Below are 141,414 nucleotides of genomic sequence, written 5' to 3'. Positions count from 1 at the left end.
CAAGATGTAAAACTGCCTTGAGGCATGACTCCAGGGACTCGAACAATGTCAAAAATATGTCTCTGTCTCTTCTTTCATCTCTCTCTCCACCTTTCAGCTCTGCTTTCCTCTGTTTTGGATTTGCTTTCAGACAGGCTTTCTGCACATGGTGCCAAAGATGGCCAGAAGCAACTCCAAGCTTGCTTAATTCTTGTAACTGGCAACCCCAGTGGGAAGGGAGATTTTCTCTCCCAACAATTCCAACAAAACTCCAGTGAGTCTCATTGGCCTCACTGGAATGACGTGCCCATCCAGGAGCCAATCACTGTGGCCAGGGGAATGGGATATGCTCATTGGCCAGGCTCACCCGTGAGCCAGGGGCCCATATCTGAACCCCATGGATAAGAGCTGGGGAAGCAGTAGCTCCCCAAAGGAAAATTGAGATGCTGTTTTCTGATCCAGAGGAAACAAACGTTGCATAGGCAAGATAAAAGATCCCCACTGCAGAAAGCTTCCCGGAGAAGTTGACCTCTAATCTGAAAACTCAAGGATGAACTGGACTATGATAGGTGACAGGGAGGTAAGGAGCAGAAAGGGTGCTCCTGGCAGAGGGAACAGCATATACGAAGGTCTGGAGAGCACTGCTTGTTCCAGAAAATGTGAGGGATTTGCTCTGACTGATGGGTACTGTAGGAGGAGGGAGAGGAAGAGATGAGATCAGAGAGAAAGGCCGGATGCCTTTAGGGAACTGCGATTTTTTCCAGCCCCCTCCCACTCCTTCCCTCACCTCCCCACCCCCATCCCACTCCAGGGATCATGACTCAGTCATGGGGTTTTCACACTTTCCTGCTTCAGGCTTGGCAGTTTCTATATCTAAGGGGATGTGTCATTCATCAGCAGATCATGTCACCCCACTGAAACACTCTGTGGGTTCCTGAATGTCAGCCGATTATCAACGATTAGACAACAAATCTTCCAGGGTTGCACAAGGCAAAGGAATTCCAACTTGAAAATCAAGGGAGGGGCTTCCCTGGTGGCTCAGTGGTTAAGAATCCGCCTGCCAGTGCAGGGGACATGGGTTCGAGCCCTGGCCCAGGAAGATCCCACATGCCGCGGAGCAACTAAGCCCATGCGCCACAACTACTGAAGCCCACGTGCCTAGAGCCCGCGCTCCTCAACAAGAGAAGCCACCGCAATGAGAAGCCCGCGCACCGCAATGAAGAGTAGCCCCTGCTCACTGCAACTAGAGAAAGCCCACGCGCAGCAACGAAGACCCAATGCAGCCAAAAATAAAAACAAACAAACAAATTAATTAATTAATTTAAAAAGAAAAAAAGAAAGAAAATCAAGGGAGCGTTGATACATATACAGTCTGGTGCATAGCACACAGATGTGCAGGAGAGTTTTCCTCAACTGGAAAGAGGAAATCACATTCTAACTAAGGGTACAGCCACCTTTTATTGATTGTGTCCTGTTCTCTAGCAGCTGTCTCCTTTCCTCCTCAGAAAAACCCTATGAAGGAAATGCTTTTGCTATCCCCATTTTACAGATGAGAACTGAGGCCCAGAACTTAAGAGATTTGTCCTAAATCTCATATACATGATCTCTTTTTAATCCTCACAATGGTGTGTCCCCATTTCAAATGTGGAAAACTGAGGCCCAGAGAATTGAAACAACTTGCCAGAGTTACACAGCAAAAGTAAGGTGGGGGAGGGGGGCTCATACATTGCAGGTGGGAATGTTAAATGGTACAGCCACTTTTGAAAAACAGTTTCGCAGTTCCTCAAAATGTTAAACATATAAAAAGAAGGAAGTAATGCCATTTGCAGCAACACGGATGGACCTAGAGATTGTCATACAGAGTGAAGTAAGTCAGAAAGAGAAAAACGAATACCATATGCTAACCCCTATATATAGAATCTAAAAAAAAAAAAAAGGTCATGAAGAACCTAGGGGCAGGACAGGAATAAAGACGCAGACCTATTAGAGAATGGACTTGAGGACACGGGGAGGGGGAAGGGTAAGCTAGGATGAAGTGAGAGAGTGGCATGGACACATATACACTACCAAGTGTAAAACAGATAGCTAGTGGGAAGCAGCCGCGTAGCACAGGGAGATCAGCTCAGTGCTTTGTGACCACCTAGAGGGGTGAGACAGGGAGGGTGGGAGGGAGGGAGACGCAAGAGGGAAGAAATATGGGGATATATGTATATGTATAGCTGATTCATTTTGTTATACAGCAGCAACTAACACACCATTGTAAAGCAATTATACTCCAATAAAGATGTTAAAAAAATGTGATATACCCTTACAAGGGAATCTTACTCAGCAATAAAAAGGAATAAAGTAATGGCACATGCTACAGCAAGGATAAACCCTGAAAACGTGCTAAGGGAAAGACCCAAAGGAGCACATAGTATATGATTTCGTTTATATGAAATGTCCAGAATAGGCAAATGTATAGAAACAGAAGTTAGATTAGTGGTTGCCTAGGTCTGGGGTGGTGTGGGGGGATTGGAGGGAAAAGGGTAGTGACAAATAATGGATAGGAGATTTCTTTTTAGGGTGATAAAAATATTCTAAAATTATGGAGATGGCAGCATGGCTCTGAATATATTTAAAACCATTGAACTGGACACCTTAAATGGGTGAATTATGTGGTATGTGAATTTTATCTCAATAAAGCTGTTAAAGAAAGTTTTAAAAAAGAAGTAAGGGGATGGACCTGTGACTATGACAGCAACCACAACTGCTGTTTGAACATCTGCTCCTACTATGTGCTTAACTGAGCCAACAAAAGGGGGGAGGGGGACAGAATATATTAGCTCACTTAATGAAAAGCCCACAGGCATTTCAGGTATGGCTGGATCCAGGACTCAAGCTATGTCAGTGGGGCTTTGTCATGCTCAGATTTGCCTGTATTGCCTTCCTTCTCAAGCAGGTGACAAAGAAGATCTCAGTAGCTCTAGGCTGCTTCTCTCTTACCATCCCTGCCACCCTGGGGAGTACATTTTTCACCTAGTTTTAATAAAGGTTTGAGGGAGGGTTCGCATTGACCTGGCTGTGGTCAACTTTGAATTAATCACCGTGGCTAGCTTTTTTTTTGTGTGCGGTACACGGGCCTCTCACTGTAGTGGCCGCTCCTGTTGCGGAGCACAGGCTCCGGACGCGCAGGCTCAGCGGCCATGGCTCACGGGCCCAGCTGCTCCGCAGCACGTGGGACCCTCCCGGACCGGGGCACGAACCCGCGTCCCCTGCATCAGCAGGCGGACTCCCAACCACTGCGCCACCAGGGAAGCCCACCGTGGCTAGCTTTGATGGGCCAGGACTGATGACATGACCTACCCCAGAGCCAAGGGGCATGGTCAGCTTCACCCAAACCACATGGTCCAAAGTGGAAGTGGGTGAATCCCCAAAGGAAAGTTGGGATTCTGGGCGGGAAGGAGCCGCAGATGCCCACCGTACTGGGCAACACTACACTGCCCAAGTTTGATCCCTGTTTCCTCCACATGCCACTGTGACCTGGGCAAAGTACTTAACCTTTCCATGCCTCAATGTCTTCATCTGTAAAATGGAGATAATAATAGTGTGTCCCACATAGGACTGTTCTGAGGCTTAAATGAGATGAATTCAGTAAATTCAGACTGGGGGGTGCCTAGCAGACAAGTATTCATTATATTATCTGACACTATCACACTCATGCTACAGAGCCATCGCCAGCTACCCATGTCACTTTTGGGACAGCAAGAAAGTAGGTGATAAAAATATTAATTGCTGGTCAAACAGGAGTTTGGGGGCAACTGTGAGGAAGTGGGAAGGACAGCCTGGCACTTCTGAGTGACTGGATCAGGGCTACTTACGGTACCTCTACTTCCCCCAGCAGTGCACCTGCCACTGTGTCGTAACTGCTCAACTCTCCCAGACTGTGATGTCCCTCTTTGATTCTTAGTGGTTATGGGTTTTGAAGTTCATGCAATTTTAGAAAAAGAACACAAACTATAAATATGAAATAGGTAAGAAAGTATTTATTGACAAGGAAAAAAAATAACTCACCTCAAATTATTGGATACTTGGAGAGTCAAGACCCCTTCCTCTGGAATCTCTTTAGGCAGTTTACACAGAAATACTTCCCGATTGTACCCTGGCTTCCCCCTCATTCACCCCAGAACACTCTAGAACTCCTAATACCGCCCAGTACTCGTAAATCATAGTCAATCTGCCTTTGTGCCCAATAAAGATTTTTCAATAAATGTTTGTTGAATGACTAATTGGTCAAATGGCTACACCTCTTATTAAACTTCACAATGGACAATCCACACCCACACAGTAAGAGCCAGATGCTTTTTTTTTCTTCCTTTAAACAATGAAGATTCTGCCAAACTGACACCTCTGAGATGAGACTGACCTGGGTTAACTCCTGGTTCTGAGTTCTGCCTTGGGTGAATCACCTCCCTTCTTGGAGACTAAGTTTTCTCCTCTGTGCAATGGGCATAGTTGAGAGGAATAAATGAGAATGGTCTGGAGCATGCAAGTAGTAACACAGTGCCTAGAACATGTGTCTAATAAATGAACTTTAGTTACTTTTCATTTTTTAGTTATTTATTTAACCAGGTAATACTTCCAAAAACTACAGAAGGGTGAAAAAGTGGGGCTCCTTCCTCCATGTTCCTTTTTCCACCCCAGACGCAACCACAATTACAGGTTGCAAGACAGTTTCAAATTTATAGAAATGCTGTAAGGATAATTCAGAGAATTCCAGTACGCCCTTTACCCAGATTCACCAATTTTTTTTTTTTTTTTTTTTTTTTGCAGTACGCGGGCCTCTCACTGTTGTGGCCTCTCACGTTGTAGAGCACAGACTCCGGACGTGTAGGCTCAGTGGCCACGGCTCACGGGCCCAGCCGCTCCACGGCATGTGGGATCTTCCCAGACCGGGGCACGAACCCGTGTCCTCTGCATCAGCAGGCAGACTCTCAACCACTGCGCCACCAGGGAAGCCCCTAATATTTACTTTTTTTTTTTTTTTTTTTTTTTTTTGCTGTACGCGGGCCTCTCACTGCTGTGGCCTCTCCCGCTGCGGAGCACAGGCTCCGGACACACAGGCCCCGCGGCCATGGCTCGCGGGCCCAGCCGCTCCGCGGCATGTGGGATCCTCCGGGATCGGGGCACGAACCCGTGTCCCCTGCATCGGCAGGCGGACTCTCAACCACTGCGCCACCAGGGAGGCCCAATATTTACTTTTTGAAACCATTTGAAAATAGATTACAAACATCATGCTCCATGTACCCCTTAATATTTCAACATGTCTTTCCTAAGAACAGGATATTATTTTGTGTAACTAAGCGCGGTTACCAAATTCACGAAATTTACCTTAATATAATACTTTAATCTACCATCCATATTCCAATTTTGTCAGTTGTTACAGTAACATCCTTTACAGCATTTTTTTTTCCCCTCAAGTACAGGATCCAGTTCAAGACCATGTTTTGCATTTAGTTATTATGTCTCTTTAGTTTTCTTTCATTTGGAATGATTCCTTAGCTTTTCTTTGTCTTTTATGACATTAACACTTTTGAAGAAAGCAGGCCAGTTTTTGCACAGAATGTTCCTCACTTGAGATTTATTCTCTTAACATTGCTGTGTAACAGATTACCCCAAATTCTGATAGGACCGGAATTCAGAAAGGGGGTAGTAGAGAAGACTTATATCTGGGCCCTCAGCTGGAACACTCAAAGGTTAGGAGCTGGAATTATCTGAAGGCTCATTCATTCCTGTATCTGGCAGTTGATGCTGGCTGCTGGCTGGGGGTTTAGCTGGGGCTGTTGGTTAGAACACCTACACCAGGCCTCTCCATGTGCCCTGAGCTTCCTCACAATATGCTGGCCGGGACAGAAGGGCAAGCATCCAAGTGAGAGACAGAGAGAATGGAGGAAACCATATTGCCTTTTATGACCTAGGCTTGGAGGTCATGTAGTGGCACCTTCACTGAATTCTGTTAGTTCAAGAAGTTACAATGTTCTGCCCAGGATCAAGGCCAAGGAACGTGGACTCCACCTCTAGACAAGACATGTTGATGTCACTTCATTAGAAAAGTATTTGAGATGGGACACATATTGGTGTGACCATCTTTGGAAAGGACAGTCTGCCCCAGTGTGATCTAAGTTATGCATCCCTGGCTGAAATATGGCTTAAGTGATGCTGTATTTTCTCAGGGTATCACATTTGGAGAAACATGATGTCCACCTGCCCCCCCTTGGTGATGTCGATTTTGATTTCCTGGTGAAGGTATACTAGTTCTCCTTGAAACTAATAAGGAATCTACTGGGGGGACGAGTGAAGACCAACGAAATATTATGTTCCTCATAAATTTCTCCAAGCCCTCAGATTAGCATTCATTGATGATTTTTGCCTAAACCAATCTATGATGGTTTTAAAATACTGTATATATTTTTACTCACGTAAGTATATACATTTCTGCACTTTGGATTTGTTTATTTTTTTGTAAGAACTTATCTTGGAGTGCATTCCACCTTGATACAATCTTTTCCAAGGGTAGTTATTATTTTAATAATGGTGAATCAATTTTATTTTAATGATGGTTGCTCCTGTTCAATTCCTTTGCTGGTTTTCTCCCTGTCTCTCTGACCTTGATCGTGTTGGATGTGCCCCACAGCTTAGTCCTTGGATACCTTCTCCAATCTAATCTCCTGCCTTGAAATACTGCCTAAACACTGACTTCCCTGAATGGATGGCTTCAGCCCAGACCTCCGTCCTGAACCTCAGGGCCAGATCTCCATCTGCCCCTGCCACATATCCACTTAGAGATCTGACCAGCCATCTCAAAATGGGTATGCCCCAAACCCAGCTCCTGACTTTCTCCCCACCTAAACTGCCCCATCATGTTTCTAACCATCTTAGTTAATGTCTCCTTCATCCCTCTATTTGCTCAGGCCAAAAATGTGAGTACCATCTTGGATTCCTTTTTGTCTCTCACTGCCCCCTACATCCAATCATCTGCAATTTTTTTGGCACTACTTTCAAAATACATCCAGAATCCATACTCCTCTGTTGATACCATCTCGGGCCAAGCTACTATCATCTCTCACCCAGATTATTGCAGCAGCCTCCTCACCGGTCTCCTTGCTTTCACCTTTTTTCTCAATAACTTACTCTCAAAACAGCAGCCAACATTATGGTAGAATCAGATCATGTCCCTTCTCTGCTCAAATCCCCCCATGGCTTCCTTCTCACTTGGAGTAAAAGTCAAAATCCTTACCCTGACCCCCAAGGCAGGGGATCTGGTTCCCTGCAATTTCTCTGACCTCAGCTCCCTACTCTCCTTTCTGGCTGGAACATTCTTTCCTTACATCCTCACCTGGCCCACTCCCTCCTCTTCTTCAAGTCTTTGCTTAAATGTCACCTTCTCAGGGAGGCATTCCCTGAACACTGTTAAAAATTGCAAACCCCGCCCCCAAAACTTGTCTTACACTCTGTGTCTCCATCTCTGCTTAATTTTTCTCCATAGCATCCATCACCATCTAACATACTATATATTTATTTGTTTATTTATTGTCTATCTCCCTCCACTAATAAGTCAGCTCCAGGAAAACAGAGACCATGTCTGTTTTCTCACAGAGGCATCCCCAGTACCCAGCACAGTGCCTCGTAGGTGCTTAATTAATATTTATTGTATGAATGAATGAGACATCTTTGTACCAACCACAAACCTTGTCGAGAGCTACATACATAGTGTCTGGATTAATGAAATGAAGATTGAACAGCACTAATCCCAGCTGTAAGATCAATGAAATGAGGCTGCTGTTCTGGTGACTTATGGAAGTTCCCCTGTCTAAACAAGTCTCTCCCACAGTCCAGGAGCCGATAACATGGGCAGTCAGGCTGGCTGGCACCAGACTGGCCCCGGATGTGGTAATCAGGCCACATCACAGGGAAAGGGGAACTTTGTGACCAGAGGCTCCAGTGGTAGATGCCAAGCTGAGCATTTGGAGGGGAAGCTGACGCCTGTACCTCGAGCTGAAACAGAAACTGTAGTGGCTGGCAAGGAAGGATGCCCCGACCCGTGCCTCTCGGCCCCTCTGCCACTGCTGGCTTTCTAATAGACTACAACTATTTTTTGGAGGGAAATTTTTATTGAAGTGTAACATACATACAGAAAAGTGCACATACACAAGTGACAGCTCAATACATTTTCACAGAGGCAACACACTAGGGTAACTAGCCCCCAGACCAAGGAACAGAACTTTTCCAGTCCCCTAGAAGCCTCCTTCCAGCCTCTATTACCACCCTGAATGGTAACCATTACCCTGATTTCCAACACCAATGGTTATTTTTACCTGTTTTGAACTTTGTGTGTTGGCACAATACAGCGTTAATTCTTTCACGTATGACTTCTTTGCACAACATCAGGTTTGCAGCAACAGCTTTTTGACCCTGCCTCTTCCTCCACAAGCTCAAAGTGGGAAAGGGGACCTAATAATAACTCACCTTGCTGCTGGTTTCAATGTGCCAGCAATTCCTTGGAGCCTGAAACCCATCTAGTGTGCTGGAGCTGTTACCGCTCCCATTTCACAGATGAGAGCACTGAGGCACAGCAAGGTTAAATAGTTTGCCCAGCTAGGAAGTAGAAGAGTCTACATTTGAACCCAGGTCTGTTTGATCTCTGAGCCCATGTTCTTACCTATCATACACATTTCTTATCAATAAAATGACCCTTTACTGAGCAACCCCTTTGTGCTGGACATTGTGCATGAGCTTTACGTTCATTGATTTTCCCAGCCCCTGCATGAATAATATGCCTTTATCCCTGCTTGACTGATGAAAACAGGATTTGGAGAGATCACATAGCCTAGGAAGGCATGAAAATAGAGACTTAAACCTTACTGTATTGATTCCAAAATCCAATGCAGGGTGATATCAGTATCCAGTATTTATGTATATCTTTCAAATACACCTACTGAGTTTTTCTAAGAAGAGACAACGACAATAGCAGTTATCTTTTGTAGAGCCTCTCTGAGCCAGATGCTTTGGGCAAAGATCATGAATGATTCCCCCCAGTGTCTGTTCCTGCCTCTCTTTCCTAGTAAGAGAACACCTGATTCTTAGCTGGACACACAGCTTCCCACAGCTTTACCACATATCCCAGGCTTCTTTGCAGCAAGGTGGAATCATGCGACTAAGCTGTAGCTAATGGAAAGCTCCTCCGCTACATATCCCCTGGACCCACTTCTGGGTCCTGACCTTCACAAGGAATGGGCCATGTTCTTCCCTTCACTGTTCCCTTCCAGCTGGCTGAAATGACAGACATGGTGTTGGGGAGCCTTCTTGGACCATGTGGACAAGGATGCCTCTCTAGGGATGGAGGAGCAACAAGGTAGGAGCCTAGGCCCCCACTCCATGGAGCCATCCTGGCCCTGGAGCACTCATACCCCCTCAGATCCAAGATAGATTTAAAAAAGAAATTAAAAACTGCTCTCTTCACTGAAGTATACATTTTTGAGTGGTTAAAATGGCGAATTTTGTGTTATGTGTATTTTATCTCAATTACAAAAACAACTTTTCCCTTGTTAAGCCATGGTTATTTTGGGTCTCTAGTTTGTACTTTAATATATAGTACCTTATGTTCATAATCTTTATTTCTTAGGTCAGCATCAAGAGAGAGGGAGTATGGTCTCTCCTTCATGGTTGAGGGGCTAAGGCTCAGAGCCGAAGGGATTTGCTCTAAATCAGCACCAGAGTCCACCCTCTGGGACACCAGGTCTTTTTTTTTTTTGCGGTACGCGGGCCTCTCACTGTTGTGGCCTCTCCCGTTGCCGAGCACAGGCTCCGGACGCGCAGGCTCAGCGGCCATGGCTCACGGGCCCAGCCGCTCCGCGGCATGTGGGATCTTCCCGGACCGGGGCACGAACCCGTGTCCCCTGCATCGGCAGGCGGACTCTCAACCACTGCGCCACCAGGGAAGCCCTGGGACACCAAGTCTTATGTTCTTTCATTATACTGGGAATTGGCAAACTGCGGCCTGTTGGCCCTTGCAGCTGAAAATGGTTTTAAGATTTTTAAAGAGCTGAAGAAATGAGAAGGAATGGGTAGAGAAGAAAAAAGAGGAGGAGGAGGAGGAGGAGAGGAATATGCAACAGAGGACTTAAGTGGCTTACAAAGTCTAAACGATTTACCATTTGACCCTTTACAGAAAAAGCTTGCTAACCCCTGAATTAACACTATTTTTTAAAAACGCTCAGTTTCTCTGCCTGGGAAATGAGGGATTAAACATTTATTTAATAAAAGCAGGAAGATATGTGTTAGAGTCACACACGGCTCTCATGGATCGAGAGAAGAAGCTAGGATGGGAGGATATAAAGGGTTTGTACTGGATAAGCCAACCCGATTTACTGAGAGGCCACTGGCTCCTGGTGGAAAGATGCTGGGTTAAGACAGGAAGCTAGGTTGCTGTTGTCTAACTGAATGACCTTGGGCAAGTCCCTTCCCCTATCTGGGGTGCTGGTTCTCATCTACACATGGAGAGCTTGGACTACATCTGTCCTCTTGGTTTTATCTACTCGGTATCCAATTGCCCATCCTCTGGTAACAGCACCCCGATTTCCCTGGGAGCCCCCTTCCTTACTCCCTGCCCATATGAAACAGATGGGGCTAATTCCATCCTTGGCTCCAAGGGAGTACAAATGCCCTAAAGCAGGCAATCAATACCTCATCCCTCTGCCCACAGGGACTGGTTCAGGGATAGGCATGGGCCCCAGGTGGACCAATGAGTCAAGCTTCAGGTTTTTTCTGGAGTCATTGGGAAAGCATTGTTTACCTTCTGCTGAGCTAGACCAGTATGAAGAGAGCCTGAAGCTCAAAGGTGGCCACTATTGAGAGAGTAAGAGAGAGACTGAGTCCTGATAACTTATGAGTCCCTGAATTTAGCTGTACGTGAAGCCAGCATATCCCGGGACACATGTTATTCTCCATGAGCTAAATGTTCTTTTTTTTTTTTTTTTGGCTTAAGTCACTGTAGCAGATGATGTTGATCCTCTGCCCATGCCCCCTTGGCAATCATTGTTTTGATGCTCAATGACCTTATGGCCTCCAATTCCCAGCCCCTGTGCTCTCTGTCTGAGGGTTTTGCCCCCCATGAGCATTTAGTACAAACAGACTGAGAAGGCTGGGGGGCGGTTCACCCTCCCCAATGACTGACAGGAGTCGGTGGATAAATACCCCACTCCCTTGCCCACTGAGTGGGCAGTTCTGAATTGTGTTCTACTCTGTGTCCCAGAGTCCCATGATGGGGTTGAGCCTCAGCCGCCTAAAGTGACTACCTGCTCAGTGACTCCCCTTATATTGGCTTCTTTCCCTTCCCTGTCTCACTTACCACTTCGTCCATCAGCGCTTCCCAGAATCATCTCCCACATGAACTACTTGCTCACAAATCCTTGTCTCAGATCTGCTTCTGCAGGAACCCAACCTAAGCATTTCCTAAGATCGGTTTTTCTGTCACTCACAGCCAAAAGTGCTCTGGCTGACATGCAGTTTAAGCTTTCTTAGAAAATCTTTGGCTCATAACTATATTTTTCTAATGTGCTTTTCAGCTGAAAAGCAGTACATGCACTGACGTCTGGTGGGCCCCAATAAGAGAACCCCTGCCCCGATGGCCCCGGGACAGCTCGGTGACCCACCCTGCCCACTCCCTCTCCCTCACACAACATCCTTTCTCCAAGCCCAGTCATTCCGAGGCCCCAGCCAGCTCCCCTGGCAGCCCTAGGAGACGGCCCCAGTTCCTTCCTAGGACTCTCCTTCATCTACAAGGCCTGCCAGTGATAAGACATTCCGCGTCATCTTCCTGTCCCTGACCTTTGAAAGAAAGATAACCGTCTAGGGCTTGTGATGTTACCACTTGGGGATAAAAGCAGTGGGAACAGGGAGGTTCCTAAGAGGTCATCATTCATTCATTCATTCAACCGATATTTATTGAGTACATGCACAAGGCATTTTAAATTGCAAACAACAGAATCAACTAGAGCCAGCTTAAGGAACAAGGGATTGATTAAAGGTATTAGGCGGTAGCACAGATGCTAAATAACCCCACTGTAGCCAGGAGCATCAAAGCCAGGAAAAATAAAAAACTTCACTGCTGAACTATTCCAAAAGAAGCATCTCTGCTGCCTCTGCCACCTGCTCAGGACTTAGGGAGCTAGGGGCTGGCAGCTAGAACTCCACTATTATTCCCTAGAAGGACCAGATATCCCCACTGTTGTGTTTGCCAGAAGATGCTACCACTTGGCATCCCCACAGCTTGTTTTTGCCTCTAAGGCTTACCAGGGGAAACTGGACCACATGAATCACTCCTGCTTCAAAGAAGTCTGGGAAATCTAGTTTTTCATTTTCTAGCTGTTACAGTACAAGAAGCCACATTACAAGGGGATTGGGACAAGTGTTGAGTGAGCCAGTCTGTAATGCCTGCCACAGGCCACCAACAGTGATAAAGTCAGAGGAGTTCCCTGCTTTCCAAGAGCTCACTGTTGAGAGGGGGAGACCAACACTAAAGAATTAATTCCAGGAGGGATAAGCATTACTTAAGGGACATTTCTTCAAAGTTATGAGAACACAGACCAGGAGGACCTAACCCATTCCTACAGGGTCTCCTGAAAGAGATGTCACTGTATATGACTGTGAAGGTGTTTAGAGGCTATCCAGGTAAAATAAGAGCAGGAGGAAACAGCATTTCAGGCAAGGGAAAGGATGTGCAAAGGCCCAGTGGGAGGGAAGGGGAGGGGTATGGGTGGAATTGAGAGAAGGAAAGTTGACTGGAGAATAGAGAACAGGGGGAAACAGGGGAATGAGATAGAGGGGTGGGAAGGGGAAAGGCCATGACCTTGTAGCCCATGTTGAGGAGTTCAAACTGTTTCCTAAGGGCAATGGTGAACCACTGAAGACTTTTGAGCAGGGCAGTGACATAAAAATAACCGTTAATATTTACTGAGCACTTACTCAGTGCTAAACCTTTTCCTAAGCTCTTAACATGTATTATTTACTATATATTTGCAATAATCCTATAGGTTAAGTTCTACGGACCATGACCGTAAGTTTCTCTGCCTCTCTATGCCTCAGTTTCCATTTATACACAATGGGAGTAATAATAGAATTTACCACAAACGGTTACTAGGAGGATTATAATGAGGGTTTGGCACATGGGAAATCGTGTATGTATTAGCTTTTGCAACTATTGTTCCCATGTTACAGATGAAAAAGCTGATGCCCAGAGAGATTAATCAACTTGTCTGACATCACACAGCTAATAAGCAATAGAATGGACGGAACAGGGGTGGGGAGGCTAGGAGGTGCTAGTGAGCATGGAGAAGCCACTTCTGGACCACCCGCTGGGGCCCACACAGTCAGCCTCTGCTCTGATCTGTTGGTGCCCAGGTCATATTTCAATATCACCCCTGGTATTACTATACATATAATGTTGTTTTGTGACTTTAATATTTACATAAATGGTATCATACTAAGAGTTTACTTCTGAAAGTTTCTTTTCTCATTCAACATTATATTTTTAAGACCTCTTTAGCTCTAGTTTATTCATTTTTGCTGCTCACTGATATTCCTTTATGGGGATATGTCACAGTTTATTATATCCACTCACCCGTTGACACCTATACTGTCGATACCACTTTTGGCCTATTATGGGTGAAGCTGTCCATCCTTACAGGTGTGAGAGCTTCTCTACGGTGAATACCTGGAAGTGGGATCGCTGGTCACAGGGTGCATGCCTTTCAAATGCCAAACTGCTGTGTGTGAAAACTTCTGTTTCCCACTTCCTCACCAATAAAAATACCACCATCACATATGGCGCTAAGTCTGTGCCAAGCACCTTTCTCAACATTTAACATGAAATAGCTCATGTAACCCTCCTAAGAAACTTTGAGTTAAAGACAATTCTCATCCCCATTCAACAGATAGAGAAATGGAGGCACAGAGAGGTGAAGTAACTAGTCCCAAATCACCCAGCTAGGAATGGCAGAGCATGGTACCAACCCGAGGAAGCTGGTTCCAGAGCCTGAGCTGTTAACCACTCCTCTACAGTTTGCTGGGTTTTGATTTTCAAATTGTTGCCAGTCCACAGCTGTGAAACGTCTCTACATGTTTTAACCTGCATTGCCTGCTTTGGAGGGACCTTGAGGCTCTTGCCATCCATTTGTTGGCTAGTCAGGTGTCCTCTTTGGAAAAATAACTCTTTATAGACTTGGCTGCCTCTGAATTTCTGATCTTCAAAGCAAATGTCCTGGAAGCCAGAACTCCAGGCAGGGCCTGGCACAGAGTTGATACTTGGTAAAAATGTACCGACTAACTGGTAGTGTCTCTCACCTGCCCTTCCTCTCAGAAGCCTGATATGCTAATTAATAAAACTTCTGCTTGGATTACTGGCTGATCATCTGTGTTTTGGGCACATGAGCAGCTCCCTGTCCCCCAAACCATATATCCCTCTTGTGATCTGACTCTAGTCTACCTCCCTGACCTCATCTCCTTCGACTCCCCCTTCCCTTGTTTCTCATGAACCCCACTGGCCATCGTCCCATCCCTTCAGTCAGCCAACTTCACTCCCACCTCAGGGCCTTTGCATATGCTATTCCCTCTGCCAGGAACACTCTTCCAGTGTTGGCTCCATCTCATCCGTCTTGCCTTGGCTCAAATGCTACCACCTCAGAATGGCTTTCCTGACTCCCCATGTAGAGGAAATAGAGGCATGAAGGGATTAAGCAGAATTGTCAACAATTATACAGCTGGAGTATTGGTAAGATTTTAAAATTATGTTATCTTACTATGTGCCTATATTTCCAATTTTTTTCTAAAATGGTGATGTATTCCCTACATGAAATTTTTTAACCCAAATTTAAAATTAATTAAGAGCCAATCCTGAGAGGACAAATGAGTTTCTGGGGTTCTATTTCCCAATCCTCCTGGCTCAATACTTCAGCAGGGTTGAAATAAGATCCTAGCATTTTGCAACCTTCAGGATTTCCTTACTCCCCAATCCCACTCCTATCCCCTTCCACTTGACTATTATCTGCCCTTGGCTCTGAATCATAAACCTGAAAGGAAGGCCTCAGATCCGAAAGCCTCTCTGCTAAACCACCTCCCCTCCCTTGTGAATGTTTCTGATCTGCAAAATGGGGATAATAAAAGCACTTACTTCACAGGGTAGTTAGGAGGATTCAGCGTCATGGTGCTCAAAAAATATCTAGCAGAAGGACGGCTACTACTGTGGGGAAACCACACTGTGAGGTGAGTCTGGAATCAGACAAACCTTGGATTAAAGCCTGGCTCGCTGTGTGACCTTGAGCAACTCACTTGATCTCTCTGAGCTTCAGTTTCACCATCCGTGAAATAAAGATTTAAAAATCCATACTAAGTCCATTAGCATGCCTTTTGCTAGAAAAAAGGAGCCAATAAAACACAAACTGGCTTAACTAGAACAGGCTATCCTGCTTCCCTCACAGGATGTCCAGGTCAGGCCAACTGTAGGACAGAGGTAGTTCTAGCAACCTAATGATATCATCAGGGACTCAGGTTCTTTCCGTCTCTCTGTTCTTCCATCCACACTGTTGGTTTCTGCCTAAGGCTGGTTCTCCTTGTCATCGTAGGATGACTGTCAAGAGCTATCAGGGCTACAGGCATTCTCTTTCATGTCCGGTAGGAAAAGAGGGTCACTTCCAGACCCTCTCCTGAAAGTGAGGAAGAACTTTCCAAGAAGCCTCTGGCGAACGTCTCCTCACTTCTCATTGGCCAGACTTGGGTCACATGCCCATTCCCAAACCAATCTCTGGCAAGGGGATGCAATTCCCATGATTGTCTTACATTAATTGGGTCCCAGGCCTGTGGCTGAGCTGGAATGGATATCAAGGAGTCAACTACAACTGTCCACTACACCTGCCTCAAAGGGTTGCAGGGGGAATGAAATGAGATCGTGCTTGCAAAACCTAGCACTCCGTAGGTGCTCAATAGTAGTTCTTATTACAATAATTATCAACATCATGATCATCATTTGGGGGCTTTGGCATTAGACAGACTTCGATTAAACACCAGTTCCTCCACTTCTTAGCTGTGTGGTCTTATGAAAGCTGCTAAGCTTCAAATCTACTCTGTAAAATGGAAATGGTAAGTGTTCCTATCCCGTGTCATTACTGTGTGGCAAAAAGTTAATCATGCATTGTTTTTTTTTTTTTTGGCCTTCCCAGTAGCAGCTTGGGTGGTCCTTTCCCCTCCTCAGTAGATGTGGTCCAGGTGAAGGAGACTCCCTTTTGGCTCCAGGAGTAGATGCATTATCCTCACCTGGATTCCTGCATCCCTCAAGCCAATGTGAGTGGCTCAGGGAAAGCATGTGATCCAAAGTGAACCAATGACAGGCAGCTCTAGTACTCTGCTGGCATTGCCAGGGGAAGGGGTACTCTTCTCTCCCTAGGATCGCTGAGCTGGGAGGACAGAAGCTGAAGACGTCTTGGTCACCTCATGGGAAGAGCCTGCCTGAGAGTGAAGCCAACAGAAGGGAAAGCAGAGATGGGAGATGAAGAGAGACACAGGCCTGTTGACACTGTTGAGCTCCTGAATACAGCCATGCCTGAACCAATTACATCGTGGGACTTTTCCTTATGTGAGCCAATAAATTCTCCTTTAAACTAGTCTGAGGTTCTGTTACTTGCAGTGATGAGTTTGGAGTCCAGCCCAGTTTGGCTGATGTGGGGAATCAGAAAAGGAGATAGTCCTCTGAGGGCAGGACCCTACCTGCCTGAATCAGCTTAGTGTCTTGAGAATTTTTCCCAGGCCAATGCATAGAATAGAACTCCAGAAATATCTGGAGTTAAAAGCGGAAATGTTCTGATGAGTATCTCTCTGGACTTCTCTATGCTTATAGTAAACAGACATATACACACACATAGAGGAATATGTTTTACAAAAGTGGAATCACACTGTATGTTTTCAACTCAAACACCACCTCCTTAGAGAGGCCCTCCATGACCACCCCATCTAAGTAGCTCTGCCCCCCTCCCACTCTCTTGCATTAAAACTGTGGACCTCAGATTGAGACTTGAACCCACACGCTGGGACTCGAACCCAGCCAAAACCCACGGTCTTTTAATTGAGATCACACGCCTCTTTTCAGGACTAAATGAAGTTCAGGTTCTTGATGTCTCATCACAGAAAAAAATTCAGTGAGAGACAAAGTGATAGATAAGAAGTGGGTTTATTTAGAGAGAAACACACTCCACAGACAGAGTGTGGGCCATCTCAGAAGGCGAGAGTGGCACCAGAGTATGGGGTTGTCAGTTTTTATAGGGGTGGGTAATTTCATAGGCTAATGAGTGGGAGGATTATTCCAGCTATTTTGGGGAAGGGGGTGGAGATTCCCAGGAATTGGGTCACTGCCCACTTTTTGACCTTTATGGTCAGCCTTGGAACTGTCATGGCGCCTGTGGGTGTATCATTTCGCTTGCTGATGTGTTGCAATGAGCATATACTGAGGCTCAAGGTCTAGTGGAAGTTGATTCATCTGCCATCTTGGACCTGTTTGATTCTAATCAATTTATGTCCTGTCCCCAGGCTATGTTTTTCTTTTAAAGGTTGTGCCCTGCCCCCTTCCCTCCTGTTTCAGCATCATAGCAGTTTTCATTACCTAAATTAACTTTGTTTTCTTGTGCTCTCTTTCTCTTCTTCCAGAATTTCTGCTCGACCAGGGCAGGGGTTTTTCTCTGCTCACCACTGCTGTGTCCCTAGTGCCTTGAACAGAGTGGCTAAGAATTCAATACCTACTTGTTGAATAAATATCATTCTGTAGTTAGTTTGTTTATTTTCATTGAGTGGAGTGATCACAAACATCTTTCCAGGGTAATAGATATGAATCTGTCTCGACCTTTGAGAGGAACCATGGAATTCTGTTGATTGGATGGGCCATGTTTGTTTCCCAACCCTGTTGAACGACTGTGAGTGAAGTAAATGGCCAGATGAACCAGGGGTTTCGTGAGTCAGTACCTCCTCCCCTGCAACAAAGTCAGGCACGGGGAAGGAGAACCCACCCAGCCTTTAACAGGCTGATTCACAGAGAGAGAAGTTAAGCTAACAAGGGTAACTTTGTGTTCTAGCAAGAATTTCCCAGGAAAAACAGTCCTCAAACACAAAAGGCAAGGACAGGCAAATGACTCATTGATTGCCTCTGCAGTGGAGGGTGGAGTTGTTTATTAATTCCCCCACCCCCAAATGGAATTAACTTAAAAAAATTTTTTTCTGGTTACAAAAGTACTATTGGCTTATTATTATGAAATTTTTTTTTCAGACAATACAGAAAAGCATGAAGAAGAGAGTGAAAAACAGTTATAATTTTAGAGCAGTTTATAAATTATCTCAGATTTTTTTCAATGCATAGAAATATGTTTAAATCCTAAAGTCCATTTGTGCTTTTTTTTTTTTTTAAATTAAACAGTAACAGCTAAGGCTTAATGAATACTTACAATGCTTATGGTAGTTGCTCTCGGTGTATTACTTCATTTTATCCTAACAGTAGTTCTATATGATAAGCACTATAAGCACCACTAGAACAGTAGTTCTATATGATAAGTAGTTCTATATGATAACCCTACCTTACAGATGGGGAAACTGAGACCCAGAGAGGTTAAGTGTTTTAGCCAGCATCACACAGCCATAGGTAGTCAAGCTGGGATTCAGACATAGGTGGTCTGCCTTCAAGGTCCATGACCTTAACCACTATACTACATCGCCAAGGCAGAGCACAGGCCCTTTCCTAAGTTAATATCCATACATGTGCGTCATTTTCAGTGTCTGCATTTACTCTTCCATTAACGAATAATTGGAGTGTTTCCACTTTTCTCCTATTAGGAAACAGAGAGGAATTACCCTTTTGGTCTTTAAATGAAGTTAAAAACAAACAAACAAAAAACACAAAAAAACAAAACTGTGGTTAGATGTCACAACAACCAGTATTTCCAACCCAGGAGAAGCAAAAAAAAGGAGTGCAGCATCACTTGGAAGCAGTTGCCCCATTAGGAATACATATATTATCTGGGGAGGGGTTACTTTAATTTGAGAAACATCTAAATATGTACCTGGCATCATTCTAAGACTTCATGAATATTAGTTCATTTAATCTAAAAATAATACTCTGAAATGCATGCTGGGGAAACTGAGGCAGAGGGAGGGTAACTTGCCCCAGGTGGCAGAGGTAGTAAGTGGCAGTGCTGGGGTTTGGACTCTGGAAATTTGACTCCAGCATCTGGTTTCTTAACTCCTATTCTAACAGGCCTCTCAGTCTACCAGCTGGCCCAAGTGATCCAACCAGCCCTGGGGTCCTCAGAGCAAGCCTGTATTTAGTGGCGGACTGCAGGCAGCAAGGTGAATATCTTTTTTTTTTTTTTTCTGTCTTTTAAACTACATCCAGCTCAGAGTTCTTAGGTCCTAAGTCCATGTAGGCTCTGCTGTGTTCCATGCTCAGGGTCTCACAGGCTGAAGTCTAGGCAGCAGCCTGTCTAACTCCTTATCTGGGAAGAATCCACTTCCAGGCTCATTTAGGTTGTTGGCAGAATTCTGTTCCTTGTGGTTGTAGGACTGAGGTCCTGATTTCCTTGCTTGTTGGTCATGGAGGCTATTCTCTGTGCAATTAGATCCTTCCCATATTCCTTGTCCCATGGTCCCTTCCACTTTTTATTTAAGATGAATATCTTAACTGTCACACAGATTTGTCTTGAATAAGAACCAAAGGGACAGGGAAACCCCTTAGTAACTGGTGCTCAGTTGGGACTTATCTTTTGTTTCAGTCTTGGTTGGGTCCTCTGTGCTGGTGTGAGGTGTCCTTTTCTGGAGAGAGTTGGATCATGTCTGCTGGGCCAAGAAGGGGGAAACTTCCCCAAACCAGCCTACTAAGTCTTGGCCCATCACCCTCCTTGGGGATGCATGAGGGGAGACTTGAAGACTACTCAGGAAAAAAAAAAGATTAGAGAGAGTTTCCTTGGAGAGGACTTTTTGTGCTACTGTGTACATAACACATAATAGGTGCTTAATCCATATTTAATGACTTATACTGGCACTATTCTAGGTATTAGAGCTTCTGAGGGTCTAAAGGGGATGATAGATAATAAGGAAGCAAATTTTTATAAGAAACAGAATATTATGATAAGTGAAAGAAGCCAACACAAAAAGGCCACGTCTATGATTCTATTTATATGAAATGTTCAGAATAGTTAATCCATAGAGACAGAAAGTGGGTTGGTTTCTACTGCCAGGGATGGGGGCAGGGGAGAATGACTGCTAACAGGTACAGGGTTTCTTGTTGGGGTGATGGAAACGTTTGGGAATCAGACCGTGGTGATGGTTGTACAACATAATAAATAGATTAAAAGCCATTGAATTGTATGCTTTTGAATGCTGAATTTTATGTTAAATGAACTATATCTCAACAATAATTTTAAAAAGAGAAAACCAGGATAATTTCACATGGTGATATGCGCATTGAAGACAAGAAAGTAAAATGTTGCAAGAGATAGTAGCTGGCTGGGGTAAGTGGGCAGAGTGGCTCCTGAAGGCCCCTCTGAGGAAGTGACATTTGTGATGGAAGCTGAATTATGACTAGGAGGTACTATATAAATATCTAGAGGAAGGGAGATGAAGGATCAGCATGTGCAAAGGTGCTGAGCTGGGGGTGAGCTTGAGCTCACATTCAATGAGTTGGGGTGCAGAGGAAAAGGTACAAGAGAAGGTCAGAGACCGCTGCAGGGGCAAGAGGCAGACCAAACTGGGCACTGTAGATAACTAAGAGGACTTTGGGTTTTGTTCACAGTAAAATGAGGGGCCATGGGATGGTTTTGAGCAAAAGAGTAATGTGATCCGATGAATGCTAAAAAAGGATCACTTGGACTGCTATGTAAAGTAAATAGCAGGTGAGTAAAAGTAGAAGCATAAAATGTATTGATAAGTAACACCCTTTGACGCCGTGCTGTGACTAGGAACATTCAGTCATCGTTCACAAACTAGAAATATGCCAGCCTGTCATGTTTATTTAAAAACAGGAAGTCAAGGCCATGGTTACTTTGATATTTCTCTCTGTGACACTGCCTCACCTCCCTATTCTGTGAGTCACCAAGCTCTGTCAATTCTTCCTTCTCCGCCCACCCCACTTCACCTTTGTGTGCTTTTCACTCTCCCCACTTTGAGACCTGGTAACAGATGGAAACACTGGTTTCCAGGCTGCCCCTGGGCAGACGTTTTCTTCTTTCTCCCTTTAAAAATATTTTTTTTCTCACTCATGCCATATGTTATTTGCAGACAAAAGTTATTAAAATAATGACAAGTAAGAAAAAGGGAGAAAATTAACCATGGTCCACAATGCAGAGATAGCCATTATCAAAACAACATTTTAATATATGGTATGCCTGTCCTTTTTTTTTTTTTGGTTTTAGATTTTATTTTATCAAGGTTATACATGCACATGATTTGAAAGGTCAAATTTTCTAGAAGCAGCAGTCCCCACTTCACTTCTTCCTCCCATTTCCCCCTCCCCAAAGGCAACGACTTCGACTAGTTTAAGCTAAATTTTTTATATTTAATTCCATGGCTCTAAATAACATGCTTCTATTGATTGCCACTTCTAAATTTTTCAGTTTTCAGAATAATCTCCTTTCCCTCTCTAGGATATGAGGGTTCTGCTCTCTTTCCTTCCCTACACTTGGCCCCAGCACATATGTATATGCCCTTCCCACTCCCCCATCCTCTCATGATAGGTATATGGTAATTTTGGTGAGATCCATATTTACTAATTACATAATTGTGACATTCACCACTGAGCACCATGGTAAACTATGATGTCCTTTTGCTTTTCCCCACAGTCTTTTTTGGTTTTTTTGTTCTTTGTTTGTTTTGTTTTGTTTTTTTAGTTTATTTATTTATTTTGTTTTTGGCTGCATTGGGTCTTTGCTGCTGCACGCAGGCTTTCTCCAGTTGCAGCGAGTGGGGGCTACTCTTCGTTGCAGTGCGCGGGCTTCTCATTGCGGTGGCTTCACTTGTTGTGGAGCGCGGGCTCTAGAGCGCAGGCTCAGTAGTTGTGGCACCCAGGCTCAGTTGCTCCACGACATGTGGGATCTTCCCGGACCAGGGCTCGAACCCGTGTCCCCTGCATTGGCAGGCAGATTCTTAACCATTGCGTCACCAGGGAAGTCCCAGTTTTTTTTTTTTTTTTTAAGTTGATTATTGTCTTGTTCTCTGACCTCACCCAAGCTGACCTAATTTTCTCAGTATTTGTTATCAGTTCAACTCCAAACTCTTTGCCAGTGGTGCAAGTATCCTCTCCACTCCTTCTAATGCCTCAGAAACTCTATGTGTTCACCTTCTTAAAGAAATCTCCCTGGAGCCTTCAGATCTGCTGGAATCTAACCTGTTACCCACTCTGGTGCACAGCTGTCATCCTAGGATGTCTGTTCACCATCATCTGGGGATTCCATCTGCTTCTCCCCTGTGCTATGTTTCTGTTTCCTGGGTCCTGTGTCTTGTTCTTCCTTGTCTCACCACAAACACACACACCCTTTTCGGTGTAGCCAAAAAGTACAGCCTCCGGTAACTCCCTGAGAAAGGGTGTGTGGGAAGTAGAAACATTTCAACTTCCCATATCTGAAAATGGTTTTATTCTATCTGCTCCCTTGATGATTGTTTGGCTGGGTATAGAATTCTATGTTGGAAATCATTTTCCCCCGAATTTTGAAGGCATTAATCCACTACCTTCTTATGTCTGAATTTTGGTGGAGAAGTCCCAAGTTATTCTGCTCTTGATACTTTTTTTTTTTTTTTTCCTGCAGTACGTGGGCCTCTCACTGTTGTGGCCTCTCCCGTTGAGGAGCACAGGCTCCGGACGGCAGGCTCAGCGGCCATGGCTCATGGGCCCAGCCGCTCCGCGGCATGTGGGATCTTCCCGGACCGGGGCACGAACCCGTGTCTCCTGCATCGGCAGGCGGACTCTCAACCACTGCGCCACCAGGGAAGCCCCAAGCTCTTGATACTTTGAAGTGACCTATTTCTCCTTCTCTTCGCAAATTTGTTCTTGGTATTTCAAAATTTCACAGTGATGTGCCTTGCTATGGACCTATTTTTCTCCAGTATGCTGGGCACTCAGTAAACACTTTCAATCTGGAAACACATGGCCTTTAGTTCTAGAAAATTTTTGTGAATTATTTTATTGATGATTCCCCCACCCCACCCCATTTCTCTTCTTTCTCGATAAAATGCCTATTTTTCAAATGTGGGATTTTTTAGACCGGTCCCTGAAACAACTTGTCTTTTCTCTCCTATTTTCTATCTTTGTCTTTTTGTCCTACTTTCTGAGACAAACTCTCACATTTATCTTCCATCTCTTTTATTAAATTTTTAATATCTCTGCTTTTAATTTCCAAGAAGCCCTCTTTGTTCTCAAAATATTCCTATTTTTAATAGCATCTTGTTCTTGCTTCAGGGTAACTCTCTGAAAAGTTGTTCTTGATTTTTTTTGTTTTTTTTTTTAGTTTTTTTTTTCCTTCCTGCATTGTCTGTTTTCTTTAGTTACTTTTCTCTATTTGCTTTGTTCTCAATTTTTCATTTAAGAGGGTACACTCAGATGTCTGATATTTCTTGATTTTCTGCTCCTATTTAGGAGTAGGGGACCAAGAAGCTGATCATTGTATATATTGGGAAGTGGGCTGTTGACATTGAACTGGGCCATTTGTTGGGAACCCCCGGATGTTAAAATATCTTTAGGTGATTCCTCTGAGTCTAGCCAGATTTTCTGGAGAAGATTCTTCCAGTCTCCTACCTGGAATGCAATGGCCTGGGAAAGACCACTACATACAATTTGCCTGGCCCCTGGATGTGAGCAATGGGGCCAGCCCTGCAGATGTGGCAAAGGACTGGAATAGGGTATCTCAGCGTGCAGGCCCCAAAACAGCCCCCAAAAGTATATCCATGTTAAATTCCTGGAACCTGTGAATGGTATCTCATTTGTGAAAAAGGTTCTTTGTAGCTGTGATTAAGTTAAGGCTCTTGAGATGAGGAGATAGTTCCGGATTATTCAGGTGGGCCCTAAGTGCCATCAAAAGTGTCCTTAGGGCTTCCCTGGTGGCGCAGTGGTTGAGAATCTGCCTGCCAATGCAGGGGACACGGGTTCAAGCCCTAGTCTGGGAAGATCCCACATGCCACGGAGCAACTGGGCCTGTGAGCCACAATTACTGAGCCTGCATGTCTGGAGCCTGTGCTTCGCAACAGGAGAGGCCACGATAGTGAGAGGCCCCCGCACCACGATGAAGAGTGGTCCCCGCTTGCCACAACTAGAGAAAGCCCTCCATAAATAAATAATTTTTTTTAAAAGGTGTCTTTATAAGAGAGAGGCAGTGGGGGATGAGAAGCTTGGAGGAGAAGACAGTGTGAAAACAGAGCAGAAAGAGATATGTCCACAAGCCAAGGGATGCCGACAGACACCAAAAGCTGGAAGATACAAGGGATGGATTCTCTCCCAGAGCCTCTGGAAGGAGGATGGCCCTGCTGACACTTTGATTTCAGCCCTCTGGCCTCCAGAACTATGAAAGAATATGCTTCTGTTGTTTGAAGCCACACAGTTTGTGGTAATTTGTTACAGCAGTCCCAGGGAACTAAATACAAGATTTCACTTAATCCTCCTCTTTTCAATATAGTACCTCTGCCTGAAAGTGTGCTGGGGTCCCCAAGCCCAGATACTCTGTTTTACTGTCTCCAAAAAATAAACCTACAGACCTTTGCAGAGGTAGGTGGCCAGTTACCTAGAGCTGGGCGGGGGCTGGGAGGATCTGCAAATCTGACTGCTCGTCAAACAGACTTTTAGGGAATTTCCTTTATTTCACATCCTCCTCTCTGCTGCCCACTCCTATCCCCAATTTTACTTTCAGGAATTGGTACCACCAATTCCCGAGCCTTTGGGAGGGATTTTGGGGGATAAATCAGGTTGGCTTTGACTTTCCCCTCTGCTGCCGGAAGATTGGGTTTTCTCAGTTCTGCCGATTAACCCATCTGCTTTCTGTTCTTCAAAATGCTCTCACTCTTGTTTCCTCTCCCGTTCTCCAGTCCTTGACGGTTTATGCCTTTAAAAACAATAATAAATCCCTTTACTGTTAACCTACTGGAGCCAAGGGGTAAAGCAAAAGTCGAAGTGTGCATTTAGTTGGCTGTTTTCCCAAAAGTCTCAATGGGCTAATCTTAAAATGACGCTCTGTACATCTGCTGAAATCCCACTTCCTCCTTCCCCAGGGGTACATGCCTAACTCATCTCTCCATTCCCTGTGCCAAGAATGGGGCCTGCCACATGGTAAGCACGGAGGTGATTTTTTTTAACAGGATCATCCTCAGCAGTTGTTACCAAGTGTGATAGTGTGATTACCATACACATTTTTTTTACCATAAAAAAAAAGAAATTTTTTTTTTTTGGCCACACCGCATGGCATGCAGGACCTTAGTTCCCTGACCAGGGATTGAACCCATGCCCCCTACAGTGGAAGTGTGGAGTCTTAATCACTGGACCGCCGGGGAAGTCCCTACCATAAAAAATTAAAATTTTTTAAATATCTTTATTGGAGTATAATTGCTTTACAACAGTGTGTTAGTTTCTGCTTTATAACAAAGTGAATCAGCTATACATATACACATCTCCCCATATCTCCTCCCTCTTGCGTCTCCCTCCCACCCTCCCTATCCCACCCCTCTAGGTGGTCACAAAGCACCGAGCTGATCTCCCTGTGCCATGCGGCTGCTTCCCACTAGCTATTTTACATTTGGTAGTGTATATATGTCCATGCCTCTCTCTCACTTCGTCCCAGCTTACCCTTCCCCCTCCCCATGCCCTCAAGTCCATTCTGTAATAGGTTTGTGTCTTATTCCCATCCTGCCCCTACGTTCTTCATGACCATTTTTTTTTAGATTCCATATATAGGTGTTAGCATATGGTATTTGTTTTTCTTTATGACTTACTTCACGCTGTATGACAGACTCTAGGTCCATCCACCTCACTACAACTAACTCAATTTCAGGGTTTTTTTTATGGCTGAGTAATATTCCATTGTATATATGTGCCACATCTTCTTTATCCATTCATCTGTTGATGGACACCTAGGTTGCTTCCATGTCCTGGCTATTGTAAATAGAGCTGCAATGAACATTGTGGTACCTGACTCTTTTTGAATTATGGTTTTCTCAGGGTATATGCCCAGTAGTGGGATTACTGAGTCATATGGTAGTTCTATTTTTAGTTGTTTAAGGAACCTCCATACTGTTCTCCATAGTGGCTGTATCAATTTACATTCCCACCAACAGTGCAAGAGGGTTCCCTTTTCTCCACACCCTCTCCAGCCTTTATTGTTAGTAGATGTTTTGATGATGGCCATTCTGACTGGTGTGAGGTGATATCTCATTGTAGTTTTGATTTGCATTTCTCTAATGATTAGTGATGTTGAGCATTCTTTCATGTGTTTGTTGGCAATCTGTATATCTTCTTCGGAGAAATGTCTATTTAGGTCTTCTGCCCATTTTTGGATTGGCTTGTTTGTTTGTTTGTTTGTTTGATATTGACATAAAAACTCTTGAAGGGAGTGTCTTAGTTTGCCCAGATGCAGAAGTGGAGAATTAAGACAGGGAAGACAGAGAAGTCAGTATAGGTTATGTTGTTTGTCAGTTATATCTCAGTATATATATACTTAAAGTCTATAGGGAGAACATAAACAGTCTTAATTTCAGGACTTGGAAATTAATATGATTGTAAACTTCACAGACACAGAAAACAAACTTGTGGTTACCAAAGGGGCAAGGGGGGGAGGGATATATTAGGAGTGTGGCATTAACAGATACACACCACTATATATAAAATAGATAAGCGACAAGGATTTATTGTATAGTACAGGGAACTATATTCAATATCTTTTTTTTTTTTTTTTTTTTTTTTTGTGGTATGCGGGCCTCTCACTGTTGCGGTCTCTCCCGTTGCAGAGCACAGGCTCCGGACGCGCAGGCTCAGCGGCCATGGCTCACGGGCCCAGCCGCTCTGCGGCATGTGGGATCTTCCCAGACCGGGGCACGAACCCATGTCCCCTGCATCGGCAGGCAGACTCTCAACCACTGCGCCACCTGGGAAGCCCATATATTCAATATCTTGTAATGACCTATAATGCAGAATAATCTGAAAAAAATATGTATAACTGAATCACTTTGTTGTACACCTGAAACTAACACAATATTGTATATCAACTACACGTCAATTAAAATATGATTGTAAACTTGTTCAGAGTTTCATTTATAAACTGTATTTTAAGAGTATGTATTTTTTATTAAAATACAATTAGGGGACTTCCCTGGTGGCGCAGTGGTTAAGAATCCGCCTACCAATGCAGGGGACATGGGTTCGAGCCCTGGTCTGGGAAGATCCCACATGCCACGGAGCAACTAAGCCCCTGTGCCACAACTACTAAGCCTGAGCTCTAGAGCCTGTGAGCCACAACTACTGAAGTTCGCGAGCCTAGAGCCCGTGCTCTGCAACAAGAGAAGCCACTGCAATGAGAAGCCCGTGCACCACAACGAAGGGTAGCCCCCTGCTTGCCACAACTAGAGAAAGCCTGCGCTCAGCAATGAAGACCCAACGCAGCCAAAACTAACTAACTAACTAACTAACTAACTAAATAAATAAATAAATATAATATAATTAGGGAGAAAGTTATTTTTGGCATTGTCTACTGTACAGAATGTTAATGTTTATCAAAGATATCCTTTCATTTCCTATGTATTCAAAGCCTTCTACAATCTAAAAAACAAATTAAATGTTTATAGAATTTAAATAATGAGTTACTAAACATCACTATCCTCTAAAAATAAAAAATAAACTTTTCCAATTCTCTGTGTACGTCACAAAAATTGTTTATGAATTAGACAGTGAAGTAAGTCTGTGAAGTCAAAAAGCAGAAAATGTTTAGTATATACTACTGAGTAAAAATATAATAAAATTGGAAATGAATAACAAAAGTTACATTTAACACTCAATAAGTAGGAAATTCTAAAACACTCCCTAAGGAAATCTTGTCTCAAAGAAGAAACTACAATGAGAGTATCATGGGTGAAAACTCATGAGATACGCTCAAAGCAGATTTTCAAAACAAAGTTAAACTCCTGAATGTTTATATCATCCAAGCATAAATACATAACACACACACACACACACACACACACACACACACACACAGTCCTCCCTTGGTATCCTTGGGGGGATTGGTTCCAGGACCCCTCATAGATACCAAAATCCATAGAGACTCAAGTCCCTTGTATAAAATGGTGTAGCATCTGCATATAACCAAGCATATCCTCTGGTATACTTTAAATCATCTGTAGATTACTTTAATACATAACATAATGTAAATGCTATGTAAATAGTTGCCAGGGCACAGCAAATTCAAGTTTTGCTTTTTGAAACTTTCCGGAATTTTTTTTCAAATAGTTTTGATCTGCAATTGGTTGAATCCGAGGAGGCAGAACCCAAGGATATGAAGGAGGGCTGGCTGTGTGTGTGTGTGTGTGTGTGTGTGTGTGTGTGTGTGTGTGTGTGTGTGTGTGTTCAAGTGGGTCACCACTGAGGGCAGCTGAAGCTTACTCCCACTGAGGGGTTCTAGGAAACTAGAATATGACCGCAGAATTGCCCCACGCAAGGGGCAAAGGATTGGGGGTGTTTATCCTCCAACTCTTTCGAGTTACTGGTTGAGGGGTGCTCTGACAGCATCAACTCCCCAGCACAGCTGGCTTGTACTGTGCTGAGAGGAAGCCCTTAGGCAGCAATAAGACCCTCCAAGACGTTATGAGCAGGCACTAGCAAGGTCTGCTAAGGGTAGGGGAGAGCCAAGAAGAAATTCAGATTCCCAGGCCCCATGCCCGGGCTCCAGTAGGTCTGTGATAGGACTGGAATCTGTACTTTTTCAGAAAATCTCTCAGCAGTACCTACTGCACCTGACTCCACTGAATTCTACAAGCCCAATTGTTTCATTTATGCCTGGTAATTCTAGTGCCTATTACCTGCTAAGTGGCCAGGGCCAGATTAAAACACTAATGTCAACAGGCTTTAAAAAATTATTCCCAACTCTCCCCCATGTGTAAATGAATATGACACAATGCTAAATGGTAACAAAAAATACAGGGAAAGCCAACACAGAACTTATTTTTCCATGGCATGGGGGGCAGAGTAATACCTCCCAAAGATGTCCACATGCTAATCCCTGGACCCTGTAAGTACATTATGTCACATGACAAGGGGCAATTAATGTTGTTAATCAGTTAACCTGGAGATGGGGAGATCCTTCTGCGTGGGTTCAAGGTCATCACAATGCTCCTTATAAAGGAAAGAAGGCAGGACATTCGGAGTCAGAAATGAAGTGATGATCAAAGCAGAGGTTGGAGTGATGCCATTGCTGGCTTTAAAGATACAGGATGGGACCAAAAGCTGTGGAATGTGGGCAGCCTCTAGAAGCTGGAAAAGGCAAGGAAACACATTCTCCCCTAGAGCCTCCAAAAGAATGTAGCCCTGCTGACACCTTGAGTTTAGCCCCATGACACTTCTAACCTATAGAATTATAATAAATCTGTGTTGTTTTGGGAAAATTCCTTGCAGTAAATCCCTTAATAAATATCTCCTATTGGTTCTGCTTCTCTGATTGAACCTTGACTAATAACCACTTGATGGTAACCACTTTGATTCCCTTTTTTAAAAAATATGAAATATCATATTTGTTCAAAAGTTTTCATTGGTACCTCTGTTTTGTTGACAGCTTCAGCATTTTCTAAACTCTGGGAACAACGGAATGATGTTCAAGATTTCAAGTTTCCGGGCTTCCCTGGTGGCGCAGTGGTTGAGAGTCCGCCTGCCAATTCAGGGGACACGGGTTCGTGCCCTGGTCCGGGAAGATCCCACATGCCGCGTAGGGGCTGGGCCCATGAGCCATGGCCGCTGAGCCTGCGTGTCCGGAGCCTGTGCTCTGCAACAAGAGAGGCCACAATAGTGAGAGGCCCGCGTACCGCAAAAAAAAAAAAGATTTCAAGTTTCCACATGTGTGAAATTGGGCTAATCAGTGTACCTCACAGGGTTATTAAAAGGATTAAATAAATTACTGAGCATAATGCACTTGGAATAATGTCTGGTACAAAGTGTTCAAAAATGTTGGAAGAGATAAAGGACAGAAGAAAGGAGAGAGAGGGAGACAAGCTCCCTGCTTTCAAGGAGATTATATCCTAGAGGGGGAAACGGATGATAAACTCAGGAAGGAAGGAAAGGAAGGAGGGAGGGAAGAAGGGAAAAAATATCTGATAGTTATAAGTGTCTCAGAAACACTGACGTTTAAGACTAGACCAGGGGTTGGCAGCCCACGGCAGGCCAGATCCAGACTGCCACCTGTTTTCATATGGCCCGCGAGCTAAGAATGGTTTCTACATTTTTAAATGGTTGAAAAAATAAATAAAAAGAACACTGTGTGCCACGTGAAAATAATAGGAAATTCAAACTTCAATATCCATAGAGTTTTACTGGAACACAGCCATGCCTATTTAAATCTTCGATGGCTGCTTTCCCACTGCAATGGCAGAGTTGAGTTGTTGCCACAGATCAGAATGCCCACAGAGCCTAAAATATTTACTGTCTGGCTCTTTACAAAAAAAGTTTGCTGACACCTGCTTTAGACTGAGTGGTCAGGGAGGGCCTCCCTGAGGAGGTGACATTTAAACTGAGAGCTGAATGGCAGGAAAGAGGAAGATTAGGGGTAAGAGGGCAGAGAACAGAGAACCAAGGCAAAAGCTTTCTCTCTAATCTTACAACAGCCTTCCAAAGAGGGGCTCTGTCAAAATTATGATGGGGCCCTGAGGCTCTGAGGGCGCTGTGGTGTCCCAGGGTCAGAGCTCACAGGTCCTGAGTCGGGGTAGAGAGCCAAAATTGCCTGGCACCAGAGCCTGCCCCTTTTCAGCCTGGCATGGCACATGAACCCAGGAACTGCATGTTGAAAGACTTTATTTGCCTTCCTGGGGACAGTGACCGGGGATTTTAGATTCGATCCCAGGAATAGGTGAGAAGGGCTGGGATTGGCTCACAGTCCTGAGAGCAGGTGTTCTACGGCCCCCCTGTTGGTAGCAGGTCCAGGACTGGCACAAAGCCCAGATCTGGCCCTGATAGCAGGATCTGTGGCATGGCAGGGAGAACGGGGCAGCCCTTGATGAATTCAGGGTCCTGCTTTCATCCTGACTGGCCCACAGCTTGTGGCCCAATGCAAGGAAGCCTACCTCCAGCCCAGGGGGGCCCGACTCCAGCCAGGTGGGGTTTTCTGAGGCTGGAAGAAGAGTGACAGTCTCAAGCTCTCAGTTAATAAATGTGGCTCAGAGAGAACCCAGTTCTCAATCCTTTATGGGCCAGTTCATTCCTGCCAGGCTCTGTGCTAATGGATGAAAGTAGGCCGTTAGTCCCATTTTAGAGCCAGAGAAATTAAGGCAGTGAGGAGCAACAGGGGGTACTGGTTAAAACCAAAGACTCTGTACCTGAATCCCAGACTCAGTATTTGCCAGCTGTGTGACTTCAGGCAAGTGGTTTGACTTCTCTGTGCTTCTGTTTACCACTGATGATAATCTCTGCCTGAAAGAAATGTAAGGAATTAAGGAAACAATAGCCCAGCACCACACCCACAGAGCCCATTCTCTCAGTTCGCTTTGACAACAGCCTTAAGAGGTCTTGGCCGGGCAGAGGACTCTGGCTTTGAGCCAGACAGAGCTCTTCTCCTCAAGGGCCAAAACCTTGACATCATCCTTGACTCCCCTCTTTCTTTTAAGGGCCTCAGTCCATCAGCAAACCCTGCCTTCAATACCCACCCACAGTCCAACCATTCCTGCCATACCCATGGTATCAACTTAATCCAAAGTGCCTTCAGCTCTCACCCAGATTATTGTAAAGGCCTCTTAGCTGGTCTGAGATCTTCCATCCTTGCCTCCGCCCCCAGATTCCACAGCACTCCTCTTTTCAAAACCCTTCTGTTTCCTAACACTTCTGGAGTTAACTAACAACTTTTTTAAAAAAATTTTTATTGGAGTATAGTTGATTTACAATGTTGTGTTAGTTTCAGGTGTACAGCAAAGTGAAATATACATATATTCACTTTTTTTTTTTAAGATTCTTTTCCCATATAGGCCATTACAGAGTATTGAGTAGAGTTCCCTGTGCTATACAGCAGATTCTTATTAGTTATCTATTTTATATATAGTTGTGTGTATGTCAATCCCAGTCTCCCAATTTATCCCTCCCCCTCTTATCCCCTGGTCACCATAAGTTTGTCTCTTCATCTGTGACTCTACTTCTGTTTTGTAAATAAGTACTTTTTTTTTTTTTTTTTTTTTTTTTTTTTTTGCAGTACACGGGCCTCTCACTGTTGTGGCCTCTCCCATTGTGGAGTACAGGCTCCAGATGCGCAGGCTCAGCGGCCATGGCTCACGGGCCCAGCCCCTACGCGGCATGTGGGATCTTCCTGGACCAGGGCACGAACCCGTGTCCCCTGCATCGGCAGGCAGACTCTCAACCACTGCGCCACCAGGGAAGCCCTAAATAAGTACATTTGTACCCATTTTTTAAGATTCTACATATAAGCGATATCGTATGATATTTGTTTTTCTGTGTCTGACTTACTTCACTCAGTATGACAATCTCTAGGTCCATCATGTTTCTGCAAATGGCATTATTTTGTTCTTTTTTACGGCTGAGTAATATTCCATTGTGTACATGTACCACATCTTCTTTATGCATTCCTCTGTCAATGGACATTTAGGTTGCTTCCATGTCCTGGCCACTGTAGACAGTGCTTCAGTGAACATTGGGGTGCATGTATCTTTTTGAAATATGGTTTTCTCTGGGTATAGGCCCAGGAGTGGGATTGCTGGGTCATAGGGTAGTTCTATTTTTAGTTTTTTAAGGAACCTCCACACTGTTCTCCACAGTGGCTGTGCTAATTTACATTCCTACCAACAGTGTAGGAGAGTTCCCTTTTTTCCACACCCTCTCCAGCATTTACTGTTTATAGATTTTTTTGATGATGGCCATTCTGACTGATGTGAGGCGATACCTCATTGCAGTTTTGATTTGCAATTCTCTAATAATTAGTGATATTGAGCATATTTTCATGTGCTTTTTGGCCATCTGCATGTCTTCTTTGGAGAAATGTCTATTTAGATCTTCTGTCCATTTTTAAATTTATTTTATTTTATTTGTTTATTTTTGGCTGCATTGGGTCTTCGTTGCTGCCCACAGGCTTTCTCCAGTTGCCGCAAGCAGGGGCTACTCTTGGTTGCGGTGCATGGGCCTCTCATTGTGGTGGCTTCTCTTGCTGCAGAGCTTGGGCTCTAGGCGCGTGGGCTTCAGTAGTTTGTGGCACGCGGGCTTAGTTGCTTCACGGCATGTGGGATCTTCCCAGACCAGGGCTCAAACCCGTGTCCCCTGCTTTGGCAGGCAGATTCTCAACCCCTGCGCCACCAGGGAAGCCCTTCTGTCCATTTTTTATCTGGGTTATTTGCTTTTTTGGTATTGAGCTGCATGAGCTGCATGAGATTAATCCCTTGTCGGTTGCTACATTTGCAAATATTTTCTCCTATTCTGAGAATGAAATTAGAACACTCCCTAACACCATACACAAAAATAAACTCAAAATGGATTATTTATTCAAGGATCATTTTTTCTTGAGTACCCACTATATGCCAGATACTATTCCAGGCACTAGAGATAAAACAGAGAACAAAAGTTCTGCATTCAGAAGTTTACATTCTCATGGAGAGACGGACAATAAACGAATATATAAATAAAACGTACTATTAATATGTTCAGTGTTCTGGAGGGGAATAACAGAGGGAAGGGAAGAGGGCTTGGGTTTTAGACCCAAGGTGGTCAGAGAAGGTATAATGGACAAAAAAAGGGTAAACAAAAAGCCCGAAAGTGAGAAAGCCAAGGGGCTACCTAGGAGCCGAGTATCCTTGACTAAGGGCTCAGCAAATACACGGGTGGAAGTGTTCCTGGTGTGTTTTAGGTACCCCGAGGAAGCGACTGTGACCATCGTGGAAAGTGTGCATGAGGAGAAGAGGGGATTGACCTCACGGGGGTAAGGGGGCAGGGTTCAGTCTTGGAGATGCTCCAAGTTTTTTTTTCCTCAGATTGAGATTGGAAGCCAGTGTACATTTTGAGCAGCGGCGTGACTGCAGTTCAAAAGGATCACTGAGGCCGATGTGTGGAAAAGCTTAAAGAACAATAGCAGAGTCGAAAGAGGGTTTAAGCAGCTATCACAGCTGCTGAGATACGACGGTTTCGACCAGGAAGGGAGGTAGCAACAGAGGTGGTGTCAAACCCAAAGGCCTCATAACAGTGTACCAGCTCTCCCAATGGGGTTCTTCCTACCCCTCCAAACTCACCTTGTTCCCTCCTGTATCCCCAACCCCACAGACCACTGCTAAGCTCATATAGGCATCTAATGAGTATTTGTTGAGACAATGAACAAATTAATGAATGATCTATCCCTAGATCATCATCACCTATTTTAACGACAGGCATATGGTCAGAACTCAATAAATGTTTGCAGACAGAATACCGCATGATTCTGCTAAACCCAGGTGGCTAGGCCTCTTCACAGCTGGGGAAAACTGAGACTGCAGAAGTATACACCTGGGGTCCCTCTGTACAGCTTACGCTAAAAGCTTCCTTCTCAATTTTAGCATGGTGAATTCCTGGACACTGAGAAGAAAGAGCTTGCTTTCAGGGTGAGTCACAGTGACCTCACAGGAGTTTCCCCAAAAACGTCCCTACCCTGTGGAAGGGAGAAACCGGAATCTCGTAGGGCCGGAGGGTCAAAAGACTCAGGCCAGACAGATGTTCGGAAAGTTCCCGGAGGACCTCCCACCCTCGGGCCATAGAGACGAAAGGACAGAAGGGCCGCCTTGCGCAGCCGAGACCCCGCCCCCCATTCCGCGCCTCCAGCGGAAGCCGGAAGCAAAAGCGGGCCCTGCTAGCCCCGCGGCTCGGTGGTCTCGGAGGCTCCGCAGGATTGGGGAGAAGATGGCGGAAGAGGAGTGAGTGGGTTTTTCCGGGGCGGCGGAGGCGGCAGGGCTGGGCCCCATCGGGTGACTGCGAACACCTCAGGCCGCCCTCCGGCCCCAGAAGGCGGAGCTCCTTGTGCTGGTTGGCCAGGACTGACCATGCCGGCGCCTGCGAGGAGGGCTGGAGGGACGGGCCTGGGCCGTGCAGCCTCCTTGAGGTTGGACCCTCTGGCTAGGGATGGGCTGCCCAGCGTAGGTCTCGAAAGCCGTCTTGCGGAAACCGCAAGCCAAATTTCACTTTCCTAGTTTTCGCATCCGCTGATTACGCAGCGCTTCGCCGCCTCCAGAAAGTCCCCCAGCCTCACCCCTTACATAGCCAGTCACTTTCTCCATTGTAATGACAATTTTTCACATCTGTTTCCTTCAGTGAGTTTCATTTATTCGTTAACTGGTGGCCATCTACTCTGTTTCAGGCCCTGGTCACATGGTAGTGAAGGAGGCCGACCAGGAGCCGCTCTCAGGGAGCTTCCATTCTAGTGGAAAAAGAAGACGATAAATAGATGAGATGATTTCAGTGCTCTGGAGGAAACGGAATGGTGTTGGTGTGTGGGAGGCTTCTCGGGAAGAGGTGACGTGCCACATGAAACCTTAGTGACCAGAAGGAGGGATAGGAGTGGAAACAACAGGTGCAAAAGGCCAGGAGCAAGAAAGAGCCTAGTGCCTTTTTGAGGGACAGAAAGAACGGCAGGATGGCTGGAGTGTGGCGAGCAAGGGAGCCAACTGTACAAGATGAGATAAAGGGGGTGAAGGTGCCTCTGTCCTCCTGGTGCTGCTGGGGAAGGACCACTCTTAGTCCATCTACATACCTGCCAGGCACAGTCTGTTGCGTGTTATAGGTGCCCCATCTATGTTTGTGGAATGAGTATGTGAAAATGAACAAGGAACCAAACCCATGGTTGAAATTTGACTTCCTCACCTGACAACTTTTCATGTATGTCTTTTTGGCCTGTTGGTCATTTCCTTTAGTCACATTACTTATTGAGCATCTTCTCTGTCCCAGACACTAAATTGGGCCTCAGCAGCACAAAGCAAAAGAGGTGGTCTGACTCAGTGATTAAAAGCTTGGACTCAAAGCTTGATTCTGCCACTGACTGATATTCGCCAAGTTATGCAACCTCTCTGAGCTTGTTATTCATGGGTAAAAAAGAGAAAGTAGTAGTGTCCACCTCAGGCTTATTATGCCTATTAAATGAAAGTTGGTATGTTACCTGGTTCCTGGAATGAAGCGGTACTCAAAAAACATGAGCTGTTAGAACCACAGTTACAATGATCATTATGTCAATATCGTGCTAGTTTACAATCCCAACACAGTGTGAGGAGATGGTGTGAGGAACACAACAGTAGTGTGGAGGAGGGGATTACAGAGGGGATTACATTTGGGCCTTTTGAACTCAGAAGGTTTTTGTAAAGTAGGGTAGAGCATTCTGACCAGATCAACAACTGGGCAAATTAAGTGGCTTCTTCAACTTGCAGATACCATCCAAGGAAAAGAATGTAAACTGGAGAAATAAGGCACTTAGTAAATAATATTGGACCTTGGAATATGATGAGACTCCAGTTTGCCTCCCTTTAAATCCCCCATTAAGTGCCAAAGAGCAGGCAGCCTTTGATTCTACACCGGTCCTGATTCCCCCTTGTCCCTGTCCTGTAAGTGTTTGCGTTCAGAGTACCTGAGGCCACCGGTACCCTCGTGCTGCAGCAGGCGGGAATCTTCCTAATCAGTTTCTCTCCGAGGCCCGTCTCTTGGTTGCAAGGGTTGTGAATCCCATCAAGCTCCGTGCCAAAGTTCTCTGTCTGGTTTGTGTGTGTGTTGATAATTCGGGGCCCTTTTTCCTTTGTCTAATTCAGCTGCTTTTTATGTTCTCCAACAGGTTCCCCAATACAACTCATGAAGGTTTCAATGTCACCCTTCACACCACCCTGGCGATCACTACGAAACTGGTGCGCCCGAGCCCCGACAAGCCCATCCTCCCGGTGCAGACGGGGCAGCAGGCTCAGCAGGAGGAGCAGTCGAGCGGCATGACCATCTTCTTCAGCCTCCTGGTCCTTGGTGAGTGCGGCCCGCGGTGAGTGCGTGCGGAGACACCATCATCTGGCATTGCGAGTGTCTGTGTGTGCTGTCTGTACGGTCAACCCTGTGTCAACCACTGTTGACTTGGTCAAGTCTTCCTCCTTTTTGGTTTTCACTTCAAACGCTGAGGGTCAGTGATCAGTCTGTTCATAACATCATAACAGGGTACTCCTTTTTCTTTATAAAATCATTGAGCTGAGCAATTCTGAAGAGCCCTTTATATATCTTAGACATCCTTTGAAAGGAAGAATTAAAGAATTTTTGCTCTAGAGAGAACCTTGAACATCTAGTTGAGTGTATTTCAGACTCCACTCCTGAGAGTCTGTGTGTGTTTCTGTGTAGGTGGCGGTGGGAGCAGGGGGTGGGGTGGGGCGTGAAATGGCAGAGCATCTAGCTTTCTGACCAGAGCAACATTTTGTCCCTCGTACCCATTAGGCCTCCACATAAAATTTTACTTAGTTAAGAGGTTTGCTGTGAGTAAAAGATCACACACCCTTGCCCTAGCACACTGTTTTCCTTAACTTCCAACATTCCCATTAACCATGGTCATGACTTTTGCCATATCTGTGAACCACCTGTGCTGTTATTTACCTATATAATGTTTTCCTTTAAACAGATTCACTCTCTCAAACTGAAAATCTCATTTTATTCGACTTCCGCCTTTAACAGGTGAAGAAATTTAGGCCCAGAGAGGTTAAATTATTGACAGACCTGGTTTGGGGGAGCCTAGAGGCTAATATCCAGGTTGCCAGATATCGGTCAGGAAGTTTAGATAAAAGGCAATAACTTGGCTGCCTCCCAGAGACTATGGACAGTAGACACCTGTTTTAGACCAGAAGACCCAGTTGAAACTGCACAACAACTTTGGATCAGCTAAGGAAGAAATAGCTTCAAATATGACCCTGCAAACTCTTGTTTGAAGAGTGAAGTTGGAACATTTACATTTTCTGCTTCTCTTTAATGATACTGAGTCATATTTCTGATTACATCTTTTCAGAAGAAAGGAAGGTACAAAAAAGTGGAAAAGTGCAGAGTATTTCCATAGCCATAATAGATGGCTATTAGGACTGTTTTTTTGAGGAAAAGAGTAACTTCTTTCACATTTCTATTCAGACTCTGTTAATTAAATAATTTTAATAAGATACTAATTTTATTTAAAATCCCAGGACTCATCCTTGTCTTTCATAGTTTTTAAAGAACTTCTAAGTTGTACACTGAAAAAGTACACAAACCACAAGTGTACAATGTCCATTTAGATTTGATATGCCCAAATAATTTTTTACTCTTTCAGCGAAATTGAATTCTATTTCTAGGGGATTACTTTAACAATCGAAGAATCTTGTTTTGTTTTCTTTTTTTTTCCTTTTGTTACAGTAGTTGCATACAAAGAAGAAAAGCAGTTCTTCCCTTGATCAAGAGGTCTTTAGTACCTGAATCCTTAAACCTGAAAGAGTATTATTAGTCTATTTACATTGTTGTCAGCATGATATGTTAGGGAATATAAAAGGCAAGCCTTGGGGAAAAAGACTTCTGTTTTGTAATCACTTTTTTCACAGGAGGGTGAAAAAGATAAGGCTTTCAAAGTAACTTTCTAGTATTAGCTGAGATCACAAAACAGGTTTTTATAATGTGCTTTTTAATCCAGACAAAATCCTGCCCACTTTTGGCCTCATTGAGGCCAAAAAGGGCTGAACTGTATTTAGTAGTGCTGCGTATTTCTATTGGATTGTCTTCTCTTCAAACAGATCATAAACCTATACTTTAGAGTCATACTGATGTCAGATGGTTTCAGTTTTCACCTAATCAGTTGATGAGTTGGTATCTCCACTTTTTTTGTGTAGGTCAGCATGCATTAGAAGAGTGGAATGCTTTCTAAGTAAATTTGAAGGCATTTTTTTCCTCTGTTCTTGTATATCAACAAATTATTAAGTATCTTGTATATTTATTTGTGATTATGTGTCCAAACAGCGTAAATCTGATAAAGAAAAATAAAATGGCTGTTAATAGGTAACTTGCCAGCTCACTAAATATATAGACTAGTGAATTGAGGGAAATAGTCCATAGATTATTCTAGACTTCAGGAACTCATAACCTGGAATGGATTTACCACTTTTGTTTACTATTTTAGTCAGGTCAAATGAAATTGTAACTTCTGGGTGGAAAGGATGCTAAAACTCTGGTTACTTTTGACTTTTAGAAGCTTGAAATCAGTTGACTTACACTTAACCCTTGCTGATCTTTGACTCCACAGAGACAACAGTGAGTCATTATTATTGACTTAGTGTTAACTATTAGCATCATTTGACACATTTTATGGGCCATTAAATTTAATGGAGTTGTTAAAATTGACATGCCTATGTTTCAATATATTTTCTGTAATTAAAACTTCAGGCATGAAAAATTGGAAACACATTAACTTGTACTCATACCCTCCATATGGCACAGAAGTTTTTGTCCCTTCTTGCTCTGTTTTTTCCCAAGTGTACTTGAAAACATGCACTTGTATGTGTATATATACATGTGTACATGCGTAAGCACATACACACCAACAGGCACATAGAGTTTGGAGTTTGTTTTAATATAAGTGGGGTCCTATAACTTGCCTTTTCATCTCACAGAATGTCTTGGAGATCTTTCCATGTTAGTCTTTTTGTATCTACCTCATTCTTTTTTTTTAAGAAAAAGGATGTGTATGTGGTAAAATAAACATAACATAAAATTTACCATTTCAAAGTGCACAATTTAGTGGCATTTAGTACATTCACAGCACTGGGCAACCATCACCATTATCTAGTTCTAGAACGTTTTCATCACCCCAAAAGGAAACCCAGTTCCTATTAAAAGCAGTCCCTCCCCATTCCGTCCCCTCAGTCTCTGGTGAACACTCTTCTGCTGTCTCTAGGAATTTGCCTACTCAGAATATCTCATACAACTGGAACCATACAATATGTGACTTTTTATGTCTGGCATAATGTTTTCAAGCTTCATCCATGTTGTGGCATGTGTCAGAATTCCCTTCCTTTTTATGGCTGAATAATATTCCACATTATGTTTATCCATTCATCACTTGATGGGCATTTGGGTTGTTTCCACCTTTTGGCTATTGTGCATAGTGCTGCTATGAACATTTTTGTACGGGTTTTTATGTGGGCATATGTTTTTATTTCTCTTGGGTACATACTTAGGAGTGGAATTGCTGGGTTAAGTGGTTGCTCTATGTGTAACTTTCTCAGGAACTGCCAGACTTTTCCACAGAGGCTGCACCATTTTACATTCCCACCAGCAATGCACAAGGGTTCCAGTTTCTCTCCATCCTTGTCAACACTTGTTATGTTAATTATAGCCATCGAGTGGGTGTGAAGTTTTATCTCATTTTTTTTTCTCATTGTGGTTTTGATTTGCATTTTTCTAATGATTAATGCTGATGAGCATCTTTTCATGTGTTTATTGGCCATTTGCATCTCTTTAGAGAAATGTCAGTTTAAGTCTTTTGCCCATTTTAAAATTGTGTTGTCTTTTTGTTGTTGAGTTGTCAGAGTTCTTTATATACTCTGGACACTAGACCTTTATCAGTCATATGACTTAAAAATATTTTCTCCGATTCTATGGGTTGTCTTTGCAGATCTCCTTCTTTTTATAGCTTGAAGACCATTCCCTGGCATTGATCATTCTTATATATAGTTCTCTCCATTGATAGAGTTTTCTCTTTTGCTCTTAGAGCTGCAAATAGTTGTGTGATTTATGAGAATAAACTGTAAACTTTTTTCATCCAGCTTGGTGCAAAGAAAGAGCAGAAACTGATTCCACTCCTTAGATCAATTTTCTGTCTACTTATGTGCTTACCTGCCTGCCTTTTTAGGCAATAGGCGTTCTCATTGGTTACGTGTACTAATGCATTGGAACTTCTTTCTTGCTGTTAGTATTTAATGTAGGATTTTTCTAACTAGGCTAAATATTTATAATAAAATAACACCACAGATTGATAGTTTAGAGCACAGAATGAAAGGAGGACAAAATTTCTGTATTTACAGCTGTTTCCTTTCTCTGGCCACCTGGTGCTTCTTGGTGGGACTAAAGATAATCTAATTTGTCAGTGTGGGCTCTGAGGGTGGCCAGTTCACAGCCATGCAGATTGTTTAAACATTTCCTTTTACAAAAAAAAAAAAGGCAACGCATTTATTTTTAGTACTATCAAGGTAATACTTTGATTGATGAGATGGCATACCACCTAGGTGCCTAGTAAGAGAAAAAGACATGCACACTAACATTTGGGTCTTGAAATTACATTTAGGAGTTATTTATGCAAAAGTGTGCTTTTTTTTTTTTGGTTCAGAAATATGTATTCCTTTCAAATAGTTTTACATCTTTCTGTTTCTTTTCTTTCATGACAACACCTCTGTGAGGAAAGTCAGAAGTTATTCTTATCTTGCTGGTTGAGGAATGAAGGCCGCAGGGGAGGGAGGTGGTGGGTGCCCAGGATTAAGGGCACAGAGTTGGAATTAAGCTCAACCCTGCAGGCGCCTACCAGCGGTGGGGCCTCTCTTAAGCCTCGGCTTTTATCTTGAATCAAAGGAGGTAGTGGTGATAACAGCTCATTCAGAGGGGGTGTTGAGGGTCAAATGAGACAGCGTTTGGGAAGTGCTCGGTGCCGTGCCTGGCTCATGGGAAGCCCTCAACCAGTGGGAGCCCCAGTACCCATCTGGGGAGCAAGCACCCCATCTTCAGGTCTCTGATGCTCTTATCACCAAACCAATATTAACTTTGTTCTGTTTTTTTAAAACACCGTCACTTCCTTCTGCGTTAAAAGAGAACAATCATGTGGTGGCAAGGTACTTTGTGTCAACATACATTCTGTTGCAGCTCTAGTTGCATAAAGGTGATTGATTTCATTAACTTCCTCCTCACCATTGAGGATCATTTCTCAGAATATTTCTCAGGGAAATTTGAATAATTTTAAGTGGTTGTATAAGGTTTACAGCTTAGAATAGAGGTAGATGTCTGTTGCTCTTTCAACAACTGGAAAACAAACTAGTTTAGGCATGTAAAGAAATACGGAGAAAATGTAATGAACACCATGCAGCTTACCTCCTGGTCTAAGAAATAAGAAATTGAAAATACAGCTGAAGTTTACTGTGTCATTGTCAGTTGTCCATTTCCCTGGCAGCCTCCTAGAAATAACCCCTGCCTTGGACGTGGTGTTTATCATTCAAAGTTGGGCTGTTTTCTAGGGGCAGGACAGGAATAAAGACGCAGACGCAGAGAATGGACTTGAGGACATGGGGAGGGGGAAGGGTAAGCTGGGGCAAAGTGAGAGAGTGGCATGGACTTATATACACTACCAAATGTAAAATAGATAGCTAGTGGGAAGCAGCCGCATAGCACAGGGAGATCAGCTCGGTGCTTTGTGTCCACCTAGAGGGGTGGGATAAGGAAGGGTGGGTGGGAGGGAGACGCAAGAGGGAGGAGATACGGGGATGTATGTATATGTATAGCTGATTCACTTTGTTATAAAGCAGAAACTAACACACCGTTGTAAAGCAATTATACTCCAATAAAGATGTTAAAAAAATAATTTAAAAAAAAAGTTGGGCTGTTTTAACAATGTCTTACTTTTTCCCACAGCTATCTGCATCATATTGGTGCATCTACTGATCCGATACAGATTACATTTCCTGCCAGAGAGCGTTGCCGTTGTCTCTTTAGGTAAGTGCTGTTGGTGATCCTATAACAAAAGCACTAACTATACCACTTTTTGAGTGCCTCCAAAGTGCAAGGAACCACAGGAGATGTGTTGTATACCTGAGCTCATTTCATTGTCACTGCAAGCTGCCATGAGGGTGTTATGATCCCATTTTACAGATGAGGACCCTGGGGGCTCAGAGAGGGGTGGTGACCTCCTAAAGGTCACATAGAAGCCCCTCTATCCAACTTGAGAGCCCTTTCTACTTCTAGAACCACCCTCAGGGCACATCCAAGGCTTTTATCCGTTTATTATATTGTAGTTACTTTATTTCTAGTTTCAAGTTGCCTACCAATGATATTTATTTTTTTCTTATCACCACTGCTTTGTAAGTTAATTTTATATATAAAATTATATATGCTTTATAAGTTTTCTTTGCCTTGTAGATCTGGTTTAGTATATTTAGAAATTCTTTCCCAATATAGCGCTGGTTTAGGTTAGCTTTGGAAATGAACATTCACACTGTTCATTCTAAGGTCTGCTACTAGGCTGTGCTGTCACTCGACTAAGGCGAATAATTGACAGTTAATTCATAGAATCACTGAATTTTACAGCCGAAAGAGGCTCTCACTTTAAGGTTTAGGATGGAGGAGTGGCTCACTTTAATGTCAGTCAGATCTCAGGTCTTCAGAGAGCGTTGCATTCTACCTCACTTATATTTCCCTCTTTTGTTTCCTGTGGCAGTTAACTGTTAAGATAATTAGCCTCTATTTAGAATGTATGAATTCACTGTAATCACAGTTGACCTCACATGTAAGTTCATTGAAGTGGTTAATGAAGCAGGGACCTTACTTTTCAGTAAGTATTAAAATGAAGATGTGGGTGGGGAAGCTTAAGGGATAGTAAATAGGGTTTCACTAAGGCCAGCCAAAGCTTTCATCAGCTTATTATATTGTAATTACTTTTACTAGTTTCCACTTGCCTACTGATGATATTTAATTTTCCTTATCACCACCGGTGCTTTATAAGTTAATTTTCTTTGCCTTAGATCTGGTTTAGTATAGTATTTAGTATTTTTCGCAATATAGCAGCGGTTTAGGTTAGCTTTAGAAATGAAGGATCAGACTCTGTTCATTCTCCTTCCCCTACCAGTACCAGCATTCCTACTACTCTGTTTCAACCCCTCCTATATTTTCCCTGGACTTCACAGTACTACTAAGTGCTGGGTTCTGGCCTATGCGCTTTCACATTGCCATCTCATTTAAGTCCCGTAACCCCCAGGTGATGCCATATTTTAAGGAAGATGTACCACTGGATAATTTTGATCTTCAGTAAAGAGTTAGAAATCAATTTTACTCAGAGTTCCTGCTCTCTACTGAGCAGGCTCTTCAGCTACACATCCTGGCAGATTCTAACAAACTTAGTTAACAAGAGCCTTAGAGCTCTAAGAAGAGGAGGTTGTTAGCATTCCTTTCCTGATATCAGGCACCTTGAAAATAACCTATATAGCTAATACCTATTATTCTGGGGCATTCAGTAAAGACTTAAAAAGCCACCACAAGGAAGTTACAGTTTTGTGGTCAGTTTACATAGTTTCTTAAGAATAAGACCTCTAGTTGGTGTGTATTTAGGTATTGTGCACAGGGAAATTTAAGTGGTGGTTCTTGTAATTTGGTTTGGAATGTCAGGTTCCTCACTGTCTCTTGAATGTTTCAGTAACTGCGGGTCACTGAACACCAGTGCTTGTACAAGGACTTACAGCGCCATTGTTGTGTGCCTACCTAAGAGCCATTCCCCCTCCATGAAAACAGAACCCTCGCTTTGACCCCCTGTCTTGGCACAGTGTGCTCAAGGAAGGTGGGCCCCTCCTCCAGGTCAAGATTGGTTTTTGCCGTCGTGATCATTGTTTCAAAGGGGTGGGGGCAGCAGGCAGTGTGAACCCAGGTCTGGCCAGTGGGACCAAGGGGAAGTGTGCTGGGGTGAGGAGTTCGGGAAACATTTTTCCTCTCCGATAAAAAGAGAAATTTCCCCTTCCTTTGATGCTGTTGTATGAGGATGTGATGCCAGGAGCACTGGTAGCCATCTTGCAATCACTGTGGCTCAAAGACAAAAGCCAGAATGCTGAGGCTTGCCAAGGGGACAGATGGGAAGCCCAGATTCTTGACTGCACTGTTGTTTTGTAGAATAGATAGCCCTGAAACTACCTATCTCAGAGCTGCCTGTTACATGAGATAATAAACATCCATTGTTGAAGCCATTTTTAGTCAGGTGTTCTTTTACTTGCAGAGGAAAACATCTTAACTGATAATGGACTCTTTCCATTCAATGGACAAAATCAATTCAGAATGATTCAAAGAAAACAAGTTATTGGTGTGGGTGGAGTTGCACACCCATTGGCTCAGGGCACCAAAAAAGCTACAGGCGGTGCCAGCTTCAGACTTCGCTGGATCAAGTCTCCTGGACTCAGTTTTTCTCCATTCTCAACAGTGCTTCCCTTTGTTCTGGCTTCACTCTCAGGCGGGCTCTCTCTGCATGGTAAGACTTGACAGCTTCAGGCTTGCTGTCCTTACGGGAGCAGTCACGCTGGGAAAGGTGGCCGCCTCTTCTCCCTGCTTCCACCAGAAGTTATAGGATGAAGTCTGACCAAATGGCCACCCCAGAACTGCACATGGAGTGGAGCGATGCTGGGGGTCAGCAAAGGCTGTCCGTCCACAAGGTTTCTTTCTTTGCTGATGTTGCACAAATAACTGTAGCCTATACAGCTAGGGCTTGGGAGTGGGTGATGGAAAGTCAGTCTTGCTTTCAGTACGTCTTTGCTAACTCAGGTGATTGGAATACTAAGAGCACTTCTAGGGAGAGTACTGGGGTCCAGAAAGGACTTTTTGTTATATTAGAGGGCATTTGGTTAAAATTTAGAAATGCTGACACAGCTATCAAAGTAGTTCTGTATTTCATAAAGCTATGTAAATGGAAGGAAAACTTTTTTCTCCTACTGGAGCAAAGTGTAACAAAATATTGAGATATCCACCGTTTCAAGAATTTCCAACTTTTGTGCCAAAAAAGAATCTAGATGAAGCTGCCAGAGAAAATGGGGTTTTCATTCTTTCAGGGGTAAGTTTTCCTAGCCTACTTTTTCTAACCAGAAGTTACTTTTTAGTCCACAGTCATTTAGAGATACTGTTGGCCTTTTGTGTTAAGCACTCAGAGTTCCTAAGAAATCGTAGGTATAGAAGAGAACTATCTGTACTCAAAAAGCACATTTCCGCTCTTCTATTTTACTGTATTTTCAAATGAATCGAGACTTTTTTCATTCTTTATAAAAGCATAGTATCAACATGAAGTTCTAAAGCTATTTCCTTGGCCCTTGTTCAAAGCTTTCAGATACTTTCTATACTTAGGGAATTCTGTAGTTCGGGCCTTTTAAAAATGTATATATATTTTTTCACACTTAGCTATCAAGAAGAAAAATCCTTTTCATTGACAACCAGCTCTTTTTATCATGCTTCTTTCTCTTCCATACCATGTGTAGACACACGTGTCCATCAGATGACTCGACTTGGTTTGAGTTTCAATCATTTTTTGTGTTCTTCACTGTTTACTATCCTTTCCATGTATTAGTAAAGTTCACATATTTATTTTTATTGGCCATATAGTGCTGATTCACTGTTCATATATTTTGGGCTGAAATTGGTAAGGAGTGAAAATGAAATAGTTGTACTGCCTACTGTCCTCTGTTGTATATAGCAAAAATAGGAATAAATTTTTTTTTTCATAGTCATACTTTATCGTAGAGTGAGGAAAGGCCTGAATGGGGTTAAGAATGGAATTTGACTACAAATGCCAGGGTTTAGCCTGAATGCTGCTGATAGTTAGAAAAACCGTATTTTAACTTGTAACTGGATTTGATTGAATCATTGAATAAGTAGGAATACACAAATGTGCTTCCTTGTCATAACCTGCTTAACTATGTTTGTGCTTTTAGTTGTATTAACTCCTTGTTTTGACTAAAGGATTGAAATTTTTTTTTTTTTAAGAGTAGGGCTCTTTTTGTCAGTGGGGGTTTTGAGTGGAAGACAAAAAAAAATCACTCAGTTCCTGAGTTGTTGACTGAAGGTAATTCTGGAAAAAAGCATATATAGTGATTATATTCTAATTGTACTTAAGTTCTAAAAACGGTTTTTTTAGAGAAAACTTAAAGCAAGAATCCTGACTGTAACTCTAACAGCTTTCCTGACTTTTTAGACTGTGAGAGTCCAATTGTGATGCAGCTTGAGCTGTCCCATGGGTAACTCTCCCTGAGTCTCAGATACTTTGATTTTTATTAGAGAAGAAACAGGCATTCATTTGTTGGCATTAGAATAGCTGTCTCAGAGGTAGAGGCCAAAATTGGTTGTCACACTGACAAAATGATCACATTAGACTCTAAGGATTTTCCAGGCTGTCACATTCCAAGGAAGAGTGCTAGCGCAGACTTTTAGCCTCTGTGTTTCTGGAAACATGGCTCAGAGATGACAATTTATTCTTGGAACATCTTGTTGCTCTTTAGCTGCCATTAGCTAAATGTGTGCTCTGTGTGTAATAGTGCATGCTTTTGCCTGGAGTCTTGCTCTGATTCGCCTTAGTTTTATGGTCATCTGCTCTTGGCTCAGCATTTTTTCATCTTAAAGTTTTTTTTTTTTTTTTTTTTGCCGTACGCGGGCCTCTCACTGTTGTGGCCTCTCCCGTTGAGGAGCACAGGCTCCGGATGCACAGGCTCAGTGGCCATGGCTCACGGGCCCAGCCGCTCTGCGGCATGTGGGATCTTCAAGGACCTGGGCACGAACCCGTGTCCCCTGCATCGGCAGGAGGACCCCCAACCACTGTGCCACCAGGGAAGCCCAAAGTTGTATTTTATACTTAAATCTTTTAGATATGTCAGAATAGTGAGGTAGTCTAAACTTTAAAGGAAGAAATGTTGTTAAAGGATTGCATTTGGAAACTTGCTATATCTGGGCTGATTTCTATAAATTTCCTCTTTTGCCACATAAATGTTCTCAACAGAACAGAAAGGAATAACATTCCACTGAAAAAGTAAGCTACCTTAAAAACAAAATATATAAACAGCATTTCCCCAGAAAACAGAGAGACAGCCCTGAGGTCCTGATTCTCATCTTCCTGGTAGGTCTTCTGTCTTTCAGAATACTATCTTTGGAGTATCTATTTTAGTATAGGTAGCAGCATCAAGGACTGGAATTCAAAATCACTTTATTATAGCATAAGTGATTCTATGATTATAGCTAACAAAATGTGCTAACAATATTTTAAAGTATTTTCAAAAAATCATTTGTGGTTAAAAACATATTACATGAGTAATTATATTCCTTTCTGCCCTGTCATGTAGTAGCATGTAGCATGTCTCCTCATGGTAATCAGGGTTAGTCACCCCTGCCAATGTGGTAGCCTTGGTAGCCTGTTTCTAGGCCTGCTGGTCTGTTGGCACAAAGAGCCCAAAGTGATCAGGCGGCAGCTGTTGTAACTCTTACTATGTGAACTCTGGTGGAAATGTCCCCTTCTGGGAGCCAGGTTCTTTTCAACCCACCAAGCTTAAAGTTTCAGGCTAAGGAAGCAGAAATCCTCCAAGCAGGAATCCCCACTCTTAAGTGAGTCGCTGAGAGTGATGGTGAGTGGTGTACCCATTGTGTGCTGTACCCATGCTTGCCTGTTGGGGATGTACCGCCCTATAATGGCCACTGGTTTCAGGAGTATACCGCACCCTGGAGGAGTGCGCCATTCCTCACAATATGTCACCTCCAAGCTGGTGCCTCAGCTCCATTTTTTTGTTTGTTTTATTGTTATTATTTATTTATTTTTGGCTGCGTAGGGTCTTCATTGCCGCGCGCGGGCTTTCTCTAGTTGTGGCGAGCGGGGGCTGCTCTTCATTGCGGTGCGCAGGCTTCTCATTGCGGTGGCTTCTCTTATTGCGGAGCATGGGTTCTAGGGTGCGCGGGCTCAGTTGCTCCGCGGCATGTGGAATCTTCCCGGACCAGGGCTCGAACCCATGTCCCCTGAATTGGCAGGAGGATTCTTAACCACTGCGCCACCGGGGAAGCCCCTCAGCTCCACTTTTTAGGAGGCTATTTACCACTCTGGCTGGCTGGCAGTTTCTGGATAGGACCGTGTGGTGTCCATGTCTCATGCCCACTTCTGCACCTCCTTTGCCAAAAAGTGAGTCTCTTGTTTTGACATGTTGTTGACATATCGTTATGCAGTATCCCACTTTGGTGGCTCAGACACTTACGGGCCCTGGGACGGTGGTGCTAGCATATGTGTCAGCCTTAGTCAGAATGAATTGCTGCCCTTTCCAGGATGGAAGGGGTCTGATGTAATCGAGTTGCCATCACGCAGCTGGCTGGTCTTCTCAAGGGATGGTACCACACCAGGTGATGAGTGTTGATCTCTGTGGCTCTCCAGTCATACATTCAGCAGTGACAGTGGCTACAGAGCAGCCTTGGTGAGAGGGAGTTCATGCCGTAGGGGCCCTGCACAGCTTCCGTGTCTGCCATCATGGCTACTGTGCTCATGAGCCCATTGCACAGACACTGAAGTGGCCAACATCAGAGGCTGGCTGAGTGTTTCATGAACCACGCGTAGGTTTTTTTTTTTTTTTCTCCTCTCTCAGCTGGTCTTAAAGAGCTCCCCATGAGGCCGTATGTAGGCGCTGAGCTGAGAGAGAGATGTTGCTATAACAGCTGAAGATGACATAGAAGTCTGGGCCACAAGTAAAGCATACTTGTGCCTTTTAGATTGGCACAAGTCTGATCGCTAATGTAACACTTCCATCTTAAAATGGATTGCTTCTGGGCCCACCTAGCCTGATGGTTGTTATGGCAACCCAACTTATGAAAGATGATGCTGGCCACCTGGGCACTTGACGTCCCATGCTCAGATGCTCTGTCTGTACCACGGCCCAATAGCATGCCAGGAGCTTTTTCGTGTTTTTCCCTTGGGAGTTTTTTGAGTGATATGTGTCTCTTCTGCAAATGGCACGACCTTGCTCCAGAGCCCTAGGGATCTATGCTGAGCGACCCTCCTGTTGGGGCTTGCCGGCCTCCCTTCCTACCAGATACTTCCAGTTCCATGGGGTCCGCCAGGTCGTATGGCGAAAGCAGCAGAGCTGCTTGAACTGCAGCTAACTGTTTTGGGCCTCACTCAAAACCATCAGTCTCTCAAAATCCAATAAATGGGTTGAAGTGTTGAATAGCTTTCTCAAGCGTGGAATATATTGCCTCCAAAACCTGGAGAAGGCCTACCAAGCATTGTGCTTCTTTATTACAGTAGAAGGAGCAGACCTTTTCCTTTACTTGGAGGCAATGTCTTGGTGTGCTTCAGACCACTTGACCTCTGAATACTTCCCAGATGGGCAGGCCCCTGAAACTCTATCCTCTGAAGCATACGTGTCTCACCAAGACGTCTCCTCGCCACTTCATGCTTGTCGCAGTATATTAGCATGATGTCAGTAATGGACCAGTGTATTGTCCTGTGGAACGTCCATATGGTCTGTGTCCTTGGGGACTGTATTATGCAGGAAGCAGTAGTTAACCTAAGGCACTTGCCTCATTTGGGGTATCTGTGTAATCTTGAAATAACCTGGGAGCTCTGTATTCCAATGGGGTGGTAGGGACCACTTCTGCAGGCCTAGAAGGTCCACGGGAACCTGAGGGTTAAAGGTGCTCATGTGCATCTCCCTAGGCACCCCTATCCCATGTCTGAGCCCCACTTCTTCCTTATCAGGAACCTGCTAGGAGAAGGCATAGGAGATTTATCATCTTGAGTTCAGCATTCTCTGAAGATCTGCCACTCTTGCAGTTAAGACCTGTGCCCAGTCTTCAGCTCTAGAGGCCCTCCAGCTGCAGGAGATGAGGGTCTGTTTCAGTGCTGCCAAGGAGGCCCTCTGGCTGTCACCATTTGCTTAAAGTTGGTGATTGTTTGGGCCTTTTGTTTTCTTTTTTCAGAGCATCGGTGGCGCTCAGCAACAACCACAATTGCACTTTTCTTACAGTTATTATTTCTGTCATAACCTCTTTAACACCAGAGATACTGCATGAGTCCTTGCCTCCTCCACCAGTGTGCTGACCCAGTCTGCCAGAAGTGAAAGTCTTAGCAATGGCACAGCTACCCCCGGTGAGGGACTAGCAGTATTTTACCTCCAGTGTTGGGATCCTCTTTGCCCAGAAGCTGCCGAGTGGTCCAACTCCAGAACCCCATCCTCAAGTTTGCTTCCTTTGACCACTCCACCCCTAGAACCAGTGGTCTTAGGTTGGCTCCCTAAAAGCAGAATCTGAGACAGGGGCTTGGGGACAGGTAATGTATCGAGGGGTGCTCTTCAAGAGCAAATCTGTAAGGGAGGGAGTCAGCAAGACCAGGGAAGGAGAAAGCCAGACGGTGGGTGTGATCTCAAGGTAGGCCTGGCCTAGCCTCAGTAGGAGGGCTATGGGGCAAGAACGCCCAGCAGCGTCTGTCTCTCCTTAAACCAAGGGGGTGGGACTTCTGGACCCCCATCAGTTAGTCATTGGCTATGAGGTGGTGTGGGGCGGGCACAGCTTCCATGATGAGGTGCCTCTCGGCGGCTAAGGGCAGTTTTCTGGAGAAGGGGACAGCCGTGAGCACTTAGCAGCCAACACGCAGAGCAGCTCACACAGATGGGCCCAGTGAAGGGGAGTGGGCGAGCCTCACAGCATCTACCACAGAAGGCAGATGATGAGCTCTTTACAAAATTAAAAATGCGTGTACCCTTGACCCAGCAGCCCCTCTTTCAGGAGTTTTGTCTGTGGATACGCTCACACATGTGGAATGATGTATTTACTCAGATGGCAATGGCAGTGATAGCAGAAGCCTGGAGAACACCTGAGTGCTCATTACAAGGGGACATATTGGATGGCACCGTGGAATACACTGCAGCCACTAACAAAACAAAAAGTGTGAGGAAGCTCTTTATGTGTTGATATGGAATAGTTTCTAAGAGGCAGTGGTAAGTTAAAAAAAAAATCAGAATAGTGTAAATACTGTATTACCATTTGTTTTAAAATTTATTTTATATGTACCTGCATATGCATGTATATAATTTTAAACATACAGACACTCTCAGCAGAAATGTACAGTATGACCAAGAAACTGGTAACGGTGGTCTACGGGAAGGAGAAAAAAACAAGAATGGGACAGAGACTTAGGTTTTCACTGCATACTCTCTTATACCTTTCAAATTGTGTACCATAGGCATCTGTTACATAATCAAGTAAAAAATAAAGTAATTCATTTTTAAAACAGTTCCGGATCTGCTATTTACTAGCTCAGTGATGCTTGTCCTTAGCCTCGGTTTCCTTACCTGTAAAATGCAGGTGACAAAGCCTTCACTTCATAGGACTGTAGATATTAAACAGGGCAATGCATAGAAATCACTTAGTATAATGCCTACCTGCTAATAATCAATAACTGTTAGCTGCTGCTATTAATATTATCATTTATATTATTATGGTTTATTACCTTGTAGGGCAATCATGAGAATGAGCTTAAATGAAGTATATTGTATACAGTAACACAGTGCCTAGCACCACAGTGTGTGTGTGTGTTTCTTTTTAACCCAATGCAAATTAATAAATGTGTGTGCATATACGTATATACATATATTTTTAAGGGAGCTAGAATCATGTTCTACAAACTGTTTTGTAACCTGATTGTTATACTTAATACATTTTAGGCACTTTCCTGTACTGTTCATATTCAGGAATACTCGTCTTTTACAGCGATAATGGTAGACCAGCAGTGCACCCTGGGAGTGGGAAGCGTGTTAGCAGTTCGTAGCAGTAGTGCAGTGTCCCTGTGTCTCATCGTCCAGAGGTGGTAGAAGGCACCCAGGAGCCAGCGGTCCACTGTCACTTGCTGGCCCTGAGCTGTCAGAAGAGGCTCTCTTGAGCCTTCCTACCTGGAGCATTCTCTTGAGGAGTGAGAATAATTTAACCTGACAGATCCTGGGAGAAGGGTCTCAACAAATAATTATGAATTACTCCTGATCCTTTGAGTTAATCCAGTGGCATCCATAATGAAGTGTGTGTATGAAGATCCATAGGAGGCAAAAGGAAATATTAGAACTTACGTTTCTATTTCATTTGAATCTCCCTTACAATCTCTGTTTTTTTGTGTTATTTATTTTATTAATTTTTGGCTGTGCTGCACAGCGTGTGGGATCTTAGTTCCCCAACCGGGGATTGAACCTGGGCCCTTGGCAGTGAAAGTGTGGAATCCTAACCACTGGACAGCCAATTCCCTGTGTTATTTTAAAATACAATAGTAGCACTTTTTTTATAATAATAAAATAAAAATTTGTAACTTGAAGGTGCATGCTCAAATTCTTTTTACTGATAGGAATATACAAAATTGTATCTAGGGTATTATTTCCAGGGTGTCTGGTTGTATGGTATAAATTAATTTCTCCTGGACACTAGGTTGATTTGACCTAACTTTGAACCTCAATCTCAAAAGGTAAAGGAGGAGTTTGCCAATTTAATGTTGTACCATAGTTCAGTCCTAGGACATTTCAGAAGGGTTACTCATGTAATAGTAATAATAGTACTAGTAGTAATAATATCATATTGTATTTTAGAAAGCTTTCCAATGCCTCATTAATAATAATATGGAAACAAGCTTAGGCATTAGAATAATCACTGATTCTCAAATGTAATTGCTTCATGTGTATTAATTACAAGAGCATTGATCATAGTATTAAAGTTTTTGGTGTACATTTACAAAGGAAAAAGAAAGTTGAGGTTTAGTAGCACAGAAAAACACTAGCTTTAAAAATTAAATCTGAAATCATGAAAAAAGTTCCAACTTCCCTAGTAATCAGGAATGATTACCGAGTGCAGATTGACTATAAATGCAAATCAAAACCTTAAAGTACAATTTCTTGCCCCTCATACTGGCAGAAGTGTTAAAGTCTGATGATTTTCCTGGGTTGGTGAGGATGCTTTGGTGCAAGGGGTGTAAATCGGCACAGCCACTTTGGAGGACAGTTTGGCCACGTTTTCAGAGATAAAAATGCTCATGCCATTCACTGTCTCTGGATCTGCCCTAGGGAGATACTCTTACACAAAGAGGCACATACAAGCATGTTCACTGCAGCTGTTAATGGCAAACAGTTGGAGACAGCCATCATTGGGGGAACATTAAAAAGATAGTGACTTTTAAAAAAATTAAAATGGAGGGGAGGGATAAATTAGGAGGTTGGGATTAACACATACACACTACTATATATAAAATAGATAACCAACGGGGACCTACTATATAGCATAGGGAACTATATTCAATATTTTATAATCTGTAAGGGAAAATAATCTGAAAAAAAAAATATATATATATATATGTTTACCTGAAACTAACGTAACAGCGAAAATCAACTATACTTCAATAAAATTTTTTAAACAGTAAAGTAGAATTTACATAACATAAACTTTATAATTTTAAAGTGTAGAATTCAGTGCTTTTTAGTATATTTACAGGGCTGTGCAACCATCACCACTGTCTTAATTCCAGAACATTTTTATCACCTCAAAAAGATACTCTCTGCACATTAGCAGTCACTGCCCATTTTCCCCCTCCCCTTTCCGCTGGCAACCACTCACCTACCTCCTGTCTCTAGATTTGTCTGTTCTGGACATTTCATATGAATGGCACCATACGATCTGGCCTTTTGGGGGCGGGGGTGGGGGTGACCGTTTTATGGTGATATAATTCACATACCATGCAAGTTACTCGTTTTAAACGTACAGTTCAGGGTTTTAGTATATTCACAGAGTTGGGCAACCATGACAACAATTTTAGAACGTTTCATCACCCCGAAAAGAAGCCCCATACCCTTTAGCTATCACCCCTGAAACTCTCCTCCCCAGCCCCGGGAAACCATTTCTGTCTCTATAGAGACAAAGGCAATCTACAGATTTGCCAATTCTGAATATTTCATATCAATGGATCCTAAAAGATGTCTTTTGTGTCTGGCTTCTTTTACTTAGCATGTTTTCGAGATTCATCCACATTGCAATATGTGTCAGTACTTCATTCTTTTTTACTGCCGGATAACATTCCATTGTGTGGATAGACCACATTTTGTTGATCCATTCATCAGTTGGTGGACATTTGTGTTGTTTCCCCCTTTGGGCTAATAATGCTGTTATGAACATCCATGTACAAGTTTCTGTACAAACATAGGTTTTCTGTTCTCTTGTGTAGAATTGCTGGGTCATATGGTAACTCTGTTTTACTTTTTGAGGAATTGCCAAACTTTTCTGCAGCAGTTGTGCCATTTTACTTTTCCACCATTGATGTATTAAGGGTTCCAGTTTCTCTATATCCTTGCCAACACTTCTTTTCCATTTAAAAAAAGTTACAGCTATCCCAGTGAGTATGAACTGGTGTCTCATTGTGGTTTTGATTTCCATTTCCCTAATGACTAATGATGTGGAGTGTCTTTTCTTGTGGTTATTGGCCATTTATATATCTTCTTTGGAGAAATGTCTATTCAATCTGTGGCAGCCTTATGCTGTGCTGTAGAGCTGTTAAAAAGGAATGAGGCAGATCGATATGTAGTCACCCCTGATCATAACACTGAGCAAAATAGCAGGTAGTTACCTGCTATAGGACTTCTCTGGCGGTCCTGTGTGCTTCCATTGCAGGGGGCACGGGTTCCATCCCAGGTCTCGGAACTAAGATCCCACGTGCCGGGCAGCCAAAAAAAAGAAAAAAAAGATGCATTATAGTACCATAAATTTTATATAAATATACACAGGTGTACCATGTGTTACATACACACACCCCCTAGTACTGTATGGTAAATATAAATATGTAAGAGCATAGAGAAGGGTCTGGTAGAATATTCCCCAGACTTACCAAGATGCTTGGTTACCTTGGGGCAGAGAGAGAGAACTAGTGGGGGTGGGATTTCATCAAAAGGGACTTTTGTCTTATTTATAACATTGTACAAAGTATTCAAGAACTGTTTGGTTAATAAAAAATTATATGAAAACTCCTTAAAATATATACACAATTTAAAAATATAAGAAAAAGGAAGCAACTGGGGGACTCTAGAGAGGGGTTAGAATCACGTGGAAGTGAATGTACAATTACTGTTCTGAAAATGTCATTGATCATTGATTCCCTTTATAGCTCAGACCTATTTCGTCTTATGTCCTTTTTATCAAAACAGTTTTGTTGATCTTTTACTAATATGTAACAATACAAATAGTACAGAGGTTTATAAAGTTAAAATTAACTGATCGTCTCCTCACCTCAAACCCCTCCTTCCCCATGACAATTAGCGTTAGTGCAGCTTCTTTTCCAAATAAACCTCTCTGTGTTTTTGTATTTTCTTCTCACCCCACCCAATAAGGTGTGTTTCTTCAGCTTTCTGTTGTTGATGGGAAAAAGCTCCTTCCCCTCTAGGGGTAAGGGAAGTCCTTTTTTTGGCTGCATTAGGTCTTCACTGCTGCATGTGGACTTTTCTCTAGTTGCAGCAAGCGGGGGCTACTCTTCGTTGCAGTGAGCGGACTTGTCATTGCAGTGGCTTCTCTTGTTGCGGAGCACGGGCTCTAGGTGCGTGGGCTTCAGTAGTTGTGGCTTGTGGGCTCTAGAGCACAGGCTCAGCAGTTATGACACATGGGCTTAGCTGCTCCGTGGCATGTGGGATCTTCCCGGACCAGGGATCGAACCCGTGTCCCCTGCATTGGCAGGTGGATTCTTAACCACTGCACCACCAGGGAAGTCCGAAAGGGAAGTCTTTATCTTTAAGCCTCTGTGATAGTGGTCTTTTGTTATTTTGCAGATCCCAAGTTCTGCTCAGGTGTCTTTATTTCATAAAAAGCTCCCATGATGATTCTGATGAGCCCACAGGGTTAAGAATCATTAATCTAGTGAGTAACAGAGCAATCATAAATTGTACCCATGATGCTTCTTCGAGAATTATTTTTGGTAGGTTCTTTATGAGAGAGTAATGAGCCTGTCAGCTTTGTGGAAACATGCCTGAACTTAGATGGTCTGTTTGGTTCCAGGAATTTCACAGAATTTTCACTTTAGGTTATTTTCAGCATTGGGGCTTTAACTCTAACTAAATACTCTACATAGAGCTACCATCTGAGCCTGAGAAAGTAATCTTGGATTCCTTTTTGATAACGGTAGGAATAAGTAGTACAGGACAAACTTAGCTTTCTGCCATTTCAAATCGAAAATGAGCGGATATAGCAAGAATGACAGGTGCTGAAATCTTCCATGCCAGGCAAACTATCCCTAGGTCTTGTTTTGTAAAGTTTTTTCACTCCTCCCCCCACCCCACCCCCAGATTTTTGTAGACTTCTTTATAGTATGTTTGCCTGAGATGCAAGTGAGAAACTCACGTGATTCATAAAACTCCACACTAATTTCCATTCCTAATGTTTTCAGACGTAAAACTTGCAGAAATTCATAGATGCCATTTAGAGACGTAATAATAATCAGTTTCTTTAGAATAATAAACCTGAGTAATCTTTCTTATATCTTAAATTTTTGTTAAACTTTACATTTTCTCTTCTAGGTATTCTCATGGGAGCAGTTATAAAAATTATAGAGTTTAAAAAACTGGCAAATTGGAAGGTAGGTTTACCCAATTGTTCTTTTTTTTTAACATATTTACAATTTTTATTGGTTCTTAAGTTTAGTAACACTGATTATGGTGGCTTACTTATCATTCCTTGACGGTCAGTGAAGTTTATATTGTCCCATTGATTTTTTAACATTCTGGTAGATTAGGGTTGATATCTTTTTTTTTTTTTTTTTTTTTTTTTTGCGCTATGTGGGCTTCTCACTGTTGTGACCTCTCCCGTTGCGGAGCATGGGCTCCAGACGCGCAGGCTCAGCGACCATGGCTTATGGGCCCAGCTGCTCCGCGGCATGTGGGATCTTCCCGAACCGGGGCACGAACCCGTGTCCCCTGCATCGGCAGGCGGACTCTCAACCACTGCACCACCAGGGAAGCCCTAGGGTTGATATCTTTACATCTGAGTTTTTTGAAAAAGCATAAATCTCACACTGTTTCAAATTAATGTAGGAGCATTCAATGCCATGTTTTGTTATTTATTTGCATTTTTATAGTCTTAGACTAACTTGCTGCATACAAGGCTCTAATTAGCATTTAACATTAAACAATGTTTATTGCACCTAATTCCATTCTGACAGCTGAGCCCAATGAGACATATCTTCCCAGCACTGTAGACCTTACAGAATGCTTTATATACTGTAGCTTCTGTCATCCTCATGACAACCATGGAGGTAGATTGACCACGTATTATCCCCGTTTTTACAGATGAAGAAAGTGACCTCTGAGAGGTTGGGACATGTCTCACATCACAGAGCTAGAGAGCGGTTGGGTTGGCTCTTGGGTCCAGACCCTCTGGTCCTATGTGTTCTATATTTTCTCTGCCACACCATGCTGTCCTCACTTGTGGATGTTCCCACCCTTACGTTCATACAATGGTCATTAGAGCGTGAGGTCCAAGGACTAATTGAAACTCAAGTTTCAGCTTAAACTTTGAGCATCTATATCGAGTAGGGAGTTTAACAAGTGTGTAACAGAACTGGTTTTGTGGAGGGAAATAAGGTCCATTTCAAAATATTAAAAGAATTGTATGGTTAAAATGTGTCACATTTGAGCCCTTCCTACTTGGACGCAGCTCCTAGGTGTGAGGATTAATTTACCTGTGGAACTGTAGAGTATAAATTTGCAAAACAGGGCTTTCCTGGTGGCGCAGTCGTTAAGAATCTGCCTGCCAGTGCAGGGGACATGGGTTTGAGCCCTGGTCCGGGAAGATCCCACAGGCCGTGGAGCAACTAAGCCCGTGCACGACAACTACTGGGCCTGTGCTCTAGAGCCTGCGAGCCACAGTCACTGAAACCTGTGCACCTAGAGCCTGTGCTCCGCAACAAGAGAAGCCCGCGCACCGCAACAAAGAGTAGCCCCCGTTCACCACAACTAGAGAAAGCCCAAAGCCCACACACGGCAACGAAGACCCAATGCAGCCAAACATAAAGAAATAAGTAAATTAAAAAAAAAAATTTGTAAAACAAGCCTCATGGTCTGACGTAAAACACAATTTGAAGCTGTTATAAATAATATTCAGGATATATTTTATGTATTAAATGATTCTCAAAATGTACATTGAGCTTGGAATATTTCTAGAGCTACCCTCAGCTGGGGAAGGCTCTAGGCAGGCCCCACTGGTGCATGCTGTGTATGAAGCTCAACTGGTTCAGTTTAACCCCCCTCACAGTGGCTCATTCTAGGGCAGGAGCAACTGACAGTACACCCTTTCTCAACTCTTAGACTAGATAGAGCCTGATGTGTAAATACTGCCTGCTAACACATTTTGTTTGATTTAAGATCAATTGATCAAAATTGGAATCGATTTTAAAACCATTAAAAAATCATTAAGTTTTTTGTTTTGTTTTATTTTGTTTTTCATGGAGGAGAAAGAAAGAGTGGCTTTATTTCTTTGCCAGGCAAAGGGGGAACACAGTAGGTTAGCGCCTCAAGAACTGTGCCCCCAGTTTTATTTTAAATGTTATTAATCTATACAAAATTCTAGAAATTTCACATAGATTTTAAAAAATATTTTAAACTGCTTAATTGGTAATCTTTTTTTAAAATTAATTAATGTATATTTTTGGCTGCACTGGGTCTTCGTTCCTGCGCGCGGGCTTTCTCTAGTTGCAGTGAGTGGGGGCTACTCTTCAATGTCGTGAGCAGGCTTCTCTTGTGGACCACGGGCTCTAGGCACGCAGGCTTCAGTAGTTATGGCATGCGGGCTCAGTAGTTGTGGCTCACGGGCTTAGTTGCCCCAAGGCATGTGGGATCTTCCCGGACCAGGGCTCAAGCCTGTGTCCCCTGCATTGGCAGGCGGATTCTTAACCACTGCGCCACCAGGGAAGCCCTCACATAAAAATTTGAACTTCTAGCTTCTCTCGAAGAAGCAGAAGCTCTCTCAACACCAGGCCCACATTCCCCACAGCAGAGATCCGAGGCACTGAGTGCAGCTGCGGCCCTGGGGAATGCTGTATGATCCCTTCTCCGAGCAGGAGGAGGAAAGGTTATCTTTTACTTTTAATTTTATATGCTTCAGTATTATTAAATTTATTTTTCAACAGATGTTAGTTTTCAAGTTAAATAATAATAATATATTGAATAGTATAGATGAGTGAACCACAGTTGGGTGGTGAATGTAATTAAGTGCCCTGAAGAGCCATCTAGACAACCAGTGCTTGACCTCAGAAAAGGATGGGGTTTTTAGGCTAAAACAGTTGGGCAGGCTTTCTGGAGGAGCAGGTGTTTGTGGAAGCCAAAGCAGGAAGTAGGATCTGTTTGGAAACTGGTTGCTGCAGGGAACAGGGGAGGTAAGAAAAACAGTGAAATTGCTGGGTGTTTTCTTTCCATGTAGGTCTGTTTCCAGACTGTCCTGCTGGGCCTGCCTTCTACCTATATTGTCATATGCTTAATATATTTCTTTAAGTCAACTTGCTTTTTTATGTATATAAGTCTTTATAACAGTTTTTTAAAAGCTTTTATTGTGGTAAAATATACGTAACATAAAATTTAGCATTTTAGCCATTTTTAAGTGTACAATTCAGTGGCATTAAATACATTTACAATGTTGTTTAATCATCACCACTATCTATTTCCAGAATTTTTTCATCATCCCAGATGGAAACTCTACCCATTAAACAATTCCCTATTCCTCTCTCCCTACTTTGTTTTCTACTTTCTATTTTTCTTAGTATTTTCTATTTTTTTAGTAGCCCCTATTCTACTTTCTGTGCTTATGAATTTACCTCAAATGGGTGGAATCATACAATATTTGTCCTTTTTTATCTGGCTTATTTTATCAATACTTAGCATGATGTGTTTTTGTTTTGTTTTGTTTTTGCGGTACGCAGGCCTCTCACTGTTGTGGCCTCTCACTGTTGTGGCCTCTCCCGCTGCGGAGCACAGGCTCCGGACTCGCAGGCTCAGCGGCCGTGGCTCATGGGCCTAGCCACTCCGCGGCACGTGGGATCTTCCCGGACCGGGGCACGAACCCGTGCCTCAACCACTGCGCCACCAGGGAAGCCCTAGCTTGATGTTTTTAAGGTTCATCCACTTCGTAGCCTGTGTCATAACTTCTTTCCTCTTTATGGCTGAATAATATTCCATGGTCAGTATATACGACACTTTGTTTATCCATTCATCTGTTGATGGGCCCTGGGGTTGTTTCCACCTTTTGACTGTCGTGAATAATGCTGCTATGAACGTTGGTGTACTATATACATTTATTTTAAAGGAAACATTATAATACTGTTTTAAGTGGGAAACCAATATTGTTTTTATAAATAAATACGATAAAAACAAAGTGGTACATTTGCTTGCTGAAGCCTCTGAGGTCAAGCCTGTCCTCTTTGTCAGGAAGGGGGATCAGCATATTGGAGAGAGGCTTAACACGGTAGCACCAAACTGACGCGTCTGACTTAATTGGGATTGAGGAAGAATCAAAAAGGGCTGACTTTCTCATTCCGTGGGGTCAGTGGTATTCGACACACATTGCTCAAGTACCACCTAAAACCACATCAGATCACTTTAGGGGAGATCCTGCCCAAAGGAACCTGGGATCTTTCTGTAACGCTATTCATTGTAAGGTGGTGTGTGCATTTCCTGTGGCTTCTGTAACGAATTACCACAAAGTGGGTGGCTTAAAACAGCAGGGATTTGTTCTCTCATAGTTCTAGAGGCCAGAAGTCTGAAATCAAGGTGTTGGCAGGGCCACACTCCCTCAAGGGAGCGAATCCAGGCCCTAGGGGAGAATCCTTCGCTATCTCTTCTGGCTTCAGGTGGTCCCAGGCATTCCTTGGTGATGGCAGCCTAACTCCTGTCTCTGCTTCAGTCTGTCCTCATGTGCCTTTGTCTCTGTGTCTGTGTGTCCCTTTCTGTCTCTTTTAAGGACACTGTCATTGTGTTTAGGGCCCACCCTAATCCAGTACGATCTCAGCTGTGATTCTTCCCTTAATTCCATCTGCAAAGACCCTATTTTCAAATCAGGTCGCCTTTTGAGGTTCCAGGTGGACATGAATTGGGAATAGAGGACACTGTGAACCCACTGCAGGTGGGTTCTCCGTTTTCCCAGAGGAGGTTTTGTTTCTGAAACTCCCAGAGTCTCTGCAGTGGCCCAACTGCACAGATCCTGCGAATAGGTTGCCCCACAAAGCACAGAGATCGGCCCATTTCTTTTCACATGGCCCCAGTCTGAGTCATGAGCTTGTGATACAGGCAGTTATTTTAAGACTTAATAAGGCATTTTCAGAAGTCATCATTTGCTTCTATTTTGAGCCTTTTTTGAATGTTATTTTAGTCTTTATGGTAACAGCCGTACATTTGTAAGGATACATTTACCATTCTTTTGAATAGGGATTTTGACAAGAAGTCAGACTGTCAAGATTGTGACATAGAAGTTTTCATATGAAAAGGGCCTGATTTTGCAGTATTAAATAGACTGCGTATTACCTGTAGTCATTTTGGGTTTGAGAACCAGTATGTATTTTCCCCCAATCCACCAACAACTAGAGAGCTGTATTATTATAGAAGATGAAATTATTATTCCATTCCCCCCAAAGGTGGCCATATTCTAAAAATACCTTTCATAATGGTACTTAATATTTGAATCTGAAAGCATGGCAAGGGGCTCGCTTTTTAGCCATGTCCCAGGTTGCAAGGGCATCAGGTGAGGACTGTTTCATCACATCAGATTTAGGAAAATGGCATAGTTGTCTAAGACATGCAGAGAAAAGGCAGGACTATTCTAAACATGAGTAGGGTTTACTCTTCCTCTAAGTGGATTGTTTTAGGGCTTACAGTTAACCTTTTTCCTGGAGGAATCCAATTTGTGGACTTGTTTTTGAAAGTGTTCTATTTGAATTGAAATGTTTTCTATATTAAAATTAGTTTTCTTTCCTTAGTAAAGAATAAAAAGCATACCGCTGTATGTTTGAAAGTGGTTCATTCTGCTACTTACTTTGCTGGTCACCTTTTAAAATCATTTGTCGTACATTTTTAAATGCAGGTTTTGAGGTTTTTGTATATTTGTTTTTCTCTCCTTTTGTTTGTTTTTGTCACACCTTTTGTTTGGTTTTATTATCAGGTGGTGGTTTAAGCATGTATTTTTCCACTGGGCCAGGTTCTAAGAGAACAGTTACTTTGGCTCTTCATTGATGGATTTATTTCTTAATTACACAGATTTCATGCCTCTGAAAATATCCATTTTATATTTACAGGAGGAAGAAATGTTTCGTCCAAATATGTTTTTCCTCCTTTTGCTTCCACCTATTATATTTGAGTCAGGATATTCATTACACAAGGTAAGACTCAGGCACACATGAGTGCTTTTGGTCCGGGTGGCTCCGTGTGTTTGTAAGGCAAGTTCCTTAAAAGCTCGCATGTTAATTTAGCAGTGGTGGCTCTGTGTGAACACCCTGACGTGTGTGGTAGAAGCTGGACTGTCATGCCTGACTTGTAGAGGGAGCAAACATGGTCAGTGGGCTGCTTTCATGGTTTCAGGCAGTGTGGCTTACTAGTGTTTTCCACAGAGGGGTACTCTCCTAGAAAGAAATAGCCAAAGTGATTTTGATGGTACACAGGTGTTACATTGACTCCTCTTGGACACAGACTGACCCATGTTAAGAGAACAGACTGTGTCCTGGGATGACAGGGACAGGTGCCCCAGGCCTACTGGTTCTCTCACGTCACCATATTGGGCCTTTCTCCTGCCTTGGGCCCATCCATCCTTCAGTGTCTCCCCTCTCAGGGCACTGCCCTGGGCCGCAGCTCCCAGCCATTATGCCCTTTAAGCCCCAGTCTCCATTCCTTCCCACCCTCTCCCTGGCCCTGCTTCTCCTCACCAGACTGGAGCCTCATCCTTCCCCCTAGTCTTCCACCTCCTTCTGGCCCAGTCACCTACTCCCACAGTTGCTCCGCTCATTCTTGGCTTCCTGACCCTGGAGAGCAGCATCACTGGCCCCTGCTCAGTTCTCTGCTTTGCTCTGGCATTTCTGGTCTCTGTCTTCCAGCTTCCAGTGGGGCTCTTTCTGCCTGGGCAGGAGCTTCTCACTTTTAAGCCAGTTTGTGTGTATACCTGAGTCTTTTCCTTGTCTATGAGTTCCTTTTTTTTTTTTTTTTTTAATTTGTATAGCAAACTTGTTTTTTTTTAATAAATTTATTTATTTACGTATGTATGTATGTATGTATGTATGTATGTATGGCTGCGTTGGGTCTTCGTTGCTGCCTGCGGGCTTTCTCTAGTTGCGGCGAGCGGGGCTACTCTTCATTGCGGTGCGCCGGCTTCTCATTGTGGTGGCTTCTCTTGTTGCGGAGCGCAGGCTCTAGGTGTGTGAGCTTCAGTAGTTGTGGCACGCGGGTTCAGTAGTTGTGGCTCACGGGCTCTAGAGCGCAGACTCAGTAGTTGTGGCACACGGGCTTAGTTGCTCCGTGGCATGTGGGATCTTCCCAGACCAGGGCTCGAACCCGTGTCCCCTGCATTGGCAGGCGGATTCTAAACCACTGCGCCACTAGGGAAGTCCATATGAGTTCTTTTTAAATATAAGTGTATTTAAGTTTTAAAATAAAAAGGTGATTCAACTTAAAATACTAGTAATACAACAGTTATTTTGTAAATGTGATTTTAAAAAACTGTGAAGGTCGGAAGGACTAAGGTTCGGCATATCTTTGGAGAGAGGAGAGAGCCTGGACTTTAGAGCCAGAGAGACCTAGGCCTAATCATGCGCTGCCCCCTATAGGTTCCTTTTGAGTAGAGTATAAATTAAAAACAGAGAACAAAAAGATCCCCAAAAGCCTACCTCCTAGGTTGCTTTGAGATTTACATTAGATGAAAGAATGTATGCAAAGCACCACTCACCACATTAAATAATTGGTAGTGCTTCTTGTTATTATCTATTATAACATGACTAGTGTTATTATTAATAATAACGTAATAAACTTGAGTTAAATTTGTTATGAGAGTTTTAGTAAAAACATACAAATTAAATTTTTAATTTTTCTCCTGGATATTAAAGCAAAATTATTCTAAGATGCTCAGGCCAGATTTTTTTAAGTTATTATTTTATTGTGCATTAATCAAAAGAAAAAGTGAAAAGGAAATTTAATATTTTAAAAAATCCCTGGGGCTTCCCTGGTGGCGCGGTGGTTGGGAGTCCGCCTGCCGATGCAGGGGGCGCGGGGTTTGTGCCCTGGTCTGGGAGGAACCCACGTGCCGCGGAGTGGCTGGGCCCGTGAGCCATGGCCGCTGGGCCTGCGTGTCCGGAGCCTGTGCTCCACAACGGGAGAGGCCACAACAGTGGGGGGCCCGCGTGCCGCAAAAAAAAAAAAAAAAAAAAAAAAAATCCCATATCTTATAAACCATTACTGACATCAGATAATTGTTAAAAAGAAAACAAGCAAGAAGGATTTGAAGGTCAGTATCTCTCACTCTTTAATTTTGTGAACAAATCTTGAAAGAACTGAGCAGATTATGAAAATATTTCAAAACAGTGCTGAAGAAAATGGATTGATTTCCCCCCCCCTCCCTTTGGCTGTCACTCAGCTTGTGGGATCTTAGTTCCTCGACCAGGGATTGAACCTGGGCCCTCAGCAGTGAGAGCACAGAGTCCTAACCACTGGACTGCCAGGGAACTCCCAAAAAATGACTCGATTTTGACTTAAAAACATAAGACTGGTTATTATATTAGCACATGTAAAGTTTTTATTTTCTAATTTTTTGGAGGGAGGGGAAATAAACTTATTCAAGATTTGAGGAAAATAGTTTTTTAAAAGAAGAAATTTTTGAAGATGGCTTTACAGCAGAAACTGTGACAGTTTATGTGAAAGGGACTAGTGTGAGTTGGAATGGAAATTCAGAGACTTCTGTCCACTGCCTACCCACCCCCAAAGAAGATAGGAAGTTGACTTTATTTTAATATTGCTGTATTTGCTGATGTAAATTTGGACTTGGAATAAAAATTTCAGTACAGTTATCATCAGTTGGTACGCATTAGGTAGGCAGCTATTTGGTTCTTTAAATTATTAATATAAAGAACAGAACTTTTTAAAAAATAAATTTATTTATTTATTTATTTACTTTTGGCTGCATTGGGTCTTCGTTGCTGTGCGCGGGCTTTCTCTAGTTGTGGCGAGCAGGGGCTACTCTTCATTGTGGGGCGAGGGCTTCTCATTGTGGTGGCTTCTCTTGTTGCGGAGCACGGGCTCTAGGCGCGTGGGCCTCAGTAGCTGTGGCTCACGGGCTCTAGAGCACAGGCTCAGTAGTTGTGGTGCACAGGCTTAGTTGCTCCGCGGCATGTGGGATCTTCCCAGAGCAGAGCTCGAACCCATGTTCCCTGTATTGGCAGGTGGATTCTTAACCACTGCACCACCAGGGAAGCCCAAGAATAGAACATTTTTTAAATTATGTCTGAGAGAAGCAGATAAATTTGCTTTATATAGCAAAGGGAAGTTCTTATAGTGGGGCAACTTGAATTTGGGTAACTTTTCAACATCCAGATTAATATTAGCCAACTACGTAAGTTATATCAGAATTAGATCCCTATAAACAGACCAAGACTTAGTGTAATCTATTTTTAAATAACAAAATTAAGCAGCTCTCTGCAAAGAAAAACTCATAGATGAAAACCTTCTGTTTAGGAAAAAACCAAATCATTGTGTTTGCCTTGAGCTATGTTAAAGTTCTTTATGTGCTAAAGATTGATATGCCAAACAAAGTAATTGAATGTTGCATTATGGTCAGCCAATCAAAATTGCAAAAAATGAAGCAAAGAAACTTCCTGAAGGAGATAGGTTTAGTGGTTTGTCAGTGCTGAGCTGAGGACAGTCTTCTGAAGTGAGCTTTAAAGTATCAGTTCCTGGGAATTCCCTCGTGGTCCAGTGGTTAGGATTCAGCACTTTCACTGCCGAGGGCCCGGGTTTCAATCTCTGGTCAGGGAGCTAAGATCCCACAAGCTGCGTGACGTGGCCAAAAAAAAAAAGTATCAGTTCCTGTTGTCTATGGCTTGACAATTTCTGAGCGTAAAAATGGTTTTCCTTGTCCAGACCCACAATCATGGACCATCAAGTTACCCTGGCCTTATTCCTAAACAGAGTCCACAGGATTCTAATAAATAGCTTAATTTTTTAAACTTTGTGGAAATTTGAAAGATGTTACCATACTGCTTGGACTCAAATATTTTCTCTTAAATGCTGTATAGATGGGAATATATTTTATCTATCATATTTGATGATACTAGTAGAGTGAAATAAAATTGCTTAAAAGATGTGGACTACAAAGAGGAGCTTGTGATAGTGTAACCCGTTATCTTGATATTCTTCGTAGTAATGTACCTTTTCTTAATTAATTGAAAAATTATAATTATATAAACTTTGGACTTTAATCAGACATGAAACACAGTTAATTCCTTCAGTACCCATTCATGGGGCATCTTGCATCTGACAGGCAGTATGCCAGTGACTGTGTGGTACAAAAGCAGATGTGGTCATTGCCCCCATTGAGCCTGCAGCCTAGTGGGAAAGACAGATACCAAATAATTACATAAATAAACGTAACGTTTCAGCTATGTCAAGTGCTACCAGGAGAGAGGTACTGTGCATTGAGAGCATAGACTGGGATCTGACTTGGGTAAGGGACCAGAGAAGGCTTCCCTCAGGAAGAGTCAAAATGTCCTGAGATCTTGGGACGATTAAAGTTCACTAAGCGAAGGGGAAGGAAGAGTGGTCCAAGCCCAGGGAGCATGATGTGTTTGAAAAACAAAAAGCTACCAGTGTGACTGGAGCCCAGAGAACAAAGGAGAGGTTAGAGGCCTTCGAGGGGTCAAACCATCCAGGCTTTGGTTGGGTTTTAACTGCGTTCTGAGTGGAAGTGGGGGTCAGAATACAGGCAGCACAGTCAGATTTATCTTTTGCAGAGATCATTCTGGAAGCACTCGGAGAGCAGAGGACAAGGGCCAGGGATGGTTGAGACTTGTTAGAAGCTACTGCAGTGGTCCAGGGGAGAGATGATGGCATCTGGGCAAGGGCGGTGGGGATGGGGATGGAGAGAAGCAGGGAGATGTGAATGACGTGGGGAACGCAAAAGCCACAGGACTTGGCCCTGCATTGCATGTGGGGGTGAGGGAAGATGCCCAGGTTTCCAGCTTGCCAACCAAGGTGGGTGATGGTGCCCTTTACAGAGAATCAAGCATGCGAGGAGGGCCAGCTGTGGGGTCCATGACTTCACTGAGCAGATCAGCTTTTCTAATCATTCCTCTCATTTCTGTTCTCTCAAACAGGGTAACTTCTTTCAAAATATTGGTTCCATCACCCTATTTGCTGTTTTTGGTACGGCAATTTCTGCTTTTGTAGTAGGTGGAGGAATTTACTTTCTGGGTCAGGTAAGGAAAACATCTTTGAAAAACTTTGAAAACCTTACATTCTTAGAGCTCATGCAGGGAAGTGGGGTGGTGACACCTCATGGGGGTTTTACAGTCAAGGTAAATGCTCTCCTGCAAAGAAATCCAGACTCAAACAAGGCACAGTAAAGGCATGCTGAAGTTGTCTCTCAGTGTCCTCGAGAAGCTTTGGTGTCTGGAACTGAGTGAATCTTTTCCATAATCCCTAAAAGTATTTGATATTATTTGCAAACCAATATTGTCTTAAGTTGGAATACCTAAAAATAAAGCAGAATCTATACCATCAAGATCTTCAAATTACAACAGTATCCATTCCGTTGTCAGACTGAATCAAGGTTAAACACTGTTTCTTTAATAAAAATTTGCCTTTTAAAAATCAAAGTTGATTCTGAATGTCTTCACTCAATTCTAAGCTGTCCTGTAGAATTATTTTCCCTGGATTTTCCACCATTGCTCAACCAATTCCCGGTGTCATCAATTGAGTGTTTTGTGCTTTGAATTCAAATTCATTTGAATTAATTTAAACCAGACCTACCTAGGAAGGTAGTATCTGTAGCTTTGCATTATGCACGTCCATGCACGTCACAGTTCTCTTCCGAGATGGTCCAGTTGCAGAAAGTCTCTCCGCCCTCGTTCTGCAAACGCAGTTTGAGATTCAGGCCTTGGGGTGACTGGCAGATTTCTCTTACATGTGTCAGATGTGTCTGCTGCTTTTGATGGCTATCGGTAAAAGCCCAATGCAACCTTCTTCATTGCTCAGCTTCCAGCATCAAACGGGAATAAACTTCAGAGAAGGAAACTAGTTAATGTGGCTTGCAAATATTAGTGTTCATTTTCATACTTCCTCTGTATGATGACTGAATGCGTGCCTAAACTAAAACTTAGGAGTTTTCTGTATTTTTCAAGTGGTTTGGGGACTGAAGATTAATGTCCTTATTAGTTTGTTATAAAGCACTAATAGACATTTTAATCTTCTTGGCTGTTCTCCAGGGGTTTTTTTTTTGTGTCTGTGTGTTTGTGTGTTTTATTTTACAGGCTGATGTAATCTCTAAACTCAACATGACAGACAGGTAAACCTTTCATACTGTAACACCCATGTGGCTACTTTTCAGACTGGGGCCAAGTTTTCTCCACATTGATTCCTGGCTGTGGTACTTCTCTATTATATGTCTTTTCGTCTTGCTGACCATTTCTGCTGTAGAATCTATTCTGAATTCATTTGTGTCTCTGAAGTGAATCAAAACTATATTGAGGAATTTTGAAGCTCTCCAGTCGGAGGGTTGCTGATGGAAATGATTAGGTTCAGCTTTGAAGGGAATAACTCTTGGTTAGTTAGCTGCCACCTCACACACACCACACGCTGCACCATTGTCCTTTTATTATTAAGAATCATCTTCAACTCATTTCTAAGGCTGAAATCATGCCATAATGAAAAGTTGTCTTCTTGATAGATTGGGGATGGAGTCAGGGGTGAGGTGTGAATCTTTACTCTGGGATTTCCCCCCAAGGCGGTGGGGATGGGGAGGGGGAAGCAGGTGCTCTGTTGTGGGTGTCCTTCTCAGGTTGCAGCTACTCCATTGGGCACTCAGAGCTGCTGTCTAGGAGCCCAATCCAGAAATTTCCATAATTGGCTTAGCAAGAAGCACCCTAGGAAGCCGAAGTTACCAGATCTAGTGCTAAAAAAGTGCACACACACAGCGTGACCTGGTTTCCCGTCTCTGAGAAGTGCAGTGAGTATGCAGCCTTGCTCTGTGTTTCTCTACCGGGAGCACTGGATTCTGTCTTGTGGCTTGGCTGGGGAGCTCGGAAGTGGGACCCAGTGCTCAGCCCCGGGGTCCCTTTCACTGGGCCAGCCAGAGCTTACAGCCTTCAGCAGCAACTTGGAGATTAGAATCTTGGAGCCCTTTTCGTGAGAAATGAGCCTTTAATAACATCAAGTCCAATCTCATTTTCTCTCCAGGGACATACATTTCAAAGCCTTTGTTGTAAGATAGTCTTGCTATACAAAAAGTAGCGAAAGTCGCATCCCTGTTCCATAAGGAGCATGAAGCCAGGCAGAACTGATGCCCTGCATTCTGTAGGTATTTTGCAACTGAAAAGAAATGCTCAAAACCCAGTGGATGTAAAAGAAGATGTCACAGCATTCAGTCCTTCAACCTGTTTGGGGTCAACTGCTTAGAGATACAAAAAACGCTTGATAAATCCTTGTGAAATTGAATTGAACCGGAGGTTGGGATGTTCAGGAAGAGAGGAATAAAAGAATCGGCCCTTAGACAAGCAGAGTAAGAACCAGGCGGAGTTTCTCTCTGTGTGGGCAGACACTTCCTTTCCTGTTAGAAAGTGACTGTCCCACAGATGGGGGGAGTGCTCTGGGGGAAATTAGCCAGTGGTCGCAAACCCACACAGCCTGGCAGAACCCTTCACAGAGGGGAGCTGGCCAGGTGTGTGTCTGGAGGTGGTGACAGTGGTGAGCCAGAGAGCCCATCGTCTGAAGGGGACAGCCACCTCTTAGCTCCACCTGCTAATTACTACGTGGGAACATGGGCCCAGAATTGCCAGATACTTCATTGTTTTTTTTCCCAAAAGAGGCCAAGTTTCTGGATTTTAATAGGGAATTTTCCTGTTTTAAATGTTGCCAACTTCATCCATTTTTCAAAACACCATGCAGGTCAAACATGAGGCCCATGGACCTCTGCACGGTAGGAAACATAAAAATAACTTCTTTGCACAGAGGTTTTACTTCACTGGTGTTTCCTCTGGAGAGCTAATTCACTCATAGATACACCCTAAATTATTTCACCATGCCAGTCCATTTTCTTTTTCTTTTTCTTTTTTTTTTAATTTTTAAATTTTATTTATTTTTGGCTGCGTTGGGTCTTCGTTGCTGCACACAGGCTTTCTCTAGTTGCGGCGAGCGGGGCTTCTCATCGCGGTGGCTTCTCTTGTTGCAGAGCACGGGCTATAGGTGTGCGGGCTTCAGTAGTTGTGGCACGTGTGCTCAGTAGTTGTGGCTCATGGGCTCTAGAGCGCAGGCTCAGTAGTTGTGGTGCAGGGGCTTAGTTGCTCCATGGCATGTGGGATCTTCCCAGATCAGGGCTCAAACCCGTGTCCCCTGTGTTGGCAGGCAGGTTCTTAACCACTGTGCCACCAGGGAAGTCCCCCAGTCCATTTTCTTTTTGTTTTGTTGACGTTGCTGTCTTTTGAGATGATGGAATAAAGAAAACACATTGTTCAGTTGAACTTCTGGCTTCTGGCCTTTTAAAAGACTGGGTCATAAGGTGTGAAGTGGAACAGCTGCGGGCAAGATTCAATGACTGCTTATATTCAGACCTCTCCATGATTCAGGCAGTTCATATTTCCGACTTTCCATGTTCACTGTCAGAAACACTGTGCCCCAATTTAGAGTCTCAGCCAAAGCTAAATGTGTTACATAATTTATGCAAAGCACTTCTCCCCCAACATTTTATTATGGAAATTTCAAACACACAGAAAAGGTGAAGCACTGTACAGTGGACACGCACATGACCACCTAGATTCCACAGTCACTGTTTTCACTGGATTTTGCTTTAAACACAGATCTTTCCATCTCTCCATCCCTCTGTCCGTTCATCAGTCCGTCTTCTGGTTCCTGCTGTTTGATTTTCAGTTCAATATGCCACAGGAACTATGACAAAGAACATCAGTCAGGCCTCTTTCAGTGCAACTGAAACCCAACACGAACTCGTTCTAGCAAAAAAGAAGTTTGTTGACTCGTAGAACAGAAGTGTCCCCGGAGTGATGGCTTCCTGCATGACAGCCTCTGGGGGCCTGTGATGTCAGGAACCTCTCCTCTCTCTGTCTTAGCTATTCTCTGGTCGACGTCATCCTCAGGCACGCTCACCCCACATGGCAGCAACAGTGGCTTTCGGCTCATGATCACCCTCGCCGTCCCCACCCAAAGGGCCAACCTAATTCCTGGTGACCTGGTAAAATGCCTGGCGATGGACCTCTGACCAGGCTTGGGTCCCCTGCCTACTCCTAGAGCCCCACGCAATACAGGGATGGAGAGTGGAGGAGGCCTGGCTCCACAAAGGGAAATTGGAGTGCTGTTACCAGTACTGGTAACACCCACTGGGGCTGTGGGTGCTGTCCACTGTGCGCTTGCTGAGGGATGGAGGGAGGGCCCCGCAAGCCGCGCAGGGTCGTCGCCCAGCACACAACCCGCTGCACACTCCCAGGCTCCCACCCCGCTTTGGGATGCAGTTTTGTTTTTGTTTTTGTTTTTGTTTTTACTTATTTAGGCCTCACCTCACAGCTTGCGGGATCTCAGTTCCGTGACCAGGGATCGAACCAAGGCCTTGGCAGTGAAAGAGCAGAGTCCTAACCAATGGGCCACCAGGAAAGTCCCCAAGATGTACTTTTTAGACGTTCTTCTTCCTTCGAGGCCTCTGTTATGTCGCTGTGGGTGATGAGAGTGGGAATAAAAGAAGGAGAGGGGAGAGAAGAATCTCTGTGGGTTGCAGAGCAAGGGCCTCAAGGCCAGCTGCCAACAAATCATGGCCTCCCGGGTTGGCAGCTGTTCGGTGGAGTTAGCTTTTCTTCCCTCCTAGATCCCTCCCTCCTGCCTGCCTTCCCCAGATATCTCTGGGCGCTCACAGTGAGGTGAGAGGCAGGTGAAGTCACAGCTCATAATGCACGCGACAAGCTCTGTGAGGACAGGGCAAGTCTGGGAACTGAAGTCTGAGCTGAGGCCGTCCTTGAAGTGAGCAGGCTCTCCTGCATGAATTCACATTAACCGAACTCAGGGCGCCACCATGGAAACCGGTGTGCCAGATTATCGATTTATGAAGAGAACTGTAACTGGCAGGGTAGCCACGCGTCCCTTCCCACCAGCACTCCTCTCCCTGAGCCCGGAGCCAGATGATCGTGGGAGGCTGATGGTGACATGCGGTGGACAGAGCACTCTCCAGTCCCCAGGCCAGGTAGCTCCTCATCCCTCCCAGACCGCAAGCTTGGTGAGGGCGGGAAACAGGCTGATGGGCTCTGGCTCACGTCTTGACCCGAGGCTGTCCCCTCGTGGCTCCTTGGGTTGCGGAAGGGGGCAGACCTAACCGTTCTGCTGAGCTGGAAGGAAGGCAGTGCCAGGCGAGGCCTTCTGAGGGAACCGACAAGGGCTTGCAAGAACTCTAAGGGGAAGAAGACAAATGGGTTGCGAGAATAGTCGTCCTGACTCCTTAGGCAGCCCCCAAGGCCCCACGGGGTGACCTGGCCCCACCTCCCTCCCAGACTCCAGCACTTCCAGCCACTCGCCCTCACGGCGCTGCTGCCAGCCTCACTGTTTCGTTTCTCAGGCAGCCCAGCTTGCTCCACCTCAGAGGTAGCTTGCTCTGGTCACTGCCCCCACGTCTTGGCTTGTCCATCTGCTTCTTGTCAGGTAGGCCCTCGTTTAAATAAGCCTCATTTCTTCAGAGAGGCCTTTCCTGACCCCCCGATCTAAGTGGGCCCCACCCCCATGCCTCCACACCACCCCGCCATGTTACTCTTTCTCTCATCACCCTGACTTCCTGTGTTCGCCTTTTCTAAGTTGACCTTGGCCTCCGGGTAGTGCTGTATCCAGTGTAATGGCTAAGAGCACCCACTCTGAGCCAGATGGCCTGTGTTTGGATCCGGGCTTGGCCACCTCTTAGCTGTCTGACCTTGGGCAAGTTCCTTAACCTCATTGTCCCTCTGTTTTCTCCTATGTAATCAGAGCAATACTAGTACCATTTCATACGGTTGCTTTGTGGATTATTGAGTTACTATATGTAAAGTGCTCAGAACAGTGCCTGGCACGTGGTAAGTGCCACATAAATATGTGCTATTATTATAAGCCTTGGGACTTCCCTGGTGGTCCAGTGGTTAAGAATCCACCTTCCAATGCAGGGGACGCAGGTTCGATCCCTGGTCAGGGAACGGAGATCCCACACACCGTGGGGCAACTAAGCCCTCACCGCAACTACTGAGCCCGCATGCTCTGGAGCCTGCGCGCTGCAACGAAAGAGCCTGCATGCCACAACTAAGACCCGACACAGCCAAATAAATAAACAAATAAAAAAATGGTTTTTTTTTTTTAAAAAAAAGCCTTAGTGCTTGAAACATCTTAGGCAGTTAATGCCCATTTGTTGGAGGTAGTTAGACCCTCGTGGGTACTGGGGTGAGAACTGCTGGCCTGGTGGTAGGCAGCGCTGGTGTCGCTGTCTGCCTCCCAGGCTGCGCAGCGCCTGAAGCAGGCTGGAGTTGCTGCTGACTTTTGGCACTTTCCTAGATGTTGCAGATCTGAGTGGAGTCTGGCGTCAGTCACAGATGGCACTCCAGTGGCCTGGTGGCAAGGGGCAAAGCAGAGGTCAGACCCAGGAGCACATGGGCCGTTTAGGGGAGGCCCTCTGGGCCACCATGGTTCCAACTGCTCTGACCAAGAAGGCTGGGATGGCTGTCATGTATTTAAGCAAAAGTCTTCCCTCTGTCATTGGTCAAAATAAAATCTTGGTATTCTCAGTGGAAAACCAGGCCATTCATAACAACAGCTTGTAGAGTGGGCCTTTCACTTCTCCACCCACAATGTCAATTAGCAGGTATTTTAAGTGGCGAAAAACCCACCATCTTCTGTAGTTCCTTCAGCTACAGTGTGTACTTTATGTGATACTGAATACAGTCTCTGACTTTAATGTTCTACTGTGTAGACCAGGGGTGAAGCGTTACAGAACTACCCCTTCCTTTTCTCTTTGACAGTTTTGCATTTGGCTCCCTGATTTCTGCTGTTGATCCAGTGGCTACTATTGCTATTTTCAATGCACTTCATGTGGACCCGGTGCTCAACATGCTGGTTTTTGGAGAGAGCATTCTCAACGATGCAGTCTCCATTGTCCTGACCAAGTAAGTGTGCTTTCTTCAAGTGACGGAACTAAAGGGCCTTGTATCAGAGGGGCAGATATTTCCATGCAGCTGCGTGTACAGTTGCTTATCCTCTGGGTGATTGGTTCACTGCTTCTCCATCTTTCTGGCCTGACAAGCCTTGATGTGCCCCAGGAATATTGTCAAGGCCCAGGGTGATTAGAGGAGAATCTGCCTTTTAGGATCTACCTTTTAGCAGTGCTTGTAAATTAAACCCAGCTTGGACTTCGCTGGAGGTCCAGTGGTTAAGACTCCACGCTTCCAATGCAGGGGGTGTGGGTTCGATCCCTGGTTGGGGAACTGCGATCCCACATGCCATGGGGTGTGGCCTAAATAAATAAAGAAAGCCCAGCTTCTCATCAGCATCACCGGGGGTGCTTATTAAATGTAGCATTCCCAGGTGCCACCCTGAGAGCTTCCGATTCAGTAGGTCTGGGGTGAGTCCCCAGATGATAATGGAGCAGCCAGTTGAGGGATCACTATTTGGGCAGCATTGTTCCAGATGAAAGCATGTGACAGAGGCCCTATTCTCCCACTTGGGAGCTGGTGCACGTCACCTTCCTTTTCGCAGCTCTAAGGTACGGTAGTGATATTCACGGGCATCCTGCCTTAAGATGCTATTATGTGAAAGCTACTTTGGAAATTGCAGATCTTTTTCAGTTGTTCATTGGTATACTGCCCTTGTTGATAGCATCTGAGAAGTTAAAGATGAGCCATAAAATGTCAAGAAGTCATTGGGAAAAGCAAATGAGTCTAAGTTCATCTCAAATCCATTTGTCGGATGCGGGGCTATTTCCTTGCACTCTGAGGTTTGTGTTGTTCATGTATGGACAGGAGACCCAGACAGTTTTACCAAAAAACAAGAAGGTACAGACAGTCAAAGGAGTTGGAGAAAAGAGCCCTGGACAATGTATCAGAGATGAGCTAAGAGAATTTTAGGGGCATTATGTGTTCTGTTAAAGAATAGTTTTTCCATTTTGATTTTGGACTTGTTTCCTTTGTTGTGGGATTCCTTGCAAAGCATAACCACTCTGTGGTTTTCTTAAAAGCCTTACTGTAGACTATATTCAGCATTCTTAGGTTGGAATAAAAGAACATTTTATCGTGGAAAGAGCCCAGGTCTTGGGGTCAGGCTGACCTGGGTTCAAGTCCCAGTGATGGCCTCTCAGCTGTGTGACACCCTGGGTCAGCTCCTTAACCTCTCTGAGCCACAGGTATCTCAACAGTACAGTGAGGGTGATAATGCCTCAGCCTAGAATTGGATTTGAGCATTGAGTGGTTACATATACTATGTGAAAAGCACCTGCCATCGGTTAATGAGAGATCCTTTCCTCTGCTGCTCCTGTCCCCCAGCTATTGTTTGTCCTGTTTTTGTCCTGCTTTTGCAGGAAGAACTTACCAAATGTTGCTGAATTGAAAGAGGTGCTCAGCAGACCCTTAAACAAAACAAAAACATATGTATATATTCTAAAATAATACATATATTCTGCATATAAAATTTAGAAAACCCACAAAGAAAGAAAGAGAAGAAAAAAAATACAAGCATTGTAACTCCCAAGAGATAATTACAGTGAACAGTTTGGTAGAAGGTACATGTCATTTATTTAGATGGGTATATACTGTATTGTAACTTTTCCATTGAATGGAGTTGATAAACATCATTTATATTTATAACATCATTTAACTAGTTGCAGAGTATTCTTTCTATGGATTTACTGTGATCTATTTATGGATTTACTGTGATCTATTTGACCAGTTCCCTATTGTTGACTTTTTCATGCTTCTCTTGGCAAAAATTTCTATAACTTCATTAGGAAATGATCATATATCATGCTGTAAGAGCTTTTAAAAAAATCTGATATTTTTTCTTAAGATCTACTTTGAAAGCGTCTTAGTTTTCTGGTTTTTACCTTTCTCTTGTGTCCTGGTTGTGCATTTGAACATTTGTGATAAGGAATTGTGCCTAAATTGGAGGTGACATCATGAGTTATTCTTATACATGAGGAGCTAAACTCAGCTGCCTTGTCTCTAATTTATTTTCTTCTTAAATCTGGCAGAAGTAGGATCTTTTCTGAGCTTTCCCAGGTGTCCTTTGCCACAAAAAGGCCAAAGGTTAGGAGATACTTTCTTTTTAAAATGAGAAAGGATGGAGTCATTGTAACTAGCCATACATTCTTCCTGGAAAAGTGCTTTTGAAGGCCAAGTTCACCTATGATGACAGTTTCCAAAATTGCACCAGTGGGCCACATGCATATGTGGTTTCCAGCCTTCACCTCCACTACTTACCGGTACACAGGCTGGGGTAGGAGTCACTGACCTAAGTCTCTGACTCAGATGGGTTGTCCTGTGAGTCCGTAGGCATTTTCAGATGAAAGCGGGAGATGGGGGAGAAAGAGGATGTGGTAGGACTGCCTTGTTTTTGCAGTGTAGCGGGGAGCTGTTGTCAGCTTTCCTTGGTTACAAGGAAGAATCACATCTTGTTTTTCAAAGTGATCTGATGATGATACATTTATCTTTGTAACTGAATATGTGAATGAATTACCCCTTCTTTAATGTTTTCACTTTCATAAGTGCCAGAAAGCTGAGTATCTTCTGTTTCTTCATTAACCTTAATTAAATTATTTTTAGCTTTGATTTGTTACTATGACAATCTATTCTTACAATAATTGCGGTAGAGGAAACCTTTTGTTCTCTGCAGCTGCAGCTAAAGCTCATGAAATGGATCCTGAAGCAACATTGTCTTTTATTCTTTAAGGTGTGAGAAACATGACCTGAAAAAATAAAATGCATAACATTTCCAGGCTAGAAAGAGTCTGAATTCTACCTTCATTTATCTTGAGTTCAGAAGCCACTGGCCTCGGCCCTGGGTCTGCTGTTAACCATTGGTGTGACCTCACCCAGTTAGCCACTTTCTTTAGGCCTCAGTCTCCTTTGCATGAAAAGAAAGCAGTGACACCAGCCAGTGTCCCAGCTGTGGTAATGAAATGAGGTGGGGGCTGGATGCTATGCTTGTGGCCCACGGATCCATTTGGGACCTAGAGGTGATCTTAGCCTTCAAAAGTACTTTCCCAATAAGAACCTTGTTGGTTCCCAGCTTTCCCCAAGGTGAGATGTTAACATGGGATCTGCTGGGAAAGAAAGGGAATGGGGCTATTGGGGTGAGTTTAGAAAACTTTTATGTGAAAGAAGTTGGTTTTCTTTTTTGCAGGACTTCTCAGAACCTTTATTATGTTACATTATGCTGTAAATCACCACAAAAGGCTGAGGTTATCTGACCAAGCCACTCTTTTATCACAGATTATCCTGCTTTAAAATTATACCAGTTCATGAAACGCTAATTAATGAAGCTGAACATTACTATTGACAATTCTTTGTTTTATTTACTGATTCAGCAAAAATTTGTTGAGTATTTTCTGTGTGCTGGGCTCTGCTTAGGCCCTGGACATATGGCAGTGAACAAGGTGGACACAGGCATGGTCCTCATGGAATGATTCACTAGTTCCACTGCTGTGGAGAAGTCAGGCACCAGGAGAGCCTGTAAATGGGCTGGCCTATGTGAAGGCAGGTGTCCCTGAGGGAGTGTCACTGACCCTGGGTTCTGAGAACAAGCCAGAGTCAGCTGGAGCCCAGGAAGAGTGACATACGACCTACCCGGAGGTGTCAGTGACAGTGGAGCCCAGCCCGAATGAGGAGGAGATGGGATGGGAGGTGTGGTGGGGAGGAGTCGTCAGGCTCAGAAGACTGAGCTTCCCCCTGCAAGCAGCAGGAGACTGATGAGGGGCTTTGAACAGGCCAGTAACTCGATCAGATGTGCATTTTCAAGGGATCCTTCAGGCCCCTGAGTAGAGAATGGGTTCTCCTAGGAAGAGCAGGTTGTATATAGAGAGAGATCCGCGAGGCAGAAGCCCTGAGCTGGAGGATAGTAGGGGAGGGAGGGAGAGAAGTGGATGGATTTGAGAGAAGGTGGACTCAGCAGGAGGAGGATATTTAATGAGAATAACTCTTTTAATGGTATAATGGTTTTACCCTTGGGGATAAAACCAACAGTTGAATTTAATGGCTGCTGACATTTTTCTTTGCTCTGTAGCAGTGATAGGAAAGTCCTTTCAATTCTTCCTCTTGATGTCTCCTCCCAAATCCCCACTCTGGGCCTTACCCACTGATGTTTCTTCTTCAGGAGGTTCCGTTCTAGTCTGACTTCATGCCACAGCCGCAGTTTGGGGTTTTATCCCACAGGATCCCCACTCCCCCACGCCCACCCCGCACTGAAAACACTCCCCGTGACTCCCCAGGGCCTTCAGGATGAAACACCAACTCCTTAGCTTGGTTCATGGAAAGCCTTTCACAGGGCCTGGCCCTGCCTGCTGCTCTTTCCTTACTCTTACCGCTGTCCTCCCCACCAGCCCCTCCCCCAGCAGCCAGTTCCTGTGTCCTGTCCACAGTCCTCTGTGTAACTTCCTGCTCCTAGATACGCTGCTAGTATTTTGGGGCTCCCTACCTCCACACATGCTCTCCCCTCTGCCTTGGGTGCATTCCCTCATTTCTTCACCTGGTTAACTCTTCTTTATCCTAAATTGAAACCCAGCCCATGTGTCATAAAGAACCTTCCTTGACCCCCACCAGTCTGAGGTAGATGCCCACCGTGTATTTCCTACAGCTCTCTGCTCTTTCCTGAGATGGTCCTAGTTTCCATCTTTTTTTTTTTTTTTCTTTTTTTCTTTTTGGCTGTGTTGGGTCTTCGTTGCGCGTGGGCTTTCTCTAGTTGCAGTGAGCAGGGGCTACTCTTCGTTGCGGTACGCGGGCTTCTCATTGCAGTGGCTTCTCTCGTTGCAGAGCATGGGCTCTAGGCATGTGGGTTTCAGTAGTTGCGGCACATGGGCTCAGTAGTTGTGACTCACGGGCTCTCGAGCACAGGCTCAGTAGTTGTGGCGCACGGGCTTAGTTGCTCTGTGGCATGTGGGATCTTCCCGGACCAGGGCTCAAACCCGTGTCCTCTGCATTGGCAGGCGGATTCTTAACCACTGCACCACCAGGGAAGCCCTCCATCTTGTTTTTCTCCCTCATTATACTATAGAGTTCCCTAAGGGCAGGCACCTGCTCTCACCTCTGAACCCCCAGAAACTAACACAGTGCCTGGAACAAACTAGGTGAACAAATAAGTGTTTAACTAACGGGTTGAATGATGAATGAATGAATGAATGAATGAATGAGAGAATAAGCCAGAAATAAGTTTTGAGTTCTAAGTTAATTTCTGATAACTTTGTCTATAACATTTTAACCTCTTTCTTTTTTTTTTCTTTTATTTCCTAGCACAGCTGAAGGTTTAACAAGAAAAAATATGTCAGATGTCAGTGGGTGGCAAACATTTTTACAAGCCCTTGGCTACTTCCTCAAAATGTTCTTTGGCTCAGCAGCACTCGGCACTCTCACTGGCTTAATCTCTGCATTAATATCCTTTTAATATGATGAACACACGTGGCTGAGAAGATTATTCCTAATTACATCCGTCTCTCGTCATTTTCTCCAGTTCCTTAAGGGGACCAATTTTAGTCTACAGTCGTATTTAAGGAGGATTTTTATGCTTAGTTCTGGTTTGAAGCACACTTTAATTTACACTCAAGGATTTTAAACTTTAACATGTGAACTTTAGGATATCGCTTTTCAAAGCTTAAACCACACGTACACTGTTGACTATCCGATCCGACTTTGGGGTCTTCGCAGTCCCCAGAGCGATAACTGCACTGAGATGGCTTTCATCTTCTCCTGTCTCACGTTTCACAGTAAGAAAATCGGAAAGTAATTTCCTTTGCAAATGTCACATTGAGAAAATCTCTATGCCACTGAAAGTATTTATTTGGAAGAACCAGAAAAGAGACTTTGAAAGTGAGCTCCATCTAAGTTATTCACACTGATTTTGTGGCTTAACAACCCATAAGCTTTTCCAGCCATAGAAGCCAAGAGACTTGTTAAGGCCCCTGACACCTTTATTGCTGTAGAAAATTTGTCACGTTTAAAACAGGAACAGGCACCAGACCATTTCTGTGTTAGCGTAAGCCTGCATGCATCTTGGGGAGATGGCCACCTGGCCCTCCTCCGCCAGCAGTTTGTTCCACAGATGGCCGGCCAGGAAAGCCTCTTCTGCCTGATGCAGGCATGTTTGTCTGCCATCCTGTTGAATTTTCCCTTCAGTTCCTGTGTCCGTAAGTCTCAAGGTGCTATTGAGTCAGCTGACAGCTTCTTATATTGTATCAATAAACGGAATGGAAAAGAATACTGTTTCTAGTTCAGTAGTTTCCTCTGTATTTATCTCTTTATTTAAAAGAGCGGAGGGGGGCTTCCCTGGTGGCACGGTGGTTGAGAGTCCGCCTGCAGATGCAGGGGACACAGGTTCGTGCCCCAGTCCGGGAAGATCCCACATGCCGCGGAGCGGCTGGGCCCGTGAGCCATGGCCGCTGAGCCTACGCGTCTGGAGCCTGTGCTCCACAACGGGAGAGGCCACAACAGTGAGAGGCCCGCGTACCGCAAAATAAATAAATAAATAAAAATAAAAAATATAAAAGAGTGGAGGGGTGGGGAGAGCATCTTCTTTAATGAAGCCCCAGTAAATGAGTGCTGTGGGCCCCAGCACAGGCATGTGAACAACATTTGAATACATGGAATATTCTCCTTTCACAGGAACATGAGTTTATAAATGTCCAGGAATAGGAGAGAAGGTCTTTCAATGGGGCATTGATCCCCAGGATTCTGGAAACCCCATTAGTGACCTCAGCTGATGTGGTCAGTGGAGTGGAAGAGGGACACGGCCCTGGAAGGGGCCTGGCAGTGTGGGCTGTCCTCAGTCTGTCTGCAGCCCCAGCTCCCCACAGCCTGCCCCCCACCCCCCGCCCCGGTGGCTCCCAGCCCTCCAAGTCAGCATTTCCAAATGAAATGACTTAGGGTGACTTTAGTTTTCCCCTACCGTTTGTCTCAGGAATTTACATCTCTTAGTGTTTTGTCAGGTGCCCTTCCTTAAAACAAGAGCCTCCCTGCAAAGAAAACAATCCATAATGACAAATTTTCACCTGTTACCTTGAGATGTTCCCAAATCTTTGTATCCATTGTTTACCTTCTCTATTTGGAAGGCAGCAGTTTTGTGACTTCTCTAGATCACCCATAAGTGTCCTTTGATTCTTTTTCCTTGACAATTGTCATTTACGTGCTAAAGCATATTGACTTGAGGAAGACGCCTTCCTTGGAGTTTGGCATGATGATCATTTTTGCTTATCTTCCATATGGGCTCGCAGAAGGAATCTCACTCTCAGGTAAGTGACGGAGAGTGTTGAAATGCTGGGGTTGATGGTCCGTTGTCCTGCCTGGTGAAAGGTTATGTCGACTGGGTCACTTTCGATCATAAGAGACAGTCACAACTCAGAAGAGCTTAAGCAGTAAAGGGGACTAACTGGCTCTCTAGGGATACATCTGGATTTAGACCTGGCTGGATCCAGGAACTCAGCGTTGTCACGGTCACCTTTTCTCCTTACCCGCCATCCTGTAGCAGAGATCAAAACATCTCTTCCAATGTTGCCTGTCTCAAAACAAGCCCTCTGAAGGGCCTTCAGTCAAAGGATGGGGTCAGACTGCCAAGGGCAGTCAATCCCTTAGCCCATCCCTGGGCCCTGGCACCCACTGACCTGCATTCTTCCTCTATAGTTTTGCCTTTTCCAGAATATAAATGTCATATAAAGGGAATCATGTAGTTTTTAGTCTTTTGTGACTTGTTTCTTTCAGTTTTCATAATGTTCTTGAGAGACACCACATTTTTGCTGTATCAGTAGTTTTACATTCTTACTGAGCTGTTTTTTCCATTCACCCTTTGAAGGACATTCGGACTTTTCCAGATTTTGGCTATTAATGTGCGTATTTTCATTTATCTTGGATAAATACCTAGGAGTAAGTAAGGTTGCCGGGTCTTATGGTAGGTGTGTATTTTGCTTTATCAGAAACTGCCAAGTGTTTTACAGAGTGACTGGACCATTTGCATTCCCATCAGAATGTATGAGAGAGTTTCAGCTGCTTCACATCCTCATCAATACTTATTTTAATTTTAAAAACTAGCCATTTTGACAGGTATGTGGCAGTTTGATTTTGATGTGCCTTGGTGTGGTTCTCTATATTCCTCTTGGGATTTGTTGAACTTCGTGGGTTTATAGTTTGTGTAAGTCTATGGCTTTTATCAAATGTAGTACGTTTTTATCAGTTTCTTGAAATATTTTTTTCTGTTCCTCCTCTGCTGCTGAGCAGAATTCTCCTTCCCTCAGGTCACTGTCTGGCATCACACATGAGCTCTCTGTGAGCAGGTCTTGCCAAGGAGGAGGCAGAGAGGACTCTGGCCATTTTCGCTGGAGAACTTTGTAAACCTCAGGGTCTCGTTTGTTTTTAATCCCAAGCCAGTTCTCTTGGATAATTTCATCCCAGTATCTGCCATCCTGTTCCCCCTCTTATCTTTCCTGAATTTTGGCACTTACATAAACACTACCTGTGAGTCATTTGGCTCTAGCCTAGCTATTTTTACCTCTGTTTTTCTAGATCATTCCCCACCCCTTTGAGATGAACACTGAGTACCTGTTGGCAAAGATATATTTCATGCATCCATTTGAAATTTGTGATTAAAACCAGGGAGTGTTTTTCTTGTCTTTTCTTCAGAGAGGCAGTGTTTTCTATTTGTAGGGGTTTCGTTTCCTTGGGGACCTCTGCCGTGCACGCTAATGGGGCCGAAAAGAGCACGTGCAAGCCAAGAACACACTTGTCCGCCTCTGGGTGACGGGCTGGCTCTGCCCACACTCTGCCGGTGGGATGTTTGTCACGCAAGGTTTTCAGAGAGGGGGAGGCTCACCCTGTTAACGTAAGGGTACAAACAGGAAAGGTGACTTTGGTGCCGTTCCCTCCTTCTTCTTTGTGCTCTGCTTTTCCTGACTGTCACAAAGGACTAAGTGGTTACCAGGACCACCAAACAGGATGCTCTCGCTAAGAATAATTTACCTAGATCTGTGTGTCTAGAACACAGCGGTTAAGGGCACCGGACAGACTCGGTTTGAATCCCAGCTCCACCTCTCATTAGCTGTGTAACTGCAGAGAGCAGACTTAACCACTCTGAGCTTCCACTTCCTCATATGAAGTAGACACAATAAAAGTGCCACTCTGGGGCTTCCCTGCTGGTGCAGTGGTTGAGAATCTGCCTGCCAATGCAGGGGACACGGGTTTGATCCCTGATCCGGGAAGATCCCACATGCTGCGGAGCAACTAAGCCCATGCGCCACAACTACTGAGCCTGTGCTCTAGAGCCCGTGAGCCACAACTACTGAGCCCACGTGCCACAACTACTGAAGCCCACACACCTAGAGCCCGTGCTCCGCAACAAGAGAAGCCACCGCAATGAGAAATCTGTGCACCGCAATGAAGAGTAGCCCCCGCTCGCCGCAACTAGAGGAAGCCCGCGTGCAGCAATGAAGACCCAACGCAGCCAAAAATGAATTGATTTATTTATTTAATTAAATTTTAAAAAGAAAAAGAAAAACCTCCTTTCACTCATCCATTCAGTAAATATTTATTTAATGACTACCCTGTGCCGAGAACGCTCCTTGGTTTCAGAGGTACAGTAATAAACAAGACAAGATCAGGTTTCTGCCTACAGAAGGAAGATAGTAAGCAAGTAAGCAAACACATAGGGTAATTTCAGGTAGTAAGAAGTGATGTGAAAAAAAGAAATCAGAGTAATGTAATGGAGTGTCACGGGGGCAGAGACCTTATGGGGTAGGGGGTCAGGAAGCTGTCCTCAAAGGGGTGGCACTGGGGCTAAGACCTGTGTGGTGAAAAGGAGCCAGCGTTGGAGGCTCTGGGGAGGGAGTGATTGGCAGCGGGAGCAGCAGGCGCCGAGAGTCCAGATAGATCTGAGGGGGCTTGGCCTGCTCCAGGAAGAGCAGGAGGATAGCGTGGCTGAAACAGAGGGGCAGGGACCCCGTCCCGCAGGGTTCTGTAGGCCTGGGAGGGAGTTGGCATTCTGGTACACACACAAAGCCAAGTGTTGGAGGACTTTTTAAAAGTCACTGTGCCAGTAATACGTGTCATATCTGTCATATGATACTATTTATTACTTTTTATTTATTCATTTATTTATTTATTTATTTTTGGCTGTGTTGGGTCTTCGTTTCTGTGTGAGGGCTTTCTCTAGTTGTGGCAAGCGGGGGCCACTCTTCATCGCCGTGCGCGGGCCTCTCACTATCGCGGCCTCTCTTGTTGCGGAGCACAGGCTCCAGACACGCAGGCTCAGTATTTGTGGCTCACAGGCCTAGTTGCTCCTCGGCATGTGGGATCTTCCCAGACCAGGGCTCAAACCCATGTCCTCTGCATTGGCAAGCAGATTCTCAACCACTGCGCCACCAGGGAAGCCCTGTTTATTACTTTTAAAATATATATTTATTATTTCTTTTTTTGGCTGCATTGGGTCTTCGCTGCCGCGTGCGGCTTTCTCTTCTTGTGGCAAGCGGGGGCTACCCTTGGCCGTGGTGTGCGGGCCCCTCATTGCGGTGGCCTCCCTTGCTGCAGAGCTTGGGCTCTAGGCGCGCGGGCCTCAGCAGTTGTGGCTCGCGGGCTCTAGAGCACAGGCTCCGTAGTTGTGGCGCACGGGCCCAGTCTCTCTGCAGCATCCTGGACCAGGGCTCAAACCCGTGTCCCCTGCACTGCGCCACCAGGGAAGACCCTGTTTATTACTTTTTTTAAAGACAGATAAACTTTATAATGGCATCGTAAAAGAGCTGGCAATCTGCAGGTTGAACTGTTAATAGTAGTTACTTCTGGGCAGGTGGTGTGAATGGAGAGTCTTGTTTTACTCTTTACCTCTGAGTTCAGATTTTTTATAGCAAAATATGTTCCTTTATTGGGTAATTAACAAAGAAAACTGACTATGGCCTGACTCACCCTTCAAGAAGCACCTCGTGTTTTACCCACAGTAAAGTTCAGTGCCATAGAAATTGTACACAATACCCTTTCGGCTCCTGCCTTTTGGATTTGAATCCCTTTATTCCTTAATTACATTTGAGACAATGGATTTAACTGAGACTAGAAATGGATTTCCTCCCTTCTCCCTCCCTCTCTTCTTTTCCTGCCTTCCTTCAGAGGCTGACCATTTGCTGCACTGCTGTCTACTTCCTTAAATGAATTTGCCTTCTGAAAGAAGTAAACGTATCAGGATTCTTCATTCCAGGGCATGTTTTAAATCCCCAGACCTTTTATCTCCAGGAGTGAGCCTGCTGGACCACTTTCCCCTTCAGTGTCTTTGCAGCCTATGCCAGGGGCAGCTGCAGTGGGTGAGGGTCGTCTGGGTGGTAAAGTCACCTGGGCTTAGGGAGGGCACGTAGGGCAGACACTTGAGCTGTCCCTGCGGCTTTTGTACCCGCTGCTGACCCTGACTCTTTCCTTTAGCCCCCGGGGTTTGAGAGTTCCCCCGACCCCAGACTAGACTGGCGTGAATGTCATGGCTGGCTGGCTCATCACTCTTTTGTTGTCCAGAGGGCCCATTTCTATATGGTCCAAATTCAGCCCCCAAATGGGATTTGTTTATCTCTACAGAAAATGTTTAAACACTTCAGTTAGTTGCTGTCATTAAAAGTCAGAAGATTTCTGGGAATTCCCTGGCGGTCCAGTGGTTAGGGCTCGCTGCTTTCACTGCCAGGGGCCCGGGGTTCGATCCCTGGTCAGCGAACTAAGATCCAGCGAGCTGTGCGGCGCGGCCAAAAAAAAGAAAGTTGGAAGATTTCCCATAAGAAACAGATTTCTGGAGTTTCTCAAAAACCAGAAGGAAGACTGGTCAGCGCTAGGCCCCCATCCACAGGGCTGCCATCAGCCCTTTATAGATGGGCTTGTGCCTTCTTTGCCCATGTGCCACTCACCCACTTATTGTTTTTATCTTTATTTTTATTGTCTGGCCCCTGAGGAGTTTGGGTTTCCAACCCCTGGCCTACAGTGCACCAGACTAAAGCGGCCAGCCAGACCCCTTCTGTTGAGCCTGTCTCCTTGTTTCCTGTGGAGGAAAGCTTGCTGGGGCTCTGGCAGTGGCCTCTCCTGATGCTCAGTCCCACGGGAAGTTCCACGTTTCACTGTCAGAGCTGACTTTCCAGAACCTTTGGCTTTCTGCAGTGGCTGTCTTAATACCGGGACTCCCGTGGGCTATGACGACCTCGTTCTGTGGGCAGAATGGCGACGTGGGCGGAAGGCCACTCCTGTCACAACTTAAGCGGGTGTGATTCACAGCTTAAGTGGTTCAGGCTCCTCTGGGGTTGACCTTCCCCTCAGGGTAAGAACTCCAAAGCCTCAGCTTTGCAGTGAATTGATAACCCTTCTTGAAGCAGGCTGGCGAAACAAAGCCCTTTGAGAGCCCAGAAGCCAGAGCCGTCTCTAGCACTGGACTGCACAGAAGGAAGAGAGAGGCTTAGGAGCAAGTCCATAGGAACTGAAGTGTGCTGTGCCGCGTGCTCCTCCCCCAGCCTCGACGGTTCTGGTCTCTCCCTCTGCTTCACCTCCCGTTCCCTGTGGCGTCTGTGGTCTAGGTGCAGAGTCAGGAAGGAGAAGCTCTCAGGTGGTCGCCTGCAGGAGCTTACTGAGAAGAGCAGATGAATTGAGGGGACAGCCGGAGGTGGTGTTATTGTGTGTTTTATCTAGCGGAGCAAGGCTCAGAACGACTCGTGACTTCCAGAGTCTTCTCACTGCTCTAAAGTAGCAAGTAAAGAAGGCTCCTGCCCTCTCCTTTCCCTTCTCCAGGCTCGTCAGGTGTGGCTCTTGGGCAGCGTTGCTGGAATTTCCCTGTCTGACCTTCTTTTTGGGAAAAATGAAAGAGCAAAGGAATTTGCTGTTTCCCAAGAGGGCTAGGAGATAACACGTTCCAGCTCGTGCTCTCTCTCCGGCCAGCAAATACCTGTTGGGCACCAGAAAGAGCAGGGTTTTCCTCTCTTTTGTAAGGTGTTGTTTATGCAGCAAGCTTAGCAGCTGAAATGTCTCCAACACAATTCTGTGTTTTTCAGTCATTTTGTTTTCTGCCAAAACAAACTTTACTGCACCAAAAAGAAAAAAAAAACTGCATTTATGTACAGTCAGATATAAAGACGTCTCTTTGACTCCTGTGCATATATTTCCTCAACTCAAGATTAGGGTGTAAAAGTCAGGCTAGTATGCCAGACATGCTCTGCCCATGGCAGGACCAAGGAGAGGATTGTCACTTGAACGTGGGAACACTTAAATGGACGACACGTAACACTGGGCCAGCAGACCAAGGGCGTTCTTCCACGCCCTGTACTAGCTCTGGGAATGGAAGAGGGAAATTGGAAGCAGGGCCCCTTTTTGAGTCTTCTTGTGAAGAGACCCAGCCTTCAGGTGTCAAAGCTAAACTTCTGTCCCCCGAGCGCACTTCCTGTCCAGTTCCTTTGCTTCCTGCCCTCCCAAGTAGGACATTCTCCTTTGCTTCACTCATTTTTAAATGGAAAGTTAGCCAGTAATCTGTTTCTACAAAATGGCAGACGTGAGTTAAATTTTTGCTTATAAAGTTTGACTTGGAATGCATGTATCTTGGCAGCTTGTTTAATGGCTTTGTAAAAATCTCAGCTTCCTTACACGAAATAAAGACCTCTTTGCTGCTGCCTTGCCAGGGAGACACGGAGAGGAAACCCATGGAAGTGGCTTCAGCAGTGATTAGGGGCAGTGGACAAAAGTTGAAACTCAAATCCTGAGTACACAACAAAAGTTGTAGACTCTCTCATGGTGACCTTTAAAGAAAAGACATCGCTTTTTTTAAAAATAACACATCTCTCTTTTCATATTATAAGGTTAATTCATGGCAATTATGGGAAAAATTAAAGTATGACAGAGTAAATAAAAATCCACCCATTCTCCATACCCAGATTCTTATGTTCCCTTTCTGCCCCAAGGGTGGTTCACCTGCCCCTCTTCTATCCGTGAATGACAGTGACGGCTCACACCTGTTCTGCCCCGGTCTTGTGAAGGGCACTATTCATGGCTTCTCTGCATTACCCTCCTAACATTTCCATGAGCGTGGGTACTATTAGTCCCACTGTACAGTTGAGAAAACTGAGGCTTGGTGAGGGGAAGAAACTTGGCCCAAGGTCACCCAGCCGGTAATGAAGCTGCCAGAGAGACGGGCCCTTAGCAGTTCTCTGCAGCCTCTGGGAGGCCTCGGGTATTATTTTCCCGTCCTTTTTCTTAAAACACCTAATACTGTAGGCTCCAGGGACTTGTAGGAAGTGTGAGGCATTGTTGCCTATCACGTGGAAGGTGCTTTTCTGTTCTGTTCATGTCTGTGCACTTTGCCCCTTTGTCCCTCTCTAGGCATTATGGCCATCCTGTTCTCAGGCATCGTGATGTCTCACTACACACACCATAACCTGTCCCCAGTCACCCAGATCCTCATGCAGCAAACCCTCCGGACTGTGGCCTTCTTGTGCGGTGAGTTCTGCCTCTGTGTGGTCCCACGTGGGCCTACCCAGAGCTACTTGTTCTTCCTCAGACTCTTCCGGGAGTCCGTTGAGATCTTCCCTGACAGAAGAGGAAGCAGAATTCCTCAGAGCCAGATACTGCACTCCCTTATCTTTTGTTTGTTACTCTGGCTTTCACGTTCCGTAAAGTAAGCCTAATACCTAACAAATGGAACTTTCGATGCCTATAATTTTAAGACCAAAAAATAATGAGAACTGCTAATAACGAACATTTGAGACTCATGTATTTGCAATATATGAAACTGACATTTCTAAAAAATGTGTTCCTTGGAACTGATATTGATGAGAATTAAGTGAAAAAAGACTCCATAGTCAAAAAACAGTTTGGGAAATCCTGGGGTAAATAAAGTTGAACAAGTTTCTGAACTTGTGAGACTTTTCCGCCAACGTGCATTGTGAATTTCTAAGAGAGAGACAGAGTGACAGCATTTCCCAAACTTGTCCACAGGATCCTTTGTTCACAAGAGCATCTTGAAGGACGTGTCTCAGGCAAATCCTGAATTAGAGGTGTCATCGCTGGCCTGGGCCACACTGTGATGACCGTTTCTCTGAAGCAGTTTCAGTTATGCATCACAGTCTGATGAACCCATCATGTACCTGCCCCTAGTTTACACCTGGGAGTGAAGGAACCACTCTCGCACTGTCCCTTTACACCAGCCCCCAAGTGGCTGTGCTCTGCCTGTCATCATCAGCACCTCTCCTGGCATTTCTGTGGGCCGTCTCATTTCGAAGCACCAGTTCCGCACTGTCACGTGCTGGGAGTCGGGGGCAAGCTGTGCAGAGACTTCATTCCACAGACAGGGAGTCTCAGGTCACATGATCTGAGCGCTGTCTCATGGCTAAGAAGTGAGTCTGGAAGCAGTCTGTCTCTTCCTGGCCCAGTGGGTATTGTTTCCACAGCACCCTTCTCAGAAAGTCATGGCGAAAGACTCTCTCACCGTAAGGAAATGTAAAGCACATCCATCAAATTCTATTTTGTACCTATCAGATTTTAAGTTTGGTGATTCTCCACTTCTGGCACAAACGTATAGAAAATAGGCCCTGTTGATGGGCATATACATTGATGCCATCTTTTTTGGAGAGTCATTTGCAGCATCAGTCTGAATTTAAAAGGCACATACTCAGGCTTCCCTGGTGGCGCAGTGGTTGGGAGTCTGCCTGCCGATGCAGGGGACACGGGTTCGTGCCCCGGTCCAGGAAGGTCCCACGTGCCGCGGAGCGGCTGGGCCCGTGAGCCATGGCCGCTGAGCCTGCACGTCTGGAGCCTGTGCTCTGCAACGGGAGAGGCCACAGGAATGAGAGGCCCACGTACCGCAAAAAAAAATAAAAAATGCACATACTCTTTGACCCAGCGATTCTACCATCAGGAATTTAGTCTGTGCACAGGGATGTTTGTTGTTGCTTTTTCAATATCAGAAATAGAAACAGTCTACATATCCATCAAGGATTCATTAAATTAACCATGACGTATCCACATAATAGTATTCATGCTGCCAGGGAAAAGCATTACATAGATCTGAATGTGTTCTAAATAAGCTGATTTCAAAAGATGACAAAAATATTTGATAAGAAAAACATTCACGGAGGAGAAGGGTAAGTATACTGTCCAGCTTGTGGACTTGTTCTAAAAGGATACACATTTGAAGAAAAAAAACATTGCTGAAATGTTTTAAAACAGCCTTGATGTTTTATGATGCTCAACTTTTAAAATAGTGTCTTTGTCTCCCTGGCTCTACGTTTATTCTGGAGGATGTCACAGTCTAAGCGGGGAGCCTAGTGCTAGGAATTTCTAAGGTGCTTTTTCTTAGGATACACAAATGACTGCTTGTACAGCAAGAGTAAATGTCAGACTCTCTTTGACTTGTGGAGTGGAGCCAAGAGTCGAAATGTATTTCTTCCTGCAAATCCTGCGGGGTGTAAGCCCTCTTCTAAACTTTGTGGCAACATTAAATATGTGAAGTCAGTCATTTGGCTTTGTCCCCTCTGGCAGGGAAGTTAACAAAGGGCCCTTTCACACTAGTCACATGGCGTCTGCAGTCATTTGCTCTGAATTTTTGCCACTTTCCTGCAGTTGGGATCCTTGCTAATCACAGTGTTCGGCAAATGGACAGATTCATATATTTATCATCGTCCCCGGGTGGTAGAGTATTTATTTGCATGGGTCCTTGACAGCTGGCTTATTAAATTAGGAGATTCTGAATAGCAAGCACTTGTTGCTTATGTGATAGAAAAGAATGAGAGAATCAAAGGGACAAGTTTGCCAAGGTACTGGTCACAGGATTTTCCAGAAAATAAGCAAAGTGGTATACTGGATTCTGATTAACTTCTGAATGTTTGCTTGCATGACAATCCCGTGCTGTATTGGAAGAAAATAGTTGAGGCTGAATAATCCATTCTTTGGTTTGTTTCAGAAACATGTGTGTTTGCATTTCTTGGCCTGTCCATTTTTAGTTTCCCTCACAAGTTTGAAATTTCCTTTGTCATCTGGTGCATAGTAAGTATTTTCCTTGTTTTTTATTTAACTACTTATTTGTAGATCGATAACCACATATTCTGCATTCATTTATGTAACTGTTAACTGGTCAAAGTCAACAGCTACATAGACAGCCTTCTGTTTGAAGTTTCTTTTTGTTAAAAATTCATGAACATACAATAAATGGGAAGGGATGGAATTAAGTAAATAAATATCCCTAGAAAAGAGTTTTTGCTTGGTTTTAATTTTAATTGGCCTTGAATTGTTATAGGCTTCTTTAAAAATTACCATTTTTTTCAGGACTTCCCTGGCAGTCCAGTGGTTAAGACTTCCGAGCTTCCACTGCAGGGGGCACAGGTTTGATCCCTGGTCAGCAGGGAACTAAGATCCTGCAGGCTGCATGGCACAGCCATAAAAAAAAAAAAAAAAAAAAAAAATTTACCAGTTTTTAACGTTAGGTAGCAAAAGCAGATTTCAGAATTGAATGTGTAATTGATCATAACCATGTAAAAACAGCATGCATAGAAAAAAGAAAATATGTAAGAAAATGCAGCCAAATGTTCACAGTGGTTGTAGAACTGGGGATGATTTCTTTTTCTTTTCTACTTTTTCTGGATGATTATAATGAATATACCTAATTCTTGCTGTGGTTTCCTTCAAATGTGTCCATTTATAAGCATGACCTTGGACACTTGTTCAAGGTAAAGATTACGAGGCCCTTACCTCCTTTGGAGATTCTTCTGGAGGAATCATCATCCCAGGTGATTCTTATCATTGAGAAGATTTGGGAAACAGTGTTGTAACTGGACGAGAGAGGGGTGGTGGCAGTAGGAGACAAGTTAAAATGTACCTTTAAAAAAGGAAAATAGAAGTTTAATCATTTGCATTCAAATCAGATCTTGGGAATGGAATGGGAGAAAAATAAATGTTTAAGCATTTAAAAGAAAGGTCCAACTCCCGCAGGCATCTGATCAAAGTGATGGGAATGGCTAACATTTGGGCATTAGCCTGGTGTTCCCAGGTCCCTCGTCCGTGTCCCTCCTGTGTCTCTGTCCCGTCAGTGTGAACTCATCTCCCATAGGTCCTCCTGCTGATCTATACTCCTGTCCCTAATTTGATCTGTTTGTTGTCTTTTTAGATCCTCTATTAATTTAAGGCACTTACAAAGCACACCTTGTTGAGTTACCATAATTCATCTTAACTTTTATTACCAGCTCCACTTAACAAAACACAGCTATTGAGAGGCAGGCTGTTTCTTTTAAATCACTGTCACCTAGCATGTGCAAACCAGTGAGGCCTACCTATTTGGCATATGGGGAACCTGAGGCAGAGAAGATAAGGGACCCTAAAGAAAAAGATGTTTCTCCTTGCAATCTGGGTGCTTCTACCTTAGTCGGCACAAACTCATTGCTTTTGTCACTGTTATGTGTCCTCCAAACTCAGGTTTTAGGACAAGAAAACAGCAGCAAAAGTCTTTTATAGAAAGTATAGTAGCCTCTAGTGTGGTCACTGGGTGAGAGGGGCCACATTTGGTCAACCCTGAAACACACATGTGGGAATGGAGGATTAGATTTCAGTGGGTGAAACAGGGAGGTGGCGATCTCAGCCATGAGCTGGGAGGGAAAGAAAAACGAGGCGATGCCTGGGGTGGTGACTCAGTTCCCCCTGAGCAGCTGGTCAGTCTGGCCCTGGCACTCCTAGAGACGGCCTGTGCCGCTCAGATGGATTACCTTAGACTCACTCAGTGTTCAAGGGCATGGGCTCTGGGGACCGAGCCAGGTCTGGGACTTGGCTCCACCGCTTCCTGCCTGGGTCAGCTTGGACCTGTTACTTAATACTTAACCTCTCGCTGTCTCAGTTTACTTGTCTCTAAAATAGAGACAGTAATACCTACCTCATAAGCCCTTTGGAAGGATGTAAATTGAATAATAAGATAATGCATATAAAATGATTAGAGCATTGTCTGGCATATAAATGTTAGATGATTGTGGGTAATTATTAACTTGACCTTCCAAGGCACAACAGTCCAAAGCACACTCGATTCATGCTGGTTAAAAGAATAAACTTAGAGCCTTAGAATGTACATATATATATATATTATTCTGTTCAAGTTAGTTATGGTGAGAACCAAGATGAAGAAAATGGAAGTAAATTAATAAGTAGCTCTAAGAAGCCACTTAGATAAGATTTAGACTTTACATAAAGCTATATTTTGTTAAAATCGATATGCCTTGGGAGATGGCTAGGAACCAAAAGCCATGGCAAGCAACTGGCTAGACAAGTTGTATGTGACCTCCTGTTAGAACCCACCTGTGCATTCCTCTTGCTCAGGGAGCAGCATTTACGGACATAGGTAGGCGCTTTTCAGTCTTCGCTCCTTTCCCCGAGGAGTGGGGCCCCCATGGGAGAGGCAGGAATACCTTGTCTGTTCCTCCAGAGCTAGCCCATTGGGAATGATGAGTGCAGGCCCATCCCACAGTGGAGCACATTTGGAGGAGCCAGATTACCCTTAAATTAATCTCTGGGTACTTCAGCACGGCCTCTTGGCATTACTAAAGCTGTCATTGGTACCTTGTTAGTCCTCTCTTTCTGACAATGGAAACGTAACATACAAAGCTTTAATCCTTTCCTAGACACATAGAAACTGGCATCTCCTGGGTCTCTGCCTAGCACTGAGTTCATGTCTTTGATGACAAGGGGATGCTGCCTTTATAATGGGTGTGTTACCAGGTCTGTGTTAGCCTCAACAAGCTTCAACTTGAAGAACCAGAGGTTTCCACGTTAAGACTTAGTTTGTTGCTGTTAACAGGTGCTTGTGCTGTTTGGCAGAGCGGTGAACATTTTCCCTCTCTCCTACCTCCTGAATTTCTTCCGTGATCATAAAATCACACCAAAGATGATGTTCATCATGTGGTTCAGCGGTAAGCGCAACCTTGAATGAACGGTGGAGGGAAGGTGTGTGTGATAAAGGCACAGGCGCTGCGGAGAATGCACTGCCTGTCCCCGGAGCCCTTGCAAAACGAGCGTGCCTCATCAGCCCCAAGTTGCACGTGCTCCCACGTAAGGGCGCCTGCTGTAACACAGGCCCTGAGCGAGGCCCTTCGCAGGCGGTACCCCTCCCCACAGCGCAGGAAGCGGGTGGTGTGTGTCCGCTCTACAGATGAGGAAGCTCAGGCTCAAGGGTAAAGGACTTGCTGGGGACGAGGGGCCGCAGGAGGCAGAGCCAGGATTTGCCCTCCTTCCCTCCACTCTTTCCCGGACAGACGGGGTAGCCCGGGGCGAGGTGTGCACGGCGCCCCTCCCGCCTGAGCGCTTTCTAGGCTGGAGTAACAAGGGGCTCAGAATAAAAAGGTTAAAGTTTAAACTTTTTTATACTACAGGTTAGATTTGGATTTTTTTTTCATTCAGTTACTAAGTTCTGATAGTTTAGTTGACCATTTCAGTTGCTGTTCAATCCCATATTCCTCTACTTTTTAAAGGATGGAAATGATTTCATAAATCTTTGACTCCTAAAGAACCGGATCCGTAGACATCTTTAAATTTACTTAGGAGCAATACATCCAATTCTTTGTGCTTTCTTATTTAAATATTATAATTAAAATATTTCTGTGTGGGTCAGGGTATAGCAACATGCTCTGTAAGCTGTTTTCTGTCCAACAGCATATCTGTAACTTTCTCGCAGATTTCTCTTCCTTTTCAAAAGACCTTGTTTAAAATATATACATAGGTGTGTGTGTGACAGATCTAGGTAGGTAGGTGTGTATATATGTGTGTACAGTGAGAGAAACTTTTTTCTTAATCTTTTTTGCCAGTGAGGGAAAAAAATCGTAAAGTAATTGATCCAAGGTCTTGAAAACCTGAAAGAAAATCTAAGAAATGTATCAGGCATTTTACAAAGTATGTGAGCTCTTTGGGGTTGCGGGGGTGCTGGGAGACCTCTACAGGGAAAGTGGGTGGTGGTTTTAAACAGGGAGGGCTCTTGGTTCCGGGTGTCCTCAGGCTCTCCAGGCCTCTCTCCATCGATTCCCTCCCTCTCTCCTGGATCCTCACCCTGTCTCACTGGCTCCTCCATCATTCAACAGTTGAAGATTCTCCTTTTCCCCGCAAAAAACCAACAACTTCAGCCAAAACCCCTGCTCCTCATCCCCTCCAGCTGCTTCCCCATCTCTTCCCATCGTGGCCAGACCTCTTGAGCGAGCTTTTCTTGCCCATTTTCTCCACTTCCTCCCCTCCTGTCCTCAGGGCTGGACTTGGCCTCGCCCGGGTCACCAGCAGCCTCCCCCAGGCAGACCTGGTGGGCACCGGTGAGCCCTCATCCCACCCACCTCCTCGGCTTGGGGCTCCTTCCTCCCACCGACCTGCCCTCTGACTGGGAGGATACCCTCTTCTCCTCTTCCCTTGGCCTCCAGGCCGTGCTCTGGTTCCCCTCCTTTCCCTTGGGATCTCCTCAGGCTCCTGTCCAGGTCCCCATCTGCCTTTACCGGCACCTCAGTAACTATTGGCTTCCTCAGGACTCAGCCTCAGACCTGCTTCATCTCCTGCGCTCTCACAAGCTCATCTGTCCTGTGGCCTCAACTTCCATCTGGTTCCCACCCTCCCAAAGCTGTTTCCTCTGACCAGGCCTTCCCTCCGGGATCCAGACTCCAGTGTCTGAACCCTCCTTGGATGTTGTGGAGCTCTTGCGATCTCATTGTCTAGGACGGAACTTACCTTCCTGCCCAAGCTGCTTGTTTGCCAGCATCCCGCTTCCTTCCACAGGAGACAGTAACATGTGGCTCCCTCTTACGAAGTGCTTATTGTGTGCACGTGCTGTTCTATGCCAAGGCGTTTCATCCTCGGGCCACCGTCATGGCAGGCCCTGTGTCTAGTTCCTCGTGCCAGCCTGGGAGGCCCCAGGGAAAGCAGGGGGCCAGGGGGTGGACCCAGGAGCCAGACTCCTGACCCTGTGCCCAGACCATCGCGCAGCAAGCCTCCTAGGACCCGGGCATCCTCCAGGTCCTTCCCTTCCCTGGTCACCCCGCCTTCCCCTCGCTGCTGTGACCTGTTGCTTCTGCTCCCCGTGTCTCTTTTAATTCCACCCCCTTCCCTCCGCCCCGCTGTGTCCCCATATAGGGTCTGGGCTGCAGCAGCCAGCCCCCCGTCACGCTGTGATGTGCCGGCCTCCACATCTGGGTCAGATTCTGTCACTGTCTGCTCGGCCTGCCCTCCCTTCTCCTTCAGTCCCTCACCCTCACATGACTCCTCGTTTGACGTCTCTCCTCCCTGCTGCTCTGGGAGCTCCTGTCCCCCCTGTATGGCACCAGGCAAGCCCGGAAGTTTTTTAGAGAGAACGTGCCATTTCCCAGCTCAGTCCATACCCCTCAGTCCAGCCAGCAGCCTCCCAGGGAATCAGAACAGGAAGTAAGGGAGAGGCCGTGATGCAGTCCCCTGAGCCGCTGGCCACCGCGGGGGTGGCATCTCCACTACAATGGGCGTTGGGCAAAAGGCATTCTGTGCCGTCGCCAGTAAAGCGTGTGGCCCTGGGAGGACACCTCATTCTCAGTCTCGGCGCCTCATCTGTGCGCTGTGAGAATAACAGGACCAGCTCTACAGGGCTTCCTGTGACAGTCCGATGAGGTCATGCCCGCGGAGCACGTAGCACAGGGAGGGCTGGTCTGCACCAGCTGTCGTGTTTCTAAAACATAAGCGCTGGGCTTGATAAATCCTGAACACGCACACGCCCGGCGCTTCACAGCCCGGACACGTCACCTCACCGGCTCCGCTCTGCCGCCCTGAGAAGTGGGAGCGGAGGTGAGCCTCCGTTCCTTGCACCTGCTTCTCTCACACCCCAGAGCCTCACAGGCTGAGCTCACACTCTCCAGTGGGTGCGTTAGAATGTCGAGCGGCCGTGGTGCCGGGCTGGGCCCAGATCCCCCGAGAACCGCTGCCCCCTCCTGCCTGCCCCCATCCCTCTTACCCCCGTCACTGTCACCCAGGCCTGCGGGGGGCCATCCCCTACGCCCTGAGCCTGCACCTGGACCTGGAGCCCATGGAGAAGCGGCAGCTCATCGGCACCACCACCATCAGCATCGTGCTCTTCACCATCCTGCTGCTGGGCGGCAGCACCATGCCCCTCATCCGCCTCGCGGACATCGAGGACGCCAGGGCGCGCCGCAGGAACAAGAAGGACGTCAACCTCAGCAAGACCGAGAAGATGGTGAGTGCCGGCCGGCCGGGCGGGGGCAGAGGGTGCGTCCCCACTCGCCGCCAGAAGATGGGGAAACGAGACACGACCTGAGGATGATCCGTCCCTGGGCACGCACGCATAGGCGCACGGCACGTGCGCACACGCACGCACCAGCTTCCCAGAGTGACAAGGAGGTTGGGCTCAGGGTCTGAAGCGTGGCTCTTTGGGGTGGGTTGTCTGCCGGCCTCGTGAAGCCACGGAGGCAGTGGCGTGGGAACGTGGACCCCTAGCAGACGCTTCCAGGAACGCTCCGGCCCTGCCAGTAACCACACCACCCCATCAGGCCAGGGCTGGAAGGAGGGTTTCAAAATCACAAAATGACAAAATCATATCATTCCCTAGCATCTACTAAAAAGCCTCCTGTTGGGGCTGGAGAAGGGGAAAGTGCTCACAGAGGCTTGGAGAGTCACGGGAGAGGGCCCTCCACTGAGGACAGGCAAGGGCATGATTTGGGGGTGGAGGTGCCCAGGGCCAGCTGCAGCGAGCCCGAGGCCCCCGGACCCCTGCCCACCTCTGCCTCCTCCAAGCCACCACCCCTCCTCCCCTGAGTCACAGTGATTGTGCCTTTCCTGCCCTGTGCTCCCTCGGGCCCTGGCTGCGGAGCCCTGGCCTCGGTCCTGCCTACCTGCACCACCCCCTGCTCCACGCACATGCTTTTGCAGAAATGCATCTTTTTCTAGTTCCCTTGTTCAAGGCCATCAGTAACTTTACTCAGCCCTGGAAGGCACAGAAATCCTCAACCAGAGGTGGGGAAAAGGGATGTGGCCCACCTCTGACTCTGGAAAGTCCAGTCTGAGTGGATCTTGGCCTCCAGTCCCTGCCTGCGGCCTCTCCAGCCAGAGCTGTGCTGCTGGGAGAACCTTCAGATGACGTCAGACAGGGCTGGCTCACAGAACTTTCCTCACTCTCCGTAGCCCTTCTCCCCCCACCCCCATCCACCAGCCTTCTTGTCTGTTTTTAACCAAAGCTCAAGTATAGGTTCTCAAAGCTTTTAGTGGGTGTCAGGATTGGTGGAGGGCTCCAGGGTCTTACAGGTCTAGGGTGGGCGCCCAAAGAATTTGCATTTCTGGTGAGTTGCCGAGAGGTGCAGCCACACTTGGCCAAGCACAGCTCTGGTAGAACCAGGATGTGTGCTCGGGGGGAGCAGCTGATGTTTAGGCCATGTTTTCTGTGGTGCCTGTGCTCTCCTTGGACTGTCCCTGATAACCTGCAGGAAGCAGATGGTTTCATGATCCCCATTTTGCAGATGAGAGCACTGAGGCACAGAGACCAAATTACACAGCTGTGGTCACACAGACTCTTAACCACCCCACTTTCCATCACTGGTCGTCAAGGTGGGGTTCCTGGACCAGCAGCATCGGTGGGCGCTTGTTAGAAATGCACATTCTTGGGCCCCCTCCCAGACCTGCTAAATCAGGAACTGCAGGTGGGCCTAGTGGGCCCAGCATTTTGTGGCTCCCCAAGCTCCAGGTGGTTCCGATGCCGGCCGGAGTTTGAGAAGCACTGCTCCACGGCAGGGAAATGTCCTCCCTGCCCCTCTCTCTCTCCCACCTCCTACACCCGGGGTACACCTGCGCTTGGGGGCGACGGTGCAAAACTGCCTGTGGTCGCCCCTGCAGAGGGTGGGTGGTCCTTCCCTCCCTCCCTCTCCCTCTCCACATCCCTCCCTGCTGCATCCACATGACCAGCAAATGTACCCAGAGTGGGCCTCTGCAGGCAAAAAACGACAAAAGCCGCCTCCCTCGTTCAGTTCACTGGTGAAGAGACAGCCTAGAAGAGCTCCCAGTCCTGGCCGCACAGACAGCCACGTGGAGAGTTTACAGTAGACCAAGCCCCAGCCCTGAGCTTCCACCTTTTTCACAATTCTGATTTTCCTGGATGTCCATCGTTTTCTTACACACCTTCCCGCCTCCCTAAGGCTCCCAGGAGGCCTCTTGCTGCCACCGTTAGGGTTGGGGACCCGGGGGCCGGGGTGAAGAGCTGCGAGGAGATAGGCTGGGTGGTGTGCGGGCTTCCAGGCAGGTGTCAGCTGACGAGCCTTCGGCTGCCTTCCCCACCCGCCGCAGGGCAACACCATCGAGTCGGAGCACTTGTCGGAGCTCACGGAGGAGGAGTACGAAGCCCACTACGTGAGGCGTCAGGACCTCAAAGGCTTCCTGTGGCTGGATGCCAAGTACCTGAACCCCTTCTTCACGCGGCGGCTGACCCAGGAGGTGGGACGCAGGCCAGGGGTCCTTGCCTTCCTCCCTCAGGGCCTGCAGTGGCCAAGAGCAGGGTGGGCAGGGAAGACCCACGTGCCGGGTTGGGTGGGGGCCTCTCCCCACTCAGCGTTCTCTCCTTCCCAGCCTCGCGGGCTGGATATGCTTGTGGCACTCTGCATCTGCTGTTTTTGCTTCGCTGCCATATTTAATGCTGGTTTGTTTATTTATTTATTTAATTCATTGATCTTTGGCTGCGTTGGGTCTTCGTTGCTGCGCGTGGGCTTTCTCTAGTTGCGGCTAGCCAGGGCTACTCTGCGTTGCAGTGTGCGGGCTTCTTATTGTCATGGTTCCTCTTGTTGTGGAGCATGGGCTCTAGGCGCATGGGCTTCAGTAGTTGTGGTACATGGGCTTAGTTCCTCTGTGGCATGTAGGATCTTCCCGGACCAGGGCTCAAACCGTGTCCCCTGCATTGACAGGCGGATTCTTAACCACTGCGACACCAGGGAAGTCTCTAGTGCTAGTTTAATAATAGACTTGTTAACCCAGTTTGGTTTTCCTGGATGATTGACTTGGGACATTGATCGGCTACTGAATCTGAGCTGAGGAATTTCAGACCTGCCAGGGCCTCGGACAGTGGCCCAAGGCTCAGGGCTCTCGCTCCATCCCTCCAGGCACCACTGGCCTGACAGTGAGTGACACACTCAGGGACCAGCTTGGGCCTGCTTTGCTGAAACCGTCATCCTGTACCGTGCAGGGTAGGGGAGGGGTTCTCCTGGCTGCCGCCCCGCTTTGGTTCTGAGCCCCGTTTTCCCTCCCTCAGCAGTCAGGATCGCTGTCAGCACGTGAGTTCTTACTGTGAGCCTGGCACTGCACCAGACGTTTTTCATGATTGCTTCGTTTCATTCTCCCAGCAACCCATGCAGTAGATGCAGCGGGTTGTCTCACTTGATAGCCAGGGAGACTGAGGCCCAGAGAGGTGAAGTAACCCCCCGAGGTCACACAGCCAGTACGTGGCAAAGCTGGAAGCAAAGCCCAAGTGTGTCTGATTCCAGAGGCCAGGTTTTTTAACATCATGCCATCCTGCCTCCTACTCCTGTTCCAGGGTGACACCTCCCGTTATCTCCTCCCCCACAGAGAATGATCCCAGCTTGAGGTTAGTCAGTTAACACTTTGAAATTGCTGTGGCCGTGCCCCCTGCCTCCCATCTCCTCCCTTCCTCAACCCTGACCCTGAGCCAGACCGCTGACAAGGGCTTGCTGTGTCTCCCGCCCCAGGACCTCCACCACGGGCGCATCCAGATGAAAACCCTCACCAACAAGTGGTACGAAGAGGTGCGCCAAGGCCCCTCCGGCTCCGAGGACGACGAGCAGGAGCTGCTGTGACCGAGCGGGACGCGTGGCTTCCGGGCAGCTGGGGCCGCAGCACTGCCATCCAGCCTCCCCGCGGCTCCCAGGACGGCCACCCAGCAAGGGCCCCCGAGGCGTGTGCATTTGGCAGTTCTTTGGGGCGGATGGAAGTAGGGTGACGCACAGGCCGCTGTCGTCTTAGCCCAGGACCTCCCAGGCCTTTGGAGCCAGCCAGCTGCCCGGAAGCCCCTCTCCCCGCTCCTCGCTGGGCCGGGCCTCTGCCCTCAGGATGGCTTCCCAGCCCGCGGATTGGAGGGGACCACCTTTGTAGGTAAATGTTTCCTTCTGCTTCTGTAGCCAGGGAATAGTCATCTGTCACGCCGAGGTGCCTGAGAGGAGAAATCCCGCCGTGGACCCACCGTGCAGGGCGTCCCGGGAGCGTGGTGCGCCGTTGCCGCCATCCCTGGCCACTGCCTTCGTTACAGGGGCCCTTCCCTGGACGGGTGTCGTAGCAGCAGGGCGAGGGGCCGGCCAGCGGCAGGCTCAGGCACCTTGGACACCTCACACTCCGCTTCGTGACGTCGCTTGCACTCCCGAGAAGGAGAAACGGAGTGACCTTTTTCTCTTTACCTCTGATCGGCGCCTCGCAGGCTGTCTCCCTGGGCAGCAGGCAGCTACTGCCGTTCTCTGGGAATACTGTGAAGGTTTACACTGGAACCGAGCCCGAGGGCACAGGCACCTCTCTAGAGCCCCATTGGAAGCCGTATCCCTGGGGTTTTGGGGGGTGAGCGACCCTATTCTATGGGGTCCGAGGGAAAGTCTTCAGGGTTTATGCTGGCCAGCAGCTGCCGTCTTTGACTGCAGTTTAAATTCATGCACTTTGACAGAGTGGTGAGAGCCCAGCAGTCCCTTCCCTGACCTCGATTCCTGACTCGGGTCCTTGTTTGTTCAGAGGCCCCTTTTCCTGGGCTCCGCCCACCGGTTACCTGCTGCACCTTCACTGCTCATCAGCACCTTTTTTTTCCCTCCCAGTTCTCTACCATCTTGGGTCCCATTTGTCCCCGTGCTCCTCCTCTGCCACCCCTCCCCAGGACTCCAGTGGCCGGGGGCCAGCTGCCTCTGAGTCTCACCTGCAATCCCTGAGCAGCCACTGCTACGTCAGGACTCGCTCAGACTGCTTGCACGTGCGCACACACACACCACACACACACACCCCTGCCCCGGCCACGCGCACACACACACACACCACACACACACACACCCCTGCCCCGGCCACGCGCACACACACACACACCCCACACACACACACCCCTGCCCCGGCCACACACGCACACACACACACACACCACACACACACACACCCCTGCCCCGGCCACGCGCACACACACACACACCACACACACACACACCCCTGCCCCGGCCACGCGCACACACACACACACACCACACACACACACACCCCTGCCCCAGCCACGCGCACACACACACACACACACCACACACACACACACCCCTGCCCCAGCTACACACGCACACACACCACACACACCCCTGCCCTGGCTACACACGCACACACACCACACACACACCTGCCCCGGCCACGTGCACACACACACACACACACCACACACACACCACACACACACACACACACACCTGCCCCGGCCCCATGGTCCGGGCCCCTGGGCCACCTCAAGGGGAGGAGCTGCCAATCATGTCCAGAGGACATGGAGCTTCTGACTTCCCCGCATCCACCGCCTTCACCAGCCCTTTAACAAGTCTTTACCTGCTTGCTTGTGCCCATCTACAGGCCTCTGGCAGTTTTCATATGTGGCTCAGGGTCTCAGCTGGAGCCTTGGGACTCAGCACCCTCTGGCATGGTTTAATTCATCTTGTGCATGTCATTGGTTCTGTTTCGGACACAGTGGGCCAGCATGGACCTTGGGCTGGCAGCAAATATGTTTCCATCTTCTCAGCCTCAGGCAGCGTGGCTCTGGATGTGAGTGAGGAAGGACTGACCTCGGGACCCTCCAGGACGCATGTACCCAGCCCATGAGGCCAGACCCCTGCCCTAACCCCTTCCCTTGCCCCAGAAGTGTAAGCGTAAATCCAGTCAGGCAGGAGGGCACATGGCTTCCTTTTTATGCATGAAAAGTAAATTTGTACTTGATAGAGCAAAAATATGATCATTTCTTTTTGTAATCTCCCACCTTAACCCCATAATTTGAGCCAAATAGGATTACTTTACTTCACCTAATATCCCCACTGGAAGATTAATGCCATGCATAATTCCAGTCTCAGTCATTTCCTATTTCTTTTTAGTGGAAAAGAGAAGAGGTCAAAGGGAGGGGTCCTTTGTCCATAAGGGGAGGGGGCAGGGATCAGAGGCCAGATTGTTCTCTCATTCTCCAATTCATAAGTAACTGACTTTTCCCCCTGAAATTCAGAGTCTGATCTCCAAGGTGTAAGTTGCATTGTAAACTCAATAGCTTGCCGGAAAAAAATTTGGGGGGTGCTGTGAGTTCTTAGATTAAATAATGAAAACAGGATCGTCTCAGTTCAGACTGCCCTTTGTCACCAGGTCCCACCTGTCCTCCCACTTTTAGCTGAGACCTGAGAGTGACAGTAAGTAGAGAAGCACGCGGGGGCAGGGCGAGGTCCCCAAGGCTTGGCTGTGTGGAGGTGTCTGGGGGAGAGTCTTGCCTGGCCTGGAGCAGCGCCAGCCTGGGCGTCCCGTGAGCTGCTCCTGCCCTCTGCTGGCCAAGTAGTGGCTTAGCAGCGTGGGAGGGCATTCCCCCGCCGAGGAGGGCGGGGGCCCCGTGTGCCTCAGCCATCTGTCTGTTCACCTTTGAACAGGCCAAAGCCCATCGAGAGAGATTTTTCTGGTGGACTTTTTTCAGATGTCTTTGCCTGAGAACCAAAAATTGCTGCTGTCTACCTTTAGCATTCCTAATAATTTTATTGTTGGGGGAATAAATGCCTAGAAGATTAAAAAAATCCAGCATAACTATAACTTCACACACGTTTTCTTCTAGGTCTAGGCCATGGGACAGGAGAAGTATAGCACAGAGAGAAGGTAATACTTTAGGAGGAGGTAAAAGCTGTAAGGTCAGTGCGTGCCTTTGGGGAAGCTGATTGGCTAGCCAGTGAACTCTGAAGACATGCCGTCTTGGGGAGCTGGGGCGTCCTGTAGCACTAAGGCCCCACCCCAAGGCTCCCCCAGCAGCCGCTCCGCAGCAGGCCCCACAATTTTGGACTTGGAATACATCACGTGTTCTGCAGCCCTGTGGTTGTAGGACCTCTGGGAATAACCATGCTCAGAGGCTTGGAGTGTGAGGCCCCACAGGAAAAGAAGCTGGCTTTTCCTAGGTCCCCAGAGACCAAGTTTGGGCTGAGGCGGAACAGAGCCAGGCGGAAGGTGGCTCAGTTCCATCGTCTGGTGCTCACTCAGCCCAGGGGCAGACCCTCTCCCCCTGGCCAGCTGCCTCTTTTCACACACTGGGAATGCTGGCTGGGCCCCGGCTGACATGAGGCCAGGGGCCCAGAATGTTGGCAGCCCCTGAGTACCCCAAGTCAGCCTAGGGAGGCCCTGATTTGCCTGCAGACTCCTCTGTGTGCAGTGGAGTGTGGAAAGGCTGGTGAGTGGGGAGCCTTCTCCTTCAAGCCCTCGTCTAAGGTGGCCTTCCGGGGTCTCAGGTCCACACTCCCATGGGGGTCCACACACGTGGCAAAGTCCCCAGCAGGGAGGCCACAGCCAGAATCCCTCTTCTGCTTCAGTGGGGAGAGTGAGGGTGGGGCCGGGTGGGGCCAGGTGGTGACCGGCTTCTCCTCAGCCAAGTCCGGGCCATCGAAAGGTACAGGAAGGTGTGGGCGTGGCCTAGGGTGGCTCTGGCCTTAGAACTGACCCCTGATTCTAGTGGGAGGAGGAATCTCTCAACAGCAATGATTGCCTGTCAGTTAGGACTTCAAATGCCAAAAAAAGAGGAAAGATCCTTTGCTCCTTCCCCATTCCCTCCAAAATGCAGGCATGTGATTCTCCTGCTGGGTGGTGGGTGGGTAGGAAATTATCTGAAACGTTCCTGGTAGAGCAGCCAGAATCATTAAGCAGTTGTTCTACCAGGAACCCGGTCTCCAAAGCCCCAGGCAATATGTTTTAAATGAAAACACCACAGTCAGAGTGACGGCTTCGGATAAGCAGCCACACTCCCTTCCACTTAGTCTCCTGTCATTTCTCACACAAATGGAGTTAGATGTTCAGGGACTTCCACCGTCATTGCCCATGTTACGAAAGAAGACTTTCTAATTTCCCCCACCCCGTTTCACCCTTTCTCACCCCAGCCGACACAGTCCCTAATCCCAGAGGGAAAAAAATGTGTGGCTTTTCCTACCCAGGAGCTGGTCTTTTCCCAGCTGCTCTGCGTGAGTGTCCTGGCTTCAGGGCGAGAGAGCTGAGTGCTCGGAGCGCAGCTGCGGGCCCCGTGGCCGTGGGATCGATGGGGATTGTGCAGTTCGGTGGTCAAGAGAAAGGTCACCTGTCAGCGCTATGGGCCCCTGTCCAAGGAGCTGGTCAGCCACGCGGAAGAGCCACTTCTCCAGGCCCCAGCGCTGCTCTGAGGAGCCGCGGAGGCCCATGGGCCGGGGAAGGCTCCTCACTCGCTCGGCTGACTTGGGGTTCATGGCTACCAAAGGCTTTAGCATTTTCTCCAGTACAGCTCCTGCAAAGCTTGATTTGTTCTCAAGATTAATCAGAATCTTGTATTCTTTTGAGTAATTTTCTTTGTAAAAATGAAGGATTTTTTTAAGTGCAGCTTTTTGACATAAGGACTATTGGGGAGGTCAGGCTTGTTCTTTTGTCCTCCCCCAAGTAAGATGTGAGAGGCAGCTGTTAGGTCCTGGTGCCTGAGAAATGATTTGCTGCTCTTCTTGGTGGGGTTGCGGGTTGCGGAGGGGAAGGTGGGTCAGAGGTGGAGGGACCTGCAGCTGCTCTGCTGGAGCCTCTACCTCGTCTCACTGGACTCTTTAAAGAATTCAGAAATGGATGGAAAACAGTAATGTCACTGGATTCTTATTTAGAAATAAAAATGAATGCTGCTGAATCAGACCCACTTTCTGTGTTTGTGTTCCGTGGCTTTGCAAAGGCTGGGTTGTGCCCCCCTAGACTCCGCTCTGTCCACGCCTGCCCGGCTCTCGCGGCCGGAAGCCTGGCAGAACGCAGTGCTTAGTGGGCAGGAGTGCGGGCTTTGGGGCCCAGTTCCTGCCTCTGTCCCTGTTGGGCTGGACCCCGCGGGCCCACAAGCCTTGTAGTTGCCCAGCCTTGAGAGCAGAGGAAGAGCCTAGAGACAGCAACAGAGACATGAACGGTTTGTTGGACAGAGGGATCTTAACAAACGGTCCTGGAGCGAAACCCCACGGCGTGCAGCAGCCGTCAGACGGGACACCAGGACACGGCAGCAGTCCTCACCACATCGGGGAGGAGGAGGCTGCCATTTATAGGGGGGATGGATGTCAGGTGGGCTCGGTTACCAGGAACTAATTGAGCCCTATGATGAAGAGGATTGGATAGTCACGTGAGGGAAGCAGGGGCTGGTCGAGCAGGGGATGTGCAGAGAGCAGGAGACAGCCATCTTGAATGGCCTGAGCACACAGTCCCTCAGTGAGGAGGACGTGAGGCCAAGCAGGAGGGCTCAGCTCGGGCCCAGCCTCCAGCCACAGCTGCTTCCTCACAGGGGTGAGGGACTTGTCCTCCCTGGGGCTTGCTGGGCTAACCGCCCTCCTCCCTGCTGGGGTTGCAGACTGGCCCCTGGTAGGCCTTTGACTGAAACCAGGCTCTGAACCCACACGGCCGTGCGAGTCAGATGGAAGCTGGTGGTGGTATCTGTGGGGAGTCTGGAGGCTCCGTTTGTTTATACTCTCTCATGCTTCCAGAAGGCATCTGAAGCTACTTATGGTAACAGGTGCAAACAAAAAATACATGTGATATAAACAAAACCAGGCAGAAGAACCTGTCCTGACCCCAGGCACGAGCCTCCTGACAGGGAGGCCAGAACCGGGGCTCTTAGTTCCTCTCCACCCTGCAATGCATCCCCACCCCCAGGCCAAAGGAGGAAGGGTGGGGGGAGATTAAATCACATCCTGGACCCTTCCTCTACCTGGACTGCCAACTGCACGCCCAAACCAACGCCTGCTGGCATCAGGCAGGGAACCCAGTCAGGGAGCAGCGCTGGTAGGAGGCGCACATGGCCCTCAGCTCCCTTCCCCCTGTGACAGAGACCTGGGTTCAGAGAAGGATTTCTCCACCCTAATGAAACCGTGCAGGTGGGATGACAGGTGGCACTGGAGTGATGGGCCTCTGGCAAATATAAAGCAGAATCTTCCCAAGCCACCGATGGCTGCAGGGGAGGCTGGGAAATGAGCAGAGTGTCAGCCTGGACGAAATGGAACCCTGGTAGTAAAGGTGAGCAGAGCCTGCGTGGGACTGGGTATTTTCATTCACATTGCAACCTTCTCAGTGTCTAGAAAAAGCACTCAGAGTGAAGAGGCGCAAACCAGGGAAGAAGTATTTTCCTTGGAGGCCAGAAGGCTGCAGGGGAGGGTCACACACAAAGTTGAGGGCCCCATGACCTCCACTCGACCCCCAGGGGAGCTGAGGGGAGATGAAGCCATTTATGGTCACTCCACTCCCCTAGCCTGAGAATGCTGAGGAATGGGCCACTGACCCAATTCCGGCAGGAGAATGAAGCAACATCTTACGGAATTTCCAGGACTGTTTCCTCACACTCAAACAGTCACTCAAAGAAGGGAAGCACCCTCTTCCCATGGCCTGGCCTTTCCTCCCATTATGTGAGGATGCAGTTCTCGGACCTGCTGCAGCAATTCTGAGACAAGGGAAGGCCTCACCAACCTGCTGCGCAGAAAGACAGAGGCCCTGAGTTGTTAACAACACTGTTGGACCAGTGAATTAACCAGTCCTGGAACCGACCTCCCTCCGGAGCTCACTGCGGGAGACAATACGTGTTCTTGCTGCTGATGCTATTTGGGTTGGGTTTTATGTTACAACAAAAATAATCCTAACTGAAAGAACTTCATGAAGTCAGACGAGCAGATTCCAAAACAACATATATAGCATCAGCCTCCAAAAATTAAATTGATGTGTGTGTATATAGGAAAAAATCTGGAAGGACAGGTATGAAGTTTGAGAGAATTTTGGTCCTCTCTGAGTGGAAGGATAATGGGTAATTTTTAAGATCTCATCTGAAGATATTTTGTTTCTTTCACAAAGAACTTTTATTCAGACCAGAGGGCAGACAGCAGAAGCAAGAAGAACTACAATTCTGCAGCCTGTGGAACGAAAACCACATTCACAGAAAGGTAGACAAAGTGAAAAGGCAGGGGACTGTGTACCAGATGAAGGAACAAGATAAAACCCCAGAAAACAACTAAATGAAGTGGAGATAGGCAAGCTTCCAGAAAAAGAATTCAGAATAATGATAGTGAAGATGATCCAGGACCTTGGAAAAAGAATGGAGGCAAAGATCAAGAAGATGCAAGAAACGTTTAACAAAGACCTAGAAGAATTAAAGAACAAACACCTAGAAAATTAAAGAACAAACAGAGATGAACAATACAATAACTGAAATGAAAGATACACTAGAAGGAATCAACAGCAGAATAAATGAAGCAGAAGGACAGATAAGTGACCTGGAAGACAGAATAGTGGAATTCACTGCCGTGGAACAGAATAAAGAAAAAAGAATGAAAAGAAATGAAGACAGCCTAAGAGACCTCTGGGACAACATTAAACACACCATTCGCATTATAGGGGTCCCAGAAGGAGAAGAGAGAGAGAAAGAACCTGAGAAAATATTTGAAGAGATTATAGTTGAAAACTTCCCTAACATGGGAAAGGAAATAGCCACCCAAGTCCAGGAAGCGCAGAGAGTCCCAGGCAGGATAAGCCCAAGGAGAAACATGCTGAGACACACAGTAATCAAACTGACAAAAATTAAAGACAAAATATTGAAAGCAACAAGGGAAAAACGACAAGTAACATACAAGGGAACTCCCATAAGGTTAACAGCTGATTTCTCAGCAGAAACTCTACAAGCCAGAAGGGAGTGGCATGATATATTTAAAGTGATGAAAGGGAAGAACCTACAACCAAGATTATTCTACCTAGCAAGGATCTCATTCAGATTCGACGGAGAAATCAAAAGCTTTACAGACAAGCAAAAGCTAGGAGAATTCAGCACCACAAAATCAGCCCTACAACAAATGCTAAAGGAACTTCTGTAAGTGGGAAACACAAGAGAAGAAAAGGACCTACAAAAACAAACCCATAACAATTCAGAAAATGGCAATAGGAACATACATATCGATAATTACCTTAAACATGAATGGATTAAATGCTCCAACCAAAAGACACAGGCTTGCTGAATGGATACAAAAACAAGACCCATATATATGCTGTCTACAAGAGACCCACTTCAGACCTAGGGACACTTACAGACTGAAAGTGAGGGGATGGAAAAAGATATTCCATGCAAACGGAAATCAAAAGAAAGCTGGAGAAGCAATACTCATATCAGATAAAATAGACTTTAAAATAAAGAATGTTACAAGAGACAAGGACACTACATAATGATCAAGGGATCAATCCAAGAAGAAGATATAACAATTATAAATATATGTGCACCCAACATAGGAGCACCTCAATACATAAGGCAGCTGCTAATAGCTATAGAAGAGGAAATCGACAGTAACACAATAATAGTGGGGGGCTTTAACACCTCACATACACCAAAGGACAGATCATCCAGACAGATAATTAATAAGGACACACAAGCTTTAAATGACACAATAGACCAGATGGATTTCATTGATATTTATAGGACATTCCATCCAAAAACAGCAGATTACACTTTCTTCTCAAGTGCACACGGAACATTCTCCAGGACAGATTACACCTTAAGTCACAAATCAAGCCTCGGTAAATTTAAGAAAAACTGAAATCATATCAAGCATCTTTTCTGACCACAACGCTATGAGATTAGAAATCAATCACAGGGAAGAAAACCATAAAAAACACAAACATATGGAAGCTAAATAATACGTTACTAAATAACCAAGAGATCACTGAAGAAATCAAAGAGGAAATCGAAAAATACCTAGAGACAAATTACAACAAAAACATAACAATCTAAAACCTGTGGGATGCAGCAAAAGCAGTTCTAAGAGGGAAGTTTATAGGAATACAATCCTACCTCAAGAAACAAGAAAAATCTCAAATAAACAAACTAACCTTACACCTAAAGGAACTAGAGAAAGAAGAACAAACAAAACCCAAAGTTAGTAGAAGGAAAGAAATCATAAAGATCAGAGCAGAAATAAATGAAATAGAAACAAAGAAAACAATAGCAAAGATCAATAAAACTAAAAGCTGGTTCTTTGAGAAGATAAACAAATTGATAAACCTTGAGCCAGACTCATCAAGAAAAAGAGGGAGCGGACTCAAATCAATAAAATTAGAAACGAAAAAGGAGAAGTTACAACGGACACCACAGAAATACAAAGCATCCTAAGAGACTACTACAAGCAACTCTATGCCAATTAAATGGACAACCTGGAAGAAATGGACAAATTCTTAGGAAGGTATAACCTTCCAAGACTGAACCAGGAAGAAACAGAAAATATGAACAGACCAATCACAAGTAATGAAATTGAAACTGTGATTAAAAATCTTCCAACAAACAAAAGTCCAGGACCAGATGGCTTCACAGGTGAATTCTATCAAACATTTAGAGAAGAGCTAACACCCATCCTTCTCAAACTCTTCCAAAAAATTGCAGAGGAAGGAACACTCCCAAACTCATTCTACGAGGCCACCATCATCCTGATACCAAAACCAGACAGAGATACTACAAAAAAAGAAAATTACAGACCAATATCACTGATGAATATAGATGAAAAATCCTGAACAAAATACTAGCAAACAGAATCCAACAACACATTAAAAAGATCATACACCATGATCAAGTGGGATTTATCCCAGGGATGCAAGTATTCTTCAGTGTACGCAAATCAATCAGTGTGATACACCACATTAACAAATTGAAGAATAAAAACCATATGATCATCTCAATAGATGCAGAAAAAGCTTTTAACAAAATTCAACACCCATTTATGATAAAAGCTCTCCAGAAAGTGGGCATACAGGGAAACTACCTCAACATAATAAAGGCCATATATGACAAACCCACAGCAAACATCATTCTCAATGGTGAAAAACAAACCATTTCCTCTAAGATGAGGAACAAGACAAGGATGTCCACTCTCTCCACTATTATTCAACATAGTTTTGAAAGTCCTAGCCACGGCAATCAGAGAAGAAAAATAAAAGGAATACAAATTGGAAAAGAAGTAAACCTGTCACTGTTTGCAGATGACATGATACTATACATAGAGAATCCTAAAGATGCCACCAGAAAACTACTAGAGCTAACCAATGAATTTGGTAAAGTTGCAGGATACAAAATTAATGCACAGAAATCTCTTGCATTCCTATACATTAACAACGAAAGAGCAGAAAGAGAAATTAAGAGAACAATTCCATTCACCATTGCAACAAAAAGAATAAAATACCTAGAAATAAACCTACCTAAGGAGGTAAAAGACCTGTACTCAGAAAACTATAAGACACTGATGAAAGAAATCAAAGATGACACAAACAGATGGAGAGATACACCATGTTGTTGGATTGGAAGAATCAATATTGTGAAAATGACTATACCACCCAAAGCAATCTACACATTCAATGCAATCCCTATCAAATTACCAATGGCATTTTTTACAGAACTAGAACAAAAAAATCTTAAAATTTGTATGGAGACACAAAAGACCCCGAATAGCCAAAGCGATCTTAGGGGGAAAAATGGAGCTGGAGGAATCAGACTCCCTGACTTCAGACTATACTACAAAGCTACAGTAATCAAGACAATATGGTACTGGCACAGAAACAGAAATATAGATCAATGGAACAGGATAGAAAGCCCAGAGATAAACCCACACACCTATAGTCAACTAATCTATGACAAAGGAGGCAAGGATATACAATAGAGAAAAGACAAGTCTCTTCAGTAAGTGGTACTGGAAAACTGGACAGCTACATGTAAAAGAATGAAACACCGTAACACCACACACAAAAATAAACTCAAAATGGATTAAAGACCTAAATGTAAGACCAGACACTATAAAACTCTTAGAGGAAAACATAGGAAGAACACTCTTTGACATAAATCACAGCAAGATCTTTTTTGATCCTAGAGTAATGGAAATAAAAACAAAAATAAACAAATGGGACCCAATGAAACTTCAAAGCTTTTGCACAGCAAAGGAAACTACAAACAAGATGAAAAGGCAACCCTCAGAATGGGAGAAAATATTTGCAAATGAATCAATGGCAAAGGATTAATCTCCAAAATATATAAACAGCTCATGCAGCTCAATATTAGAAAAACAAACAACCCAATCAAAAAATGGGCAGAAGACCTAAATAGACACTTCTCCACAGAAGACATACAGATGGCCAAGGAGCACGTGAAAAGCTGCTCAACATCACTAATTATTAGAGAAATACAAATGAAAACTACAATGAGGTATCACCTCACACCTGTTATAATGGGCATCATCAGAAAATCTACAAACAACAGATGCTGGATAGGGTGTGGAGAAAAGGGAACCCTCTTGCACTGTTAGTGGGAATGTAAATTGATACAGCCACTATGGAGAACAGTATGGAGGTTCCTTAAAAAACTAAAAATAGAATTACCATATGACCCAGCAATCCCACTACTGGGTATATACCGAGAGAAAGCCATAATTCAAAAAGACACAGGCACCCCAATGTTCACTGCAGCACTATTTACAATAGCCAGGTCATGGAAGCAACCTAAATGCCCATCGACAGATGAATGGATAAAGAAGATGTGGTACATATATACAATGGAATATTAGCCATAAAAAGGAACGAAACTGGGTCATTTGTAGAGACGTGGATGGATCTAGAGACTGTCATATAGAGTGAAGTAAGTCAGAAAGAGAAAAACAAACATCATATATTAACACAGATATGTGGAATCCAGAAAAATGGTACAGACGAACCGGTTTGCAAGGCAGAAATAGAGACACAGATGTAGAGAACAAACGTATGGACACCAAGAGGGAAAAGTGGCAGGGGGTTGGTGGTGGTGGGATGAATTGGGAGATTGGGATTGACATGTATACACTAATATGTGTAAAATGGATAACTAATAAGAACCTGCTGTATAAAAAGTAAATAAAATTTTTTAAAAAGAACTTTCATTCAATAATAAGGAACATACAGTGTGCTATCTTCACTTTTCAAAATGTGATTATAAATGAAACCAGAACTAGAGGAGCAATGCATTAAATGGAGAGATCTGATGTGATTTCAAGAGGGCTAGGGATGATACAAATGAACTTATTTACAAAACAAATAGACTCACAGACATAGAAAACAAACTTATGGTTACCAAAAAGGGGAAAGGGGGTGATAAATTAGGAGTCTGGGAGTAAAATATACATGCTACTATATATAAAATACATAACCAACAAAAACCTACTGTATAGCACACAGAACTATACTCAATATCTTCAGTATACCTATAATGGAAAAGAATCTAAAATATATATACATATATATATATATGTATGTACAACTGAATCACTTTGCTGGACACCTCAGACTAACACAACATTGTAAATCAACTATATTTCAATAAAATTTTTAAGAACTTAAAAATAAATTTTAAAAAGATTTTTAAAAAGTGAAGGAAAAAAAAGAGCGCTAGGGAAATAGGAAGTCTCATCATGCTCTGGTGAGGGTCTAAATTGATAGAATCACTTTGAAGAGCACCTGGCAGTGCCTAGTAAAGTTAAAGACGCCTGGGACCCTTCAATCCAGCGAGTCCTCTCCTCGGTTTAAGCCCTAGAGAGCGAGGAGAGGCAAACTACTGCCTGAGGCCCAAGCCCAGCCTGTCTCCTGTTCTGTACCACCAGCGAGCCTGGGATTTTAATGTGTTCAAATGGTTGAAAAAAAAAGTCAAAAGAACAGTATTTCATGACGTGAAAATTATATGAAATTCAAAGTTTAATGTCCATAAATAAAGTTTTGAATGTTTTAATAAAAAATGTGTGGAAGTTTGTTTTCTTTGTTCTATATTATCTATATAATATATAAATATATAATAAATAAATATATATATATTTTTTGCCTCTTGTCTCCCAAAGCCAAAAATATTCACTATCACCATTTACAGAAAAAGTTTGCCCACACTGCCCTATAGAAATTCTTACATAGTCCTGCATACTCAGGAGACCCCTACAAGAATATTTGTAATAGCAAATTATTGGAAACGAGCTGTTTCCCCCTAGGAGAATGGATAAACAGTGGTGCGGTAATGTAAGGAACAGTATACAGCAGCAAGAACGGATGGATGGATGAATGAATGAAACTAGAATAACATATCAACATGGATAAATCTCAAAATACTGAAAGGAGGGGAGAAAGAAAGCCGCAGATGAATAAGTACATATAAAACCAGGCAAAATGATGTTGTGAAACAGTAGTGCTTAGGGATGCAGCCAAGTGTAGCAGAGTGTGAAGAAAGGCTGGAAAAGTCAACCCCAGGATCCAGGGCTCCTCTGGGGTAGGGGAAGGAAGGTGAGGAACTGCATTTGAACCACATGACACCTACCCTGGCTTCACTTGTATCCCTGATGTTTCATTTCCTAACAGAGCCATGGGCAACCAGGAGTTAATCATATGTGCAAACTTGCAAAGGCTCCTCATGCTCTCTGAGCCTTAGTCCTTCTCCCCGCTCTGTGGTGAGTAACTGAGATGCTCTCCAAGGGTTGTCCCAGGTGACTCCCTCCTTTCAGGATCAGGTCTAGCTATGGCGACAAAATCAGAACTAGTAGTGGCTTCCCTGGACCCCTTGAGAACCAAGATCCTTAGCATGGGAATAAAAGAGAAATGAGGTTGAGCAAAAATCCTGTGCTCCTGAATTTTAATTTAAGTTTAAGTATGAACTTACAACGTAGTCTGTGTTCTTAGAGATATAAACCTATTGCTAGCTCTGCTCACTGAAAAGACCTGGAAACAATGACCAACCCAGTGGCAGTGAGCACCGTTAGCTCTTGGACTTTGGTATCCAAATGTCATTTCACAGCAAAAGGACCCAGGGCTCTTTGGAGAAACGTCTGAGTCCAGGAGTTGGGCAGGAAATGTACAAAGATGAACATGGAGCCCCTTGTCATACCAAAAGGAGAGGAAGCAATCAGAGGTTTCAGGGTCAAGTCAGGACTCAGGAGCCAGCTTGAAGAGGTTCTGACTGAACAAAGACGGGAATTTGAGCATCAATAACAGTAATAATGTAATGGATTGAAATACTTAAAATATACGGAAATCAATGAGTTCATAATAATAAACTTTTAAAAACTCAGTCACTGCTGGGGAATTCTAAGGCATCAATTCATTATTCTAAGTAAAAATAAAGGCAAAGAGGGCTTCCCTGGTGGCACAGTGGTTAAGAATGCGCCTGCCAACGCAGGGGACACGGGTTCGAGCCCTGGTCTGGGAAGATCCAACATGCTGCAGAACAAATAAGCCCATGCACCGCAACTACTGAGCCTGCGCTCTAGAGCCCGCGAGCCACAACTACTGAGCCCGTGTGCCTAGAGCCCGTGCTCCACAACAAGAGAAGCCACTGCAATGAGAAGCCCACGCACTGCAACGAAGAGCAGCCCCTGCTCACCGCAACTAGAGAAAGCCCGCGCGCGCAGCAGCAAAGACCCAACACAGCCATAAATAAACAAACAAATAAATATATAAATAAATAAAGGCAAAGAAGTAAGCATCTATCCCCCCACCTTTTTTTTGGACGTGCGGCACGCGGGATCTTAGTTCCCCGATCAGGGATCGGACCTGTGCCCCCTGCAGTGGAAGCACGCAGTCTTAACCACTGGACCACCAGGGAAGTCCCTATCCTGCTTTTCTTAAACTATATCACTGGTAGTCAAATAGTAGATGAGGGAAGTTTCTTTGTCTTTAACTTTTTTTTTAATTCATAGATTTATAGGAAGTTGCAAAAATAGTACAGAAAGGTCCCATGTGCCCACGTTTCTCCCAGGGGGTAACATCTTGCACAACTATAAAGCAGTATCACAACCAGGAAACTGACATTGGTACAATCCACAGACCTTGTTCAGATTACACCAGTTTTACGTGCTGTCCTGTGTGTGTGTGGGTGTGTGTGTGTGTGTGTGTGTGTTTAGTTCCATGCAGTTTTGTCCCAGGTATAGAGTCACACCACCATAGAAAAGTTTCTTTTTATAGAAGTATTCCAGTTGCCAAACAAGGAAGACTAGAATTGGAATATCTCCATTTTGCATGCTCTGATGAAATAATGGATCTAAGTACTGAGTAACAGCCTTAACAGCTATTAATATCCCAAAGGGAGAGAACTCAACATCATGTGCCTCCTGATGAAAGAAGATAGCATCTATGAAGTATTCTTACAACAACAAAAAAAATCATACCCACATCTGAGCAAGCCTCAAAAGTCAACTACCATGTGATATAGCACATTAATGGAATGAAGAACAAAGACTACAAGATCATCTCAATTAATGCATGAAAAGCATTTGACAAAATTCAACATACTTTCATGATAAAAACACTCAACAAACTAGGAATAGAAGGAAACTATCTCAACATAATAAAAGCCACATATGAAAACACATACACCACAGCTAACTTCATACTCAGTGATGAAAGACTGATTTTTTCCTTTAGAAGAGGCCATGATGCCCACTCTTGCCTCTTCTATTAAACATAGTACTGGTAGTCTTAGCCAGAGCAATTAAGCATCAATCAATCAATCAATCAATCAATCAATAGCATCCAAACTGGAAAGAAGTGAAATTATATCTGTTCTCAGATGACATGATCTTATGTAGAAAACCCTAAAGATTACACACATACACACACCTGTTAGAACTAAGAAATGAATTCAGCCAAGTTGCAGGATACAAAATCAATACACAAAAATCAGTTGCATTTCTATACATGAATAATGAACAATCTGAAGAGAAAATTACAAAAACAATTCCACTTACAATAGCATCAAAAAGAATAAAATATTTAGGAGTAAACTTAATCAAGGAGGTGAAAGACTTATACACCAAAAACTACAAAACATTGCTGAAAGAAATTAAAGGAGAGACAAATTAACGGAAAGACATCCTGTACTCATGAGTTAGAAGACTGAATATCATTAAAATGTCCACGCTACCCAAAGCAATCTACTGATTCAATGTAATCCCTATCAAAATCCCAATGGCATATTTGCACAGATGGGAAAAAAATCCTAAAATTTATATGGGATCTCAAGGGACCCCGAATAGCCAGAACAATCTTGAAAAAGAAGAACGACGTCAGAGGCCTCACAATTCCTGATTTCAAAACACATTACATACAGGGCTTGCCTGATGGCACAGTGGTTGAGAATCTGCCTGCCAATGCAGGGGAAACGGGTTCGAGCCCTGGTCTGGGAAGATCCCACATGCCGCAGAGCAACTAGGCCCATGAGCCACAACTACTGAGCCTGCGCCTCTGGAGCCTGTGCTCCGCAACAAGAGAGGCCGCGACAGTGAGAGGCCCGCACACCGCGATGAAGAGTGGCCCCCGCTCGCCGCAACTAGAGAAAGCCCTCGCACAGAAACGAAGACCGAACACAGCCAAAAATAAATAAATAAATAAATAAAAATAAAAAAAACACCACACATTACATACAAAGCTACAGTAATCAAAATAGTGTGGTACTGGCATAAATATAGACATATGGTCCAATGGAACAGAATAGAGAGGCCAGAAATAAACCCTCACGTATGTAGTCAAAAGATCTTCAACAGGATGCCAAGACCACTCAATGGGGAAAGGACAGTCTCCTCAAATGGTACTGGGAAAACTGGATATCCAAATGCAAAAGAACGAAGTTAGACCCTTACCTTACACCATACACAAAACTGAAAACAGAGCAAAGGTTCATATGTAAGACCTAAAACTAAAAATCTCCTAGAAGAAAACAGAGAGAAGTTCCATGACATTGGATTTGGCAACAATTTCTTGGATGTAACACCAAAAGCATAGGTAACAAAAGCAGAAGTAGAAAAGGGGACCACAGCAAACTTTAAAACTTCTGCACATTCAAGGGATGCCCCTTCTCTGCCACTCAGGCAGCCTCACCCACACCCGCCAGGTCCCTACCCCACTGTGAGAGTCCTCGAGCCAGTTTCCCATCCCTCCACCTGCCTCAGCCTCATTCGGAGGCTCCCCAAAGTCAGCGAGCTAAAGGCTGCCCCCGGGAGTCCTAACCTGGAGATTCTCCAGGCACAGGGACTTCTCAGAAGCAAAGTTCTCTCCTGTGACTGAATTTCAGTTATCTCTTTCCTTCCTGGCACAGGTCCGGGCTCACCTGGTTCGGCGACTGGACCCCCACACTCGTGCCTTTGCCATCAACGTGGAGATTCCTATTTCCATTTGCCTTTTCACTTTACACACATCAGCTGGGATTGCCCAGTGAACCTGGCTAAAAGCAGAGCTATGGGGCCAAACAAGCAGTTGGGATTTAGCCATGGCTGCAGCTTGGGTCCTGGTGTTGGTGACTGTGATGCTGGACTTGGCCAGAGCAGGCCCTGTCCCCACATCCAAGCCCACCACAACCGGGAAGGGCTGCCACATGGGCCGGTTCCAATCTCTGTTGCCAAGGGAGCTGGAGGGCTTCAAGAAAGCCAAGGAGGCCTTAGAAGAGTCGTTCTCGCTGAAAACTGGAGCTGCAGCTCTCACCGCTTCCCCAGGGCCCAGGACCTGAGGCAGCCGCAGATGTGGGAGCGCCCTGTGGCCTTGGAGGCGGAGTTAGACCTGACGCTGAAGGTCCTGGGTGCTGTGGCAGACTCGTCCTCAGGGGTCATCCTGGACCAGCCGTTGCACACGCTGCATCACATCCACTCCGAGCCTCAGGCTTGCATCCTGGCTCGGCCCACAGCAGAATCCCAGCCCCGGGCCGCCTCCACCACTGGCTGTGCCGGCTCCAGGAGGCCACAGAGGAGGAGTCCCAAGGCTGTCTCGAGGCCTCTGTCACATTCAACCTCTTCCGCCTCCTCCTAAGGGACCTGAGAATTGTTGCCAGTGGAGACCTGCATATCTGAAAACCTGGACCCAGACCTTACTTATGCACTAAGCCCCAACCAGGCCTTAAGTTATTTCCTCTCATCCTTTATTTATGGAGCTGCAGAAGAAATGTTTATTTTTCTACTTTGTACAACATGTTCAAACAAACAGTAAGAAACTGGAAAAAAAAAAGAAGAGCCAGCTGCCAATTTTCAGGAGGTTGAGAGAACAGAGGAACATGATAAACAACAGCAGGGGCTGCAATCAGCAAAATTTAGACTCTGGCAAACTAAAGGACAAACAATCCGATTTCTTCAACAAATACATTTCAAGGGAAAAAAAGAGAAAGAGGAAAATGTCCTTCTATAGGGACAGCCTTTAGGATAAATGTGATTTAAAGATTTATCCATTTCAACAACGTGAGACCTTATTTGGGCCCCAACGCAAACACACAGTTTTTAAAGTATGCACTTATAAGAGACTGGACCTGTGAACAGTGACTGGATATTTGTTACAATTAAGAAACTGTTATAAAAATTTAGATGTGATCATGGTATTGTTTTAAAAGTCCTTGTCTTTTAGATACAGGTACTGAAATGTTCACAAGTGAAACAGATGTCTGGAATTTGCTTCTAAGAAACTTAGGAGTGGGGGAAGTGGATGGACAGGTACAGAAAAAAGTCAGATTGGCCAGAAGTTGTGAACCGTTGAACTGTTGAAGTCCTGCGTTCGATGTACCTGAGGCATCATTAGAGTAGTCTCACTTCTTTTGTAAATAAAAAGCTTTCTAAAATGAGCAAATGGAAAAAATGTGGTTTAAGCAAGATAGAAGTTTACTTCTCGCATATAAAACTCTGAAGGTAGGTGGGGCAGGCCAGGTATGATGGTGGCTTCCTAAGCATCAGGGACCCAGCCTCCTCCAGCTACTCACTGCACCCCCCTTCACTTGGCCTCTGCCTCAGAGTCTCACATGGCTGCTCCATTCCAGCCAGAGCAGCCAGGGTGGGAAGAACAAGCTTCTTTCTTTGAAGGACTTGTCTCAGAAGCCACACACAGTATCTTTCCATCCTAGGGACCAGACATAACCGTATGACCATGCCCAGCTGCAGGAGAGGCTGGGAAAGGCAGTCTTTATTCTGGATGGCTAGATGTCTAAAATTCAAGGCTTCTATTACCAAGGGAGAAAGGGTGAGCAGAGATTGGGGTCCAATTGGCAATGTCGTGTGGGGTACAGAGCTGGCAGCAAGGCTAATGTTAATGTTGTACAACTGGTGGGCCTGAGGATGTTTAAATGTGCTTGTCATTTACATATACAAATTAAGCAATCTGCTCAGCATCTCTGCTCCGCTCTAGATACAGGAGTGAGTGTCTGGATTCCTTTGCTCTCCCAGGCTGGGTGTTCATCTCTAGGAAGCTGCTGTTCCTGGTAGCCAGGATGGCAGTGCCATTTCCTATGCTGTCACTAAAACCAAACCCAGCACCTGGGCCTTGGTCTGGTCCAAGGCCTGGATATTTGCTCGGCCAGTGAATGAGATGGAGAAAACCGTTCAGTTTCTTCCCGGACAGCCGAGTGGCTTCGTGGGGTCCAACCCTGCAGAGTGGTCAGCATGGTGGCAAAGACACCCCACCAGTGCATAAAGACAGGATGTCCCAAACCACAGCTGCTCTTATACCACTCTTAAGATTTTTGCAATACATTTTGCTTTTAAGTCAACCTTCATTATTTATTTATTATTTATTTTTATTGAAGTAGAGTTGATTTACAATGTTATGTCATATTAGTTTCATTTTTAAAAACACCTTAAATTGATTTTTAAAGTAATCCCCAATCATTGGAAAAGTAGTATGGCCTGCCCTAAATAGAAGGTAACTGAAAACCTAAGATTCTGCCAGAGGTTCTCAGCCTGACTCCTGCTTTCTCTTTGTTAAAGACAAACTCGCATTACAGTGACCAGGATCCTCCTTAGGGCATTTAAACGGATCAAAAAAATTTTAAACGGGATTAATTTTTTTCACAACGCCCTTCAATGTTATTTAATTCCTGTCAGTCACCACCAACAATCACTTCTCCTGGAGTCTGCAATCTCACTCCTAGGAAACATGGCTGAACTCTGAACACCTTGGTTTCCCCACTGGTTAGATGGGGATCAGAACAGGATTTATGTTATCTTCTAGGAGGATTGAGACAATTATATGAGATGACGAACGTAAAGTCTCAGCGTATAAAATGCCTGGCTCACAGTATAAGTACTCAAATGCTGGCTGTTATTATTTGTCAGTTTCATGGAGGAAAAAATGTGAGTCCTGTCACTAAAGAACTAAACATGGCTTGAGCAAAAAAAACAAAAACAAACAAAAAAACACCAAAAAAACCAAGCAACCGGACCTCCCTGGTGGCGCTGTGGTTAAGAATCCACCTGCCTGGTTAAGAATGCAGGGGACACGGGTTCAAGCCTTGGTCCGGGAAGATCCCACACGCCACGGAGCAGCTAGGCCCGTGTGCCACAACTACTGAGCCTGCGCTCTAGAGCCCATGCTCTGCAACAAAAAAAGCCACCGCAACAAGAAGCCTGCGCACTGCAGCGAAGAGTAGCCCTCACTCACCACAACTAAAGAAAGCCCACGCACAGCAACGAAGACCCAACACAGCCATAAATAAATAAATAAATAAATAAATAAATAAATAAATTTTTCTTGAAGTTAAATTTAAAAAAAAAAAAAAAAAAACCCAAGCAACCCAAACTTCAAAGCAGCAGGGAGGAGGGACATAAAACCCCAAACACTTCATTTAACAATGGAAGACACTTTATTTTATTTATCTTTTTAAATCATCTCTCAACATTTCAACTCTTGGTAGAAATCAAATGCAAAACATCTGCTTTTTTAAATTAGCGTGTATTTATCTCAGTCACAGCAACCTCATACAATAAGATACACAACGAGGAGGAGCATGGTCATAGCATTTCCTATTCCAGTCCACGAACACAGTATTTCCGTGATGATACACACACTGGCCTTTCTCTTCCAGGACAAGTTAGTTATTCCTATTTTTGTCTGCTGTGTAAGTTACGTGGCATCACGGTTGGTTAAAAGAGTTACTGTAGTGCTAGAGCAGTCTGGAAATGGAAAACTAGAAAACTCAGGACTGGGACAGGCACAGACACTTCTGAAACGTGAAAAGGAAGAACATCAGAGATGAATGCCCCAGAATGGGTGGGTCTTAGTAATAAAGTTGGTTGAAATTCAGCTTTATATACACATTGAATATCTACACGTGATCTACTAGATATATAGAAAAAGAGCCATAGATTTTGAAAACCTTAAAATCACACAACTAAGTTGGAAGAACATCAGCAAATTCACAGTGGCCTCAGGATTCAGCCAGATTTAAATTTGCTCAAGAGCTGAATACCTCCTTCTATCAGAATACCCACTGCATGTAAATTCCTACAACATTCTGTACATCACAAACACTTATGGCTAAAGTATACTGTTAGTTCACAAGGAAGCAGTTTTATTTTCAAATTCTTGCCCCACTCCTGCTCTGCACCCCAAAAGGAAATCCGGGGTCAGCAATTCACATGAGGAGTTTAAGAGGCCTTCGGGTTTAGAAGCGCTGAGGCTCAGCTAAGAATCTCAGGACACATCTGTCTGATGGGCGCACGCCGGCTCCTGCCCACTTTTAGTGCAAAAAGGTCACAAATGTTGCAGAGGAATCCTGGAAACAGGTGAAGAGAAGAGGACTGAGATAGAGGGGTGGTGGGAATCCCAAACGATTTTCCTTCTGAATTGAGACTCAAGAAGTTTGGAGTGCAAGGTTCACGCTCAGCAAGCGGCAAAGACCAGGCTGGAGATCCACAGGGTGAGGTTCCTGAATTGTCACTAGGTTGTCACAGTCTGCAGGCGCACAGACCTCTCGGCCCGGACTAACCCCCCTAAGTGCACACTGGAGGTAGGTGTTAGAAATTTATTGTAGGGAAGACAGTGGCTCTCCACCAACTCAGGGGACATCATCTCTGTTCCTCCTCTGCCCCTACAATCTCCACTCTACCCTCGGGCTGTGGCGAGTGGAGGATACAAGATGGAAGGGCATGAGCCCCTCCCTTGGAAGACTAAAGAACCCGGGGCATTTTTATAAATAGCTACATCGTTAATGTTTTAACCACTTTGAAACACACAGCAAGTTGAATATTTATTTAAAAATAAATCTCAAAATATCTATTTACAGTAGAGTAAGAGAGGCATGTGCAAACAACAGGAAGCGGGGAAAAGTCAGTCCCAGTGTGGAAGGTCCACCCTTCAGAGCGCTAGAGCCAACTTCACAAACCCCAAGGCTGAACTGAGCTGTGAAGGCAACAGGATGACATTATGCGAATCCTGGACTCGGGTCACCTTCGATACGTGGAGAGGCAGGGAAGTTGGGTGGGGGGGCTGCCGCCGGGGATCCTCGTGTTTGGGAAAGGGTGGTGGAGGGATGAGCCAGTGGATGAGGCCCGGTGTGGCAGGAGGGCTCATTTCACAAGCCAACAGGCCTCTAGCTCACCACTCCAGGTGGGCGTTTGGAGGGGACCTGGAGGGTCCTTCCCAGTCCAAGTTGGCTTTGCCATGGGAGCAGTCGGCATGGCAAGAGTCCCAGAGACAGAAAAATCCTCTTTGAGAGACAAAAACAAAAGAATGGACCAGGGAGTGATTAGCAAAAATGAATCTGAATGCAAGTGCCACCCGTCTCTCTTGCCAGGTGGCAAAGCAACCATCAGATGACATATCTGAGTCGATACGGGAACTCCCAGGTGGGGAAGCCGGACACACGATCCACACCCCCCAACCACGTGGTCAAGCGCAGGCCTCTGCTTCTGAGATCAACGCGTTAACATTTCTTCCCCATGAAACCAGAAAGGTCAGCGGTGTAGCCCTTGTAGCAGGGAGGCGCAAGGTCGAGTCTATCTGTACACGAGATGGGAGAACGGGGCGGACTTGTAGTTCAGCTGGTTGTTGGGCATGAACTTGTGCAGCTCACTCTTTTTGCAGCAGGGGTCGTAATGGTAGGTGCTGAGGCAGGCGTCACAGGAGGCTTTCGAACACTGGGTGCAGGTGTTGGCGGCCCCCGGGCGGTCACAGAAGCCACAGCGGGAGGTGGCTGCAGGGGAGGGCTTCGATTTCGAGTGGAGGTGCGGCGGCCGGTCGAGGCCCTGCGTCTGGCCTGCGTACTTCTCCCGCAGAGATGACCCGTGGGCCAGGCTGTCGTGGGCGGAGGCCTTGCTGGGGAAGCCGCCGGGCTTGGAGGCCGGGGAGCAGGCGAGCAGGCTGTCGCAGCGCTGGCAGAGGGAGGAGCTGCAGGACAGACCGCAGTTTTGGCACTTGGAGAGGGCGGACTCTTTGGCGGGGGGCGAGCGCTTGTGGTAGATGGGGTGGGCGTCACTTCGGACCAGCCAGACATCTGGCCGCAGGGCATCCTGCCTCCGGTACGTGGCCCTGGGCTCCGAGTCTGTGTACAGATCCACATCCTCCTGAGCGGAGAAGTACGTGCCACGCAGCAAGCCAAGGCCATTGTTGGGGGAGGAGGATGGCAGGTCATCCGGGCTGCCGTGGGGGGAGCTGGACATGGTCAGGAGCGAGGGCGACGGGCGGATGATCTCGTCCTTGAGGTCGTCCCCCACGTCCGCTGCCACAGGCTCCTTCCGCAGGCTCAACGAGGTCTTCAGGGGCGGCTTCCGGCTCTCCCAGTAATTGTCATAGGTGTCCACCGACCTTGAGGGCTTGGTCACACGGGGCTTGTAGTAGTCCTTGGCTGCCCGCTCGCTGGCCGACTTCTGGAGCACCACGCGGGCCATGGAGGTCGTCAGGTGCTCCCGGCCCTCGGCCCGCCGCCGTAGGGCATCTGAGCAGCCTCGCACGTCCTCCGCGCTGCTCTTGCGCTCGCTCACCACGTCCAGCTCAGAGTAGCCTTTGTCCTTGACTTGGGAGTGGATTTCCAGCATCTGTTCACACTCCACCTTGGCCAGAAAGAGTTCAAAGGAGACCATCTTCACTTGGAGGGTCTCTACCAGCTCTTTGAGCTTGTACGCAGTCCCCAGCTCGGGCACGTAGCCCATGTAATTCAGGATGGCTCGGATGTCCTCTTCCAGTAATGTGGACTTGACGTAATAAACAAAGGGGCCCGTGTAGGTCTAGGGGAAGGAAGGGGGTAGAAAAAGAGAGGCGGGTTTTTCTCTCTGAGGCACACAACGAACGGCGCCTCCGTCAGAGCGCATCCCATCAAGTCTGAACCGGAACACGCAGGGAGAGGAAGGGGGCGTGATCTCCACGGCAGCGTCTCACCGCGGAAGGCAGAGGCTAATGCCGCCCAACAGCTCCGCGCACGGGTCTGAGGGAAGTGACACAGCGCTCCTTTCTTCAGCGGAGGGAACAAAGCCACTAGCTTTCTACATGGGGTGCAGTGGCTCTGCTTGAGGAAGAGCAGGGCAAACACGGATGAAGAAAGGGGATCGGATTAGAGGCACAACACCCACGAGCAATGAGAATATTCCTTCCTGGCATTTCTGCAAAGGTTTGAAGCGTATGTTAGGCTGAGCCTGACTTGGTGGAAACTCTCCTGGGCCGTCACTGCCTTCGGAATGATTCAGAATTCTGCCTCGAGTTCATCCTCCTCCCTGCTCTCTGCTTTCCTCCGCTTGCACGGACACCTGCAGCAGCCTCCTAACGGCCTCCCCGGCCGACTCCTGCCCCTCTACAATCTCTCTCCCGTACAGCAACCAGGAGGATTCTTTTCCAATGTAAACCTGATCCCGGCACTGCCTGCTTCCCCAGCCCCCTTAGAATAAACTCCAGCCCTCTGCCCTGGGCTCCAAGGCCCTGCACGACCGGGTACTGCCCACCTTTCCAACCTCAGTTTCCGATGTGAGCTGCCAGGGGTGGGGAGCCCGTTAAGAGATGACACCAGGCAGAGGGGCCAGGTGGGCAGCCACGGGGGCAGTTCTGGTTGTTATCTCAAAGGCAGTGGGGAACCCGGGGGGCCCCGCGAGCAGAGGAAGGATGTTGATTAGATGGGCACAAACCCTCTCCGGATGCACTGGAAGGGGCGAGAAGGGAGAAGGGAGACCAGTGTGGAGAGCCCGTCCCCAGACCTTACCTTGATGCTTCTGAATTCCTTCTTCCACGGGTAGAGGAAAAGGTTGACACCCACCGTTTCGAGCACACTGAAGGCACAGTGCAGAGCCCGCAGACTGGAGGAGCTCAGGGAGCGCAGGGAGCTCTCCACCACCTCATAGAACTGGATCAGCCGGAATCGATAAAAGGGATCCACCTTGTGCAGGCTGAGCAGGGTCGAGGCTGCCACCCGCAGGGACTCATCACTGCCAGGCCGCTGCTTGCTGGGGGTGGGGTCCACTTTGCCTTCATGGAACTGCACGTACTTCCGAAATAAGTCATCCTTGTATTTTGCATCCATTGAACTGGGCTTCCCCATCCGATCCGACCCAGGGACGGGGGCTACCTTATCTCCTCCATGGCTTCTGAGTCAGAGGCAGGGACATCGCTAAAAGCACTGGCATGTCGCCTGCCTGGACCAGCAGAGTGTTCTGCAAGAGGAAGAATAAGCAGCACGTCACTCCTTGAAATGGTCCGCGTCCCAGCCTGTAGCTGCTGAGGCCGAACAAAACACAGAGCTGTCCTGAGCTACACCGGGCACCACCAGCCCCTGGCCCTTTCCGCTCATTCAACACATTTAGTGAAGAGGTACACCATGTTGTCGTGGAAACAAGACAGATAAGGTCCTTGACTTTGCTGAGCTCACAAATGAAAAATATGATTGGGGCACCTAACCTGGTTTCAAGGGGATGGGGGATGGTTAAAAAGCCCCTGAGAAAGCGACGGTTAGACCCAAAGGATGAGGCGTCAGCAGGGAGGAAGGCCCTGAGCTAAACACTATCAGCACTTACTACATGCCACGTGCTTACATGGACTAACTCATTCCGTCTTCTTAAACAACTCTAGGAGATAGGCCCTGTTGTTATCCCCATTTTACAAATGTGGAAACTGAGACATGGAGACATCAAGAAACTTGCCCAAAGTTACAGGACTATTGAGAAGCAGAGCTGAGATCAGAGCCCAGGCAGGCTGGCTCCCAAGTCCGTCCCCTTAACCACCACACCCCGCTTTCCTGAGGCGGGAAGGAGCCTGGCATGTGAACACAAAGAAGGCTAGTGTGGCTGAAGCAGAGAGAGGAGGGGAGTCACAGGAGATGAAGCTGCCGGCATAAGCAGGATCCTGACCCCAAGGTCTCAAAGAGCTGTACATTTTATTCAAAGAGCCAAGTGAAGCCCTTGAACAGTTCAAAGCAAGGGGGAGAGGGACACGATCATATGTGCAATTTTTTTTAAAAAGACCCCTTTGGCTGCTGAGTCCTGGAGAGTGCCTTTAGCCGTCTTTGGTTTTTTTGTTTGTCTGTTTTTTTGGGCCGCGCCACATGTGGGATCTTAATTCCCAGACCAGGGATCGAACCCATGCCCCCTGCAGTGGAAGCGTGGAATCCTAACCATGGACCGCCAGGGAATTCCATATCCGACTTTCACAGTCCGCTGTTGGGAGAGGAAAGGACATTCTGAGCTGGGACACACAGGATTTATACACTCTTGCTGTCTCCTTGGCCACTTGTTAGTAGAACAGGTACAGATCCATCAGTATTCCTGGTGTAACGATGCTGGGAGCAAATCTGGATTCATGGAGGGACCTGCCAGGCCAGGTGAGGCAACACAGCATCGGGGTTACAAACAGATTGCAAAGCTGGACTGCCTGGGTGTGAACCCTGGATCTGCTTTTCTAGGTTACTTGGGCTAACTACTCAACCTGGGCCTCAGTTTTCTCATCTGAAAAAGGGGGTTAATAATAGCACTTACCGTCCAAAGTTAGTGGAAGGATTATATGCAATCAGTACAGAAAGCTCTTCAGAATGCCAGTTCAAAGTAAGCCCTTGATACACACAAGCAGACACTTCTGGTGTCTGAAGGTGCTACAAGGATGCTTGTAAGATCAGAGTGATGCAAAAATCTCCGACTGGGGGGTGGACATGCATTTTTACACTTGCCTGTCCTACCTTTCCTGACCACAAGCTCATGGGTGCAGGGATTGCGACCAAATGACTCAGTAAGGGTCACAGTGCCAGAGCAGGTTACGTGCTTCATAAACACCTGCTGCCTGAGTGAAGGGTGGGGTCCTGCTGGCTGTGGGAAATGATGAGGGACCAAGAAGCCGTAGTGGGATGGGACGGACCTGTGGAGTCCTTTAGCAGATCTGAGTTCAGCTCAGAAGTTCTAAGGGCCTACGAGCCTGGCAACTATCAGGAAGTCAATAAAATCACCCATGTCTCAATGAGCCACTCCTCTGGCTTCTCCACAGTTTTGGGGAGACACCCAGGGGTCTTAACTGTGGGGTGAGGGGTAAGACATGCAGGAGAATTAGGGACACAGAGAGGTCACCTTCTCCCACCCACTGCCCTGCCAAGGAAGCCCAAGGCTTCAGGAACAAATAGAACAAATAGGCCTGAGGAGCACACAAGGCAAACAAATCCATGTGGGATCAAATTTTACCTCCTGACCAACGTCTCTGTGGTCCTCAGAGCAGTCCTTCCCTTCCCTCTTAAGGTCCCACAAGGACCCTTCTGTCTGCTCCTCAAACACATCAAGCCCATTTCTACCTCAAGACCCTTTTTTTTTTAAAGGCCAGGTAACCCTTTTTTTTTTTTTTAATTCATTTATTTTTGGCTGCATTGGGTCTTCGTTGTTGGGTCTTCGTTGCTGCGCGTGAGCTTCCTCTAGTTGCAGCGAGCGGGGGCTACTCTTCATTGCGTTGTGCGGTTTTCTCATCGCGGTGGCTTCTCTTGTTGCAGAGCTCAGGCTCTAGGCGCATGGGCTTCAGTAGTTGTGGCACGCGGGCTCAGAAGTTGTGGCTCGCGGGCTCTAGAGCGCAGGCTCAGTAGTTGTGGAGCACGGGCTTAGTTGCTCTGCGGCATGTGGGATCTTCCCAGACCAGGGCTCGAACCCGTGTCCCCTGCATTGGCAAGTGGATTCTCAACCACTGCACCACCAGGGAAATCCCTACCTCAGGACCTCTGCACATGTTGTTCCTTCTGCATGTTCTTCCTTTGATTCTTCCTGTCGCTGGCTCACTCATCATTCAGGTCTCAGCTCAAATGTCATCTCTCCGAGGCTCTCCCTGACAACCTCAGCTCAGTAAATCCCACTTGCCCTGGCCCTCATTATTGCGTTACCCTGGGGTAATCACCATTTGAAATTACCAACTTTATTCATTTACTAGCTTCCTCTCTTTGTCTCCCGCCAATACCCAGTAAGCTCCACAAAGGCAAGGACAGTGTCTGTTTTGTTCACCATGATGCCTAACACAGCTCCTGGCACACAGTAGGTGTTTGATAAAACAGGCGAAATGATGCTTTAGCTTCTCATTTAGCTCTCCCCAGAATTCTGGGAGACCAGCGGGAGCGAGAAGAAACCGAGGCTCCATGACATGACGTGCTCTCTATAGCTCAGTGTTAGGAAAAGGTGGATCCCAGATTCCACTGGCCTTATGACTTGAAACCTGTGTACCTCCCACCACCCCATGATTCCTGAGCTCAACAAGTATGCAGCACCTACCCTATGCCGGGCCCTAGGCTGGGTGCAGTGGGGGGAATGTGGCGTGTGTAGGGGACAGCAGGGAACAGAAGTTGAGAAGATAAAGCTCTGCCCTGAATTCTACTTGAAAGGGCTTACTGCCCAGTATCAAAGCATGTATGTTCTCTTAAAAAATAAAATTGTATTACAACCTGAGAGAAGACATCACTGTCCTTGCTAAAAAAAAACCCATATACATATACCATTTTTTATTTATCCAAAAGAAGCTTTCATCCAGCCTCTGGCCCCAGGGACGGTTTTTTAGTACACCTGAGAACAATTTAAACAGAGGGACATCAAGTCTCCAAAACACTGCTGTGATTTTTCTCCAAGGAAGTCAGCCTTCAGCCAATAGAGACTGATTTTTTTTTTTTAAACAAAGTCAGCCTCGCTCAAGCTCAGCATCTGCTGCTCTGTAATCACACCACAGTCCACACCCTTGTTTATGGCTGGCAGATAAACAAGGAAAAGGGATCCAAATAGCCCAGTTGGTATTCAAAGTCCCAAAGTCAAGGATAGGAAACCCATCTAAGAAAAATCTTGAACCAACCTAGGTAGGTGAGGAAACAGGTTAAAGAAAATGAATGGTAAAAGATAATTAAGGCAAGGAGAGAATGAAACTAACAATTATTGAAGTCCTACTATGTGCTAAGCATTGGGCTTTCCACTTTAACTGCATCACCCAGTTTAATCCTCACAAGTCTAAGAGGAAGAAAACCAAGGCTCAGCCATTAAACAACCTGCCCAACACCGCTTGAATGGGTCAGAGCTGGAATCTGAACTTGGGTTGACCCGCCCTGCAGCCTGTGCTTTTTCTCATTTATCTCACTCATTTATTGTTATCGTTAGTACCATTCACCAAGGGATTAGTATATAAGGGCCCTTTGCTAAGTGCTCCGTGAAAATCAATGAAATCCACACGACAACCCCAGGGTTAAAAAAAGAAAAAACTGAGGCTCAGAGGGGCCAAGCCGCTTGCCCTAAGTCACAAGGCTAGGAAGAAGTGGCACTGAGATCTGAACCTAGGTCTGAGGCCAAAACCCTGACTCAAGCTCTGAGCTGTGCTGCTCTTAGGCAAAGCTGTCCTGCTGCTGGACAGCTCTTCTTGAAAGGGCTCAACTAAGTCAGAACGCACTATGGCAGGGCCAGCAGAGTTGAGTTCTAAAAATTCCTGTATTAGCAAAATTCACATCTTCTCACATAGAATGGGGCTGGAAGAGCCACAAATCTATTTATGACGTAAGCTCAAGGGCCAAGAGGAGAGGCGACCAGAGCCGGGCCAGTGGTAGAGCAGCTGACATCATCCCTCCTGAATTCATTCCTGAGAATACAGGCTGCATTGTAGCTGGTGTCTCTTCTGAGCATAGAGCCAGCAATTTATTCCTAGCACTCTGCAAAAACAACAAAAAACACACTCTCTGCAAAAACAGCGTGGTTACAGGAGACCAAGACAGCCCGGTGACAGAAGCCGTTAATTTCTCCAAGCAACCCAAGGATTGGAAAGCCAAGACGTGCCAGTGTGGCGGAAAGAAAAAAAAAATGGCACCGTGAACGTCCCTAACAGAATCAGACGGGTGCCCAGAGCCAACAGGCCTGGTCAGCACTTCCTGCACCCATAATCTGGGCCCCCTTTGAAAAGCAAAGCAATGAAGAGAGAGAGATTGCAGTCAGGGAGGTGGTGGCTTTTTAATTACTGTTTTTTAAACATCTCAAAGGAAAGCTATATCTGTTTAAAACCTCACTAAACGGAATTGAAATGATTCTGGATGGCAAAGCATGAGCTTGGCTTTACCTCAGCTGGCCCATTCAAGCAGAAACATTCCCCAAGCAGCATTTGAAGGCGCCCCCTCCCTGCACAGACAGAAGCTATTTTGGGCCCGGCATCGCCCCAGTCCACAGGTTTATGTATCCCTGGTCTAGCTTCAAGCGGCTCAGAGTTTCCCTGGCCTCCAAACAGCAGCAAGGGGAGCGCAGAACAACCCCCTCCACCTCCGCACCCCACTTCTCTGCATTCATCCCCAGCCCGCGGCCCCTGAGACACATCCTAGGCAACCTTCCACTGGCTGTGAAGCGCCAAAGGGTACCCACACCCCAACCCAGTTCCAGAGAGATTCAGAGAGAGGGTTTCCAAACCTCTGAAAATAACCTCAGCGATGCTGAAATTGGGCTTCCCCAGTGGCAGCTGCGACTCGCAGAGGGACTCTGAAGCAAGGAGGTCCCCCTCCCTGCAGGGGACAGAAGCTGGCGACTGCTATTCCCAGCTTGATAATTCCAACAACCTCTGAGTGCGACATCAGTTGTGAAAAACACCCTGGTCCCAAACTCGGGCCCTCCCCACAGGTCCGTGAATGAATTAACAGCAGCTATCATTTATTGGACGCCTGCTGTATGCCAGAGACTGTGCTTCGCATGCATCTCACTTCATCCCCACCACGGCCCTAGTAGGCAGGTTCACTCCCCATTTAACTGACCAGGCAACTGAGGCTCAGAGACGAAGTGACTTGCCCAAGGTCACACCGTGAGTACAAACCCCAATATGCCGCCAGAGCGTGAGCTGGGGACCACTGCGCGGTAACTGCCTCACGGTGGAATCGGGGTGTTCTCCTGCCGTGTTAGTCGCTGTAGAGGGGGTGTTCCTCCTGAGCTGCCCTGAGCCACCCTAGGGGAGTGGGGATCCTGAGAATTAAATGGGCCCCCGGAGCGCCGAAAAGACGGGCCCGCCCGTCGCCCCCGCAGGCCGCAAAGGGACCCCGCTCCCGGGCCGGCAGAGCCCCGCCGAACCGGGCCCCCCCGCCTCCGCCGGGGAAAGCCCCAGAGGCCTTTTCCGCCCGCGGCCGCCCCGCACTCACCCCGGCACTGCCGCCGAGGACGCCCCGGTCGAGGGGAGCAAGAAGGAGCCGCGGCCGCCGCCGGAGCCAGGCCCGGCTGGGCTCTCGCAGCTCCGGCCGGCTGCAGGGGACAGACACCAGTAGCCCGGGGCCGCGGCGACCCGGAAACACTCAACCAGGAAGTGACGTCTCTCGGAGGCGGGTCCAAAGGGAGGCCCGGCCGCGGCTACGCCCTGGGCTGGGGTGAAGCCGTTGCTCGCCGGCGGCGGAGGAAGAAGCGGGAGGCAGAAGAGTGAGCAGAGAGACCGCGGAGTCCCGCTTTGGGGCCTAAAGGCCCACTGCCACTGCTGGGACTGGGACCCGGAAATAAACGGGCCGGAAGTGACGCACGCCCTCGGTCACAGGATGGCGGCTGGCCGGGTTGTCATGGGAACCGGTCTGTAGTCTGGAGATGGTAGCTCGGAGCTGCGATCTCAGACTGAGCGACCCGCGGCCTCCTCCTCCCCTTGTCGAGATGATCTGCGAGCTGAGCTCCCGACTGCGCCTGACCAGAAGCTGACAATTGGATCCCTCACCCCCATTTTACAGGTGGAAATACCAGAGGCTTAAAAAGAGCAAGTGAGGTGCCCAGTATCACGTGAGCCTGAATGCAGACTTGAGAGGACTGTTGATGTTACAGGCTGTGTTTAGTGAGGGTTCCAGCTTTGCCTTTGCCACTTACCAGCTGCATGACCTTAGGCTAGTTACTTAACTTCTCTGAGCCTCAGCTTTTTCACCCGTAAAATGCAATAATATACCTCCTCCTGAGATTCATGTGAGAATGAAGTGAGTATGGAAACAGCTTATTACAGTAGTTGGCTTATAGTAATAATCTAAATACACTTTGTTTTAAAAATCTGGTTAAGTTGGGAATTCCCTGGCCGTCTAGTGGTTAGGACTCGGCGCTTTCACTGCCGTCGGCCAGGGTTCAATCCCTGGTGGGGGAACTAAGATCCCGCAAGCCCTGTGCGGGGCCAGAAATAAATAAATAGATAGATAGATAGATAATAAAATAAAATCTGGTTAAATTAAAGGCAATGACTTCTCTCAGCCCTCAACTTCCTTGAATGGAAACCAGGGTTGGGGAAGACCAAACCAAATATTGCCTCCTTGCTTTGTGACCTCACCAGACACCTGCAGTGTAAACTACACTGGCATAAATTCTGGTGGCTTGTCACTTCACTTCATAGATTTGCCTCCCACCCACCACACTGACCGTGAACTCTGCTTTTGTGATTCACCACTCACTGAATCCCTAGTGCTTGCAAAGTACCTAGCACATACTCAAGACTTTGAGGAACATATTTACCATTGAACCACTCATTGTATCTCTCTAACTTACCCCAGACATTTATTGAAGACTCAGAGCCCACTCCATGCCAAGTTCTCTTTCTCCAACATGGTCTTGGCTCTCTGTACCTGCCATACTCTTCTTCCCCTCTGGCCTCTATGCCTCTATATGCTGTTCCCTGGGTTTGAATGTTCTTCCTTTCCCCTCTTCCCTTCCTTGTTTTCTTGGCTTCCAGCCCCAGCTCAGTCCTCACATCCTTTCTGAAGCTTTCTCTGATTTCTCCAGGCAAAGACCCACCTTCCTCTGGTTTCCCACCCCATAACACTGTCTTTCAATATTTTATCTCAGCTCTTACTATAAATAAGTATATATATATATATGCTTATATATATATAAGCATATAAGCATATACTTATATATATATAAAATATATATATATAATATATATATAAATATATATAAAAAATATATATAGGGCTTCCCTGGTGGCGCAGTGGTTGACAGTCCGCCTGACGATGCAGGGGACATGGGTTTGTGCCCCAGTCTGGGAAGATCCCACATGCCGCGGAGTGGCTGGGCCCGTGAGCCATGGCCGCTGAGCCTGCGCTTCCGGAGCCTGTGCTCCGCAACAGGAGAGGCCACAACAGTGAGAGGCCCACGCACCGCAAAAAATATATATATATAATATATAAAATATAAAATATAAAAAATATAAAATATATATATATATTTTTTTAAAAAAAGAAGCTCCAGGTCTTGTGGGGGGTGTCAGGTTTAAGCATTTATATATATATAAGCATGTAAGCATATACTTATATATATATATATATATGCATATATATATATATATATATATATATATATATGCTTAAACCTGACACCCTCCACAAGACCTGGAGCTTCTTTTTTTTTTTTTGCACTACGCGGGCCTCTCACTGTTGTGGCCTCTCCCGTTGTGGAGCACAGGCTTCGGACACCCAGGCCCAGCAGCCATGGCTCACAGGCCCAGCCGCTACGCAGCATGTGGGATCTTCCTGGACCGGGGCATGAACCCGTGTCCCCTGCATCGGCAGGCAGACTCTCAACCACTGCGCCACCAGGGAAGCCCTGGAGCTTCTTATTTATCTGTGTTTCCTGTGAGCTCTGTACATGATCAGGAGGTGCCCAACAGGTGTTGCTTGATTGCAGGATTCTCTCTCAGCCTTGGGGTCCCCAGGTAAAGTCAGTGGGTCTTGTCTCAGGAGTCAATGACATAATACATGGGAGAGCATTTGGAGAACCAGCAACCAGCTATTCAAACAGCAGCAATTACTATATTTAGCTGTTGCTGTCTGAGCATCACTTAAGGTCTTCCTATACTTCAGCTGTTATCAGCTCATGTTTAAGCTTCTGTCTTAATCACCTGTAAGGTGATGGTGTTTACAGGAATTCCAGCTGAGAAAAACTGTCCTACCCAAACCCTCTGCCTTTGCAACAACTCAGAACTGTCCTTTGGAAACTGTTATAAGACTGCATGAGGCTGCTAATAAGTCCCTTCCAGCTCTGTGGTTCTGTGACAGCAAAAAAGAAAACAGATTTTAAAGAAGGCTTTACCAGTAAGAAACCCTGGCCATTGATTCTCGGTGACATTTCATATCAGAAAAATACCAAAGTCTCTGAAGGGAGCCATGTTTCTCATCTTTTAGACAGGGCTGGGGGTCTGAGAGTTCTCTGCTTGGTGACATGGAATCACAGGAGCATCCTTTTCAGATTTTATTACATAATGATTAGCAGATTATGTAACAGTCATGTAACAATGATTAGGCACCTCTACTTTCTAAAAGCCAACAACATGAACCATCTACCTACTTCTTTCTATTTTTTAGTGTTTTTTTTTAAATCACAAAAGTAATGCATGAATTCTAATGACACAGACGTGTAGAGCAAAAAATGAAAAAAAAAAGCAAGCCTATGACCCATCAATTTGATTTCTTGTAATCTACCAGAGAAAAAGCATAAGTGCACAAAGAGACCTGTTGCATCATTGTTTGTAATGCAAAAACAAAACCCAGAAACATTCTAAATGTCCATCAAGGGAATGGTGTAGCCCAGTATAATGACTACTATGTATCACCTAAAAAGGATAATGTAAACCTACATAACTCTGCAAGACATATTTTAGAAGGAAAAAAGAGAGACATACCCTGAAATGAAAAACAAAACTTCAACTGATACTATATATTTTCTAAGGGTGCGTATGTATGTATGTATATGTATGAAGCCAACTGTGGACAATAATGCAAATACAGATCATGTTTTTTACATCATTCTACAAATACATATTATATGATTTTTATTAATATCTTTCTCCCCTAGAAGTCAGTTAGCTCTGTGAGGACAAAACTTGTATACCTGTTTTGCTCACAATTATATTACTATTACCTGCCCTACTATACTACTACTAGTAACACACTCATTAGAGAACATTTGTTTCCAACTGAAATTTTCACTGAATGCCTACAATGTGCCAGGATTGATGTTCGATTTAAGGGGCAGAGACAGACACAAGCAAGACAGATACAGTCCTTGCCCTCAAGGAGCATACAGCCTCCTTATCAGAAAGAGAATATTAAGGGACTTCCCTGCTGGCACAGTGGTTAAGTCTCCACAGTCCCAATGCAGGGGGCCTGGGTTCAATCCTTGGTCAGGGAACTAGATCCCACATGCATGCCGCAACTAAGAGTTTGCATGCCACAACTAAGGAGCCCGCCTGCTGCAACTAAGACCTGGCACAGCCAAATAAAATAAATAACTATTTTTAAAAAGAGAGAATATTAATAAATTAGGAGTAGGATGAACTAAAAACTAGTGATTCAGGATAGAAGGTGGCGAGTGTTATGAGAGGGATAGAGAGCTTAGAGAATGGAGAAGTGACATCTGAGACGGCAAATTGGGGACAGCCTCAAGGAGGAGGTGGCATTTGCACTGGGCTTTTTTTTTTTTTTTTTTTTTTTAATTTTTTTTATTTTTTATTTTTTTGCGGTACGTGGGCCTCTCACTGTTGTGGTCTCTCCTGTTGCGGAGCACAGGCTCTGGATGCACAGGCCCAGCGGCCATGGCTCACGGATCCAGCTGCTCTGCAGCATGTGGGATCTTCCTGGACCGGGGCACGAACCCGTGTCCCCTGCATCGGCAGGCGGACTCTCAACCACTGCGCCACCAGGGAAGCCCTGCACTGGGCTTTGAGTGACTTGGACATGTAAGCATGTCCAGCTTTCCTTCCAGCTGGAGGGAAGAAAGCAATAAAAAGTAAGGACTGGAAATTGAAACTCAACTGCCTACAAGCATATAAGGTAGGCATAACTAGTACTAGAGTACTATCATCTCATACTATATAGTACCAGAAATTAGTAGTAATGTAATACAACATAGTACCTGGCTCACAGTAGGCATTCAATAAATACTTTAGGGCTTCCCTGGTGGCGCAGTGGTTGAGAGTCCGCCTGCCGATGCAGGGGACACGGGTTCATGCCCCGGTTTGGGAAGATCCCACATGCCGCGGAGCGGCTGGGTCCGTGCGCCATGGCCGCTGAGCCTGCGCGTCCGGAGCCTGTGCTCCGCAACGGGAGAGGCCACAGCAGTGAGAAGCCCGCGTACCACAAAAAAATATATATAAAATAAAAAATATAAAATAAATAAATAAATACTTGAGTGAGAAAATGAAAATTATTGAACCCCCACCATCCTCCAGCTGATTGTTGCCAATTTCCCAGCTGATCATGATCAGATATTCAGGTTTCTGAAGAGGAGCTAAAAGTCCAGATTTTTAAGTGAAATTTTGCAATTATAAACACTACATGTAGATATAGTTCCTAGTTCTGTCTACTGAGTGAGCCTATGAGAAATGACACCACTGTTAGGAAAAAAAGGGGGGGAGGGGGGAATTCCCTGGCGGTCCAGTGATTAGGACTCCCTGGTCCCACTGCAGGGGCACAGGTTCCATCCCTGGTTGGGGAGCTAAGATCCCACAAGCCACGCGGTACGGCAAAAAAGAAAGAAAGAAAGAAAGAAAGAAATGACATGCTGTAGCAATAAGCACTGACCACCCATATCTTGCTTTCTAAATACCATTCTCCACTAAAATGAACCAAGCCTTGGAGAAACAACTGATTGTCAGAGCTGGGGCAGGGAAATTACAATGTGAGGCTGGCACATCTTATTGAGCCGGAAAGTAAGGAAGTGCCAAAAGAATGATGGGACTTGTGAAAAGAAGCCAAAAGGCCTGAGTTCAGATCCCAGTTCTGCCACTTTCCAACTATATGTGACTTTGGACAAGCTAGTTACCTCGCTGGGCCTCAGTTTCCTTATCAGCAAAATGGGGTTAATAGAACTAACTACCCCCAAGGATTGAATGAGCTAATACAGGTGCCAGTGCAGAGTGATAGTTCAACACAAGCTAGCTAGGATTATTTTTGACTCAGACTCATGGGGCTTGCTAGGCTGGGGTGTACAGTAGGCCTCAGATGTTTGGGCAACGTGGTTGTGCTTGATGTCATTCTGCTCAATCCTGGGCACCTTGCATTTATGCTGCTCAGAAGAGTAGAATTTACAATATCCAGAATATATAAAGAATCCCTAAAAAGAAAAAAAGAACTCCTACAATTCAACAACAAAAAGACAACTCAATTTAGGGACTTCCCTCGCGGTCCAGTGGTTAAGACTCCGAGCTTCCACTGCAGGGGGCACAGGTTTGATCCCTGGTTGGGGAACTAAGATCCCACATGATGCAAGGCGTGGACAAAAAAAAAAAGATAACCCAATTTTAAAATGGACAAAAGGCTGGAATAGATATTTGGAATAGATATTTCTCCAAAGAAGACAGGCAAATGGCCAATAAGCACGTGAAAAGACACTCAACATCATTAGCCATTAGGGAATGCAAATCAAAACCACAATGAGATACAACTTCACACCTACTAGGATGGCTATAATTTATATATTTATATATATATATATTTTTCCGGTACGCAGGCCTCTCACTCTGCTGCGGCCTCTCCCGTGGTGGAGCACAGGCTCCGGACGCGCAGGCTCAGCGGCCATGGCTCACGGGCCCAGCCACTCCGCGGCATGTGGGATCTTCCCGGACCGGGGCACGAACCCGTGTCCCCTGCATCGGCAGGCGGACTCTCAACCACTGTGCCACCAGGGAAGCCCCTAGGATGGCTATAATTTAAAAAAAAAAGAAAAGAAAAATAACAACTGTTGGCAAGGATGTGGAGAAACTGGAAAACTTGTACCTTGCTGGTTGGAATGAAAAATGGTGCAGCTGCTGTGGAAAACAGTTTGGTAGTTCTTGAGAAGTTAAAAAGAATTACCATGTGACCTAGCAATTCTTGTCCTAGGTATATACCCAAAATAATTGAAAACATGGACTTGAGCAGAATATTGTACACCAATATTCATAGCAGTATTATTCACAATAGCCAAAAGGTGAAAACAACCCAAGTGTCCATCAACAGATGAGTGGATATACAAAATATGGTATATCCACACAATGGAATATTATTCAGCCATAAAAAGGAATGAAGTTTAGACACATGCTACACCATGGATTAACCTTGAAAACATTATGCTAAGTGAAAGAAGCCAGTCACAAAAGGACAAATATTATGTGATTGCATTTACATGAAATGCCTATTATAGGCAAATTCAGAGACAGGGACTTCCCTGGTGGCACAGTGGTTGGGAGTCTGCCTGCCATTTCAGGGGACATGGGTTCAATCCCTGGTCTGGGAAGATCCCACATGCTGCAGAGCAACTAAGCCCATGCACAACAGCTACTGAGCCCACGCTCTAGAGTCCGCGTGCCGCAACTATTGAGCCCATGCGCTGCAATTACTGAAGCCCGTGCACCTATAGCCCGTGCTCTGCAACAAGAGAAACCACCGCAATAAGCCTGCGCACCACAATGAAGAGTAGTCCCTGCTTGCCGCAACTAGAGAAAGCCAGTGCACAGCAACAAAGACCCAACGCAGCCAAAAAAAAAAAAAAAAAAAAAAGAACCAAAGGACAGAAAGTAGATTAGACATTACCAGGAGCAACCATAATATCCATTTTTCAGTTTTAGTTCTTATTGGATCTTGCTGACCCTTGATATAATACAAATTGTAAAATGCTGTGCAAAAGCAATGAGCTGGCAGAGTGACTGATGAACTGCAATTTTCTGGAAGCAGCCTTCTTAC

General features: G+C 45.7%; 3 protein-coding genes across 7 annotated transcripts; 2 read left to right on the top strand and 1 right to left on the bottom strand.

Annotated features, from left to right (window-relative positions):
- Positions 1 to 35,049: 35,049 nt before the first annotated feature.
- SLC9A8 (solute carrier family 9 member A8) lies at positions 35,050 to 104,671 on the top strand. Of its 4 annotated transcripts, none has more exons than XM_060120041.1 (16): positions 35,050 to 35,136; positions 37,035 to 37,213; positions 42,857 to 42,937; positions 57,505 to 57,563; positions 63,261 to 63,344; positions 68,313 to 68,414; positions 69,468 to 69,502; positions 75,180 to 75,323; positions 80,652 to 80,790; positions 82,537 to 82,642; positions 89,712 to 89,828; positions 92,290 to 92,372; positions 95,161 to 95,272; positions 98,327 to 98,547; positions 100,644 to 100,790; positions 102,053 to 104,671. In XM_060120041.1, exons 1-16 carry the CDS (start codon positions 35,123 to 35,125, stop codon positions 102,158 to 102,160), a joined length of 1,731 nt encoding a protein of 576 aa, XP_059976024.1. In that variant the 5' UTR covers positions 35,050 to 35,122; the 3' UTR covers positions 102,161 to 104,671. The 4 variants fall into 4 exon arrangements, with proteins under 4 accessions (XP_059976024.1, XP_059976023.1, XP_059976026.1 ...); XM_060120040.1 differs by lacking the exon at positions 35,050 to 35,136 and adding an exon at positions 35,166 to 35,529; XM_060120043.1 differs by lacking the exons at positions 35,050 to 35,136; positions 100,644 to 100,790 and adding an exon at positions 35,166 to 35,529.
- A 15,164-nt stretch (positions 104,672 to 119,835) lies between these two features.
- On the top strand, positions 119,836 to 120,409 carry LOC132476404 (interferon lambda-1-like). The gene is given in 3 exon segments (XM_060078352.1): positions 119,836 to 120,022; positions 120,025 to 120,255; positions 120,258 to 120,409. Coding segments are annotated over 3 exon segments (570 nt in total).
- Positions 120,410 to 123,196: 2,787 nt separating this feature from the next.
- Positions 123,197 to 134,013, bottom strand: SPATA2 (spermatogenesis associated 2). Of its 2 annotated transcripts, XM_060078932.1 has the most exons (4): positions 133,885 to 134,013; positions 133,566 to 133,694; positions 127,501 to 127,948; positions 123,197 to 126,538 (listed from the first exon to the last, which is right to left on the bottom strand). In XM_060078932.1, exons 3-4 carry the CDS (start codon positions 127,834 to 127,836, stop codon positions 125,312 to 125,314), a joined length of 1,563 nt encoding a protein of 520 aa, XP_059934915.1. In that variant the 5' UTR covers positions 127,837 to 127,948; positions 133,566 to 133,694; positions 133,885 to 134,013; the 3' UTR covers positions 123,197 to 125,311. The 2 variants fall into 2 exon arrangements, with proteins under 2 accessions (XP_059934915.1, XP_059934914.1); XM_060078931.1 differs by lacking the exon at positions 133,566 to 133,694.
- Between the last annotated feature and the right edge of the window lie 7,401 nt (positions 134,014 to 141,414).

The sequence above is a fragment of the Mesoplodon densirostris genome, chromosome 16 (genome assembly GCF_025265405.1).
Source record: "Mesoplodon densirostris isolate mMesDen1 chromosome 16, mMesDen1 primary haplotype, whole genome shotgun sequence".
Taxonomy (NCBI): domain Eukaryota; kingdom Metazoa; phylum Chordata; class Mammalia; order Artiodactyla; family Ziphiidae; genus Mesoplodon; species Mesoplodon densirostris.
This window is presented reverse-complemented; position numbering and strand designations above follow the sequence as displayed.

Excerpts from the sequence above, each read along its gene's own strand:
- SLC9A8 (XM_060120040.1), top strand. The coding sequence starts at position 35,501 with ATGACAATTTTTCACATCTGTTTCCTTCA. Across the intron at positions 98,548-100,643 it reads TCAGCAAGACCGAGAAGATG|GGCAACACCATCGAGTCGGA; the intron begins GTGAGTGCCGGC and ends CACCCGCCGCAG. Across the intron at positions 100,791-102,052 it reads CGCGGCGGCTGACCCAGGAG|GACCTCCACCACGGGCGCAT; the intron begins GTGGGACGCAGG and ends CTCCCGCCCCAG.
- SPATA2 (XM_060078932.1), bottom strand. The coding sequence starts at position 127,836 with ATGGGGAAGCCCAGTTCAATGGATGCAAAATACAAGGATGACTTATTT. Across the intron at positions 126,539-127,500 it reads AGGAATTCAGAAGCATCAAG|ACCTACACGGGCCCCTTTGT; the intron begins GTAAGGTCTGGG and ends TCCTTCCCCTAG.